Consider the following 144,179-nt stretch of genomic DNA (forward strand, 5'->3'; position numbering starts at 1 on the left):
AGGCTGGATACAAATAAAACTCACCAGTGGTTTCTACACACACACACACACACACACACACACACACACACACTATATATATATATATATATATATATATATATATATATATATGGAAATTTATGTCTCTCAGTACGCTACCCACGTACTGGAAAAGTACATGCAATGCAATGGCCTCCCACCAGGGGTTTCAGGATATAAGAGAAATAAATGAGAGCACACTAAAAAACACATTACTGTTTCCTGAAGTCTTCCTGTCAGGTAGAAATATCAAAATGCAGTTCACACAGCAGATCATTTGAGTGTAACATTTATTACATTTCATCATTTATGATCACTGTTATAACCCAATCAACCTGGGGGAAGCTCTGACTGTTAAGAACAGAGAACATACTGATTTTCATCTATTTTACTTACACATTCTTTTTAAATTCTCATGCAATGTTCATAATTAGGAATACTGTACATTCACCCTCTCATGTTTATTAATACACTCTCTGAAAACTAATCATAGACACACTAGTCACTGTTCCGTCTGACTATGTATTTATAATACATTCTTCTGTAAGATGTGTAATTGCGGCCACATAATAATAATTATGACAATAAGATAATTTCAGGAAAAGGTTACAACAAATGAGAGCAAAATCTGAAGAGACTGGGGCATATAAAAGTCACTTGAGAACACCACACACACTTGAGTATTTTCTGTTTCCAGTTCAAAAGGACATGCTCGAAGTTGTCTCAGCAGAGAATAGACAGGAGTGCATGAAGAACTGCCTTTCATGTCTTACAGGCTGAGAGAAGATCAGTGCCCGAGGAAGGAGCTGTGGCAATTATCTTTTAGGTCTATCTATGTCATCTATAGCTGCTAGGAGCTTTTGTCTTGCTTTCTTATTGATATGAGATCCCAGGCAAACATTCACCAGGTTGGTCAGCTGCTTCGTTGAATATTCCTGCCCAAAGAAAGGAAATCCAAGTTTAACAGGCAATGTACTAAAATCGATGCATCTGATCAATACCACAGAAGGGCAGGCAGATATCTGATGCCTGTGGGTGGTTCTGAGCACTGAAAGCCAGGGCAAGCAGTGGACATTACAGCTGCAGCATAAAAGGCGAACTCCACTGTGGGGCACAGGCGGGGAGCTGGGGCCGAACACCCTGGAGGCAGGCAGCAAGCAACAGAATCCACTTTAACACTGCAGACTGATGCAATGTGCTGCCTATCACTCTAAAGGTCACACATATTTTATACTTGTTTCTGTGGTAGTCTTTAAGTTACAAAAATACACTGTCATTTCAAATTTTAAAATACACTCTACACTTTACACTTTAGTTAAAATTGCCAACAGAACAATGATTCCTGTGCTCACAGCCATTAGTAACTCAGGTCCAGGGAATCCAACAGCCTCTTCTGACCCCTGCAGATCCCAAGGACGTGTGGAGTACATCTGCATGCATCAGGGCAAAATACTCATATGCATATGAAGAAAAGAAATCTCCTAAGTCTTCTAGGGTCTTTCTCATTGCCTTGTTTTCATGTGGCACAGGAATCAAATGAAACAAAATACTACTCAGCTTTACCCATGTTTAGTGCCTAAATGAACACTGGAGTTAATACAAGTATTAAGATTTGGTGATTTTCCTTCCTCCCTCCTTCCCTCCCTCTCTTCTTTCCTTCACTTCTCCTCTTCTTCTTCTTTTGTCAAGTCTAGTTTGGTTGCTTTATTTTGTTCTGTTTTGTTTGAGACAGAATCTTATATAACCCAAGCTGGCCCTAAACTATGAAACCAATACTAGTCTTGAACTTAGAATACTCCTGCTTGGTTGCAGGTAACTTTAATACTCTCCACATTTTTCTAAAGAACTCCCACCACATACTGTCTATCCAGACAAATGATCCAAGGGTTGCACAGGAATGCTCCCCGACGAGAACGTGTGTGTGTGTGCGTGTGCATGTGTGTGTGTGCGCATGTGTGTGTGTGTGCGCATGCGTGTGTGTGCGCAAGCGTGTGTGTTTTCGATTAAGCTGAAGAAATTCAGCAATCTAAATAACTGAAGCAAAACAATGAAACCTATATTACAGGCAAAAATCTAATGCTTGGTAGGAGCGTGGCCATATGTTTTAATATTTTCAAACTGTCCCTACAAGCCACCGATGAGGATGTTACCATTTTACTGTTTAAAAGTCACCTAGCTTATGAATCATTTCAGTGTTATTACACTCGACTTATTTTGATACAAACCATGTTCAGTCTCTTCCTGAGATGCAGCATGGGAAAACCATAGCTCATGTCCTAATTGTAGGCCTCAAAGGAGATGATGAGGTAAGACATTGCATAGCTAGCTAGTGTGAATATGGCAGTTTCTTTGCATTTACTCTCATGATTTGAATTCCATAATGTACCAGGCAAGGGCAGCACAACGGAAGAGAGCACACATTGACCCCCGCTCACTCTCACCCTGTGCTCTTTGATCCAGCGCTCCATGTCATTCTCAGTTAGGTAGTAGGCTTTGATATACGTTTCCACAAACTCTTTATCAGGAATGGGTCTAATATCAGTTAGTTTTTCAAGTTTTATTAGAAACTGTTGAAAATCCAATTGCATCAAGGCACGGCCTTCATTGCTGCACTTCTTGACATTGGCATATCTAAGAAACACAACAATAAAATAACAAGTGATGATGCTGACAAAGACAGTGCAGGAGCCTGGAGCTCCAGGAAAGGGCAGTGTGCATGCTATTCCTTTACCTATCTGTCTAGTCTTTGCTTTATCCCCATCTGTTCTTTACTTTCCTCACTTGCAAAACGAAGAAAGTAAGCTACTCAAAGACTCTCCTGTGCTCTGTGGACTACAGTTCTCTGCATTTGGTTAACACCGTTGTCTGAAAGAGAGATATACTCAATCAGGTACTCTGGCTACCAAGAATTATTTTTAAATCAATGCTCAAATACTCCGAAGTCATACTCAAATTAGAAAACATTTCAATATTGTAGCAATTCAACGAAAAAAGAACAAATGAAATAATTTTCCCATCAACACTTTACATATTTTCCATAATAAAATAATTCATGGATGTATTCTGACATACTTCACTACTGAAATACTAGCTTTTAATGTGTATGCCCAATAATAATAGATAAATTAACCACACAGCACAATATTTTACTATTCCTAAGTCAGTGGTGTACTCAATGCTAAGAAATGACCTGTTTTCTAAAAGAAATTGACCAGAAAGTCACAGCTTATATTATTTAGTATCAATGAATTTTTGTGTTTTATTTTTTAAGTAAAGTGGTTTATGTGGAAACAACACATATTTATCATTTTTATTTAAACACATTTCTAATACTTGTAAACTGTGGCTATTAACACTAAATTACTGTGCTTTTAACAAGTCATCCCCATGACTTTCCCACTTTCTAAGGCACTCTTTTCATAACAAGGAAAAAGGAAAGAAATCCAATGAAAGATGGTATGACATGTGCAGATGGTCTCTGAAACAGTTGTTTGCCCACTGGACTCGTTTCCTTCTTTGTGTTAGATGATGTAGACAGAGTAGATTTGGCGTCAAGTAAGTGTCAACGCTATTGGGCACAAATTGGGAGTTTATGGGAGGTGAAGACAGGGATGAGCAACGACACAGGAGATCTGGAGACTGACTTTGCCATCAGAGCACCAGGAATTCAGGTGTCCTCTCTACATCTGAACACTGTGGACCTGGCCAATTTCTCACTCTCTAAGTCTGGGCTTTCTAATCCAATATTTCCCAGTGACAATTACAAACAGAGGCAAGTCAAGATTTGTCAACAAAACCTGTGAAATCTTTGGCTCAGTAAATACTCAATAAATGCTACGAATACTCATAAAAATTATTAGTTTTGCTTCCAGATAATCCAATGGCTCTATATTCCTCATTCATCTGCTATCTTGGTTCAGTATCAAAATCAACAAAATAACCCACAGGAGATAGGCACAGTGTGATCTATGGCTCCCTCTCAAACTTGGTACCAAGCATGTCAGGCACTCATCATTATCTCTATCTACACTTTCCATCCATTAGTAATGACATTCATATACTACATTCTATTAAGAAACAATTAATGCTTTCTTGAAACTTACCCTTCCACAATAGTTCTGTTGGCTAATCGAATACAATGTTCCCAAAGTATATTTGATACAGGCAAGGGTATCCGAACTCTCTTAGTAACTTCATTTAACCGCTTGTTAAACTGCTCAAATTCCTAAGAGGGACAAAAGTCATGGCTATTATTTTAGTGCCACAGTATCCCCCCCCCACACAAAAAATGATCTAAAAAAAGATTCAAAGATGTAGATTTTAACTAAATGAAGCAAAAAGGGGAGAGATTAATGTCCTAGACAATTTCGACTTCGTGTAAAAGTTTTAAAAAAATATAATCAGGGCTGGCAAAATGACTCAGCAGATAACTGCCTTTGTTGCAGATCAACTCACAAAGTTGTCTTCTTACCTCATGCTCATCTCTCCTTTTCTCTCTCTCTCACACACACATACAGAATAAGTAAACAAACAAACATTTTAGGAAAAACAGAGTATGTTATAGCACAGAACATATCACATTTATCTAAAGAGAAATAAGCATCATCAATAGACTGAACAATTTTAATCACGATTACATATTTTTACATCTCAAAATTTTCTGATTGTTTACTGTGGAGTTGTAAATGACTTAATTTGGACAGACACAGTTTTAACGTCTATTTTAATAAGCTTTAAACTCAAGATTAACTATTCATAGCTTGTCTACTTACACTCCTTCGAGAGTAATCTGGCAAACGGTTTTCTTTTCTAATCATCTTTTAAAAGTTTATTTATTATGTATGCAGTGTTATGCCTACATGCCAGAAAATAGCACCATGTCTCATTATAGGTGGTTGTGAGTCACCATGTGGTTGCTGGGAATTGAACTCAGGACCTCTGGAAGAGCAGCCAGTGCTCTTAACCTCTGTGACATCTCTCCAGTCCCTTCCTAATCATTTTTAATATTAAATACACTATTACATACAAAATGACTTGAAAGTTAATGTCATAGTCACAAAACTTTAGTATGAAGGAAAACCATCATTAAACATTTTTATTAGCTACAGCAAAACTAAGCATTTTATTGTCTTAACTTTCACAAGACTATATTGAAAATCAAAGCATTAAGAACTAATTTAGGAAACATGAGTGACTTCACAACAGCAGTAAATAGTTCATCTCTCAGTGGATGGTCTCTGTGAACGACTGTCACATACAAAAGGAAGACCACTGACTCTTCCTGGGCAACATATTTCCCATACATTTTAGGAGGATTAAGGTGGGATTTTTCTGAACAGAGAAGTGACACGATGTTTAGCACGCTGGGTCCTAACGAGATTCGGGAAGTCACCTGGATCGGCTAGGTGAGGGGGTGGAGACAGCTGCACTCCCTGTGCTTCTGGGCTATTCCCAGATCACAGCTATTCTTGCTGATTTATTTTTTAACAGTTCACTGCTTTTAATTATTTTTTTTAAAGAAATGTGTCTCCAATTCACTAAGCTTACTTTTTGAAATCAAAGCTAAATAAGCAATCGCTCTCCCTCAGCTGTTTCATTTCATGGACCTCACAGAGCAGTAGCATTGACTATGGTATTTATTCATGCATTTGCTACAATAAACTACTTTGGATTTCAAGCCACAGTTTGGCAATTTTCATTAATATTCTACTTTAGAAAGCTATAGGCTTAATACTCAAACTTACTATTTATCGCTAAGTTCAGTGTTCACGAATACGGCTTGTTAAATAAACCACCACATTTTACTCAGGATTACGTGAAAGCAACAACAGCAGGTTTTGCTTTTGCCCAATTTAAAGTCAGGAAAGTAACACAAAGAACAGAAAGTATCAGATAATTATCCTGTGGATTTAAAGATGGCCTTGGGCCACTAAAAAAGATGGATTCAGTTAATAATCTGAATGATATTCTTCAGAATTATTATTCATTATTAGACTCTTTCTGCAACCAGAACAATCAAGTGACATCCCTTTCCCACCTACTTCCTATCATTCCCACCTTTGGCTGCTTTGTTTTGTCCACAGCATTATACATCATTGGATATTAAATACCCCGTCCATCTGTGGGTGCCTAGCTCTACACTGCCAGGGAATTTCCTCAAAGTCACCTAAGTTCCTTAATTAACAACTGTACTGGCAGGTGTCCATCAGGTCAGGTGGTCATAAGTATCAACTGATTCACAAATGACAAAAGGTGAACTGCAAGTCTCTTGAGAACTTATAAAATCAGGCATCATCCACACACAGCACAGCACATAAGACCTTGCAAAAGTAATGTGATTTCTAGAAAACACAACCTGGAGTTAGGAACATGCTCCTGTCACAAAGAAGATGCAAAGCTGAAGAAATGACTCTAAGTAGAAACACCTTCTTGGATTTAGAGCTGTGGCTACTGGGGTCCTATCAGGAAGGCAGCCATGACAGGAAATATTCAAACTGATTCAATGTTAGAAACTAGGGAGCAAAATAAAAAAAAATAATAAACAAACAAAAACCTCACAAAAGTGCAAATCCCATGCTTCCATCCCAGAAATGAGTAGCAACTAACTAGACTCTCCTATTTTAGAGCTCACACATGTCTTAATAAAGTGATCATTAGCAAAGACAGCTCCCTGAGAGAGCACTTGCCTTCAGCAATGCATCTACATATATGTTGTGTTGCGACATGATCTCTTTGACATCCCATTTCACATTAGTCATCAGGAGAAGCATCTGTTCATAATCAATAGCTTTACCAGCCACAATCCAGTAAATGGGTTTGCGTAGTTCACTGGCAGTTGAGACCGTCTGAATTGTTCCATGGAAACAAACACAATTACTTCTGTAAGTGTTATACCTAAAATAGTATTTTGTCCTTTTCTAGTATGTACTACATACAAAAATATAAGTTAACGTTTGGAGATTTCAATTACGAAAATATCTTAGCATGAGACAAAGACCTTGTTTCCACTCCCCCATCTCTCCTCCGGTACCTTATTTTGGGATTCCACTCTCATTCACAGTCTTTAACTGCCCCAAGCCCACCCCTGGTGATAGCACTTCACATGCTTCACATGCTTCCAAAGAGTCCTTCCAAAGAGCACAAGTAGGCAAGCTGTTCACCTCTTTTCAAACATCCTAAGATCTTCCTGGTACCTTTGGAAAAAAGTCTAATTCCAGGCTGAGCACTTTAGGTAAAAAGGCTTCTGCTTGTCACTCCAGTGCCCTCCTCCTCCCTGCTCTGACAACTTCAGTTTTCCTCAGACTAAAGACTACATGCATCACACTCTCTTATCACTGCCTCTCCTACTCGCTCCCTACCCAGCTGGGTGCAGTTTACACATGACACACTTCCTCTAGACAGCCCTGCTAGATGACCTCCCAACTAAGCTCACCCTCCTCCAGTCTGGGTTAAGTTTACCACCAGCCACTCATCTTCAAAGCACTCTTAACAGTGTCCTAAATACAGCTCTAGTTGGTGCTATCTATCTGTCTGTCTGTCTGTCTATCTATCTATCTATCTATCCATGCATCTATCCATCTATCATCTATCTATCCATCCATCTATCTATCTATCCATCCATCCATGCATCTATCTATCCATCCATGCATCTATCTATCTATCCATCTATCATCTATCTATCTATCCATCCATCCATCTATCATGCATCTATCCATCATCTATCATCTATTCCGTCCATCCGTCTGTCCATCCGTCCATCCAATCTATCCACCTATCATTCATCTATCTATCTATCCATCCATCCATGCATCTATCTATCCATCCATGCATCTATCTATCTATCCATCTATCATCTATCTATCTATCCATCCATCCATCTATCATGCATCTATCCATCATCTATCATCTATTCCGTCCATCCGTCTGTCCATCCGTCCATCCAATCTATCCACCTATCATTCATCTATCTATCTATCCATCCAACATCTATCAATCTATCCATCCATCTATCCACCATCTATCATCTAACATTCATCTACCTACCTACCTACCTACCTACCTATCTATCTATCTATCTATCTATCTATCTATCTATCTATCTATCTATCTATCTGTTGCTCTTTCTTATAATGCTCACTAAGATGTTAATTTAACATAGCAAGCCATAAATGAATAAAAGGATATTTTATCCTGCTCCCCTGGAACCCGATCTCTAGTGATAACCTATCAGCTTAAATGACGGTGGCAGCTCTGCCTTGCTCACAGGTGAAATGACAGACCATACCACCTCTGACCTGGGAGTAAAACTGCTGCAGAAAGGGCTTTTTGGCTGCAGGCATCACAGCATCCAAATGTGGCTGAAGGAACTCAAACTGTTCAGCCAGGAACACCCTAAAGAGAATAAATAACCATGTCATAAACAAATTAGGACCTGTCATTGTTGCTGTGCAATGAATCTGTTAAGATCAAAAAACCAACTGAAAACTGATTTCATCTTAGTGACTTTGTTCTGTGAACTGGACAAGTTTCTTTAACGCCACCCGGCCGCGGATGCTCATTTATCAGCTAGTGGAAGAGTTACTTCAAGGGATATAATCAGGCTGCATGTCCGGGAGTTATACCCCGTCACATGGAAGATAGGAGCTCCTATAACATAAAAAAGAAAGCACAAACAAAAACCCTAAAAATATAAGGCTATCTTCAATATATGTACTTATTTTATGTGTGAGAGTTTTGCTTACATATATGCATGTCTACTATGTGCATGCCTGGTGCCCATCAAGGTTAGAACAGGGCATCGGATCCCCTGGGACTGGGGTTATAGATGATTGAGAGTCACCATGTCCACGGTAGGACTTGAACCTGGACCTCTGCAACAGCCCACTCTCCAGTCTGTGGCTTGTCTTTTAGAGGATTTCTTTTAAAGATTCCATTTAATAAGTATATACAAAACACTCGAACTCAGAGATTCAAAAGGGATATTAGTCTTAAGTAAGCAACCTTTCCTAACACACAGCACACAGGCTCAGTAAGGCAGTGCATGTGTTCTGCTGCAGGAGTGGCAGGTGCTAAGTGCACCTCAACTGTCTCCTATAGACAACACTACCACCGAATACTGCTCTTGGATTTCTGCTACAGGTGAGAGAATACTTACCTTAGGTTGGGCTGCACCGCGTAAACAGGTTATGTGGACTACAGTTACCATGGGTTCTTTGGCCAACAGGAAAACAGAAATATACCATTCACTTTTTAAAGGTTGACTTAACAAGGATCACCTTGTTAACTATCAAAACGTAACATATTCCCTTACTTTCATTCACATAATTAAAGCCAACCATGAAAAGCTGGGGTTTTGGTGAACTGTAGTCCCAGTCTAGTAAGGCAGAGGCAGGTGGATCCCTGGGGCTCGTTCTTCTGATCTACCATACTTGACAATCTCTAGGCCAGTTAGACACGCTGTCTCAAAAGCCAGGTGAACAACATCAGAGGAATGATACCCAAGATAGTTATCTGGCTCTTATATACATGAAGACATACACTTGCACAAACATGAACACTTCAATACCCATGAAAACACACACACACACACACACACACACACACACACACACACACACACACAGAAAGAAAAAGAATCATGCAATTAAAAAAATCAATTAGTAGTCAATGCTAACATAGATTTCACAATGCTTAAACAGTTTAGGAGTAGTAGTATTATACAGCAATAAATATGATTACACAAGGCTTACTTTTTATAATTTTCCTTAAATAGCTATGGCAAAGCAACTGCTTTCAACAACTTACAAGGATTCTGTGGCTACCACTCTCTCTGCCAACCCATACAATGTATCCCCAGATGTCAAAATCACTAGTTGATTGAGGTGTGGGCTGGGTACCTTCTCCTTTCTTTCTTCTGCTGCTGTGAGTGTGGCAGTAGGATCAGCTGAACCCTCCTAGAAAGACAACACACACAGCACCTGAGACAGCAAGTCTGCTGGTACCAGAGCACGGCTCTGACAGCGGAGCGTGGGAGCACACTCACGGGCATGCGCATGCACTGGGTATACGCTTAGCGACAGTCCCTCCTTCTTAGTTTACGCTTTGCCACTATTGGAATTCTTCTTATACTAAATTAAAATGATTTCACAGATTATCCAGTACTGCATGGCACCAGATGTACATGGCCTAAAGCTAGCCAACACAGATGTAATCATCATCAACTAACAGCTGTTTAATAACTCTCAAAATCTAGAAGGTGACGGACTGATGCTTAAGAACCAGTGATAGGATTGTGATGTATGGTTTGATTTCCCAATCAAAACTTAACCAAGGTAATCTTGGTATAATGTCAAGAAGGCAGGGCTAGAAGGCAGTTATCAACTTAGAGAAAACTAACTACACTGCACACATCTGTTCACTTAGGAGAACACAGATGGTCGGTATGAATGTAGGGAGAGAAGTCAATGAACATGCTGTACTGCTCTGCATAGACAACTCCGCTGGTACAGCTCATCTGTGGTCAGGAAAATGCTAAGCTTCAAATCCTCTTCACTTTCACCTGACACGAGGCTCACGAGCAGTCTCCTCGTTACTAAACATCTTTGCCGGCACTCAAGTACCAGGCAAGGAGTAAGTAGGGTACAAGTTACACACATTCCTGAACATCACAAAACTATCTTACATCATAAGCAATCTAGAGGCGAAAGCACCTTGAGACCTTAGCGAGGGAGTGCTTGACTGCAACTTGGAGTAGCTGGAGACCAGAAGATGGCCATCCTGGGTTCTTAACCCTCCAAACAGTTGACTAGAATTACATCTGGGTGAACAAGCTTTTATGAAACAACCATGAAAACCTGCTGCTGAACTCACACCAGTCACTTAAGTCATTACTACATTCAAAGTCAAAACAGAGAATTTCATTTACTATTTTTGAGGGGGCATCAAGGGGGTAACATTACAATTGCATTGAAAAGAACTCCCTGGCTCACAAATAATACCCAATAATGCTACTGATTTTAATCGATTATAACTTTTGTCTGGCTTATAGTACCTTTTCTAGCAATGACTTGGCAACAACATGCATTTATTGCATTTTGAAAAAAGCTCCTAGAAAATAAATTCAAAAGAAAAGTTAATAGAACATATGCTGTGTAAATGAGCAATTGCAAAGCACTGTGGGGGAGGGGCTAACCACTTGCCTAACTGCTTCCTTGGCCCCTTCAACACAAACGTGTTGGTCTCACCCTTTAGTTACAAAGCTGCCACAAGTACATTCAAAGAGCACTGGAATGGCTGCCCAAAAGGTTCCTACATTAGCGATTTCTTTGTCCCTGTTAACACCAAGTTTTCTGACAATTATGTGCTTACAGTGAGTTTGCATATAAGGAAATGCACGTAACTGCACTAGCCAGTCAGAAAAGATGTCAGGCTGACAGGAGTGAATGGAGTGTGTACCGTGCATTGGAGCAGAAGCGCTGTGCTTCAGCTTACAGCAGCCTTGTGCGCAGAGGAGCACAGAAGAGCAGTTTTAACCTCTACTCAGGGCAGAGGTCATGGCTTTGCCCTTTGCTGCCATTACCCTACCACTACAAAAGAACCTGAACAGATTTTCTGGGCAAACTGAAAATAATGCTCTCAATTTTTAAAGTAATGTTCAAGCTGGGTGTCAGAGTACACACCTGTAACCTCAAGATTGAAGAGGCTGAAGCAGGAGATCACCAGTCTGAGGCTAGCCTGGGCTACACAGCCAGGCCCTGGCTCAATAAACACTGAAAGTGGGGCAAAGGTTAGCGGTTTAGCGGTCGTCACTGTGGTGGCTTAAGTAAGAATGGCTCTCTGGCGCTCACAGGCTCATAATGTGAATGCCTGGAGTAGACCTCTTTGCTAGGACTGCAAGGGTTAGGAGGTGTGGCCTCGTTGGAGGAAGTGAGTCACTGAGGGTGGGCATTCAGTTTTCAAGCCCTCACTAGTGTCTGCCTGTCTCTGTACCCCTCTCTCCCTGCCTCTCTGCATCCCCCCTCCGCCCCACTTGTGGAACAGGACGCAGCTCTCAGCCACTTCTCCAGCACCATGCCTGCCTACAGCCAAGCTCCCTGACACTGTGTTCCTTACCATGCCAATGGACTAAACCTCTGTAACTGTAAGCAAGCCCCGATTAAATGCCTTCTTTGATAGGAGTTGCCTTGGCAATGGCTTCTCTTCACAGCAATAGAACAGTGACTAAGATGATCACGAAACAGAAGAGTAAGACTTATTTCTGGCAGAGGGTCAGCAGTAGCAATAGAACAGTGGTTAAGATGATCACGAAACAGAAGAGTAAGACTTATTTCTGCAGAGGGTCAGCAGTAGCCTCTTCCTCATGTGCTTTCCCTCCTCTAGAGCTTACGGACATTCCCTCCATGTGGAAAATGCACTTGCCAAAATTTTAACTGAATTTCTATGATAAATTACTTCAGGTAATATTTTTAAGGATGAATATGGCTCCATTTATAACTTAAAAGTGAAAATCAGAAGATATGTATAGAAAAAAGAAAACTAAAAAAGTCTAAGGTTTTAACTGACATGTAGGAGCAATGTAAGAAAAAGTACTTCTACTTAGTTCAACAATGATTAGCCTATTTAATATTTGCCTATCCAAACAATTTGTGACTCCATGTTTACTGTCCCAGTGGACATAAATTAAAGTTTATATGCTAACTTAAAAATAATCTTAGATCAATATATACTAAAGAGCAAATAATATTTTCTAAAACAATACATCAAGGCTTATCAGTGCAAGAATATATATATAGACACTAACAGGGCGGAAAAAAAACACCCATAAACAAATACAAACTGTCTTGAAAATTTTGATTGTATTCTAGGGAGTGTTCTCCCAAAGCAGAAACTAGACGGAGCATTCACAAACAATCCTTACAAACTGAAGAATGAGTGATGGCTGAATGGTTTTCATACTCACAGCCAATATTCTGATTTAAGAGATGGTAAGGATAGTACTTAAAATTGGGACATGTTTGTTGGGACATATTCAGTCACACTGTGAACCTTGAGCTAACAGAAAGTAATCACAGAACATCAGAGGGCATCTCAAAGATATAGAGACACACTGGAAGTAGTAGGGAGGGGTTTTCAGTGGCAAGACTTGTTTGTTTTTGAAGAGCATACGAATAGCCCTTTCAGGAGACACCAGCAGAGAGAGAGGGTTAACTAGTTGCTACTCAGCCTCTCTGAGATGGCAGGTTTTCACCACAGCCTTTGAATCTCAAGTCTTACTTATAAATAGGAAGATAGAGATTTAGTTAAAGCTACCTTGAGTGGCAGCAAAAGAGTCGGTGCCTGTGGGAACAGAATTTCTGCCAGGGGATGGCCTGAGAGGCCAGGTCACTGCCAGATAAGCAGGCCAGTAACTGCAGAGTTGCAACTGCTGGCTGAAATAGCAGCAAATTGAGGTGCAGCCACTGTGCAATTTTCTAAACACATTTAGAAGGAAATGTGACCAAAAAATAGAAAGGAAGGCATGCCGCTTTTGAACATAAGGCTGCAAATGTGACAATTTTACCACTTGGGGACACAAATTCATCCAGTTATTACCACAAGAGCTAGGCAAATGTCATGGGCATTAAAGTGCCAGGAAGACTGGGACCGCTGTTGTGTGATCCCATTATATAACTTACGGCAAAACCTGAAGCATAAAGCCATGCCTTAAGGGTTAAAACCAAAACTACAATATGACAATCATAGTCTAGGAACAAGCTGAAGTGATAGAGAAATGCCAAATGATATTAATGACGAAGTTCAACCCACCACCAGTCTTGAGGCAGAAACAAGAAAAACTTTAATTGAGTACTAAGATCTATATCCAATATAAAGAGAATGCACAATGAAATATGGAAAACTATCACAGTAGGCAAAAGCTAATGAATTTTAAGAAACCAAGGCAAGCATGTAAGAAGGAAGGAAGAAAGGAAACAAACGCTGGGTCAAAAAAGGAACCATTTCTGAAAATGAAGATTAAAGATTAATGAAAAGCAAAACCTAAAGAGGTCAAGTGAAAACAGGATACAAAGACCTTAGGATCACCTATTCACACGTCCAAGAGAAGTTAAGGTAAACGCAATATTACAGCTATGCTGTCAGCACTCCATATCCACGGCTCTGCGTCTATGTATTCAGTCAACTACAGTTCAAAAATATTTGAGGGGTAGGGCATACATCTGTATTGAATGTCATTACTTCTAAAGGACACAACATACTACCATTATAAAATATTTATATTGTGCTCGGCACATATGTAATGTAGAAATGATATACATATACAGTTATGTGTAAGTTATATACAAATATGCTGTTTTTACACAAGGGATATGAACACAGGTGGTATACATGGGCTCCTGGAATCAATGACCTGCAAATACTTCAGGATATAGATGTGTGGGACCAAATTATCCCCAAAAGGTAGACACTACTTATTCTTCTCCTGAAGCAGTGGTCACCGGGGACAGCAATGCTCAGACACTCCATTGCTGCTCAAAGGCCACCATCTTAGCACTATCCATTCCATTTTATCACAGCACTCATCAGGGCCCCACATGGTATTATATACATTATAGAATATATTTGTCTAAATGCCTCTCCATAATAACAAAATATACAATTTAAGAACAAGAGGTAGGAGTTCTGCTTTTGTACATTGAAAAACTTATAATATAATAACAATGCTTGGCATACAACATTTCATTTTTTCTTTCTTTTTCCATTTTGCTTTACTATTTCATTATTTATATACCTACATACGTTCTAAGACAGAGTCTCACTGTGTAGCCCATGTTGGCCTTGAACTCTCAATAGTCCTCGCTCAGCCTTCCCAAGGACCCTGAGATCAGAGGAAGCCATCACCACACCACACTCAGTTATTATTTCTAAAAAGATATATTACCATTACTTTATAAAAATTTCAACAACGTAAGTGTGCACGTAATGTAATTATTATGAACAAAAGAGGAAAGTGAATAAAGGAATAAAGTTAAAGAAATAAAGGAAAATCAAGAGCCGACTGGGCCAACACAGAGGTGGACAGATGTCTTGGCAGGTGATTTCTCACCAGTGACCAATCGGAAGAAAATAGAAAAAAGTTCCTTTCTAGCTTTTAATGCTTATGCTAGCTTAACAATCATTAAGGATCACCTTTACATTGCTATATAATCATAAGCCATGCAGTTTACCATTGGACATACCAAGACCCTAAGCAAACCATACCCAAGCTTGGCTCTTGAATTTCATGATGATTAAAAAGTGACGTCAGACACTCCCTGAACGTTGATCTTTGGTATCTACACAACCAGAGATCTGTCAGACTATTAGCAACAGGTTCCTCTTTCCTGTGTGAGCTCGGCATAACACTGAGGACTCAGATGCTCCACAGGGCACAGATACACGCTTACATACAGTTGGTCTGTGACTGTCTGTTTCACAAACCCCAACAAATTAATTCCAAGTCATTACTTACCAGGTCAATAAGGCTTTCTTGTATTCTGTTTAGTGTTGTTCTTAGTCTGCTACTACTAAGGCCAAGTCCTGTGGATTCCAACTGAAAATAAAGAAAACCATGTTACACAGCTCTGCGGGTGCTGTTGCAGAAGACCTGAAGTAGTAATGGGCTTATTAGCTCAGACACTTAGCTTCTGCAGGTCTCCAGAATTTAAAATTTTTAAATGCCAACACATCAAAAAACAAAACAACAAAAAAAAGCAAAAAACAAAAAACAAAACAAAACAAAACAAAACAAAAAAAAAACAAATCTTAGGCCAAAAGGAAACAACAAACTCTCCAAAACCTTGAAGCTCACAGTAACATATAAGGAGCTTGTAAACTATCTTTACTACAAGATAATATTTTTAATAACGAAAGTTAAGATTTTCAATTCTTGAAGATGGTTCACTTCAGTATACATTCTCTGTTGTGTTTATATAGAAGCAAAACCAAAGTATTGCTCCCACCCGAGGGACCCATCTGTGGTGTGAGACTGATGGTATTTTCATTACTTAATTCTATCCGACAGTGTAAACAAAACACAATTTTTGACAAAACATCTAATTACCAGTTTCGGTTTTTGCATAATGTTACCGTTAGCATTCTGGTCTTTGTCTGACCATTATATTTATTTTCATTTTCTTGGGTAAATATCTGAAAGTGAAACTTTTGGGTCACATAATAAATATAATTATAATTCTATAAATTGCTCCATGACAAATTCTAAACTCGCTATGTCTTCTTTTTGTTTCCTCTAAGGGAGGAGTACGAATTCTAGTTGTTCCATACTATGAACTGTGCGTTTTTCCCCACTGCTCCCATCCCCCACCAGTATGGTTAGCATCTTAGCAAGTTCCACTTTTTATAAGAATAAGCTTTTGGTTTCAAAGACTTCTGTCCTCTTGCTTGCTTTCAATTTCTTCAGTTTCTCTTTACTATTCTTTTCTGTTGGGCCTACAAAGGCCAGGACACAAGGCCTAGTGGAACTTCCCGAGCCTGGCTAGAGTTTGGTGACCTGTCTTTGGCCTATCACTTCTGCATAGGAGTGACTCAGCAAAACTACTTCTATCCAGCTACTGCTAACATGGTGAAATATTATTGGCCCTTACACCTCACCCCATCGTGAGGGCCCCACCCACTTCCTCAACCCTATATAATACCTGCCTGATGCAATAAAGGGAGGTCCTGCTTCCAGAAGTCTCCCAACTCAGTGTGGTTCTCTCAGGTAACTAGGAGGGAGGGGTCTGGGTCTTCTACACTCACCAAGGAAGGACCATCTGGACTGGCCCTTCCACAGCCCTACCTGCCAGAGGACCCAGCACTTTTTGGGTTTAATTTGCATTTTTCTACTTTCTTTTCTGCTGCTTTTATTCAAGTCTAGACACTTCCCTCAAAGCCCTAGTTGAGATGCACCACAACTTTCGGTATGTTATGCTTTCATTATCATCATTCAGTCCAAAGTATTTTCTAATTCCCTTGTGATTTCTTTGAACCATTTATTTTGATGTATGTCATTTAATTTCCAAATACATGGGATTTTCCTAGCTATCGTTAGTAATTTCCAACCCAATTACACTGTCATTAGATTATAGACACTGTTATTATTAGATTATAATCGTCTATTAGGATATGCGTAGTTCTCCAGAGATGAAGATCGAGTGTTCGTTCATCTGGCATCATTATCCTTTAGTCTGAACACTTCTGTAAAACACTCTTAACTGCTGAGTCATCTCTCCAATCACCAGTTTCTAAATTCTGACTGATGCTTGGTACACTTGGAAGCAACAAATTCAGGGACAATTGTTCGTTGACACTTTGTCTCTGATTGTATTGGCATTGAAACATGGGTCATCAAAACCTCTACTAAAGGATCTGTCTTTGGTATACTTGTGATCATAGCAAAGATACATATTAACAGAAATGATGAAAGTATACATTTTCAAAAAGGAAGCATATCAATAAGAAATTTATTGCTATGAATCATGGTTTCACTCCACATAGAAAACTTGCACACATGCAGGCAGATTGTACAAGACTTTCCAGAATGAGAAAGTCACTTTGGAGTAGAAAGAGATAAACTAAACAGGCGGTGGTAAACCATGCTTTTAACCCCAGTACTTGGGAGGCAGAAGTAGGTGGATCTCTGTGAGTACAAGGCCAGCCTGGTCTACAGAGATAGTTCCAGAACAGCTAGGGCTGATGCATAGAGAAACCCTGTCATGAAACACACACACACACACACACACACACACACACACACGGGGGTGGGTGGAGGGAGGAAGGAAGGAAGGAGTTGATAAACTCAGTAAAAGTTTGAAACATGAAAAGTAAGTATAGGAGACATAATTCTGAGGAAGCCAAATGTACCAGTTAACAAAATTAATTACTTAATAAATATCTATGCTAAGGTTGTGAGCCAATATTTAAAAAGTTGTCTCAATTACTATGCAATTATACACAAATCCAGGTTCAGCACATTTTTCATTGCCAAAATATATCAAGGTAGAAAAGGCTGTTTCTTTTTCTGCCAAAGATCTGAATAAAATGCAATGTTTATCATATTAAAGCTTAAAATTAATGTATAAACCATATAATCAGACAGATATCTGACAACAATTCAATATTGGGATAATTCCCAATAGTGTTACCCACTTATATAGAATATAAAACTTAGACATATATGTATGTATGTATATACATGCACCCACACATACATATAAATTCCTAAATATATATACAGAATAAAACACTTCACATTTGAGGAAATGAATACATTTGAAAAGAGATTTTTTTTTCCTCCAAAAATTGACTTACTGAATCATTCCGGCCAAAAAAGGTATATATTGCATACAAGTAATAATCAAATAACTGGGACATAAAATGGATAACATCAAAGGCGATTGGTTTAAGAATGTTCATCATCTGCATGTACTTCCCTGAAAGGAAAAGAGAACCCAAAGATTAGTTAGAACAAAATTAAATTCTGTTATTCTATAGTTACTGCAAGGCTATAGGAATATTACATTACAATATTTAAATAGTGAAACACTGCACTCCTCATCACATGAGCTGCATATCTAGTACTTGGTAGGATTAAAACAGATCCATCACTGTGGAATGTTCTAACTGCCAGGTTTCCCTACTATTATAGTCTACTGCCTGCTTGTCAAATTCTGGTGGAACTTCTTCACTCTTCTGCAGATGATCCTGTGTGAGCACACAATCCTTGTTCTGGATGATTCTACTGAAAATAATTTCTTCAAAAACATTTAACTGCAATAAAGTAATATACAACATACTTGAGAAAAAGGGCTTTGTTTTTTCAGAAGATCACATACACACAGCAAAAGCTAGAAAACTGTACAAGGAGAGCAATGCCCATGACCCTCAACTTTAGCCCTGTGAAATCATGTGCCAAAGGCCACGAACATTTATTATGTCCCATACACATAAATTCGATACCCTCAAAGTGTCAGTAACATATACTCCTTCCTTTGTAAAAATACTCCTTCCTTTGATAAAATCCTATGTCCTTTTTTTTTTTTTTTTTTTTTTTTTTGGTTTTTACGAGACAGGGTTTCTCTGTATTGTTTTGGAGGCTGTCAGTCCAGCCTGTCCTTGGACTCACAGAGATCCGCCTGGCCCTGCCTCCCGAGTGCTGGGATTAAAGGCGTGCGCCACCACTGCCCGGCCCTATGTCCTCTTCTAAACATATGATCAGTTTGAGTTTCCTCTCAAAATTAACCATTTACCAATTTATCAGAAGAACATAAGAGGAATGAGTGAAGTTTAATTGTCAAGTACACAACTCCAAGTTTCTAGTTATGTTTCTTTTCTGATAGAAAAATTCTTCATCTATACTTCCTTTCTAGACATAATATATTAAACCAGACCATGTGTCAAATTTCAAATAACTCAGGTCCTGGCTCAACTCCATGTACCTTATAGCTATAAATTTTAAATTGGCACTATTAAAGATAACATGATTCAAAACAGAAAAACAAAAAAAAAGCACATATTAACTGCATTAGAGGAAAAGAAAATATCTGCTATCAACATCAACACCATTTCTTCAAAGTGAGAGTGCATCTTAACCTTTATAACAGAAAGTTCTAAAACTCAGGTGGTCAGGAAGGAAAAAATACTAATATATCAAATAAAATAAAACCCATCAACCAATCTATTCTTATGCCCGTTTGCAACTCTTTTTTTAAAAATTAACTTTTGCAATCATTTCATACAACCAGACCTTTTACTAAAAGTCACATTTGAAAAATATCTAAAAGATTTGCTCCTTGAACATTTCAAGGTCACTCTGCCAGCATCTATTAAGTTACAATTTCCTAAGCAGCAACTCACTAACAGGTAAAGTAGCATGACCCCAGAAAGGAAAGGTATAAAAATACTGTATCACTCCAGCCATTTAAAGAAATAAAAGGTGATTAATTAGTAAATCAGGGCCCATACACATTTATAATACACAGCTTCTCTTCATTTCTACTAATACGAAGCATTGCTCACATAATCTAAAGACACATAGACGATTTACCAGTGGGTAAAAGCAATTTAAAATGTATGCCTAAAAGAACAACAACTTTTTCTTCAATACTGAGAAAGTGAAAAAAGATTTAATCAACAAAACCTTTTTAGCGGGCATTGGTGGCACACGCCTTTAATCCCAGCACTTGGGAGGCAGAGGCAGGCGGATCTCTGTGAGTTCGAAGCCAGCCTAGTCTACAGAGCAAGTACTAGGACAGGCTCCAACGCAATACAGAGAAACCCTGTCTTGAAAAACCAAAAAGAAAAAAAAAAACAACCTTTTTTAAATACAACAACATATCTGGCCTTGTGTTAAAGTATGAAAAACTACAGAGTCCTAGCTCTCACATCTCAAAAGGCTGTAAGTGAAAGAAGGCATGAATTGGCAGGCTACCTAAGTATTACAGTATATAACAGGGAGAACTCTGCCTTCCACTTCAAGGGGAAGAGCAGACCCACAGTCTTTGGGTCTGGGGAGGCTTGCATATATACTCAGATCTAATGAAATTAAAGACTTTACAATGAATTAAGCCTATGAAGAGAAAAGGGTAGGAAGGGTAAGAAAGGTAGATTTGAAGAAAGAAAGGGAGGGAGGGCAGGAGGGAGGGAGGGAGGGAAATAGAGACAGACACACACACATACACACAGTTGGGGTGGGGGAGAAAAAAAGTCTCAAAATATCACATTGAGTTGGTAAATCTTTGCCACAAAGGACCAAGTGTCAGGTAATTTCACCTTTGCATACCACTCAGCCTCTATGGCAACTATACTGTGTCACTTCTGCTTTTTTTTTTTTTAATATGCTTAATTCTGCTACTGCAAAAGGGGTCAGCCACAGTTGACAATGTGTAAAGAAATAAGTATGCCTGTATTCTAATGAAACTTTATTTACAAAATAAACTTGGCCTACATGTAAGAGTTTGCCAATTCCTGTTTCAGAGAAAGACGATGGATGGCACGGGCTGGATCAATGGTTTAAAGGTTAATAGTTAGCACTGCTCTTGAAAGTGCCGGAGTTCAGTTCCAAGGAGGCTCAACCACCAGTCAATCCAGCCCCAGGGGGATCCAGCAGCCTCTGCAGGCACTTGCACCAGACCATGCACACCTGTGCGCCCATGAGCACACACATATTGATCAGAATAGATCTTAAAAATAAAGTGATTGAAACAGGTTGGTGGAAAACATTAACATGCCAAAAAGCCACTAAAGGCGCACAGCGAAGGAGGAAGGTACCCAGCCAGGCAGCAGCTCCTCCGAATCAAGCTGACCAGAAAGTGTAGAATGCGCTGGGAGACATGAAATGAGGCCCACATGAGACAAACTGCACTAGTCTCTGTCCTCATCCCCAGTGTCAGGAGTAAGAGGAACAGGCTGCCAACCCTGACCACTAACACAACCCATGTCCTTTGGACTTCTCTCTTAAAATCAAAACGAAAGACTAAGGTAAACAGCAGCTGACATTTTCTGTAGATGAAACAACTGGTTAAACAAATATGCTAGAGGAAGTAGGGGTCCTTCCTAAGCCCAAGAGACCCTGAAAATCAGACTCTTAAATAGCTTGGATAGGGAAGCAAGGGAGGGAGGGAGGGAGGAAAGGAAAAAGAGAGGGAGGGAGACAAAAAGAGAAATGTTAATTTTGACTACATATATGACATGGTTTTAAATTCCCAATGGGAAAGTAAAACCAAGGATTAAAATGATTGGTATGACTTTTAAAAACCAAAGGGTCTGTACTCTGTAGAAAGAGGCTTAAATCCACACAAGAAAACATTTCTCCCTGATGAGTATCTTTTTGATAGGAGAATGCTGCTTAGACATAGGGTATCACCTCCAACACTGTGGTACCTACAGACCACCTGAAGTGAAGAGACATGCCCTCTGCAGTTTTAACCTAACACTCAAGTGATGGTTAAATCTCCTTCCCTCTGTCTCCCCTTCATGCCACCTGAGAAGGGTCTCACACTGCGATTCTAGTCACTCTACCCAAGCGCCTGAAAGTAGATTGTCACTCTCACAGTAGTGGAACCTTGGAAGCCAAAGGAAGAAACTACCCTGAGAATGAGCCTCTCCGGAGATGCTAACAGACATTAACTAAGACATCTGAGAAGCCCCGACTTCTGGTTCTCTGCTGCAGTCTTACAACGGTAAGGCTGCATTCTGACAGGCCTGCCCCAGTGTGAGGAACCCTTTCCTCTGCTCGATGGCTCTGACTTGAGCTCTCCTATCCCTGCTCTTGCCTTCACTTCCTCTCACACCATCATCCAAGCACCAGCCAACAACTTCCTTTGTCCCCAACACCAGCTCCTCATACCAATGGGACTAAAACTTCACTTTCAGGGCCACCTGGTCAGACTCCCTGGGGGGGGGGGTACCCAAAATGCCGCATCTGACAACTCCTCTGAGCTTGAAGAAATAAGATGGACCACAGTGCATAACGTCAGTGTGGGGAGTCTTCAGAGGGGAGACTGATGAGAACAGGAGCTAGAAACTGGACAGCAGACTTGGTGAAAGGGTTCCCCGGAAGCAGGCGTTCCACGGATATTTTTGGTTCTCTGGTCAGGAAAGCCAGAAGAGAGCTGTGTTCCCTTATTTCTCCCTAAATGAGTACCCTGCCTCCAAGTTCTGTTACAGAGAAACCCAAACCCAAACCCAAACCTCCGTTCAGACTCTAATGCTTTCTGGTGGATGACTCTGGAATTGGATCTCCGGATTTTCATGGTAGAAATAGAGTTCTGTCTATTCCCCAGTTTCAGTTCATCTGGTAAATGATTTCAGTGTTACCGCTTCAAAAGGAAGCAGTTGTAATAGGCTTGATCAGGGCTCTAAGGAGGCCTCTAAGAAAAAACTATTTCTCTAACATGAATGGAGACCCAACATTCCAAGCCACCACAAACACAAAAGAGTTAATCCTATCACTTGGCAAGGAGGCCCATCCCTCAAGAAGGCAGGTTCAGCTTAAACCCATGCTAAAAAGATAGCAGGCTAGATAGCCAGCCCTTCAAAGAGATGATGCATTTCTCCTCCCCAGATCCCTGCAGTCACTCCAGGCCTATCACAGGCTCTGGCTCCGTCCACCTGTCTGAACCTGCCTCTTCTGTTTCCCTTCTGTGTGCTGGCCAGAGTGTTTTCTTTGGTACTTTGGACCTTCACTCTTCCTCTAAAGTGCCTCTGTACTCCGTGTGAAGGCTTATCTGCAGGGACTGCAGGACTAACTCAAACCTCATGGCTCCCTTTCTCCCTCTTCGGCTCCCAATTAGGAATCTATAACAAACCTCTCTAGAGTCAAACAAGACAAACAACTAGCTGAACAAGTGAGCTTATGAAAATATTAAATTAAGAAAGCTAAGGCTTATGAAATGGGTACAAGCACCAGATTACAATCAACCTGACCTTGGGATTTGGGACTCTGTTCCCCAAAGCAAAGGCTAAGTTGGCTGAGCCCACTTTATTCTGCACAATGTTCTAAGCACAGATTTTACAGACAGGCAGCAGTCAGGACAAACCCAGTTCATACTGGGAAAAGTCCCACACAGTCGTCCAGACATTTACCTTAGACATGAGCAGATAATCAAATGCCACCAAGCACAGGGGGACAAAGAGGGTGACACCACAAAGAAGCTGGTGACAGAGGAAACCGAGTAAGCAATGCGGCCACAGAAGAGAGGTAACAATCACGGAAACCAGGGAGAGTGTGGAGGAAAGCAGGGTGAATAGAGAACAGCTCTCGGGGAATAAAAATATAACTTTAAAAACAGACAGGCTCTCAAAAAGCTTTTCACAGGAACACATGAATTTCTGCTCCCATAGAATATCCTACCATCAACCTCCACCCCCACCCCCCAGCCCGCCCCAGTGTATATCAGTGGGAAGTCCCCGCCTCTGAAATGGGGAGCCCCGCCTGCTAACTTTTTTCTCTTCTTTACACAAGAGCTGTCTCTGCCATTCAGTCTCCAAGCATTTTGTAGTTAAAGACAGCCCTCGCCTCCCTACTTCCCAGCCCCCACCTCCTGCCCCTGCCTTGAGTGGCTCTCTTCAAATCCTACTTCGTGTGCATTCACAAACCGACTAGAAAGGCAGCCCCAGGGAGACAGAAAAGTCCACAGAGCAGAGACTGGGGGGAGGGGGCAAACAAGGACAGGAATGCCTTCTAATAGACACAAAAGAATACACACCTTCTTCAAATTCCTACACCAACCAAGAAGCTAAACGCTGTGTTTGGTGCTTGGAATTAACAGAAAGAAATATGACTGCCCCCTTGCTCGTTTTGTTCTCAGTAATAAAATATTCAGACTAAGATGCACTATGACTCCTCTAGTCACTTGAACTGGGTATGGTTTTTTAAAAAAGCATTAATATGTGGCCAGCGCATTATTTTCATTATCTGCTTCCACATTCCTTATCAGACTATTACGAATCCACATCGCTTGGCTACAGCACTGCCCCAGACACTTCCTGTGGCTGAAGCCACTGAGAGGGGACAGCTGCTCCTAATTTAACACATTCAGCAAAGCCAGAAAACTATCTCAAGCAGTATATTCAAATCATCAAAGACTGACATCCAAGGCCCATGAGGTTAAGAAAGATGACAAGGCTCCTCCAAGGTTTAGAATATCTATGCGTGAGAGTTGGCGCTGGGGTGGAAGGACGGACGGATGGATGGAACGTTGCCTTGTCCATCTGAAAAGTGACATGGAACACCAGAGCACACAAAGCACAGATGACGCGCTACTGCTTAGGCAGACGGACTCTGACAGACAGAACTGGACGGACTCTGACTCTGCACAGGGAAGGGGCTTTTAGCAATTGGAGAGTCTAGCAGCAGAACAAGTGGCCTTGTGATATAATATGCTTTGAGCAACTCTGAGTCGTGAAACAAAAGCATGACAGGCACCACATATTATGGCCACCACTGAAAGAAAATCTCATTTGGGGGGACTTAGCCCAGGCGACCTCTCAGCACCCTTGCAATTCTGATTCTGCAATTTCTAAAGAGTTATTCATGCCGCTGTTCTGCTACCTCTCCTGGACAAAAGAAGAAAAGCTAATTATCCTGACAATAATTAGCTACAGAATAGCTTCTTAGGATCTGTCTTTTTTCTGGGGCTGGAAAACGTATACCTTTTCTTCTCATTTCAATATGACTTTCTGCATATTTTTCTCTAGAGAAAGCAGCCTAAAGCATTTTGTACATTTCATCATACTCATTGATGATATTTGGGAATTATCTTAAATAACAGCATTTCATCAGAGCTGAAGTTACTCAAACAAGGCAGTACATAAAAGGCATCTTCGCAAATAGGACATAGAGATCCTGCAGCCAACCATAAAATTCCTTGTTGCTCTAAAAGAAACTCCTAACTTATCTGTCAGATGTATGGACGTATCTGTGAGCTAGAAAGGCTGGAAGAATGCACGATGTTGAAATACCGACACCCCCCTTGGAGCGGCACGTTTAGGGTGGCATTTGTTCCTGTTTGCCTTGGATGAGATCATCCAAAGGTCTCATCTGTGATGAACACATCCTCTGTGAAACCTTCTGTCTAAGAACAGCAGACAATCACTATTCACTCTGCTTATCTGACAGGAAGGCCGGGACGCTCTAGGAGGCAATTAAGCTGAAAAATACTGTGCTGTGAAATTGGCACTATCACCCTTGTACACAGACCTCTAAATCAATCAACTGGAATGTTCAGAAAAATTAGAAGGTACAATAACTTAATAGGTAGCCAACTCAAGAAGTGAAACTGACATTAATATCTGTGTACTACTGTGTAGAGCATTTACAGGATAGGAAGCTCTGACATACACGATTCTGAAACCTCTCACTGCAGCAGACACTAAGTAACAACTCAAAGGAACTTAAGTAATAGTGATTCAGTATGGCAAACTAATGCAACATAGTTTTTTAAAAAAAATAGAAAGATATGGCTACTCACCAACAAGCCTTATTACATTCAGTGTTGTGTTTGTTAAGATGGGCGCATTCACTTTATTTAGACTGTAATCTGACTTCTTCCTGCTCTTAAGGGTCTCTCGTGAAACACTTCCCATGGAAAACAAAGGAGAAAGGCCGTTAGACTGCAGTCTAACAAACCAGTTGGTTACTCACTCACTCATAAATTATTTACTGAAATACTACACAGGTGAACTTACAACCCCAAGAGAGGAGAAATAATAAAGAAATGAAGTATTAGAAATACATTTCTTTGATTCTAGGTATTCTGAAGACTCCATCTGAAGTATGTGTCAACATTATTATCTCTTTACTGAATTCCCAAATAGTCTGCCACTTTATTTCGCGTATGTCTGTGTTTTCTTGGACACCACTCTGCCATTTATTGTTCTCTTCTTTAAGTTCTCTGAGTTGTTTGTTACCTTTTAACCCCTTGGTTAAAACCCCTGATAAGTGAGTGCTCTTCCAAGTTCTGAGTTCTGGGGTTCCTCTAGAGGATTCCAGTTGTTTCTGTGTGAGGCTGTCAGTGCAGGGGCTGTGCACTAGGCCTGGGGTGTGGGAAGTTACACACTGAGGCATAACTGTATCAAAGCTACGGATTTCAGGAACTTACGAGAAAAGCATTCTCTATGGAATTGGAATTGAAAGAAGATATGATGGCTGAGTATGAGTTAATGGGTAACAGTATTTTCAAAGGAGACGCAGAAGTTATATGGTAAGGCCACTTCTTAAAGGGTATGAGGTGATGGGGAAGAACATGAATATGACCACAATGAATGAAACTCTAAGAAAATTAGTAAAAATGTTGTGGAAAGCGTGTGGCTATGTAACAGGCAAAGAAAACAGTCTACTGCGACGGACAGAGCGCACCTGCTGCCACGTACGATACACGTACAACGCTCGGGCAGAGCAAAGTGCGGGACACGGGCAAACAGAGGCTGGCCCACCCAGAGCTCCACGCCTGAGGAGAACAGGGGCTCCCTAAACACAAAGGGAAAACGCCGTGGAGCTGAATCAAATTAACATATAAGAAAAAATCCCAATGCACTGCCAAACAGTTTAAAAGGTGAGAAAGACAAGAAGCTAAAGTGACGAGCAAAAATGGAGACCCACATCCACGAGTAGCAGACACTACCTTCTATAGGTTCATTTCAATTAAAACAGCTTTTCTTCCCTTTGGCCAAAATTCTTAAACAGACCCAATAAATCAATTCAACAAAAGCATCCTGTTTAGCTCAAAGATCTATTAATGTCTTAAATATGCAAAACCCAATAAAATCAAACCTTCCCAATCAACATAGTTATAGTCATGTGGATTGCTCACTATTAAGGAGAGAATTACCCCAGTCGGGGTTTCAAGTTAACCAATTATTAACAAAGTGTAAAGTATACTTAAATCTATCATTTAAATGTATGTGTGAGAACAGTACTTTTGTTCTTTTAATTATGTTTATTTTGGGGGCTGAGGTGGCAGTAGTGTGAGTGCCAAGGTGCATTGTGAAGGCCACAGGACAATGACAGGAGCAGATTCCTTTCTGCCGTGTGGAACCTGGGACTCACGCTCGGGTCATCACTCGGTGACCAATGCCTTTGCCCACTAAGCCATTCCTCCAGACACTATAATTTTTATAAAGAAATGCGAACATAGATGGAGAAAATTTTAGGAGACCCATTGCTAGATGAAGAGCTATAATAACTGCTAAGAGAGGGAGATCAGTCTGTGTCAGAGACAAGCTCCTGACAGGTCATGTAATTGGAACGGTCAGCCCCAAAGCCATGTACCAATGGTCCACATTAAATGGACTGAGCAGACCGCAAGTGTGCATGGGGAATGTGTGGGACAAGAAGAGTTTCAAAAGACGTCATGAACCTGGGAGGGAACAGAGAGACATGAGGAGACTTAGAAGGGGAGTAGGATGAGCTGGAAATGATGTAAATCTAGCACTCATTTATGAAATCCTCAATAAAATTAAAATATCGCTGCAAAAATCAATGACAATGGCAAATATGCACAAAAATATCATAATGAAACTTGCTACCCCATGCAATTAATATACTAGGAAGTAGACTGGTGTCTGTGAAGTAAAGAGTTCTGTAGGGCAGAAGAATCTACAAAAGCAATGACTGAATGAGCAGATCCCAGAGGACTCTTGATAATGTCAAATACGCTGTATGAATCAAAAGAAGAGCTGCATTTAAGCTAGGTTAGCCAAGTACAATCAACTAATATTTTCTGAACCATAACAGTCAAATCCCACCAAGTAAATTAAGTTTTGGAAGACCAAGTTGGGCTTTGCTTGACCCAAGTTTTTCACGTAAATATCTAATTCTTTTTCCTGAAATTTCACTGTTAGGAGGGAAACCTACACACTCCAGTCTTTGAGAAATTATTTTTAAGGTACACAAGTTGCTGCCACATCAATAACCGCTGAACCCCCAGTCCCGCCTCAGTCACCTCTTCACAGGCACATCGCCGGTCTGCTCATCCACGTAATCCCGCTTCAGCTCTTCGGGAACATCACTGTCACTGTCATACTCCTGATAGGCACTCTTCTCCTGCTCGTCAGACTCATACTGAAGAGAACGCAGCGGGACGGGCAACAAGGGCGCTTAGGATCACATTAATGCAGTCTCTCAACACAAAAGTGTTCACAATGTTAAACAAACGGCTAGAGGAAAATTCTTAACTTAGTTTTACTTTTACTGGGAAGACTCAAACTCTTCTTCCATTTTTCTTTTCTATCTTACTTTTAACTAGCTCAAAAGAAAAGGAAAATAAAAATATTTGTGTTGTTTATTTGTAAATGAAAACTTAAACCAAATATTCACAACCACAACTAATACTCCACCGGACCTCAAAGAAGGAATAGTGTATTTTAGATTTAGAAAGATCTTCTGGTGGTTTTTTAATGTTTACTTTAAAAGGCTGGGACCCGATTCTAGCCCTAGAACTACTACTTTTGCTTACTAAACACCCTCATCATGCAGACGGACCGCTACCCATGACGATGGCCACTGCATGGACAGCTGAGAAGGTGACACTCAGCACCAAGAGGCCTCCTGAGAGGCTCACTCTTGTGATAAGGGTTCCTTCCTAACATCTTCCTTGCTCTTATGGCACCATGGACCAATGCCAGAAGGGACAGGATGTTGCCAGCAAGGGAACCAGTGGTAGTACCACCATCGTCATCTCGCGGTGATTAAATATCAGCTAGCATTCCCTGAATTTTTGACCATGTCCTGTGCCATGTTCTCTTAAGAATTATATCTCTTAAATTCTGAAACATCCATATAGGGCTTAACCACATATACAGTTAAATCTTAACCCCACACATAGCTGAGGAGACCAACATGATGAGAACATGGAAAGAAGTTTGTGTCCCCTAATTCAATTGCTTTTGGATAATTTGTTACTGGGGTAAAGTGTCAGGCCTTATTCAGATGTGAACCAGTCTCAAGGACTTAGACTGTATCTGGAAAGATTAGATTCTACACCAATAACTAGTTTTTAAAAAATCATGACATCTCCCTGTATTAACACATAAGGTGATCCTATCAACATACAGACAAGAATTCTGCTCAGGAGGCAGAGGCAGGCAGATCTCTGTGAGTTTGAGATCAGTCTGGTCTACACAATGAGTTCGAGGTCAGAAAGAGCCACAGAGAGAACCCCTGTCGCAAAATCTGCCCAAAACAGGTTTCAAAACTAAAATAGAAAAAAAGAAAGAAAGAAAGAAAGAAAGAAAGAAAGAAAGAAAGAAAAAAAGAAAGAAAGAAAGAAATAGCTTTTCTCATACTTAAACAATTCCTACTTGGTTCTATCAAGTCTAAAATAAAAATCACAGTGGATTCCTCTGGAAACGAAAGAGAACAAAAGGACACACCAAATAATATCCTGGTTGAATGACACGATTTTGGAAACACACTAGCGGGCTGTGAGGCAGGCCCTGCTCTCTACTGCAAATACGGACAGCCCAGGAGTACAAGTGTAAAGTACCTTGTCAAGGCCCACACAGCTGATAAACTGATGTGCTGTTACTGATGTAAACCCTTCCTACCAACTAAGTAATTCCTATATTTAATATTGCTTCATGCAGCTCAAAAGTTGTTAAAAGATCACACTTGTAAATTCTAAATTCGAAAACCACTGTCAGGCAAGTAGGCAATAATTCTGTGGTGGTCTTAATATAAATGGTCCCATATATCCCAATGCTTAGTCGTCAGGAAGCGGCACTATTTGAGAGGTATTATAGGAGGTGTGGACTTGCTGGAAAAAGCCTGTCAATGGAGATGGTCTTTGGAGCTTCCAAAGCCCATGCCAGGCCCAGTGTTTCTGTTTCTGCTACCTGTAGAGCTGGATGTAGATTCTCATGAACTACATCTGCCCGTGTGCCACTGTGCTCCCAACCACGACGACAATGGACTAAACCTCTGAAACTGTAAGCCAGCCCCAATTAAATGCTTCCTTTATAAGAGCTGCTCTGGTCATTGTGTCTCTTCACAGCAACAGAACCCTGACTAAGAAAACCTTCCTCTCAGATAAGAAAGACATGGGATAAAATTCCGCCCTGGTTGCTCAGAAGTGGAGGAGTCACACCAGAGCACAGGTGCACTAGCCCCTCAGTCACCAAACCATTCCGATGAGAAGTAGAGCCCAGCTCGGAAATACACTGACAGACTACTGAGCCAGCGAGAACAAATGTGTGCTTGAGGACAGCACTGTGAAAAGGACAGCATACTTGTGTAGTCATCATCTGCATAAGCCAGCTTGTAGGGACACCGTGTACGGCAAGTGGTGACCACATGAGCAATCCAGCAAATTACCAGTTAGCTTCGGGACACTTTAAAAAGGAAAGCTCACTTCCGCTTCACAAAGCATTTTACACATACCCCATTAGAAGCCAAGACATCTTCTGTCTCTTCGTCCTTGTGGTTGGCTTGAATTTCAAATGGATTCCCACTGCTACAGTACTGCTCAAACAAAGTCACAGGTTTTGAAGAAGTTGCCGATGGTTGCTTACTAGGTGAAACGGATGGGGAGCGGGACTGCTCCAGGAACTTAAATTCCTACACATTGAGAAAGGACCAAATAGCTGTTAGAAAAAATTAAAAAATCTAAGCATACAAATATATCCCTTTAATGCAGAGTCAGAAGAGGAGGAAGACACGATCCTCAAGTTATTCACCTTTACACTCTATCGTCATCTGAGATCACAATCTTGGAAACACATAACCATTCTAAAAGACATCTTAGTCAACAGTGCCATGTAAGTCATTGGTCTGGTCAAGCAACTCTGGCCTTCCCTGAAGGAAAGGCACAGACACATTTTAATGACAAGAAATTTAAATGACACAAAAGCAGAAGTCCTGGTAGGATGCTTTTAACCCACAACATCTTTCAAAAGAACAACTGCCAAGACACTGCTGACTCCTGTTTGCATCATATAACACATCCTTACAAACACAAGAAGAGCATCAAGTACATATCTATCTCTATTATGTTGGCATCTGTAACTATAATTTATTTTCCTTTATACACCAAGAAACAAGGACCACGAACGAGCATTCACTGGGCCAGATGAGTCTTCTGCTCCTAGACTGCTATGTCCATCAGGCCATTATGGAAAGCCACCTGCCTTCTCCTTGCTTCAATCCCCTCATCTTTAAAATAGGAGGAACAATCCAGATGGGGAAGTAAAAAACAACAGAGCTAAAAAGATGCAATACCGGATCCAACTTCCACATTACAAAGATGAGCAAACTGAGGCAGTCTGGAAAGACTGAGTGCCAAGTTCAAGGCTACAGCTCACTGGAGAAAGGATTCAAATCATCTCTAAAGTTCATCTGAATTACAAACTCTTGACAACTAACAACAAAAGTAAGCATTTTTCTATACCTGGCAATATTAATCCCAAATTTAAATGTCTGTCATACTCAGTAATAGTTTTAAAAGTTATTGTTAAGAAGTATCTTAAATTTCTACAAAGTACATTTACACCATGTCTCAACCCTGACTTGTTTTCTTAATAAATTTCAACTATATGTTAAATCAGATGCAACACAATACCTGAAACTCATGACATTATTTTTATAACTCTAAACAAGTGTTTAATATAACAACATGATTTCTTTACAAATCCACAGGAATACATTTGAATAATTAAGGTGTAAATGGTTTTTAGGCAACCATTTTGAAAAAAAATAATGGTTGATAGTTGGAAATGACATGTTTCCATTAAAAGTTCTCTTACAATTATATCAATTACACATTAAATATGCATGATCACTCTATTAATAATCAGCCTATTAAATAAAAATTCAATTAAATTATCTAAATAGATACTCTAAAATGGAAGGCTTAAACTTTTAAATGTTAAGGAATTATTTTAGAAGTCACAGACCCTGCTAATTTAACGCTATGTTATTGATGCTAATTAAGTGTTCTTATTTTGCTGTCCTTGAGTATTCACTAGTCACCACTGTTAGTGTTTTCTATGTTAGAAAAGCCATATGAGAGGACTGGATCTGAAACCACATAGTCTATTAAATGACACACAGGCAGAGATGGCTCAGCAATTACAAGCACTAGCTGCTCTTCCAGAGAACGCAGGCTGAATTCCTAGTACCCACATGACAGGTAACCACCGTCTGTAATTACAGATCCAGGGAAGCCCATGACCTCATTTGACTGCCACTAGGACTGCACATGTGGTACACCAACATACATGAAGGCAATATACACATACATATAATATAAAATTAAAAAATAATCAAGTACTCTTTAAATATATCCATAATTGTTTCCTTCTTCTAGAAAGCCATTCCACCTGAAGGAAATCACTAAACACCATGACACAAACTTTGAGGCAGAACTATTTACCCCACTGTATCTCAATAAAACTAATTAAAGAGTTTTTCACAAACCCCTTTTTCCAAAGAATCCAACTAGCTAACAAAAATTAGTATCTCTTATAGGTACCTTTTTCATTTACGAAGCATGTTATCAATACAGGCAAACCTGCAGCTGTGCTCTAGCGTAAGTGCCCATTCATGCCTTCAGGAAATTGCTAGTATTTTACATATGCCACACGCTACCAAAATACAACTGACTCACTTGCTGAAAAACTTACATAACACAGTGGGTTCTCTTCTGAATTCGAATGACAATTCATTGTAATTGTTACTTTCTTTAGTCAAAAGTGTTTACTGAGCATGTAAGACAAACATTGTAAAGTAGATTTCAGGTTCATCAGCAGTGAATTCTTATTAATGGGCCTGTTAGGGATCCCTTTCCAGGAAGGAGCTCTCACATACATGTTTTTGTTATTAAAAGAAAAAAACCCAAAGTATTTACTAGTAGACAATTTCTCTGTTCTTAAGAAAAACTTACATGAAGCTGCAAGATGCTGAAGTTTGACTTAACAGGGCAAAGCTCCCATGTCTCATTTTCTAAGAACATCCTCAGTTCATCCAGTCGTATTCTTAAAGAAAAGAAAAGAAAAACAATAGTCGAAAGAAAAAGAGGGCAGGAACTACAAGAACAGAGGAAACAAAATACAATGTAACAACAGAGTTGCCATCATCATAATCACCTTTAGAATCACTCAGACTACCACAATAAAGTACAAAAGCCTGCTTCTGTTAGAAACCCCATGATCCTTAAGAAAAACTAATAAACATAGGTCAGATATTTACTAAGTTGAATACTTTTAAAGTGCAAAACTGATGTGTAAGAAATACGATTTTTATTTAGAACTAAATTAAAACCTGTCACCAACTCATGCACTTAAATTTGTCTTAACTCTTCATTTATCAATGCCAAAATAGAAAACAACGAGCAGGTTAGACAAAAATCGCAGATATTTATGTATTAGTGTATCACAGTATGTCAAGTGTCAGGCTACTAAGTGGCATCACCAAGATGATTATTATTCTCCAAAGGTCTTTAACTGTGTCCATCTCTACAATGCACTTAAAACTCAGCAGGTCAGCACTTATACTCTGGGCAGTCTACTAACTACCTATCACACCAACGTTTTCAACACCACTGCTCTCATTTTGGGAAGGAAGACATAGGAGAGATAGAACCACAAGTCTTGAGGCAGCACAGAGAATAATAGAAATGGGTTAATTAAGTTGTAAGAGCTACTTATTAATAAGCCTCAGCTATCAACCAAGCATTTATAATGAATATTAAGTTTCTGAGTGGTTATTTGGGATCTGGCTGTCTGAACACAGACAAATTCCACCTACATTCAACCCACTACAAAGAATTTAGATTCACAATGAATAATAAGAATAACTTTTCTTAAATTTTTGATGAAGTATCCCCAACTATCCTACAAAGAGATACAACAAAATTATTTATCAAAAATTAAAAATGGCTTTAAATCAGTAAATCTTATAAGAGTAAGCCTTAAATAGTCTCATTACCTACTGTATTTAATCACATCTTATTGCATTTCTTACCTGTGGTGGTTCTTGAAATAATTGATACTTTGTTTTCTAATGGACTCCTGTAAAACTTCAGACTTGCTACCACAAAATTCTTCTCCAACTTGCATCAACCTAGTTGAACAGAAGTCTATGTAAGTTTCAGGAACACCCTTAGAAAAAACAACAGCCCAGGCTCTTTCTTTAACAATTATAACTCATAAAAATTTAAATTTGGGTATTTAAAAATTATAAAGAGCCTACAAGCCCAGTCTATCCCTCATGAATAATTATATACTCTTCCATGAAGAAGTTAGACAGAAGATTCATTAATTTCTGTTTTTTATTCTTATGGTTGAATGAATTAAGCCACAGAAGACAGTATCTCAAACACTACCTGCTGACTATATCCAAAACAAAGATAAAATCATCGTATTTGAAAATAGATAAGTCAGTTCCAAGCAAGTAGGTTTTTACTTTTAGTTGAACATCCTGTAAGACACAAATAAACAAATAAGTAAATTTATTCTGTAGTACATATTAAAATGAGATAATGATACATTCTTAGTTTGATAACATCTATCTACATAGACCAACTGCAAATATCTTTAAGACTAACCTAACAGGGATAGTCCCATGAATGTTTTAAGAAATAGTAGGGTCCACAATCTCACTAAAACTTGACATAGTAATGTTAAATTCTACTTAATGTAAAGGCACAAATACACACCCACACCTTAAGATAAGAATGGCATCTTGGGCTGAAGAGATGAGTGGGCAGTTAAACACACATATTCTTGTAGATAACCGAGTTCTATTTCCAATGCCCCAATGGCTCACAACTGCCCATGACTCAAACTTCATGTGATTCTATGTCTTAAAACACCTGTTCTCAGGTGCACATAACCACATACACTACACACACATAATTAACTAGTACATAAAATCTATTCAAAAAAAGTATATTCTTATGAGAGATGGGACAAAATCAGTATGTATACATGGCTCTGGTTCATTAGAAACTCAAAGCTAATGCATTTAAAGATGAATAACTGTAGAATGTATATCAGATAACATAAACATTGATAGCTTTCACAATAACCTGCAAAGTGTTATAAAATGGGGAACTTTCACTTGAAAACATACTAAATCTCAAACAGGCCTATAAAAAAATTCAGACCAATAAGACAAAGAAAAGGAAAAACCTCTGATGAAAAAAAAAATATATATATATGTAAAGAAACCGGTAAATTGAGAGTAATGGGGCTGAGTGGATGACTAACCAGTAGAGACTAATTTTCCAAATTCATGGATTTCCACCAAAACCACAAGAATTTTTCTTCTAAAAAATTATTCTAAAATTCACCTACAATAGCGCCCAATATTTGGCTGACATTGCTTGCTGAATCTTCAGGAAAGCTTTAATAAATCATAAATAATATATCACCACAAATTGCTTTGTAAAAAGTAAAACTATGTAAGGAGTAATAAAAAGTTATGAGTAATGCTGAGAGATTTGGACTGCATTAAATATACTACAAAGTATTTAAAACAAAAGAATAGAATGTTCAGATAAATAAGCCAAATAATTCATAGCAATAAATAGTATACACATAACATATACAATGGCTGAATAAATAGCTGTAAAAAATCTGCTTTTTGATATTTAACCATGTCAAAAACACTATACTAACAACTTAATATATGTGATAAGACCAGCTTCGTTCAGCAGGCCTTCTAACCCCGAAGAGGAGCAGAGACTAGAGTGTTAAGTATTACTTTGTCTAAGCCCTTGTGCCTGCTGCTTGGCAAAGCTAAGTCTCAAATGGAAGTCTATCTCCCTTCAAAGTCAATGGAGGTCTATCTCCCTTCAAAGTCAGTTTTTCTTTATGCCTTGTAACAAATCAATAGACAAAGGTAGAATTATCCAGAAAGTGGTGAAGAGGAAACTTAACTAACAGAAGGAAAATATTTACTGTTCAGATATCAAACAAAATACACAATAGATTAATTATTCCTATATATTTTCAAAAAGGTAAAAATTAGAAATTATAGAATTTAATAAAACAAAACATTTCCTGAGTGTCTATTAAACACTTCAGTAAATATTCTAGGCATTATGTACACAACCAATACATAGTTTAGAGGCAGCTATACAACTGCCAGGTGAACACTAAGCTGATCTCTACATAGGGAAAGGCTATATGTACAAGCATAAGACAAAAAGATGTCAATCACAGCATGGCATCATAAAACTTCTATCTGCATTTAAAATAATTTTAAAAAGAAAAATACAGATAAGGGACTACTCATTATCACAAGTTACTGAGAATCTATAAAAACAGATTAAACAAACAAAAAAATCACAAAACAAATTATAAAAATACAGAACAGGTTGAATACTAGTGTAGGATACAGAGGTTAGCAAGGGGTAGTGAGAATAACAACACACTACAACTTGAAACCTGGAGTGTGATAGTCAACTCAAAAGAACACAAGCATCATATTTAAAAGTATGATGAGTTCCATCAACTGGCCAAATGCTTACATGGGAATAGTGTACTAAATTTCACATTGAATAGGTTTTCATTTACCAGAAATACCATCAGGTTGCCAGGTCAGATGAGACTAACTATGTAAGATGCCAGGAATACAAATGGCACCACTGATTACCAGAAATTCTACCATGAATATGCTAATTTCAATTAAGTACAATAAGGGTCTATAAGGAGATTAAATCATGAAATATTCATGTCTGGTCTTGGGTGTATATTTAATGAGCATGAGCATATATATTCACATATAATGCACAAACAAAAAGAGCCCCAAATCACTATTATTTGATAAACACATAATAGTTTAATATTGTCATAAGAGAAAATATAGTGGCCAAAACAATTATAACTACAACATAAATACATTTAAATGTTAAACTATAAATTCAAATTGTGTAACCCAATATATAGGGTTGTCATAAACCAGAGAACTAAACTATAAATATTAAATGATACTTGAGAAAATATACATTTTTAGGGTGTTTCCCTAAATGATTTTTTAAAAGAAACCTTATACTAGATATCAAACTGAAAAGCAACCTAATTGGGGGGGGGCGGGCGGGGAGGTAGGGGATTGGATGGAGTTTTTCAAGGTTGCAAAGATTCCAATGAAATTATACTCTGATCTAGGAAGAACCATATTTTAAGTAAATTTCAGACTACAACTAAACTAGTCAACTGAAAAAAAAATGTAAAAAGATGATACTATTGTCTCATATTTGGGTATACTTATAATTCATGTGATGGTGTACGAACCCACATAGTGAGAACAACAGAAAGCAGGGTCCTCATAAGGTTATGAGGGCACGGTCCCTGTGACTAGGATGCCTGAGGGACATGGCTTTCTAGTTGTGCAACTAAGGGCACACACAACCAAAGGTACCATCTGCCAACTAGAACTTCACCCAACACGGACTCTGTAAGAATTCTGACCTTATCTTCCCAGACTCAGGGCTGCAAGGCCCAGTTGCTGTCTTTGGAGCAGTCCAGTCTGGCGTGTCTTACTAGAGTAGTCCAAATGGAACACACCGACACAGTCCAAATGAAAACAAGTGCACAGTTTTCCTCAAAGGAGCTCCTTGACGAACTAAACTGACTCTTCCCCATATTCTAACCTAAATGTCACCTACTTAGTTCTTTCCTAAAATTAGGCAGAAAGGAAATGAAGAAAACTAAATGAAATAAAAAAAATAAACAGGACAGGTCAATAAAAAAGGTATAAATTCTTGAGGAAAGCACGATTGTACTTAGTCATGGAACACATGAATATTTCCAATGGGAATTTTCAAACTGAGACTTTTTTCAATTGCTCTCTGAGTCAATATAATTATCAACTAATTACAGAAATTAAGTTAAATGATAGCCTTGTTCCAAAGATGAGCGAGCATATGATTAAGCCTGCAGAGAGTGCAAACACACAAAGTTTAGAAAAAGAATTTCGACAGCAACTCTAGTCTGAATGTTTTGGACAACAGCTTCTGTGAAAATAAACATGAAAATAACCCAAACCTGCCATATTCTCGTAAGGCCATGCTCTAGTTTCTTTTTGACGTAGCCACGATCGAAATTGGTTTCTTCAGTACTCATCACATTACTTCCTTCTAAAAGCAAAAACATGGCATGCTTTTAATTAAATGTATTGCTTTTCTAAATTTTCTGTTGTTCTCTGATTTTTATTAGCCAATTTAAGACAGAAAACGTTTTTTTTCAGGGCAGGAGATGGCTCACTGGTTAAGAGCACTGGCTACTCTTCCAGAGGGTTAGATTCCTAGTAACTATATGGCTTTCACAACCTTCTGTAACTTTGGTCCTGGGGGAATCCCACACACTCTTCTGGTGTCTGCAGGCACCAGGCATGCACGTGGTGTACAGGCACCCACACACATAAAATGAAAAAGAAAATATGCTCAATATATGTGAATTCAAAACAAAAGTAAAAGCAGGCATTGAGATTAAATCCCTTTCATACTTAGATAACTTAAAGAAATGCCAACAGGACTACACACTACATGTGAATGGGCCCAGGAGTCCAATGAAGGCAGAATGGCCCCAGAACCACATGCCACCTACTTCAAGACCACGTGACGAGCTGATGCCAGGGCACTAGAAAACCACTAATTCAATGGCCATGCAATATGTATATCAACAAGAATAGAAGACAGCAGGAGGTAAATCTGCATGGCTTTAGTGCATTTTTATAATTCATGTTATATTTTTATAATGAACCATAGTATTAATCATTGCAGATAAACAATTTAACAATACCCAGTCCAACATGCAAGATCAATACTGTTCCTCAAAATAAGTTTCTCTCCTGAAAATACAAACACACTTCCGTATTAAAGAGACTATATCTTAGTGTACTGCAGAGCAACAGTCTATTATCTTCCCTCGGGTTGGCAAGGCATCCAATGCTAACTAGGGAAAGACCATCCTTGTCAGTCAACAGACACATGCTTGGTCCACCTTTCAGCACTGCTAGTGCGTGACTGCATGCATGACCTAGCTGTGGTGACCCAGCAGTTTAGCTATGCATCTACACTACATGTTTTACAGTTTGTTTAGGAATTTAAAGTGCTAGGATTACAAACAGTATTACTACGGAGCTACAGAAAACAAATTCTAGAGGCCCTTCAGCTTTACAAAGGGACTAGGAATAATTTCATATCGATGGTTCTTACCATTGTATTCTTGCATGTCTGCATTTAACTATTCATAGTCCTAGATATTGCTGGTGGACTGCTGAATTAGTCAGAAAACCACATTCTCTTAGGATATAGATTAGAACAGGGAATTTCAGGAAAACAGTCAAAATATGCAAGTCAGTATTACTATTCCTCACTATTCCTCACCACAAAGGTCGCACGCATCTTGTTCTCTCCATTTTTGTTTTAACATCTGAATTGAGTCTGTAAGTACGTATGTTTAGGAGCTCTCACATCAAATGCATATGCTAACCCTGCCTGAGATCTGCTCTTTGGCTCATCTTTGAATAATGTATTAGAAAAGAAAAGAGGAGCTTAAGTATCTTACCACTGCCTGTACCTAGAAAAACGTAGTAAGTAACAAAGCAGAGGAAGTATGATGAGAACTTACTTTCTCAGTGAGCCTAGGGTTCCCAGCTGTGACTGAAGCCTGGCCATGTCCATGCTCGGCAGGCACTCCTAGTCCACTGGCTTGCAGCTCTGGCTTGCCTCAATGCTTTCGCCTTTCTCCTCCCTCTCCAATAGCATTCCTATTCCGTGATACAATTTTCCCCTCTTAAGTTTCACTGTCTACATGTATGATTAGACATGGCTTCTAACATGGCTTCAAAATTCTGATTAATTAAGCAGCAAGATTTGGTTATCTCCTGTTTCAACAATCACAGAAACCAGACACCCCAGAAACTGGAAGTTATCGAAAATAAGTTCAGCAAAAAGAATATCTACATTAAATTTCATGACACAGCACAATTTATGCTATATTGGACAAATGCCAATAACATTATTTAACAGTATTCTGTGTGTAGACGAATGTGCATGGGTGTGCAGGTGCACATGTGTGTATGTGGGAGCCACAGGCTATTGTGGTGCAGTGGTCTGAATAAGAATGGGCCCCATAGGCTCATATACTTGAATGCTTAGTCACCAGGAGTGAAACTCTTTGAGAGGATTAGGTGGTGTGGCCTTGGTGGGAGAGGTGTGGCCTTGTTGGGGAAAGGTGTCACTGGAGTAGGCTTTGAGGTTTCAAAACTCCATGTCAGGCCTAGGGTCTCTAGGGTCAGAATGCAGCTCTCAGCTACTGCCCCAGCACCGTCCTGCTTGCCACCATGCTCCCCCCTATGATAGTAACAGAATAAACTCTGAAGCTGCTAAGCAAGGCCCCAATCAAAGGCTTTCTCCCATAAGAGTTGCTTTGGTCATGGTGCCTCTTCATAGCAACAGAACAGTGACTAAGACACAAGTTGGTTCCAGGGAGCAGGGCATTGCTGTGACAGGCCTGACCATGCTGCTTGTTGAATTAGGTAAGCAGTTGACTTCATGGGCCATACTAGTTGGAGCATGGAAGACAATAGTGCTGAGAGTAATGTAAATTATGACACCCAGACTCAGAAAGTTTTAGAAGGGAAGAATACTGGTAAGTAGCTTTCAGGTCATTCTTATTAAATTTTAGCAAAGACTGTGGCTGCATTTTGCCCATGCCCTAAAAATGTGCTAGAGGCTAAATTGGGTTTTGGATTGATGGCATTAACAGATATTTCATGACAGCCTAGTATTGACTATTTCATGTGGTTATCGGTGATTGTTCTTATGTAGATTTATAATGAAAAAGAGTAAATGGAGCAAGAAATATACAAAATGTACAGTTTGAGGAGAAAAGGAACACAAGAGAATGTTTTGTTGGAGTCAAGTCCAGTGCTCAAGGAGATAAAAGTTTAAACAAAAATCTGATGCTAAATGGAATAAAGGGAATAGTGAACTCAGGAAAAGACCCCAACCAGCTAAGCTTCCAACTTGTGAGGAGGAATCAAAGGAAAGCTTAGACAGTGAAGAAAACCATCAGCAACAGAAAGCTGATGTAGACGTAATTGAACAAGGGAGCCATGTTCCAGCCCTAGCAAGCAGCAGAACTTGGCAGCTTTGGTCACATGGTTCTGGATTTAGAGAAAGGATACAAAAAAGGGATTGGGATCTTTCTCCTTGGCCAGGAGAGCCTCTGAGGCCAGGTATGTGGCAGAGATGTCACTGCATGGAGGCCTGGAGAGGCCATTGTCGGGTGAAGGTGAATTCTGGATTGCCTTGGAGACTCCAAGATGTTGGAGGTACCAGAGTTCCTGGGATACTTGCCAAGAACACCTGAAGACTAGGCGTGGAACCAGTCCAAGAGAGAAAATGTATTGCAATCAACGAAGCTGAAAGGAGTTGGAGCTCTGAAGAGTATTTTGACATCAGACATGGAGATGCAAAATTGTTTATTTTGCCCTGATGGTTTTCAATCTTGCATTGGTTCAGTATTTCCTCACTACATCCCCTTTCTCTCTTTTAGGATGGAAATGTATATTCTGTGTCATTGTATGTTGGAAGTATGTAATCTGTTTTTCTTTTGTTCTTTTTATTTTACAGGGCTTAAAATTAAGAGAATGCCAGGAATCTCAGAAGAGACTTTGATCTTTGAACTTTTAGACAATGTTGAAACTATGATAAACTTGAGACTACGCTAGCCTATGGGGACTTTTGAAGTTAGATTAAAAGTCTATGGGAGCCAGGGGAGGAATATGGTAGTATGTACAAGAATGGCCCCCAAAGGCTCATAGATTTGAATGCTCATTCACTAGGAAGTGTGTGGCCTTGTTGGAGGAAGTGTGTCCCTGAGGGTAGGCTTTGAAGTCCCATGCCAGGCCTAGGCTCAGACTCTCTCTGCCTACAGAACAAGATACAGTTCTCAGCTACTGTTCCAGCACCTGCGGACATGCCACTATACTCCCCATCATCATAGTAGACTACATTTCTGAAACGGGAGGCAAGCCCCTAGTTAAATGTTGTCTTTCTTAAGAGTTGCCTTGGTCATGCCGTTTCTTCTCAGCAATACAACAGTGACTGAGACACCTGGAATCTTCTTCAGTTGTTTTCCACCTTATTTTTTGAGACAGGGTCTCTCACTGAACCTGTAATTTGCTGACTTGGCTAAGTTGACTGACCTCCAGCTATACTCCAGGGACTACAGATACTTACATGGCGTTTACATAGTTACAGGGATCCAAACTCAGGTCCTCAGGCTTGAGTGGCAAGTGCTTTACTGATGGAGACATCTCACAAACCTCTAATTATTTGAAATATCTAATCTCAGCTATTGTTCGAAGAGGATCAGTTAAGACATAAACTTAAAAAGAATGCCTAGTAAAATTAGAAATTCCGACTTTCTTTATTACTTAGCATTCCATACCGTAACTACTTAAAAGTGTATTTTCCTTATAAAAATAAATGTTTTAAAAGTCTTTTTAAAACTAAATTTCATATGCATTTGTGGTTTTCCTGCATATATATCTGTGTGAGGGTGGTGAATCCCCTAGCACTGGAGATACAGACAGTTGGGAGCTGCCATATGGTTGCTGGGAATTGAACCCAGGTCCCTGGAAGAACAATATGTATTCTTAACTGCCGAGCCATCTCTCCAGCCCTGTTTTACATCTCTTATTACACTGTCTTCCTGTATTCTCAAAAAGGAAAATACTAATATAATTAGTAATCATCAGAACCTAACTTTATTTTCACAAGTTGCAAATTAGAGTAATGGTGAATATTTAGTATTGCTTTCCCAGTAAATCTGAAAAGACCAACGTCTTACCAGTTTTAAAATCAGTAACACTTAAAAAAATATTTTTTAAAGCTTTTTTCAAAACAATTCAGTTCTAGGTCCATCAGCATGTGCTCTCAGAAACTGAATTGCCTGCCACTTGGTAAGTCCTTTGGACCATCTATCGTCAAAGAAAACTGAGCTTTTGTAGTACCCGAATGATCTTTGCTGAGCATTTAATCTATTGCCACCAAAATGCCTCAATCCTACAGGTGGACCTGTCCCTTCTCACCAGTCGGCAGAAATGCAATACATGTGACACCTCAACTTCAAAACAGAGATCAAAGCCATTTCCTACCAGATGCTGGAGCTGCATCCTCACTGTCATGCTTCTCGTGCCACTCCATGGTCCTGTAATAGCTGAGCATGACTTCCCACAGTGCTTTGCACAGGTCCGCCAGGCATGGAATGTAGCTGTCTGGTGTTACATGCTGAAGAAAAGGGGTCAATTCCTTAAATACTCACAGCTAATCGAAATCAAATGATCTATTATTAATCAAGTGCAAGTAAAATTACAAGTAAGGAAATTTCTTCCACTGGAATAGCATAAGAAGAAAATCAATGTAAGAAAAAAAATTCAGTTCCCACTTCAACATAGCTTTTCATTACTCATTAGTAATAACCGTCCACATAGCATGAATCAATTTTGTTCCTGAACCAATCCAAGAAATTATTGAACTGCTAAGTGTGCTCAAACCATACTTTTAGCTTCCCTAAATGTCAGAACACAGTCGAAGAGAAGAGTCATGTGAGGAGATTTCTGAGACCTTGTGATGAAAACTCCAAGTGAACAAGTCTTGTAACCTCTGTTCCTTCATTACATGGGTTGTCCTGGGAATGTTCTCTCGCGCCCCTCCAGATGTAGGCTAGGAGTGAGCTTACTTCAGCCTTTGTTATTCATATGCCTCTATGGGAAAACATGCTTTTTCCATGTGAGGCTTGTGCTTGTGATTGAAAGCCTTACTCATATCATATGATTTTCTTAACCCTCAGAGTATACACTGTCTGATTCTCTGGATAAAGTTGACTAATACATGAGACTTTAGTCCACCTCATATTAGGCCCTGCTTTCCCAGATTCACATTAACTAGAGTGGTAAACAGCCAAATATATATACTTTCTCAAACACATGTCTAAACCTGTAGATATGGCTTTATATTTATCCTTAGAACAAAATGGCAAAATGAAGGCTGGATTTACCATTCAATTATTTCATCTGTGTAAAATGAGTAAATAGTTTGACAGTCTCTGAATTCTACAGATGCTCCAGAACTGACAGATACTCCAGTTAAGTAAAATATTCTAAAGCAAGGTATTACATACACAGGTTATGGAAAACTGCACAGCTCTACGGGATGAGCATGAGGGCCCTGCCCCTATCTTTCTCCATCTATAAAAATAGGCCTTCTGCATTTCCTATTCTACCTTGTAAGCTTCCCATCTAGCATAAGGCAGCATTTGCTCCATTGTTAGCTTTCTAGATCCCTGAAGTTTGTGCTCAACCACCACAGAAGACTCTGCTGATAAGCATAGTCCTCCAGGAGGAAGTGCTAGCAGACCAGGACTGTGTCAGATAGAGACATCAAACTACTGCTCAGGATACTTGCATGGCCATGGCCTTCACAAGGTTGATGCTCAGGATGCTTGTATGCCCATAGCCCAGGGCATGCCCAGGGATCTTGCCAGGATGCTGTTTGAGATGCTCACATGCCCAGGACCCTCACTCTCAAAAGGCCCATTCATCCCAGAATGATTTCACACCCACAAAACTCATTTACTGAACACTAACCACGATATCTCAACACACTTTTGTAAGCACGTCAAATTTCTCAAACTGAACCACAAAGAAGGAGAGTTAACCTCTAGAATCAGACTGCCTACCCAAGGCTTATGACAAAAATGCTTGACTGGTTTAGTATTACAAAACCAATTAATATTTGTCCTATTAATAGGTCAAAGAAGGAAAAAATGACTACCTCACAGACACCAAAACAGAAAAGCTGATCATCATTCACTTAGCAGCCATTCTTAATTAAAAACTTACGAATAAATTAAGACTGACCTCATATTCCTCAAAGCAAAACCTACTTCAGTCTATGAACTGACATGGTAACTGAAAACTACAGATCAATAAAACTAACTCAGTAATAACCCAGCAAAGCTACAGGTTATAAAATTAACATGCACAAAGTAGGATTCATATTAATAACAATCATTTAGATTTATACTGCATGAGGTACCTCATTTACAATAAAAGAGAGAAAAAGTTTTAGGAGTCTCTGAAATATATGTTCAAAGACTCTATGAAGAAAATCATGAGACACCCTGAAAAATGTAAATGACTTGAGCTAACAGAGAGTCAAGCTTATTCTTGATTAGAATATTTCAGTGTTCATTAACATATTATGCGAAGTTAATTCATTATCTTATTATGGTACCAATTTTTTACAACCTAGCTTTTGATGGAAGTGGCGCCTCATATCATTAGGTAGTTGTTTCCACAAACAGTGTTGGGCAACTAAACAGCCAATAGAAAAGACAAAATTAGACCTATTTCATAGCCATGCACAAGAATATACTCTAGCCGGGCGGTGGTAGCACACGATTTTAATCCCAGCACTTGGGAGGCAGAGGCAGGCGGATCTCTGTGAGTTTGAGACCAGCCTGGTCTATAAGAGCTAGTTTCAGGACAGCCTCCAAAGCCACAGAGAAATCCTGTCTCAGAAAAAAAAAAAGAATATACTCTAAATAAAAGATCTAAATTAAAAAATACAATTATACAGCATTAAGAAAAAATATGGAGCACTTCCTCTCTGGTGGTATTGTAAAGAAAACTCTCCTTTGTACATCTCAAAATTCAGAGGTGACAAGAGTAAAACCTCATAAACTTTTACATTAAAAAAACAGAATTTGCATAACCATAAACAAAGACAAAATTGCAAATAATAAACTTGAAAAAGTTCACATATATACATAAATAACTAAGATCCTATGTCTAGACATAACTCTAAAACTTGAAAAGCTGGATGGCAGTGGATGCCTCCAGTCCTACCTATGTGGAAGGTTGAGGCAGGAGGATGAACCTATGAGTTCAAGGCATCCCAGATAGTACAGCAAGAACTCCTTCTCAAAAACAAGAATAGCAACAACATAGTTTGGTGGGGAGATATCAAAAATGAAATAAGATACTTCACAAAATATGACCGGATACATGGGAAGGTTTTGCTCAGCTTATCTTTCTTTGTTTTTTTCAAGACAGGATCTTGGTATGCAGCCCTGGCTGTCCTGGACCTCACTCTGTAAACCAGGCTGGTCTTGAACTTACATATCTACCTACCTCTGCCTTATGAGCGCTGAGATTAAGGGCATGCACCATACTGCCCTGCAGCTCAGCTTATTTTAACTGGACAAACTCAACAAAGAATGCCACAGCCAAACACAACTCCCACTCCACTGTTGGAAGGAGCCTGAAATGGCATGATCTCATGAAGAAACAAACCACCTAACAGAACAGCAAACGTATTTCCATTTCAACAGAGCAATCCCACCTCTAGGAATTTATCCCAATAGAGTACCTTAACAAAATGTGCAACTAAAAGCTACTGAAGTCTATCTAAATGCCCAACTACAGGAATCTGCAGAAACTACTACATCATACACACAACAGAATACCACACAGTTATGAAAAATAATTTCCCATGCTTATTTTTATAACTGCTAGCTTACAATGAGCCAGTTTTATTCTTTTTCTTCAGTTAATGTTAGCATACCATTATACCCGACTCATCTCCTACCACATACACATTAGAAAGAACAAGATCAGGAAAGATGAAAGTATATGGCCAAATAAAACAAAACGTAGAAAGTTCCAGCCTATACCTCAGCAATCATTCACTCAATAAAGCACTCCTCTGAAATCAACTTTAAAATTTTTCAGATTCAATATTGCTTAATTTACATTCATATTATGCAAATGTATTTCATCTAAGTATATCATAACATTTTTCCTGGAAGATAAGAAGATGATAACATTAGGGATACTTTTTAAAAAAAATAGAAACACACAAATAACTGTTACAGTACACCAATGAATTTCTACACCACATCATAGTCATCAAACCACACAGTTAAAACTTAAATCTACTACCGTTTGCTCTCACAATGTGAAGACAGGGGTTCCTTCTCCTGTGCTCTCTCTCAGGGGCCTCTCCTGTGTTATCTCTCAGGGCTCCTCTGCTACCTCTTACTGTTATCTAACAGATGCATCAAGCAAGGTATAATGCATGTGGCATTTTTCAAAAACAACTGAAATTATAGCAAATCTGTTTGTCACTGATTCAAGTATAATGATTCACAGATCTAGCTAAATCAATGACCTTGTTTAAAAGTCTCCCAAAAAGAACTCAAATTTTATTATGATCCAATATATCAATGCCTACAAACATTTCAGAATAATAAATTTTACATCAGATAGCAAGGTAATTCTTACCTATGTTTATATTCTAAAATACAAATTATAGAAACCATTTCACTACAAAATATAATGTTTTAAAGGCCGTTTCCAATATATATATAAATTCTGACATATTAAACTGGGTTTGTAATATGCTGGGAATAAGATTCATATGGTAATAAAATTGAGCCATTTCCACTAGACCATGTAAGCAATTAGCATCTATTCTCAAAAACTGCTTCTTAGTCATATACTTAAAAACCTTTGCAAGATAGGCATGGTAGCACACACCTACAACCTAACACAAAAGACACAGAGGATGTGTTACAACTTCAAGTCCAGCTCAGGCTACACACTGAGAGCTTGTCTTCAAAACACCAGTCAGTAAATTAAAAATAAAAGTAAAAAAATCAATTGTAACCTGTACATTCTAATTAGTTTATGAAAAGCACCTCTAAAATTAAGCTGCAACTGGTATGGAAGCATCCTTTCCGGTGACTAGATTTCATGTTGAAAGATGCTATGTAGGTCACTGGGGGAGAAAGGTCATCAAAACACATACTCTGAGTTAAATCTGCATGCTGCTATAACAACCTGCCAAGCAAGATGTGCCCAGAGAAGTAATAACCACAGGACAGTTATCAGAGTAACCAACTGCTTTCTGATTAGATGTGAGCCTGTTCCACAGGAATTCATGCCTGATACTGTAAACCTACTAAACCCCAAAGCTAGGTAGGTCACAGGACCTGGGCTGAGGGGGAGGAAAAGGAGGAGGAGGAGGAGGAGGAGGAGGAGGGACAGAAATCTAGTACTGATGTCTTGCTACTAGGTATTTTGTCAACATGCCTTCTAAATATTTTTGTTTATAGGTACTGCTTTCAACTTTGGTCAATAAAGTTTCAGTTTTGTAGCGGCATCAGTCAATGGAGAGACTCATAAGTAGTCAAAGAGCTAATAAGTGACTCTAGTGCTTAGACCTAAATGGTACACCTACATCAGTTCCCTCAAGACTTGAAGGAATATCACAGGAAGAGGGGTAGGAAGACTGCAAGACCTCTGCATGAAATGCTAATCTTCACAACATGACATGGCTGCCTCACTACCAAACTCATGGCAGCTATCTAAGGCCTGAACAAGATCAAACCAGTCAATAATTCCGCATAGACAGGACAAGGAGGGACTCACAGACTTCCATCCTGTAGCAGTCTGAATGACAGTAGTCCCCAGAGGCTCATATATTTGAAAGCTTGATCTGCAGTTAGTAAAACTATTTAGAAAAGATTAAGAGGTATGGTTTTGTTGGAGATGTGTCATGGAGGAGGGCGTTTGAAGTTTCAAAACCCCAACCCAGTTAGTTCTCTCTCTGCCTCCAACTTATGGATGAGAAGTAAACTCTCAGCCATGTCTGCCTGCTTCTGCCATGCTCCCCACAAGGATGGTCATGAACTTACCCTCTGAAACAGTAAATAAGCCACCATTAAATGCTTTCTTTCATAAGTTGCCTTCCTTGGTCATGGTGTCTCTTCACAGAAAGAGAAAAGTAACTGAGACAGGGACTAATTGCTGCTGGTGGAGGAAACATTTTTCTTCAGGGCTGTGACCACAGGTTGACTGCCATAGGCACACAGTCAGCACTAATCAGACTCCCCAAATTATCACAAAGAAGAGTGTGGTGAGAAAAGAATATGAAGGGGGGGGCTTGCATTGGGGGTCTGGAAGAAACAAGAGGGGGGAGTTCAGAATATACTAAGATACATTGTATGTATGTGTCAAATTGTCAAGGGATAAATTTTTAAAAAAAGATTTCACAGGAAAACTTTATTATAATACATAGGCATGGATAAAACATAACCAAAGACAGTCAAAACATAAAAACAGATAGATAACAACATAATTATATACAATCATAAAACAGGCAGGCAAAGAAAACAACCAGACAAAATTACTGCCTAGATTAACAGCCTATAAAACTTCCACCTAGAAATCAAATCTTCAGCCCTCTAAAGCATGATGGGGAAGACCCAGCCAAAGGACTGGAGGCCGTGGTTCAAGATGGAACTACTTCCCTACCTGGCCAGTCACTTCTTACACAGGAAACCATTCGGATCTGCTTCACCTTCCAATAACAGAGACAGGGGTACCCAGACTTCCTACCTCACCATTTGCTTAAGTCAGGCACCAGTTACTAAATGTCTAACACGGAAGCTTGCTCAAATTCTGAGCAGAGGACTCATCTGTATCAGGCCAGCCAGGTATACCGCGTGTGGCTCAACACTGTGATTCCAGTTCTACGCTCATGGATGGAAAAGTGCAATTAATCATGAATGAATTAATTCAGAAAATACTAACACAGTGAAACACCTCTGCTTAAACTGTTTCTAAGGACAGGAAACAGAAGTGCAATTTCCAGTATCTCTCTCCATGTTCTACAGTTGTTTTCCACAATCCTCTTCAGTAAAGGTGCTACAGTTAGAGGAAAGACAAATGCAGTCTCTGAGAACAGTGGTTAGTGCAGAACAGGATTATTTTAGATATCGTTTAGAGGGAAAATGTCAACATCTACAGAAGTGACTTTCAGGTCTCCTAACCTGAGTATACATGGCAGTAAGCACTGTGCCACAGGATCTGTATCTGAAACCTGGCTCTCAAGCGCAGATGTATGACCACACCCTGAACACCATGAAGGCTCCTTTATCTATTCTGGATGAACAGCTTAAATTCCACAGCTCTGGTCTCCCATGCCATCACAATCAGTTTAGAGAAAGCCTAGGACCTCCTATCTCTACTATTAACCACTGCCAGTAGCCTACCTGATCAGAATTCAAAAGAAGACATTAATTTCTCAAAAGCAGGGACATGTTAGCCTTGATTATAAACAGTGAGCTTAGGTGATTTCTAAAGTACAATATAAACCCAGCCATAAATATGAGCAACCTTTCTGAACTTGAAGTATACAATGGAAGAATATCATCTTTTCAAAGTTGCTACAGAGAAAAGTGAAGTGATAAATATGAGAGAGACTGACAGCCTTTTATTTATTATATAACTGTACTTTTAAGAAAACTTTATTACTATATATAAAAAACATCAGAAAGATGCTTTATTATTAAAACACAACGCAAGGGAATTCTTAGGGAGTCCTTACAGCATTTTTGTTCTTTTATATTTAGATTTAGCACTCTACTTACACCCTAACAACCATGCAGAGAACAGATGCCCCAGTATCTTACAGAGGCCCCAAATCCACAGTCCCAATGCCCACACGCCCCCCCACACACACACAAAGATTCACAATTTAAAAAAAGACTACAGAGCCACAGGGTTATTAGCACCACTGGAAAAATGCCACTGCACTGGTAATCTCTGGCCACAACAGCACTAGGCTCAGTGAGTTAAAAGCATCTATGCAGGACCTGACTCTGTCTCTAAGTGGAAAAGTGCTTAAAAGACATGCCCCATTGGCTGCAGATGTCTAATGATTTCTGCATGTGCCAGGCAGTAGGTAATGTTAATATTGTATGTCCTTTCTAAACACCAGAAACATGGTAGTCACAGTCAAAGCACAGAACTGGATGGGACATGCCTAGGTTTAGAGCTAGCTTCCTAGACCAGAGTCAATACCACATTCCATAGAATTACTTTTAATAGAACATTTGATAAATATTCCTAGCATCTGACTAGATTCCTGACCTAAAAACACAAACAGCTATAGGAAAACTGCCATTCTCAACTATCAAGCACTTGGTCATCAGTGCTACATAGGTATACAAACAAAAAGATAATGTAAGAGTATACTGCATAAATAACAACTGTGATACAGAAAGTGCTTGAATATCAGTCTTCGGTGTTTCTAATTGCTGGTAAGTGGCCTTAATCAAATCGATACCAGCATTATAAAATAGGCAAAGCATGCATCATTTTGTGTGTGTATGTGTGCACAATGTACATATATATTTCAAAGTTTTGATTGATAGTGTGTAATGGTATCTAAAGTGACCATAAAAGCAATTACTTAAATATAAGAACACCGTTGAATTAAGAATGGCAGTTTTCAGCAGAAGCAGACACCCACAGCTAAACAATGAGTTGAACTCCTGGAAACCAGTTGCAGAGAGGGAGGAACGATGAGCAAAGGAGTCAAAACCAGGCTGGTGAAACCCACAGAAACAGCTGACCTGAACAAGGAGGAGCTCATGAACCCCAGACTGATAGCTGGGAAACCAGCATAGGACTGATTCAGACCCCCTGAATGTGAGTGTCAGTGAGGAGGCCTCAGCAATCTATGGGGCCTCTGGTAGATCAGCATTTGTCCCTAGTACACGAATGGACTTTGGGAGCCCACTCCACATAGAGTGACGCTCTCTCAGCCTAGATTCAAAGAGGGAGGGCCTAGGCCCTGCTCCAAATGAAGTGACAGACTTTGAAGATCCCTCATGGAAGGCCTCACTCACCCTGTCTAGGTAGCAGAAAGGGGATGGGACAGGTGTAGGGGTGAGCCCACAATATTGTATAGGCACAGGTGAAGACAAAAGAAGGGAAAAGCAAAAGCACTCTCTCTTGGAAGCCTGCCAGGCTCTGATCTTCCAGCTTCTGTGTAAGTTCTTTCTCTAGTAAATAAATAATAATTTCCATATTGCATTGACCTAGGGAGTCAGAGGGGGGCAGGGGAAGAGGGGAGGGAGAGGGAACTAGGATTGATATGTAAAACAAGCTTGCTTCTAATTTAAACAAAAAGGAAAAAAAATGATCGTTTTGAGTAGGTGTCAAATAGTTTTCTACCAGTAGATTATTTCATTTCTGCTCACAGCATATTGAGGAATATTTCATGTGTGTGTGTACTTTCCATGACTAATAATTGCAAAAAGCATTTACTCAAGAGGCAATCCACAATGATAAGCTATTTGTTATCTGATAAATTTAAAAACATACATTATTTCAAAAGGTCACTTTATCATCAGCTTTTTTCAAATGACAATACTCCAAAAGAAACACAATAGGGAATAAATTAAGCATTTTTCATTCATCAAAATACATAGGCCTATTCCAAATTGCAGTCTTAAACAATCTGAATGTAGAGGACCATCCCATGAAGTCTTGACCTTAAAAAGCATATGAAAATACACAATATGTACAACAGATACAAACAACAGAGATGACCAGTGGAAAAAACCCCTCATTTGTCTAAAATGCCTTTTTTAGTTAGGAATTATTTTCTGTTTAATAGAAATCGCAAGCTTGTAGTCACCGCTCTATCACTTAAAGTCATCCACCAATTATAGCCACACTACCAAAATTAAAAGAGATGACTATTTCAGTAATAAAATATACATGATTTAAAAAATAAATGTTTCTAAAATCAGAAAGATCAAATGATGGCTCTATTTAAAAGTGGACAAGTATATACCTATGTAACCATATCAGACTCAAAAGGTAATAACCACAAAATGACTAAAACAGTCCTAACTTAGAAAATTATCTTATAAAGATATTTCAACCACATTAACACCTGTCATTAGTAACTCCCTAATATATCAAATACACCTTCTACATCAGCTGTTCTCAACCTGTGGGTCAAGATCCCTTTGGGGATCAAAACAACACTTTCACAGGGGTCACCCAAGACCATCGGAAAACACAGACATTTACATTACGATTCACAACAGTGCCTGCATTATAATTTACAACACTAGAAAAATTACAGTTATGAAGTAGCAGTGAAAATAATTTTATGGTTGGGAGTCACCACAATATGAGAAACTGTATTAAAGGGTCATAGCATTAGGAAGACTGAGAACCACTGGTCTAGAATATTCAAAAAATAAGAAAATTTCTCCAGTTCCCAAAAGATATATACACTGTTCTGTACTTTTCACAAACTTGTGAGAACAAAGATCAGCTGATTCTTCATAATAATTCCTGGAAATACATATATATTTTAAAGCAGCTATCTACTTCCTAGAAGTGTTAACATTTCCTATCTGAAGTCTGAAGAGGCTCACCATGTCCCATGTGAGATCAAGCTGTAAACAATGACATCCACCATGTGGTGTCACTGCATTCAGTCTAGGGTGCCATCCTCCAAACCCTTCCTGAACACTGCTATGACACCGCACTCTCTTGGCCATCCTACCCTGCTAGCTACGTTTTCAGATTCTTTATCTTGTTTTCCATAACCTAAACCCAGAATGCCACAAGCCAACAGCTTTTACCCTTTCTCCAATCTTCTTATCTGGTCTCATGCCACTAACTAAAAGTAGATTCAGACGACTTTCAACTCTGCAGCTACAGCCCTGACCTACCCAAGCTTTTTCATCCAACAGCCCCAACAAGGCCACTTGATATTTAACAGGAACTCAACAAGTTCAGACGGTAGCATGTGCCTACAGTTCGGGAACTTGGGAGACTAAGGGAGAGAATCTATACAGTGATATGCTTCAAAAACCCAAAAAGGACAACTAGCAAGGAGACGCCTGGTTTCTTTCTGTCTGTGGTTCTGCTGCTCCCCAACCTGCCCTGCAAAAGCAAATGGCACTACCATTTTTCCAGCTGTCAGCCTCTGTTCTTCACACTCTGGGCTACTGTCAGCCAGGTCTCCTGCTGAAGCACACTCTAACTATGACCACTCCTCACCTGCTTTGTGTGAAGAACCACATTGGAAAAGAAGAAAACAATGATAAACATGTTTGCTTTTTACTTTAGTGGCATCTTCAGGCAGAAGATGTAAAGAAGTGAGCAGTTACTGATTTACAACCTAAGGGAGAGAAGACCAATAACGAAACTAACGCCTACCGTACAGAGATCTTTATATTGCAGCTTCTGGAATTTTGTATCTGTGTTTCCCGCACACAGCTCCACATAGCCAAGCACAACTTGAAACACAGTGTTGTGAATGGCTTGAGTGAAGTGCATATGGAGTTGATCCATTGCAGTCTAGGAAAAGAAAAAACAAACAATGCACTCTCACAGTATTAAGTAAATCTGAAATGATTTGAAAAACACAGGAAAAAAAAACCCTCATCAGCTATAACCACAACATATAGACCATGATCATCCTTACAATGAACTATGGTAAAGACTGTGTGCAAAGAACCTTTCACAAACGCACGGCATCACCCCACCCAGGCTGAGTATGAATGTGAAACTGTGCTCCTGCTCTGCTTTGTAACTGGTGTTCCTGTCTATTCATAGACAGTAGTAGCTCTGTGTCTCCGTCCTAGCAGATTCGCTTACACTCAATGGTCAGCTTCCTGCCGAACTACTTAAATCAGTACTTTTCACCACTCTTCTTGCTTTCCCTGGCTCTAGCTCTTTGTAGCACTGCCTCTAGCACCTAACAGCATCTTCATTTACAAAGGTAAGGTGTGCATCTGTAGTGAACTGAATTAAGAATGTCCCCATAGGCTCCTGTATTTAAATGCTTAGTCACCAGGGAGTGGAACTGTTTGACAGGGTTACACTGATTAGGAGGTTTGGCCTTTGCTGGAGTAGGTGTGATCTTGGAGGTGTGTCACTGCCAGTGGGGTGTGAGGCTTCAAAGGACCAATTCAAGCCTAGGGACTCCCCCACTCCCACCCCATGGCTGTCTGCAGATCAGGATGTAAAGCCCTCGGCTATTTCTCCAGCACCATGCCTGTCGGTATGCTGCCATGCAACCCACATTGAAAATAATGACTGAAAATAATGTTCTGAAACTGTAAGCAAACCCTCAAATGTTTTCTTTTGTAAGAGTTGCCTTGGTCTTGGGGTCTCTTGATGGTTTTCCCAAGACATAGCTTAAGATATGAAAATTAATGAGATACAAAAACTAGGAATTTTAAATTGTAAACAATTCAAAACATTGGTAAAGACTTCAATTTCCTTCCAAAACATGGCACCATTTAAAGGAAAGAAAAAGAAAAAAAAAAGCTTGTGTTTCTCATGTATAATCCTAAACACAGAAGACATGACCCTTGTTTCATGTTTTTCATGGAAGACTTTGAATAATGAGTGCACATTACATGGCAAGCTTCAGTATTGGGGAAATCTGCTAGAAGCAATGACCTATCTGGCAGATAAATATACCCAGTGAACATTTTATACACCCTTTGAAGGAGTCAGGCTAGCCTGTCTAGGAACAAAGCCCCATATTAAGATCCATATCCCAGGACCAAGATTTAAGGTACAAAACACTACATGTCATCTCTCATGGAATTTGAATTAGCTTGTACTTTTTCCCCCTTCCTTTGTGATTGTTTGTTTGTTTGAAAACAGTTTTGGCTTACAATCTTCCTGTCTCAGTCTCTCAAGTATAACATACTTTTCTTAAATCCTACACAAAATTGTGAAAGTATCAAGCTTGGCAAGCATAGTTCAAAACAAGTTTTAGTATGCTTCAGTCATATTATTTACACTCAGACTCTTAGTAGCATGCTACCACAGTCAATTCAGCACTACAGTGTACTTCGTTAAGTGAAATTTTGGAAGGACATCACATTGATCATATTCAGACTCAATCATGAAGGTTGATGGTGTCCTAATTATGAACTACATCTGCTCAGAACTAACCTGTGTCTTTCCAAGAAGTCGATAAGCTTGCTGAACCTTGGTATAATGATTAATGTCAAAATTCTTGCAGATTTTGGAAAGAGCTACATCCAATTGTTCCTATGAAATGAACACAAAAAGTAAGAGGTATGAGGAAACCGGCTTCAAAGCAATGGAAAGAAAATATTAAGACTACCTTCCCTTCATTTATAATTAATATCTATTTGCTATTATACTGGATTAGTCAAAACCAAGTATAAGTAAATTATAATTAGCCATTATGATTAAGCTTTATCTTTAGTTTCATATAAATAATGAACATTATTATCAATTTATTTGCCTTGAACCTATGTCTGGCATTTCAGAAGAAACAAAGTAAGTATAGTTTTTCAAGAGACCCGACTTTATAGTATTTCTTAGCTTTGTATTTCCTCAAACATCTGCTAAAATTGCCTAATTATGCAAACTGAGTGTCTGGGATTATAAGAAAATATAATTGATTTGCAATCAAGAAAAAGTAATTTTCAACCAAACACTGACTTTGAAAAAACACAACCAATTAAGCTTTTCCATCTTAAACACACTTCTTACTGGGTTTCTATTTTAATGACTTAATTTTAAAGCAATGATTTTCTACATGCATAGAATAAAATTTTGTATTAAGAATTAATAAAGAGCCCAGCAGGGGGGGTCATGTGACTTTAATTACAGCACTTGGGAGGTAGAGGCAGGCAGATCTCTGAGTTCAAGTCCAGTCTAGCCTAAAGATCATGCTCCAAGGACAGCCAAGGATACAGAGAAACCCTGACATGAAATATCAAAAAAAAAACCAAAAAAACAAAAAAACAGACTGAATAAATACTGAGTTCTCAACAGAAAGCCCTCATTAAAAATATTCAGAGTACTATTTACTTACAGAATTCAAGTCAGTTGTTTTAGCAAACAAACAGACACAGACATTGTTATAATTAGCAAATGACTGCATTTATGAACAAGGTCTTCTTTCACAAAAGGTCATCATAACTTTTACAATTATAGTACCCAAGTCAGGAAAGCTAAAGGTGGGAAGGGAACTCAGTAATTTATTGCTCAGTAGTATGAGCCCCCCACTTTGAAAATATTGCCAATAAGGCAGGAGTATTTGGAATATAAATAGGAGGATGAGACAGCTTCATGATAAACCCTACTCTTCCCACTTCTATATTTTCAATGATCTGAACATTATACTGGGAAGTTCTGGAATTTAAGAGGGTTTTATCAGTTAATAATTACAATGAAATCAACTTACTGTGCCAAAAAGATAAGTTACTTATAAAGCATGGCACATGTAAAGTGTTTCTGTTATACTACAACATGACAACATAGCTACCTCGTTTGGAGAGTTACTATTTCTAGAAATAATGATAATTTCAAATTCTGCTTTAAGGCCCCCCTAATTCTAGAAACATTTAGTTTACAAGTAGATTAATCTGACTATGCATGGACATTTCAAATGAAATACAAGAGATTTGAATGTAGTGATCTAGGGCAAGAGAAATAAACAGAAAACAATGCTGGGTCTGCCTAGACAAAAACCTTCAAAAGGAAAATTCTGCCCAACTTATTGTAAATTTCCTTACCTCAATTTGTTCCAAAGTGTCCTGCAGCTTTGAATTCAGCTCACTATAAATAAAGGAGGGTTAGAGGTGTCTATCTTTAAATATCAAATGCTAAATAAATAAGGTTGATAAACAGCAAGTCAGTACCCACAGTACGTGCAGTAACGTGGGCTGCTGATGACAAGCAGTACAAATAGATAAGAAAAAGAAACAAAAGGAAGAATCTATAGAGAATTAAGAATTAAAAGTTCATGGTACACTTTAAAATTAAAAGGCATCATTTAAATAAAAAGTAAAATCTCACAAATGAAGTTAGTTTCTACAACGCAGGAATAAAGTAATAGAAAGCAAACTTTAAAAATACAATTGAATGAGACCATATACCTAGAAAGGCTAACAAAATCTATGTAATAAATGCCAAGCTGAAGTAAACGGGGCTGAAATGCACGACAGGTAACAGGTAAAATCTCCAACAATGTGCTCACCTAAGTGATCGCCTATAACAACCAACTCTAATCAAAGGCCGAGCAAGCATTCTTTTTTATTGGGAGGCACTAGCAGCAGCTTCTAAGAGCTAAGAGCAGCTGAGACAACCCCACGGAATGAGGCTAGCAGCACCTTACTGTAAAGTTACAGCAATGAGACTGACACGGGCAGGACACGGAGTGAAAGGAACATATGGCTAATGGCTCCAACAGATATTTGGCACACGGGATATTCAAATGCAAATCAACACAGTAAGAAATGATAAGCGGCACTCGAGTCCATTAGTCATTCTAGAAACGCAACTATGAAAAACAGCAAAGCAAACAAGCAGAATGGCCAGGAGGTATTTTCAAAACAAGACTACATCTTCACACTCTGGCTGGCCGTGGAACAAACAGAACACTCAAGCAATGCTCGAGAAGGGACATCCCAATGAGCTCTCAGAAAACTTTAAAGGCTGCTGTGGTCCACACTCAGACTACCTCTCAGCAGTTCAGGGCTGTACACACATCTAGTCAAAGTGCACACACAACTAATTCTCAGGGCCTATTTGTAACAGACAAAAACTTCAAGTTGATACTACTTAAATGATATATCACCAAAAAAGGTCTCTGAAGCCCGATAAAAGAAATTCAATCTCAAAAAAAAAAAAAAAGCAGACCAACTTTTTAAAGTAGTAAGAATGAGGAAAAAGATTTAGTTCAACACATTGAAATCTTAGGTTTTGCAATGCTACCTGCTAATGATAAACTTGACTCTCAAACTCCTAGCTGCCCCAGCACATAGAAGGATCACAAGGCACAATTCACTATCTGTAAGATCAAAGCACTGTAGTAGCTTAAGGGCAGAAAAACATATAAAACTAGAAGTTTATTTCTGATGTCATTAGCCTCTGGAAGAAATTTTCATCTTTTTACTAAAGAGGACCCTCATTGCCAAAGCACCCTTGACAATCCTACCCTCATACTGTAGACTTCCTCCATGCAAAGCACCCTTGACAATCCTACCCTCATACTGTAGACCTCCTCCATGGGCTCCTTGTATGGCCCCTTGCAGAGCCTCTCAATGCAAGCCAAGGAGCTAACACCACAGGGAGACCAGCATACAGACAGCCATGCGGGGACAAAGCAATTCACCAGAAAGGAAAGCCGGCAGCATGAAGTCTTTGATGGTCTAAAGAACAAACGTTCAAGTCTACTTAGCAGCTTTGCACAACCGGTGCTCATCTTCTTTTAGGGAACCGTTCCACTTTGTAGGAAAAAGGACCATTTCTGAATTCATTCACACTCATTCAGTCACTATAAAAATGGTTGTTTCTACATAAAATTATAAATCTACATGTTGTTTTATTGACATTATTATTTATAGTTGCAACATTCTCTTTCAGTGAGCATGGTAGTATAAACAGCATGCAGAAGACTATAAACATAAAATGTAAAAATCAGTTTCATTTTACTAAAAAGGCTCTCAAAATCTCAAACTGCAGTTTGACCACAATAGACTACTAATTAAATACACACAGCAAGAAATTAGTGATAAAGGAGTGGGCATGAGTTGTGCAGCTTTTAAAGAAGTCCTTGGGTATCTCTTGGAAATGCTGAGTTCAAGCCATTTTAGTCACTTAATCAAAGCATATTAAAAAGATTTACCCATAAACATTTTGATAAATAAAAGCTACATTGTGGTTAAAAAAAAGTCACTAGTTCTAAGATGGAAAGCTAAGAGCTTTTAAAGCTATCTGCAAGCACAACAGAATGAACTGAACGCTACTGCTGAGTCTGGGCATCGCTAAAAAAATGTAAAGATAATGTACCCATAATTAACTAATTATGTGCTTTTATGTAACTGCTCTAGACTCACACACACACACACACATACTCTCTCTCTCTCTCTCTCTCTCTCTCTCTCTCTCTCTCTCTCTCTCTCTCTCTCTCTCTCTAAAAAACTGGTCTTAGGAAGACTCCAAATAAATCAAACCTTTGTACAAACCTGATGATACAAAGAGACAAGACAGTACAAAGATAATTAGCATGGTGCAGAACTTGGCCTGACCTGGTACTTACAAATCAGGTGTTTTCAAGTCAATTCCCCTCAAGATCTCTAGGTTAACACCAAAAGACTTCTTCTAGCTCTAAGATTTCCTGAGTCTACCACATGCTTATCATTTGTTTCCCAATTATCACAGTTTTCTATATGGTTCTGGAAAGTTCTAAAACTTTGAGAATGAATATAAGTAAATGGAATTCCAAATTTACAGTTTATAGTCATGATCCATGAAAATACTAGTCTGCTTAGCTTACAGCCACCCTAGAGGGTCCCAATTTACTCATGGGAAAGAGAATTTATCCACAGACCTCAAAGAAGACCTGACTTCCAAATACTGTAAAACCAAACCAACAACCCTGAGATGCCATGGAGTGTCTCTACAATATTCCAAAGCAGAACTAGTAAGATGACTTCAGATATAATCACACCTTTGAGTCCCCTGCCTAACTTAAGACAATCAATCAACACAAAGCTTGGAGTCTACTCCTAAGGACATTAAATAGTCATAAAACTCCAAACTTTATGAATTCGTAATCACAGTGAATTTGAGGAACAAAGAAAAATCCTCAGCATAGATGAGTCCATAGATGTGTCATGGATGTGAACTTGAGTTCACAAAACTGTTTAGGTCATAGTCTGAGGAAAAAAAATCCTTTAAACATTGCTTTATGATACAAGTACAGTGCTCAACAAACTAGTTGACAACTCACAAACTTTTGACACATAACACAGAGCTCTCAGGGTCTGTCAAGAAGTTTCTCTCCAATGAAATAAAAAGTAATAAAGTAGTTATGACTTTCAGATAACTTTCCTTGAAACTGATCTAGAAAATTTCAAGTGAAAAAGAAATTAAATACTTCACACAGATACACTTTAACATAAACACATTCTGAATCTTATTCTCAGCAAATTTCAACTATATGACTTCATGTCAATCAACTTGAGAATTTTCAAATAACATTGCCGAGATTCTCTGTCAGCCATAAAGTGAGCAAAATTGGTATTAGTTTATTAAGGATGCTGAAACACAACATATCTCAACAAAGACACAGAAGAGGCATCTGTTGCCTTTCATTTTGGAGCCAACTGAGTGCCTTGAGAGTCTCTTGGAAAAGGGAGTGGTAAACTGCAGGAATCTTATGTGAGGTTTCCCTCACATAAAGAAGAAAACTTCTTTATGTAGTTTTCCTGCTTTCAGAACCATTAAGAGTCATCACGATGTTGTCTCTAATCTACTCAGCACCTCCTCTTAGACTAGGTCCTCTTCGCTCAAACTCAACCTTTCCATTTTATTCCAATAAAGGAGTCATGTGACTAGAACCCTCAAGCAATCAAGACCAAATTAAAACATGGCCAAGCAGATACATGGTTCATACAAATTCGACTGAAAAAACAGTCATCAGAATGCGGAAATGTTCTAAATCATGAAGTAGCTCTCTTAAGGCCATTACTACTAAGGGGGCAGGTGTGGTGGCACACACCTTCAATCCCAGTACTAGGGAGGCAGAAGCACAAACCTGTGACGAGTCTACATACATGGCAAGTTCCCAGGCCACCTCTGTCTCAAAACACACAAAGATGAGTAATTCTAGGGGAATATTAACGACTCTCTAGCACTCAACAAGAATGGAATACTTAAATAGTACTTAAAATTTGAGTATGGAGATTCAAGTGTAAATTAACTACTACTCCTAAGATTAACAGAGCATCAAATTGCTTTGTTAGTGATTCTCAGGTCTAAAAAGTGAGGATTCACAGGCTCACCACAGGACACAAAGCCTTAATAACATAGAGCAAGTTCTTCATTTTAGAGATCTGTTGCACAAAAGACATCAATATTGCTAGGGGAATAAACTCAAGTGTTTTTTTTATCACAGAAAATCAAACATTTGAGGCCACGGCAGGTTAGCTGGTTTGATTTATTCATTCCATGTTATATAGGAAAATCCTAATAACACTTTGTACTCCATAAATATATGACTATTAATACATAAAACTATAAATCAACCTCAAAACTGAGTAATTTTTTCTTAAAAAGAAAGAAATGTAAGTTTTTCCAAGCAGGAACAAGGACCAGCACAAAGAGCTGAAGTGAATGGCCAGGCAAGACACACTGTGCTGCTACCAGGCATAGAGGGCCTGCTTCACCACCAGCCCCCACAGCACTGCACATTCTCATAAATCACACGCCGAAAGGCCAACCCTATTCATCCATTTTCTTAGGGAACCTAAGGTGAGCTCATGCTACCCCAACGTTCTTGGTACATACAAGTGCAACTCTACCCATTTATAGGAAAGCCAAGCCTCCCCATATCACCCTCATGTGCGTATACAAACAATGTGTGCTTTCTAAGATACAGCAGCTATCAATTTAGACTTCTTTCAGAGCACTTTAGTTTCATGTCTGGTAACACCTCTTCCATGTATCACACTATCCATTAATATATAAAAGTTCTTGGTAGGCACTTCCGACTGAACTTTGAAAAGTCCAAATCTGAATTACTTTCAGACTTTTTACAGCCAAATCTTGTTATATAAGACATTTACTTTAGAATAACTAAAATAGAATTTTTAATTAAGGGAAAGTATAGTTTCAACAGCTAACCAGCTTTCTCAATTTCCTGCCTCCAAACTCCACAATCATTTTTTCCTCCTGTAACAGACAGTGACCTTTGCAAAGTCAATCCTTGCAAAGTCTTGGCATTTTATCTTCTATTTTACTTTCCAATTCTTATTCTTTTCCATCAACTTTCAAATATTCAAGTTCCTTTCTTAATTCCATGTGTTTTCACAAAATTTCTTCATTTTTATACCCACACTTCAGCCAACTCTCCCTAAATAGGACCCCAAAATGGTTGGTCATGACTTCCTTGTTGAGAAATACAACAGATATTTTCAGTCCTCATTCTGCCTGCCATCTTTAAGACTAAGATTTCACTCATGGGGCAGGAGTTTCTCGTCCTTGACTCCTTTATTTTGGCCTAACCCTCTTCATTTTCCCCTCCCCCTTCTTCCTCCAGGCACTCACAGGAGATCCTGGAGGAGAGTGAGCTCGAAGTGCTTCTAGTGGGAGCACAGCGGCTTTCTCTTGCGCATCCAGTTCTAGATCTGTGTGTCCCATGCACACCAAAGGCTTGTACTGACTGCACATGTGTGGTCCCCACAGTCCTGGTACACTCAAAGCAAAAAACCTGGCATAAACACTCAGTAAACGCACAACTGCTTCGATAACTTGATTCCCAAAGGCATTTGCTGTAACAAATGCACCATAAAAACAACTAAGTGGGTGCCCTAGGCTCTTTTTTGGAACTCAGAACATGTCAGAAGTTTCCAAGTATCTGTGCAAGGCCCTGGGTACACTTCCTGGACATCAGGAAGCAGGAAGATTGAGTTAGAGGAGAGCAAGAAAAGAGATACTATAATAGAGGGAGTCATTATAGGTTTAAAGAGAAGTCCAGCAATACGGAAATGTCCAGAGATCTACAAGGATGACCCCAACTAACAATCTAAGCAATAATGGAGAGGCTGCCTTAAATGTCCTTCCCTGATAATGAGACCAATGACTACCTTATAAGCCATCCTAGAGCCTTCATCTAGTAGCTGATGGAAGCAGAAGCAGACACCCAAAGCTAAGCATTGAGCTGAACTCCTAGAATCCATTTGCAGAGAGGGAGGAGTGGTGAGCAAAGGGGTCAAGACCAGGCTGGAGAAACCCACAGAAACAGCTGCCCTGAACAAGGGGGAGCTCATGGAGTCCAGACTGATAGCTGGTGAACCAGCATTGGACTGATCCAGACCCTCTGAATGTAGGTGTCAGTTTAGAGGTCTGGACAATCTATGGGGCCTCTGGTAGTGTATCAGTATTTATCCCTAGTGCATGAATGGAATTTGGGAGCCCATTCCACATAGAGGGATACTCTCTCAGTCTAGACACACAGGGGAGGACCTAGGCCCTGCCCCAAATGGTATGACAGACTTTGAAGATTCCCCATGGAAGGCTTCACTCTCCCTGGGGAGCAGAAAGGGGATAGGATGGGGTCGGTGGGAGCAGGGGAGGAGGGACCAGAGGGAACTGGGATTGACATGTAAAACAAGCTTTTTTCTAATTTAAATTTTAAAAAAAGGAAAAAAAAGCTTGTTTCTATTTTAAATTTTAAAAAAAGAAAAAAAAAGCTTGTTTCTAATTTAATTAAAAAAATGGAGGGAGAAGGGAAGAAAGGAACTCCTGAGTATAGACAACACATAAGAGGAAACTCTGTATTCACTTAGATAATCTAGTTAAATGCAAATGCTGTTGTCAAGCTTTTCAATATGGACAGTTAATAATGGCAGCCAGTTTAGCTAAAATATCCACTACAAATAAAAGGTAAAACATATTAAAATGCAATTATTAAATACCACCAAGTTGATTATTATATAAACAGAAATAATATTTAAATTTTCCAAAAGACCAACCATTTGAACCATGTGGACCTTTAAAACAAGCTGTAATAATATGCTCAATATTTCTATGATGGACAAAGCTTAGTCCAGTGGTTCCAAACCTTCCCAAAGCTTCGACCCTTTAGTATAGTTCCTCGTGTTGTTGTGATCCCAGCCATAAAATTACTCTGTTGCTACTTCCTAACTCTAATTTTGCTACTGCTATAAATCACAATGTAAATATCTGATATGCGATATATGTGAGATGTTCATTTGACCCACAAGCTAAGAAGCACTGACTTAGAGGAATGATCCTGAAGAGATGCAAAGAAGATGGGAGCAGATTTATTCTCACCCATTATTGTACAAAAATGACATCACTCAGACAGGAAAGAATATGAAAAGAGATTCGAGAGGTGACAAGGGGCAGGACTGAAAAGCACGTGCACCTCCAGACCTTCCCAGCTGCACATTATTTTACTGTCGTGCCCACTGACGGACACACATGTTAAACCCAGCACTCCATATTAAGCCTGAATGCTAGTTAATGTCATATGTTGAACAAGTCCTAAATAAAAATCACTGACATAGAATCAGGTTAAAATTTGTATGCTGCCATACCTTATACAGCTGTAGTGTTTAAAAGTGCTGGCAGCCTTCTGACACTCCAGACACAGCTGAATGGCTCCTGGATAGTCCTCCTCCTTAAGACAGAAGAGAAGCCATTAGACTAGAAACAAGTCCTTAAAAGGCCTGATTAACACACATGCTGTTGATAACCTAACAATAAGTCTCTTAAACAAGTATCAGAAGGCTAATAAGTAACACAACAGAGGCAACTAACCTCAGGCCTAAAATCTACCTAAATAGAGAAAAAACTGCAACAACTCTGTTCCTCCAAATCCTTGGTAACAACTTCCCCGAGAACATGACTTAAAGTCAGAGCTGCTTCCCGTGAGAGCTTTCTCTAGCTCTTATGGTAACTTCTGATGTTTCTACAAAATGTGCCAAACAGCCTCCATTCTATTCATAAGTAAATTTCAACTATTTACCACCAATCAATAAATATTTCTGAATAAATATTGGTAACTGCATAGCTGAAAATGGAACTGTCTCCCAAAAACCCATGTGACAGATATAGTCTTGGTGGCCAGCCTGTGGTGCAGCCTTCAGGAAGTAGGGTCAATTGGAAGGGAGCAGGTCACTGTGGATGTGCCCCGGGAAGTATACTGAACCCCCATCACTCGCTCCTCCCCTGTCCATCCTTCTCCCCTTCCTGGCTGCCAAGGAGTGAGTGAAGTAACATTTGTGGGCTAGGTCCTCTGCCATGCTACACTGCCTCACTGCAGCCTTAAAAATGACAGGCCCAAGTGACCATGAGCTGAGGCCCTGGGGGAATCTCCCTTCTAATAGTTCTCAGGTATTTGTCAGAGTAATCAATTAACTTAGTAACTTAAGAACATGCTGTTATACAAACAGAAATTTCATGCCAAATTAGTATTTCCCACAGATGTCTCAGACCCTAGTTTAGTAGTTCTAGTTTAGAATACTGATTATACAGAAAAAAAATCACAAAAATATTTCTTTATGCTTGTATTAAAATTAAACAGATATAATTCAAACACCATGGATGCTAACATAATGGCAAAGTACCTACTTCATGAAGATCAAGTATAAGTTTCCTATAATATTTAAGATGTCATTATGCTTTAGTAAACCTTACTATCACAGAAAACATCAAAGAGAAACAGATGGCTGGCTCAGGAAACTAATTACTATAAGAGGTATCAAATACAAGGAAAATGGTAGCCATTTCACAAGTCACTTTTGTACGTTAATTGTGAAATTTAATTGGTTTGTTTGAATGAAATCAAAAGCCTAAAGTCAGTACACAAAGTCAGGCGGTGCTGGCTCACGCCTTTAATCCTAGCACTAGGGATGCAGAGTCAGGCGGCTCTCTGTGAGTTCGGAGACTATAAGAGCTAGTTCCATGACAGGCTCCAAGGCTACATAGAGAAACCCTGTCTCGGGAAAAATGTTTTCCCAAGCACTTCATTTCCAAATATGTCAATAAAAAAAAGTTCAAGTACCTGTCCTATTAAATATTCTCCTTATGACAGATACTAATCAAAGAAAAACACAGATGAGCATTTTGTCCTTTATGATTTTTCTTTGTAGTATTAATTCAGCAACAAGAAATTTACAAGGTTTGTTTGTTTACCTCCAGCATTTCACTTAAGCGTACATCCGTTCTTTGCTGAAAAGGAAAAATCAAAGATCAATCTGATTCAGTTATGAAACCACTATGTTTTTAAGATTTGTTTTTGTTATTTAAATTGTGTGTATGCAGGAGTAGGGAGCATGAGCGTGTGAGTACAGGTGCTTAAAGAAGCTAAAGGCTCTAGACCCTACTGACCTTGAGTCACAGGCAGATGTGAGCTGCCTGCGGTAGGTGCTAGGAACTGAACTCTGGTCTTCTAGAAGAGCAGCTCAGGCTCTTAACTGCTGAACCATCTCTCTAATTTGCAAGGTTTAACTTGTGAAAAGTGATTCATACATACCAACGTTTTTATGGTTCTCAAGGACTTCAGAAGTCCAATCAGCAGCTGACGCTTCCTTTGATTTGCAAGAAGGCCTAAGCTGGCCTGAGTAAAACCTTCCTTTGCAATATTCAAGTGTCTGCAGAAGGGAACAACAGTGTGAGCACTTTCTTTACAACAGGAGTGCAGTTACACAAGCAATGAGCAGGGCACTACTGAAATGAGGAGCACCACTCAGACATGGCGGGGAGGAGGGGGACCATTATCAACCCATCAACTGCTAGTGGCCCATGGTAAACCAAGCACAGAGACTAAGAATAGGCATCTCAAAACAATCCTATTATTACTTATCACAGCCACAGTATCAACAATCAGTTCACAACTGCTCGTGAAATAGTTCTGAGCTTAGCAAACAAAGTCTTGGAAAGCATACCTCCTCCCATTTGTGCAGATAACAGCAGCCAGCTGAAGACCTGTCTGCAATGATGTAACTCTTTCAAGCTCCTACGGGAAGATGAGATACAGATCATGGTCTCAGGCATTTGCTTTCTTCCTATTAATATGACACTACAGCAAAAGCTCTTGTGTTCTCAAAGGAGAGTGGTTTTGAAAACAAGCTAGTAACAAAGATACTCCAACTTGAAAACTCTTACCATATTACATGAAAAGTAATTTAAAACTACTTCCCATTGACTTCCTCAATGACAAATGACAAAATATTTAGTGACTCTTGTAAGGAAATCTAAACACAATTTGTTTCAGGCAGGAATAACATACCAATAATACATCCATTTATATGTGCTTCTGTCCAACAAAACTTTACAAAGCAATTAAGGATATGGCAAATCTGATTTCTGTTTGCTAAGCGTTTCCATGAATTTTGAGCTTTTCAATTCTTTTCTTTCCTCCCTTTTTGGCTTTGTGTGCACTACGTGCAAACAGCGCATGCAAATAAAAGCGCATGCATATAGAAGCCAGAGGATACTGTGTGTCCTTTTAGATAGAGTCTCTCTCAACCCAGAGCTAGGCTGGCAACCAGCAAACTGCAGTGATCCTTCTGTCCCACAGTACTGGGTTTACAGGCACACTCATCAAAACACCCAACTCTTCACATGAGTTCTGGAATCATTGTCTCAAGTGTTCTTACCCACCAAACCATCCTTCCAACATAGGCTCTCTGTTTCCAGTGAGGACAGAGAATCAGCTATATAGATTACGTTCCAAATAGCAACATATTTTTACTTGACCCAGATTGAGTTACTAATCTATACATTTGACACAAAGTTCATGAAAGCAATTTTCATTGGTTCTTTTATATTCAATTCAGTAAAATGTCACAAACACACACACACTATACTGATATGGAATACAGACAAAACAATAATTGTAATATCTAAGGTTTCAGGTAAGTCACTCAACCAATTTTAAAATTTTACAAGTGGCAAAGAGTATCCTACCTTTACATAAGCAGGCTGTTTTTCAAGAATCAAATCTGCTACTTTTTTAGAGACCTACAAGAACATACAATCAAATAGAAGAAATAATGGAAATGCCTCACATTTTCTACTATACTATATTTCAAACTTTAGCCAATAATACAACTCCCTCCCCCATAACTTCTAGGACAGTAAACATTTACCTAGGCTATGAAGTAAGTATAAATTAGCACAGTAATGACATAACCTCACTAGAAACTCAATGAAAAGTCCTATGAATGTTGGGAATATGTGCTTCATTTTGTGATAACAAACAGAAAGAAAAGAATAACCATCTTTAAGGGGGAAGGGTCGGGTTTGGAAAGATGAATGAATTTGCTAAGACAAACTTAATTAACTGAATTTACAGAGATAATTAATCTCTGGGGAAGAGAAGTTGCTTGCTCCATATAACAAAATAAACAAGTCATTTGTTCCCCTACTTTGAAAAGCTAAAAATACATGGGTTTCTTCGTCGATTTGTTTGGGTTTGTCAATTGGTTGGAATATGAAGATGTCCTTCAACTACTCCATGAATAATATTAATGTGCACAGGTTCATACTGTAAGGGGTATGAACATAAGGCTCTTGAACATTAGGGGCCTTTTCAACTACCCACGACATCTAGTACCAAGTTTGAGTCACACAGGTACTTAGTGGGTTCACAGTTAGCTCCCCTTCCCCAGGCCATTATGAGATCAAACTCTTAAGCACATTAAATAACTCCATTAACCCTTTTATGTTTGTTTAACCTGCATATAACATATGTGAAATGATGTAAATTATTTTCTGCATACATGGACTGTTTTTGTCTAGGACGTATTTCATTAAAGTTAAGATAAACAGGCTTTAGACCAGTTAGTGAAAAAACCTCAATGTTAATTCTCAATACTGTTTTGAGAATCCTGAAGATCCTGGAAAGGCTAACAATAGCTTAATTCCAACAACACAATTCCCATAGGTGTTGAGGAGTAGCCCTAAGAAAATGAAGTGAGGGAGCTGTAGCTCTACCGTACAAAATCTGCCATATGGAAATGTGTGCAGTGTGCAGAAAGAACCTGTCAAATTTTATTCAAGGAAAACTGAGTAGTCTGCACTGTACCCAACACTGCTATCCCACCCCCACCAAGACCCCCTGGCATGCCTCTGCACGTAACAGAAAACAGAAGCATTTATTTCCGTGACTTGGAGATTGTTAGCAATAATCATGTGCTAAGTCCAAACAGATATTTTCTACTATTGCTCCTCTAGCTTGAAATAATTAACAAGACCATTTTATTATTAACTAATCTTTCAGTGGACTTTACCATAGAAGCAAGTTCAGCCTCACACAAAGGGAATATAGAATTACAGAATGTCACAGCATTAAAGGAAATGTGGGCCCACCTGTCACTGTACAAGTAAAACAAGAGTCAGTGGAGTTAAGCAAGCTGCCCACTGTCATAGTCACAAAATGACAACTATGACTTTCTCAGTTCTACATTCTCTGTACATATATTTCAACTGTAAAGGAGACGTTTACTTTGAGATTAAAAAATGCTCCACTACAAAATCCTGGGTAGGGAAGTCATATACACAAGAGAGACACCTGTAGGTGCTTATTCATCTGAAAGTTAAACCCTTTGATTACATCTAGGAACCAGAGACAGTGCCTCTATCCCTAAAAGGAAACCTATCAAAGCAACAACAGGAAAAGTGCAAAGACATAAAACAATACAAGCATGTCATCTGAATCATGATGGACAACAGGATATGTATACATTCATGTACAGTGTTTCTCTATGAACATTACATCTCTGTTGCGTGGACAGTTTCACCAGGAAGAAATGCTTTTACTTACTGCAGCTTGCTGTCGCTTTAATTTGTCTCTGTATTCCTCCAACTCTTGCAGATTGAGAACAGGTGGGAGCTTCTACAGCAAAAAAAATTATACAGTATACATATATATATATGTATGTACACACACATGTATATGAAGAATAAAAACTCAGATTGAAAACAGGTGGGAGCTTCTACAGCAAAAAAATTATAATATATGTGTGTGTGTGTGTGTGTGTGTGTATGTATACACACACACACATGAAGAATAAAAACTAAACTGTTAAATTTGTTTTCATTTTCCAGAGCACTTCTTTCTAACCAGAAACATACAAACAGTACATGCAACAATGGCACATCCCACTGTCCTCCAATGTTTCTGCACAACTCCAACAACTCCAGTCACAAAAGCCTAGAAATCTCTTTTACACAATCGTTCCGCCTTGCTCCACCCACTGCTGCTACTCTGCTGCAAGAAGCCAGACTCCACCTGGTCTCTCGGCACAAAGTGTTTATAAATGATTTGGGCCAGGAGAAAATAAGAAAAGATTCTACCATTGATCCCCCACTCTGCCTGCCACCCCTAAGCACAAGAATCTCAACGTAGACTTTTCCCTCTGGAATATTAGGAATAAAATGAATACTATGTGACAGGCAACACTCTAGTCAGCATGAAAAACATGCAATTGTGTATATTAGGAAACAGATTCCAGGTTTAAGATGCATTTGCTATTCTGACTTTTCTCATGGAGTCCCCGTAAGTTTATACTGTCAGCATCAGACTGTGTACAGAAGGCTTCTCAGCACAACACACATCCATGATCAAGAGTTAGCGCTCCAGTCAAGCTACACAAGAGGCTGAAGTGGGAGGGTCACCTACACCCAGGAGTTTGAAGCCAGTCTGCACAGCTACAGTCAGGCCCCGTGTACAAACAAAAAGTCTTACACAGCTTTGCTAAGCACGTATTTTACATTTTATTTTAGATAGCATTTTCTGAACATGTAGGTATGTGGGAAATATGATGAGAAGCAGTATAGCAACATGCTGCATACCAGCAATTAAAAACCCAAAGCACAGAAGCCCTTTCTTAACCAGCATTCTCAAGCTGCACTTAATAACATGGGCTGGCAGTTCATTAAGTTCATATTGTGATAATCACAGACCTGTTAGTGTTTTAAAAACCACGACATCCCTCCAAACTTCAGATCTCACAAGTTCATTCATATGCACTGAGAAAATAAGCTCCAGATGTGTTCTAATCAAAGTTTCTTTTTACCTCGAGCTCATACTGAACAATATCAAATGGGTCCGCCGAAAAATAGACTTGCTCAATACTATTAATTAGCTCTTGTTCCGCTTGAGGGTCGCTCGGCTGCTCTCGAAGCTCCCTGAATTCCTCCTTTAAAAAAAAAGTCATAATTATAGTATGCGTAACTAGTAAAATCCGTCCACACAGATACAAATGGCCTGTGTCTTCAGTCATGCATCTTCTGAGAGCCATTCTGTCCAAGGACACAAACTAATTAGAAACCAGAAAACTAGGAAACAGTCAAACACTAAAACACTGCTTTTCTACTGAAGGGGTGGGGGGATTCAGGTTGTAATCTGAATTGCTTGTATGCCAGAAAGGTCATAAGAACTTAAATGTTTAAGAATAGAAATGCTGTGTACCAAAGCTGAGCATTGGATAAAAGTTTTCTTTCTAAGGATACAGAATGAGGCTGCCATAGATTTCTTCTAAAGAAGCTTGACAGACAGATGTTTATGCCTAATGTTAGTGTCCTTATACTATGCAACTTCACTGAATTATTTGACAAACCTTTGCTTGGCGAGAAAATTTCCTCAATTTAGATATCTACTTCTTCCCACACTGGTTAATCAAGACACTATGCTAAGCTAGGTAAGGTACACATGCCTACAATCCCAACACTTGGAAGGCTGAAGGCAGCAAGACTGGTTCAGAAGCCAAAGACTCTGCCTCAGACAATAACAGCAACAGGGAGGTAGAGACAGGCTAATTCCTGGCCTCTCTAACCATCCCATCTGGTCTATTTAATACAGTGCAATGTCCAAGCGAGAGAGCTGGTCTCAAAAAATATGGTGGAAGGCTCCTGAAGAACAAAGTTGGCCTCTGGTCCATACCCATGTGAACATGTACAAGCACCTGCACCTGAACACACACACACACACACACACACACACACACACACACACACACACACACACACACACACCCCGCACAGTGAGAGCTGTACTTCTGGGGTAGCAGCAGATGAGAAGGGGAAGTTACTTGCAACTCTAACCCACTTAGCACCCTGAACAGTGGTGCTCAAATATGGCACAGGGTGTGTGTGTGTGTGTGTGTGTGTGTGTGTAATCCACACCACCTGTGTGGCAGCTTCTACTCATTCAATGAAAATATAAAGTGAGAGGGATGAAATGGAAAGAGAATCTGGAATGTTCTCGCAAACCTTCCTCCCTTAAAAGGGCAAACACAGGCATCTAAAATACCAGCTTCAGAAGGGTGATGTTGCCTAAGCACCACAAACAAATAAATGCAGTTGGTGCCATTCAAAAAGAAATGTTGAACATTATAAAACCAGTAATATTAGAAACTACCATGTGTAGCTGACCCAGAGCTCCAAATACACGCAATGATTGCGGTATCACCTCAACGGTCTCGCTGGCACGGGCACATGGCAGCACCATGCTGACGCTCTCTAGCAGTCAGTAGCAGGTAGACTGATCTGAGGCACAGGACTCTCTGGCTTTAGTTGCAGCTCTACAGCCCTGGAAATCTGATTTAGCCTCTTCAAACCTAGGCTTTAAATTTTTCATCTGTTTTAAAGTTATTAAAATTGCCAAAGGGAAAGTGTGATTTCATTTAAAAATATCTCACCAATGTACATTTCAAAATGTGATGAATTCATAAGAACAGTACAATCTGTATAAGTACAAAGGTCAAGTGCTATTCCTTCCTCATGATCTACTCAGTCAACATCAGAGAACACAAAGAGCTAACATGGAATAAATACCTCATACTCTGATACCACAATCCTAAGAGAGGGGCAGCGACCAAGCCTAGCAAGGCAGGGAAAGACACAGAACATACAATGGAGGGCTCTGCCCAAACCAAACACCCCGACAGAACGCTGTACCCTGACAAAACAGCCCTCCTCTGGGCCCATCTAGCGAGTTCCCTGGGAACAGACGGCTGAGCTCATTCAAACTGTTTAGAAGAGACGTCTCCTACATGCAGCGCCGCTGCATGTGCAGCCCACCAGGCTCTGCTCGCACCTGACCTCTCCCTACATGCTTGCTCGTTCAGACCCCACACTCCACGCTGCAACTGCTCCCGAGTCTCCATCGTTATCCTCTGCAAGGCCAGGATTCACAGCACTCCGATAATTACGGATCAAACTATAATTCAGCAGACAACTGTATTCAAAAGGAATAGGAAACGAAAACAGTTTGGGAACTCAACATGGTCCATAAACTCTTAATGTTTCTGTTAGCAAGAAATAACAAAATTTTAGATGACTTGGGAGTATTTTATGTATGCAATTTGGAAGAATAAACAGAAGCTATATTGTACATTTTAAAATAACTGCTGCATAATTTTGCTAGAATTAAAAACTCACTTCCTAGCGTTGGAGATGCATAAAAATATGCAATTCTTTATGTAAAACAGAATCAGACAAGGTAATCTATAAGAGTGAGATAATACTTTATATACAAAAAAACAAAAGACTTCCTACAAAACTTGTGAAAAAATAGAACCAAATAAAATTCTTTGTGGCATATCAAAATATGCCAAGGAAAAAAGGCTACAATAATGAGATAGCTAAACTAAGTTTAGAATTAAATAGTTCAGCCAATTGTTATATTATTAATGAAGTGTTTAAAGGATTTATTTTATAGTAAGTGTTCTGGTTTATAGTATGATTAAATAAGTATTAAGATTAATGTGGTGTAAATGCTCTCTAAAATGTGAAAATCCAAACTAATCTGTCAACAAGGCTATAAAATGCAACAACACTTAACTGCTAATCACTAGACTACAGAAAATGTACATCAGTGCACCTCAGAATTAAAGCTGGAAAGAAACAATTAAAGTCGTGGATTTAGCTGCAGACGGAGGAAACGAAAGCAGAGAACTCTGGCAAAGAACAAACCAAAGCGCCCCACACTGCCATCAGGAGCCTGCTAGCCTGCCTCACAAGCTCCACTGCTTCCCCTTGCTCGGTCTGTGGAAGTACACACACCACCACCGGCTTTATTCCTCACATGTGAAACTCCCAGATGACAGCATCCAGAGGTGAGAAAAAGTCCGCATTGCCCTCCACAGTCACTAAAGCGGGGCCCGATGAACAAATAAGCAGCAAGGCAAGGCAGAGGGAAGGAAAGAGACAAAAGACACCAAGGCATGAGTGCCCTCAACCTGACAGAAGAAAGAGGCATTCAGAGGACAGAAGAAAAGAGGGAAATTCAAGTCTAAACTGAGGAACAAAACACAACGCAATTCTGGAATTATGCGGCAGGATCAAGCAATAATAGAGAGCCTTGATTAAAAAAAAAAAAAACGTGCTCACCAGGGAGCAAAATATGCATGGATATACATTAGAACGTTTTCTCTAGTTAAAATAAATAACAGATGCCACTGTGTCAGACACCGTCAACAGTAAGCATAAATGTTCAGCATTTTACTAACAGAATAAAGCAAGCGGGGTATTTTAGCAGACTGTCAGGGTCGTTTTAGAGCTGTTTGCCCAGCAGCCTCACACAGGTTGAATACATTGCCACCCAGGCTGCTCGTCCTCTTTGATTATCTCAGAGGTAGATAAAGCTACAAGAGCAAACACATAAAATGTACATGTGAATGTAACCTTATGAAAAATGATTATAACAGATATTTCAGTCAATATCTCTGCTTGAGCCAGCTACTTCTTATCTCAAGATAAAAATAAGAGGTTTTATGGGGATTCAAATTCATAAAACAATTTAAGCCCTCAAATGAAGGATGCTATGAAAACATTTCCAGGATGTTTATGGTTTCTAAAGAACTAAACAATCACTTTACAAAGCAATTTCATACTAAGGATTCATCTCTTAAGAGAATGCATCTGTGCTTAAGAAAAAAATAACTGTAAATTTTGCTTTTAGCTACTACATAGTAATTGAGACAGAGTCTATCTGAAAGTAACTACTTGTTACTGCATAACATCTCCCTCATAGTTAAAGTCACCACACAACAGCATAAGCACGTAACCTCCCTCATAGTTAAAGTCAACACACAACAGCATAAGCACGTAACAGTCAAATTTAGGTTACATTACATAATTATGTTATGTAAATTGACATAAAACTCTTAAGTTCCTAGCTCCTGATCAAAACGCTGCAGAAAATTAATAGAATAAATACTAGAATCTCAATTCCCCTTTTATTACCCCACAGTTTACAGATGCTTGACTATCTACCCAGCTGGCAGAGAGCCTAGAGAGAGACAGAGACACGCAGACAAACTGACTAACCCTACGTGTGTTGGAAGGACAGTGGGAAGGAAAGTTTTTGTTCTTCTAAAGCACATATTTACTGTTTGTCTTCCTGTCTTGCTTTGCTTTTTTAAAAAACTGTTAGTATTCTTTCACCAGCCAAGACGACAATACAAAAATGGCATTGTTACAATTGCTGCAGCCAGAAACTGCACTCTCATAAAGCTAACATCATGTTAGAGCTCTAATGGAAAACAAAACATAAACAAATTTAGTTGCCAAAATCTATACACAGAGAATAGGAAGAAAAAATACAGTTTATAATATTCGATCAGTATTATTAAAGTCATAAATCACTGAACAGCTAGATATAGGCTTGATCTACTTCCAAATGAAACAATTCAAAACCTATTTTCAGATCTCAGATACCCTAAAACCATGGACCACATAAGATTATAATGAATTGCAAGATGTCTGATTACATGGGGAAATGGGACATTTTCTTATATTCCCACTAGAACAACAGTAATAATCTATCAAATGCGGTGGCGTCCTCAGTTTGTTTCTGTGCTTTAAATGAAGCAGGCTTTAAGCCGTTTTCTTCGGGTTCTCAGTGCCATCTAGTGGAGTACTGGTTACATTACAACTTGAAAGGAGGCCTCAACTAAATAATTTAGGAACATTTGTACAAGGCTGTTAAAATATGACTACTTTAATCCAGACTTACAATAAAATTAGGTAATAAAAGGATTTTAATCATTTCATGTAAAAATTAAGTGATGAATAAAAAGTTATTTTAACCATACATATTTATTGCATTTGATAGAGTTAAAAATCACAAAAGACATCATAAATTTTTTATTTGATCCTTTGTCAAATACTTGTACAGTTAAATGTCAACCCAATGTCCAGTGGTTGTTGGTGGTAACGTATGCCTTTAATCCCAGCACTGGGAAGGCAGTGACAAGCAGATCTCTGTGAGTTGAAGGCCAGCCTGGTCTACAAATCGAGTTCCAGGACAGCCAATGTTACACAGAGAAACCCTGTCTTGAAAACCACAAAAAAAAAAAAGGAAAGTTTACAGAAGCCTAAGATTTTATTATATTTCTAAATTTATTCTATGCAAAACACTGAAGATGATGACACTAGAAACCTTACATTTTTTAGCGATCTTTAAAAATAATTCTCAGCTTCAATGACTATTAAACTGCCTGCCCCACTGAGAAGCCAACACCGGAGAGAAGGCACAGCCCAAATGGAGACTCAATCAGACAGGAAAAGGCAGTGCACACCTTCTCGGGCTTCCTTAGTTTAACGTCTCTCTAACCCTCTAAGAGACTAAGATCTGAGAAAAGCCATCTCAGCGCCTGCAGCCCCAGCACTCTCCAGAACCTTTAACCTTCCCTATCCAGGAAAAGCCTAATCTTGAACTCCGCATTTTAAACATCCCTCCAACTCAAGGTTTCTGCATTTCTCCATTCATCAGCAGGCTAGTCTTCAGCCGAGCAATAATAAGCCAGCACACTGCATTACCACTCTTTTTTTTTTTTCTTTTTTCTTTTTTGGCTTTTCGAGACAGGGTTTCTCTGTAGCTTTGCAGGCTGGCCTGGAGCTAGCTTTGCAGACCACGCTGGCCTGGATCTTACAAAGATCCATCTTTCTGCCTCCCGAGTGCCCTTTCTTAGCCAGTGTCTAAGAACCCTGTGGTCAGCATACCTGCCCTAAACTGCTCCTAGCTCTCCAGCACCATGAAGATGATTCATCCCCCACCCACCCCACCCCTTAGAACTTACACCGGTCTCAAAACAAACAAGAATAAACAACAGGCCCTCGGGCTCATCAAACACACAGACCTACACAGCGTTCTTCAGCTCCTTCACTGCCCTCCTTTGCCTAGGGAAGTGAAGCAGCACGGGATTCGCAAATATTTATCATTTTTAACCTAACCAACAGCAGTACGACCCAGCCTAATAATCCTCTCCCATACACAGTGTTCCTTTATTCTAGAGTCTTCCAACACAGCACAACTCCAGCTAACACACAGTATTCCTTTATTCTAGAGTCTTCCAATACATCCCAACTCCAGCTAACACACAGTATTCCTTTATTCCAGAGTCTTCCAATACATCACAACTCCAGCTAACACACAGTATTCCTTTATTCTAGAGTCTTCCAATACATCCCAACTCCAGCTAACACACAGTATTCCTTTATTCCAGAGTCTTCCAATACATCACAACTCCAGCTAACACACAGTATTCCTTTATTCTAGAGTCTTCCAATATATCACAATCCCAGCTAACACACAGTATTCCTTTATTCTAGAGTCTTCCAATACATCACAACCCTAGCTAACACACAGTATTCCTTTATTCTAGAGTCTTTCAATACATCACAACCCCAGCTAACACACAGTATTCTTTTATTCTAGAGTCTTCCAATATATCACAACCCCAGCTAACACACAGTATTCCTTTATTCTAGAGTCTTCCAATATATCACAACTCCAGCTAATCTACTGCTTTCCTGAGCTAACAGTCCCTTCCTCCAACTTGAAAGATTCTATAATAAAGAAAAGAGAAGAAAAACTCCATGCATTAAGCTAGTAATCCGAGATGTTTACATAAATATCCGGGGACTAAAATCTAAACTATATCAGACTTCCTATAAATTGGGTTTCACTTTTTATTCAAATTCTCTGCCCAAAGGAAAAACATAATTAAATATACTTTGGGGCTCAGAATGCTACAACCTATAAAGAGGTAGAAATGAGCTCATTCTTGAACAAGGGGATGATTTCAATACTCTGCCCTATATATCCATGAGTGCAGTGATGCCATTAAGCGGAAGTATTTAAATGTTTCTTCGAGGCATTTAAATTGCATAAGGAGTATAAAGCAATTATCAAAATACCCATCTCAACCCACCATTGAGTAGCTTTAATACACTGTATTTTCCAAGCAGCAGATCATAATCCAAATTTTAAAATCATCTCTGGAACATATACCACTTTTGTAAAACAAAAGTGAGGGGAACGCACTTCAAGCAGAGTCACCCGCCTCACTGAGTTCACCTCCTCACCTGGTCGTCAAGGTTTCTGTCATAATTTACAGTCACCTCGTGCACTGTGTGCCTTCGCCGACGTGACAGTGACCAGAGCAGAGCCTCGGTTTTCCTGAAGGACTTGTCTTTCCATGGCTGCACTGCCAGCGCCTACCGTGCAGCGCACGGTGCTACAGCCTAGCACACAGTCGGGGCTCAAAACTGAATTCACAGGGAGACGACAAGAAGAAAGCACCAACCTTCAGAAAGTGGACCGTGTGTGTGTGTGTGTGTGTGTGTGTATGCACATATATGTCTATATCTACGTCTATGTGCATACACTCTGCATTTAAGTAAGCAATGCTTACTTTATACGCAATGCTCTGCATTGAGTAAAGCAATCACAGACCGGAGTCCTCTTAGCTGTCAAGTTCAGTAGTGCCTGCCAGCCCGATGCACAACAAACTTCCGTCTACCCGCAGAGCATCAGCATTCTGGACTGTTCAGCTCTTGCGTGGGCAGAGCCACTCAGAGGGAGGGGAGCAGCCCTGCAGCCCCCAGTCCCTGTGACGCTGTCAACAAGCAGAGAGCGAACAGCCATGAGGAGCTTGGGAGGCTTTTTATCATAAGTCTAACTGAAGTCTATCATATGTCTGACACGGTGCTCACATATGACAGTCACCTCAACTATTTTCACTTGATGATCTTGTGACCCCTCAAACCATACACCCTACCCAAGGCCACATTATCTCAAAGAAACACAGTAGAGAGTTCTTAGGAAAACTATGCCCAAGTCCACTGCCTCCACTATTTCATAAAACATTGGGTCTTGAAGTATAAAGACAACAGACTATTCCTATTAAGAAATTCACGTATTTTAAATGAGACTCACTCATCAACCTGACATTGATTCTGAAACACGTAATACAATCAAATTCAAAGTATGTCCACAATGTGTAATCATCTGTTTTCTTCATCAAATAAATACAGGCTATTGCTTATCCATTAGTCCTTACTTTCTAACTGTACCACATCCATTTATAACATAATTTATAATTTTATATACACATATAATCATATACACACATATGTGATGCCTAAGTCTTCGTCTGAACTACTTCATAAGAAAGGATTATAAGCATTTTATCATACTGAGACACTATACTTGTACCGAACTAAAGATTAAACAGTAAGTGCAAAATTGACTCCACTGTGAAAGTGTCTGAAGGAGACAGCAACTGACACTGGGGTGTGGGAAGCCTCAGATAACTGAACAAGGGAATCCTGTACTAAGGAAACAGCACACAGCCTGACAAGGACGGGAACTGCTGCTGGTGGGAATGTAAACTGGTCCGCCCATACCTAACTAAAAACTGACCTGCCATGCACCCTGTACTGTTCCCCACATTTACCCAAAAGACTCCGGCAACAAAGCACAGGCAGACTTGCACATCAATGTTCCCTGCCACATTAGTCACTAGAGCGAAGCTATGGAACCAACAGAGCCTTCCAACAAGGAACGGATGGAGAAAATGTGGTTTAAATACATAATAGACTGTTCTTCAGCCATTATGTAATTTACAGAAAAGCGGACATAATGATCATATTAAGCAAAGTAACTCAGCCTCAAAGACAGTGAGTGCATTCTCTCTCATTTACAGCCCCAAGACTATAAATACATAAAATTGGGTACATACAAATGACATGAAAGCATAAGCTAAACTACCTGGGTAACAAAAGGACTGCCAAGGAGGGCAAAGGTTCAGAGGGGCAGATAATGGGGTGTGCAGAGGAATATGCTCCAAGCACATTATAAAGCTTGTGAAAATGCCCCTATAGAACCCCACATAATAAAATAAAATATAAAAGAAATTCTAGTGAGAGGAAAAAAAAGCTTCTTGTATTGAGATGCCAGACACAGCAGAAGGGTGTTTTTAATTACAATGCTCAGGGGGGCTGGAGGTTTAATTCAGTGGTAGATTACTTTCCTAGCAAGCAAGGGAACCTGAGTTCAAAAAAAAAAACACATAGCTGTTTAAAAAACAAAATCTCTGTGTCTCTGTCTCTCTCTCTCTCTTACACACACACACACATACACACACACACACACACCCTCAAATTAAAATCATTTGAAAGCCTTTATCTGTGGCAACAGAGTTGTGATTCACAGAACAGCTCACAGCAGCAGCAGTCCACAGACAGTAACAGCAGGGTTAACAATGGCTGACAGTCTCCAGGGGAAGGCCAGCTAGCTTTCTAGTGGCATACATTAAATTGTAAACTGAGATGTTCACATGAATATAGGAAATTAAAATCTGAAATCTATCAGACTTAGTACAAGTTGTTTATTCAAAATTCTCTGCCCAAAGGAAAAACATAATTAAATACTTTGGGGCTTATGTCTTCAAGTTACAGCAAAACAAGTTAGTAAAATATACATATATACATATATACCTGCCTTCAAGCCGAGAATTTGCTACAATAAAGCCTGACTTTATTAATTTTGCAGTGTTTGCTTTACTGGTGACCCACACTGCATCCCCGCATAATGAAAGCAAAAGCATCACCTCGCTCATCCCAGCAACCACCTGCAGAGCTGAGGGGAAGCAATTAGTACCCAGAGGTACCAGTCTGCTCTTGGGGAAGTGAGAAGTCACACCGGTGACACAAGAAGATCAATACCTTTCCAGGGACCCGAAGACTCTCAAAGGCACCAAGGTCACTGAGGCTCTCCGGAGGGCTTTTCAGACCCTTAAAAAAAATGAGACAAACACAATTTAATTGTGCTAAAGAGCTGTAAAGGGATAGAACACACCTAGTGAAACAGACATGACGGTTTTAAAATGAGATTTTCCTTCTTCAAAACACAGAACACACATTCTAAGAACAACTATCACTTAACGCATATGATCGGCTGTGAAATCAAGTAAGTATGTGCTTTGAGTACTTTAAAATAATAAGAGCATCGCATGGCACAGTCAGCATGGAAACAGAAGTCTACCTTAACCACAACTTTAAAACTGTGGGTCCGAGGAACACTTGAAGAAAGACCCCAGGCTCAAATAGTATCTAAGAGCAGAGAGCATTTAATATTCCAACGTATGTGGGTCGTTCACCAGAACAAAATGGTGATGACTCGAGAGGAACATGCCGGCTCATTTTAGGCAAATCAAGGAGAGATTCAGGGACAGTGGGGTCATCTCACACGTAATTGATAAGCAAGCATCAGTTACATTAGTATGCTTTAATTGGCTTGGACAAGTCCGGATGTGACCCATAACGGGGGCTTTAGGGCTTGTCCTTGAGACATTGTGGGGCTGACTCAGCCCTTGCTGTGTTCTCTTCCTTGGCCCTGGATGTAATTTGTTGATAAACGGCCCTTTGATGGGAGAGACACCTGCTTGCCCCTCTCAGAGAACTGAAACTTAAATTCAGGTGGAAAAGTGGGAGAGTTTAACTCCTTCAAAACAACCAAAAGAAAGGAAACATGCAAAGCCTTCTCTAAACACACTTTTATTTAAGCCATTAAAAAATTTACCTTTAAAAAGGATTCAAGCAAGTCATAGTCTTTTGATTTACAGATAAAAATACACTAACTCCCTGATCTAGTTCAACACTTTTAAAAATGCTAAAACATAAGTAAGCACTTCATTAGCTTTGGCTCACTGATGTAGTCAATTCACGATGCTTGGCCGCCACCCTTAAGCACTGTGGTACCTTCTATATGCACATCGACGGAAAGATTCTGCAGGCCTTACACATGCCAAGGAAAATGAGGAAGACAGAACTCAGCATTTAAACTCCCTTCCAAAGCCCCACCTTAAAACAATGCTAATTAAAGAACTGACATTAGTCTTTTAGGCCAAAGCAGCCAGACATTATTTTGAGGAAAGACTTATAGCATAGACACATTGCCCTGTAGGTGCCTCTCAAACCAAAATGTAGAGTGTGTTCTGTCAGTTACTTCGGCCTAAGACATGCTCTGGAAGATGTAAGGTGCTTATCCTGCTTGAGATGAAATAGCACCAATCACATCTACAGGTTCATAACAATATTTTCTACCACTGTTCCCAGATTATCCAGCCCACCCATTGCTATCAGGCTCCCTACCTCTTGTCTCTGAGAAACAGAAAACCACCACACCACCAGCTTCACAAGTGTCTCCTCTTAGGAATGGCGCTAAATCCCTGTGCTTCAAGGCACACAGTACTTCCCAGCATAACTAACGACTGTGTGCAGTAATGTCACCCGGGGCACTTTTAAAGATCCCAGGGCCCACGCATGAACCTAGGGAATAGGTACTTCCAGATGGGAGTGAGGAACTGCATTTTAACTAGCACCAGGCATTTCCAAAACGGTCCCTCAGCCAAATCAGGGAAGCTTTAAATACTAAGTGCACACACTGCTTCCACATGTTAAGTCTCAGGGGAAAGGAGAAAGCAAATGGCAATTGCCTCTACTGCCCAATGGCGAGCAGGTATGTGCACGCTCACACACTCGCGTGCAAACACACACACACACACACACACACACAGAGAGAGAGAGTAAAATACTGGGTAGAAATTATTGCTCAGGCTCTAATCTCCAACTACTCAGCACTTTGTTCTCATGGGAGCATGCAACTGACTGCAGCCTGTGGCTTCCAGGAACACTTACTAGGGTAAAGCCTACTGTAGTCTAATATGCCCTGCAATGGAGTACATGTTGGAGCCATGCTGTTTGTCCTATCCTAGGTTTCTCACCAGCAGCTCACATGATGGCACAGCATCAAAAATGGCAAGGCTCACTCAGACAACTAAACTTCATAGACATATATTAGACACACACTATACCCACAGGAAGTAAAACTTCATTGATGATACTGTTACTCAAATGATAACTCAAATGATACTGTTACTCAAATACCATTTTCAAAGTGTAACTACTATGTCTTTAAACATGTCTTAAAGGTTAACTAATTTGACAGAAACCCTTGAGTGAATACAGCTTGTCTTTCTCTTTCCCTCGATGCTAGAATGTAATCATAATATATAACTGTATCTAGAAAAAGGTTGTACCTCTAAATTACTACATAATTATCAACAGCAAGCATGGCAGCTTTCTGCCAAATGTACAAAGTAAGAATAATAAAAGTTGGAAAACCTATGTCAGGAGCCAGTGGAGTGGACTGGACTTGAAGAGACCACCTGGTTTGCAGCTGACTCTCCACAGCCTTGCATAAACTACCTACCCCAACCACATGATAACTCGGGGGTTGTTATAAAGAATGAGACCGCTCCCATGAGAAACCAAAGCAGGACCAGCTACATTGAGAGAGAGAGAGAGAGAGAGAGAGAGAGAGAGAGAGAGAGAGAGAGAGAGAGAGAGAGAGAGACAGACAGAGAGAGAGAGCGCGAGAGAGAGACAGACAGAGAGAGAGAGACAGAGAGAGAGAGACAGACAGAGAGAGAGAGACAGACAGAGAGAGAGAGACAGAGACAGAGACAGAGACCTGGGTGTCTACAAATGTACGTGACACTCACTGTAATTTAAGACTACAGGCTGTTAACCCTGTCATCATCGGTTCTTTTGCAAAGCTGACCAAAGTGAAGTCAGTTTGCTGCTACTTTCATCTAAGGCACGGAATCATTGCTGTAACTGTGGTGCTCTACTTCTTCTACACAAAACATTTGTTAGCATCATTACCCAGGAGCTGATGTTCATTTCTCATTGTTTTTACAGTTTAAACATATATAAAATTCAGCATCGATAAGCCTGCTTTTGCTCTTTGTCAAAATCTGATCAGCAACAAAGACACTTCCGTTACAACTGTTTGAGCTTCTGACCCCCTTATGAGACTAGCAACTTATGTCCTATCAGGACAAAGGGACATCTGCAGATACTTGTGTTTCCTTCTCTTTTTAGCAAGATTTGCTTATAATTTCTTTCCAACTCTCTCCCCTACATGTCTGTCTTGAGTCTATCCTAGCCAGGATTGGTTCTCCTCCGCTTCATAAATGATGTTGTCAGAGAGATGGCTCTGTAGTGAGAGCACAGGCTGTTCTTCCAGAGGACCCAGGTTCAATTCCCAGAACCCACATTGCAACCACAACTGTCTGTAACTCCAGTTCTAGGGGGATCTGACACTCTCACACAGCCGTGAATGCAGGCAAAACATCAGTGGACACAAAATAAATAGTAAACAATTTTTTGAAAGTAGGTAAGTAATAAGTGCTGTTGTTAGATCCCAAAGTTGACTCTCACGCAGGTCCTGCCTGGTGGATCTCCAGCAGCTTTCAAATCCTTGGTTTTGGGAGTTTTTGTTTTGTTTTGTTTAACGTTTTTTTCTCTGTATCCAGCATTCATTCAATAAATATTTATTATGCATATGCTACATGCTGGTGGTCATTCACGTTGCTAAGACTTCATAAAACGGACAGCTCCTTCATATTCTACTCTGCAGAATCTATCCTTATCATGGAATGAAAAGGGTGGTTTGGGCTTTTCATATATCTACAGTCACTCCGCTTGATTTCAGTCAATACTGTCTGTCCATCTGTTTTTGTCAGTCATAGATGCATAACTTCTGAAGGTTTATCTATGCCCCAGATTCCTTCCCATAAACTCAGACACATATGGTAGAGTCTCTACTTTTCCTCTATTTAAATATCTAAGCAGCCTTCACGCAAACAAAGCAAAAAGTCTCTTCCTTCCATCTCAGAAAGTACCAGTTTCAATCTTCTAACTACAGGGGATAAGCCAACTTGGGCCATCCTTGACATTTACACAGCACACAAAGCAAGTGTTCTAGGTCTCCATTTACACCAGGTTCCCAACCCAGCCTCTTCTGTGCACCTCCACCATGAGCGCCCTGGATAAAGCCCATACTCTCCACCACCTGGGTCACCGCAGGAATCTCTCAGTTCTTGCTTTCTCCTTCTTCACCTATGACTAAAGGCTTTCTGGAGTGCTCTATCTGACTGCATGGCTCCTCTGTTATTTCACTCAGAACACACGACACGGTATTTCTATAACCTGTAATGTTCCTGTCTTTAGCTCGACACCCTCATCCTGAGCTCATTCATCTCCTAAGGCCTATTCCCTTCCTCCTTTACTCTGCCCACACTGGATCACAACAGTTCCTACCTGGGGGCGTGTGAATTTGTTCTTCTGCTGGAATTCGCTCACTAGCTCACCCCTAATTTCCTTCAGGCCATTTGAGTTATTTCCCACTGAGGCTCCCTGTGCCCACCCTGTATCTAAAGATGCAATTGGTCCTAAATTGTCAAAACTCCCAGGCCTCCTTACCTTGTTTCCCTCAAGCACTGTTCACCATGTCTGCCTCAGCCCTTGTCTATTCTATTCACTGGTTCCTCTTTCAAACCTGGAATAGTGCCTGGCATGTAATGCTCAATTCAATTGACTGAACTGAAAAGACAGAGGCCAGCATAATGGGGAATGGTGAGTAACAGATCTCATCTAAACAAGGCAGGCTCAAAGTGCATCCTTCCCTGCGAATCTCTTGCAAAGAAAGATTAAAATAGCCAAAGAGAGAGAACACGTATAAAATTAAAATTTCATAAACTACAATTTCATTTCTCTTTAATATGTATTAACAGCATAATAATCAAACATGTAGAAACCTTATATGTTGAGCCTTAAACATATATAATTAGGAGAGTCACACATTGGTATAAACCTCCTAACTTTATCCCCTCCCCCACCCCCCTTTTTTTACAGTATTGCTACAGCAACCTGTATACGTTCTGAAGATATCGTTCCTCTCCAATTAAACACAGATACAACCTACTATAATGCAATAAACTGACTGAGGCTTAAAGATGAGTACTTTCAGCATAGTCTTAATTACACTTACAAACACCATACATACATTATCATCAGTTATCCAGAATTTTTTGGTTCTTCTCTCCCACTCATTTGCACAAGGCAAGGTTCAAAACCAAAAAAACCCAATCACCAAAGCTACTGTAAAAATATGGTAACACAGGCACCAAGTAGAAGTGAGCTCCAGCCTTAGGGGCAAAAAGACCAATGGCAGCAGCCACAAGGCAGTTTACAAGTGGTGTAATAGGCGAATGAGCGCACTAATTAACAAGCAAGACCAAGCAAACAGAAAGCAAAACCAGCATGCAATCATCTAGGGCTTGAGGGGCTGCAAGTCAACTCCTAACTTGTCTGTTCTCTCTCCTCCCACCTTGGGGCTTCCAAACTCCTCAAGGAAGAAGCATTGGGAAGCACAGCACGAGGGGTCAAATACGAAGGACTGCTAAATGCCTCTACTCACCTACTTGTTTGTTTTATAATTCACAGAACCCTTTTTCCTAGTTTCTTCACACCGGTCATATTTCCCTTCCAAAAGGAAAACCGTTATGCCAGGATCAAGTATGTACCGTCTACCAGAAATTACATGTAACTGTGCCACTACCGAATTCTCAAGTGAAACTTTAGTGAAAGGACTCTACCAACATTTTTAAGCCACACTGATTTAAAACTCTCATCTACATTATGCTTGTTTCTTAATAAAACAAGGAAAAAGTAGCAAACTCTATCCACATGCCACAGGCAAAATAAAGGATTCTGAAATTAAATGATTAAAAAAAATAACTAAAAGAATAATTTCTGCAGCTTCTTGAAGGAAGTTGAGACACGGAATTAGGAAGCCCTAACATGGGAGACCAGATACAGAGCAGTCTTATTCGTGAATTAGCATTCTGGCAAAAACAGAAAGAACACTGTTTTGTCATAACAAGGTTTTCTTTTAAAGTAGCAATACACAAAGAATGTTCGCATATACCAGCTTACTGATGACCTTCACAGCGGTACTTTGAGATAGGAGGGACAGAAAAGCAATTGTCATTCTCATTCTCCCATCCAGAAAACAGCTATAAGGTTTGGAGAGTTGCCCCCGAACCACAACGCTACCTATGTTGTCTACAAATCGCCCTGTTCCTCACCCTCGCTCTTTTCCAGTCTTGTCTATTGCACTGACCCCACCCCCCTTCCCCGGAGTCAATGACAAACCACCGCCTGTCAGGATGACAGGGGTGCTGCAAAGCAGCCGAGACTGTCCGGGAAAGGAAGCAAAAGCAGAGGAGGGGCGACAAAGACAAGCCAACTCCCTGGTCTAAATGACTGTGTCTAGGAGGACAGTACCCACAAAGAGCCGAGGTCGGGTCAAGGAGGCTCGGGTGCGTTTTCCTGGGTGCTACTCAGCTGCCCGGCACCCCTGAGACCCGCCACCCCCTATAACTTCAGCCTCCGCCCACCTCTGCCCGAGGGCTGGGAGCTCTGCTCCTCTCCCAGCCGGAAGGAAGGAACTCTTGGCTTCAGACTACAGGACTCACCTGCCGGGTCATTAGAGATTTGATTTTTTGCATGTCGAGGCAGAGAGGGGATCGCCCCGCCGCAGAGAAGTAACAAATCACACAAGCCCACCAGACAGCCGGCTACAACACAGGGAAGCCATAGTGAGTAGTCACGTGGAGCTGGCCGCCTGGGTCAGCCTTCCTTTCGCTGAGGATGCTGGGAAGTGTAGTCTTCCGGCTGCAAGCGCAGAAGGCGGGCAACCTGGTTACTACATTTCCCAAGAAGCAACGCTTGCGTGGACCAGTGACCACCTGGACTCGGGAAAGGTGGCATCCCTGAGACCTAGGTGTTCTGGCCATTCAGCCAAGTCTGAGAGTAGATAGTCCAGACCGACAAGACGCCATCTGTGCGTGCGAGAGGAAGCACTGGGCTGGGGTTGGGGGTCATGAGAATGCGAGCCTCACTCAGACACGCGTCCTGGTCCCTGGAATTTCCCCGCGGCTCTGGGCGTGGCCTGAGAAAGTGGGAGACGGGTGCCCTAGGCCTCTGATGGCCAGCCTCAGCGTCTTCTTCATTCTTGGCATTCCCTGTAGAGAGCGCTAGGACAATCATAGAGTTCGTCCAATCCCCAACTGTCTTGTTGTTGTTGTTGTTGTTGTTGTTGTTGTTGTTTTCTACCTGCTTAAGCAAAGTCAAATCGTGATTTATCAGTGATTGTGAGAAAATGTGTCACTTTCAAGTTGTCTCCGGTCATTCGTGGTTACCAAGGAGAAAGTAACAGGGAAGCTTCGGAGACTCAGTTTTATAAGGATTTCAAATTATGAGACTATTGAGGGGTGGGCAGCAAACTCAGAGCTAATAATAATAATAATAGGTAACGCTGAAGATTTACAAGTTGGAAGGGACTCTGTTAGTGGCCTCGTGTGTATGACCTCATGTATCTACATGAGAAACCTTTTCTCCTTTTTTTAATTACAATTTTTTCGGACAATATTTTCCCCTCTCCCAACTCGTTCCAGATCAGCACCACCTACCCACCCACCAACTTCACACTCTTTCTTTCTCTCTCTAGAAAACAAACATGCAAATAAATAAAAACCAAAAAAAAAAAAAGAAAGGAAGGAAGGAAGGAAGGAATAAATACACACCCTAGCCCATAAGCATGAGTACCTTATGGAGTTACTGTTATCGCCACTTTAAAAATGATGAGTCAAGTGTGGAAAAATTAAGGAATTTACCTAAGATTATTGCAGCTGTGTAAACTGATTATTCTGATACTTAAAGGTTTCATGTATTTTGTTGAGGAGTGATTCCTGAATCATGACACCAATGCCTTTTAACTACCTCAGTTCATCGTTTATTACAGCATGGGCCCTCTGGGAGGCAGCAGTTGTCAACCTGGCTGTACCCAGAGAGGCTGGGAATCCAGCCCGGAAATCTGCATATGCAGTTGCCTCCTCCAGTGGCCCACTCTTCCTGCAGACTGTACAGCTTCTCAGAATCGAATGTAATTACAGGGTTAATTACAGTAAATGTTTTCCTTCCCCAGTTCATCTTATGTACAACCGTTCATGCGATCTTTTGTCACCAACTCTCCTCTGCTGTTTGTGCTATTGTAAATAATTACACTGAGGCATCTGCATTAAAGGATATTGCTCCTTGAAATACATGTGGTAGATGCTCATTGTGTAAAACAGAACCGGCCTATAACTTACTATGTGTGACTGGAGAGGTCAGAAAATAGTTGTGCCCTAATCATCATAAGCAGAGATTGTTTCAGGTTAATCATTTTTAATGCAACTATAACTAAGACGAGAAATCAATGAGGATATAGCCCCCCCTTTTTTAGGCAAAAACAGTTTGTAGATTATCAGCTTGCTATAAAATACTATGGTGAGACAATCCCATCCCACCCCTGCCCTGAGTCCCAGCGCCTCTCTGTAGCCCAGGCTGATCTCAAACTCACAGAGATCTACATGCCTCTGCCTCCAAGTGATGCCATATGTCTGGGAGAATTTTCTTATACTGACAAAACTCTTTGATACTATTTTTAAGAAGTCTGTCTGTTTGGCAGCACTTGAAATTAAATTTGCCTGTATGGCTTCAATGTGAATTTTCTGAATTCACAATAACTCTCACACGCCGTTATATTTATGAATGTACCACTAGAGGGCGCTTGGTCGAGGTACGCAATCATTGTACAACTAAAGCATAGCAGATTTTTTAAAGTATAAACTGACAGGAAAAAGAGCACAATAAGGGTTCATTCTGGTACTTAGCTTCTTATTATAACACCTACTATTTCCTTCTGTCACCAAATATGTGCATTTTAATAGAAAATGAGGAAAATACTGGAATTTTTATAAATCCTTTAAAGGCTATACATTTGACACTAGGAAAAACCCACTATACTGTCTTTGTTTCTGACATCTGGGGAAGGATCCTGGAGCCCTCAAAACAAACCATCCTGTGGTTTGAGGACACTATAAAGATCTTATTTAATAGGAGCAGCTTGTGTTAAGACTGATCTAAATGGAGTGAGGAAGCTTGTGTTCCTTTCCAACTGAATGTTGCATGTCATATGAACATTTGAGTGCATTTCTCATGAAACAATTATGGAGAAGACAGCTTAAGCTAAAGAGCACAAGGAGTTTATTTCTGGGGAAACATGTTAAGAAAGATGAACACAATGCTTAGATGCCAACAGTCCATGACTAAGACTGTTCCCTTCGTCAAGGATCCGAGAAGTACACAGCTAAGGAAATGACCAAAGTGAATATGGATGTGTGTGAAGATTTAGAGGGTGCGGAGAAACTCGGAGTCTTTGTTTGGGGTTGAGGATGTATTTGACATATTTCTGAAGTAAAGTCACTGACCTCTAGAAAGGACTTGGGTTTCCCAACAGCAGGAATTAATAAAAGACCCAGAGATTGCTATTGGGATTCAAGCTTCAAAGTGAATATCAGGAAAAAAAGCAGTCAGCCACTAGCTCTTACCTTTAACTCAGGCTGAAAGGGGTGATCCACACACGAGCTTTTCACCAAGTCTCTAACTGCTGCCTCTCCTCAGTGTGCCTGGAGAATGAATGCCTCATACTGAAACTTGCTCCTGTCTTGTTTACCCCTCTAGTGCTGAGATTAAAGGCACCCTGTTACTCTTTTAGACTGATTCACTCTCATGTAGCCCTGGGTGACCTTGAACTCAGAGAGATCTGTCTATCTATCTCTTAATCCTGAATCCTAAGATTAAACGTGTGTACCACCACCTCCTAGCTTCTGTCATTAAAGGTGTGTGTCTGGCTTCTATGCCTTGTAGCTGACTTTGCTTTCAGAATCCTCAGTCGAGTTTTAATAAATTATAAATAATATATCACTACAAGTGCCTTTGCCTTTAGACACTTTCTCAGCAAGTTGGGAACCTTGACGCAAAGAATATTTCCAAAGTTGGTTTTCAGAGTAACCATTTTTCCTTTTTTATTTTTAATAACATTTTAACAACAGTCTTTGTTTGAACAGTTAAAACGCAAGCCTATGCCTTCCTCCTCTCAATTGAATTTCTTCAATGGAGTGTCCTACTAGCTTTAAGTCAGGAGATCTCTCTCTCTCTCTCTCTCTCTCTCTCTCTGTGTGTGTGTGTGTGTGTGTGTGTGTGTGTGTGTGTGTGTGTGTGTGTGTGTGTGTTCCATTTCATGCAGAAAGCTTGGACCAGAGCCTTCTTGCAAATGGTAGCTCACAACTTACCAAATTAAGCGAAATTCTCAGCCCATCTACTTCCATGGCAATGACAGGAAGAAAGGAGCTAGGATGGGAAGATGAGGCCAGAACACACAGGTAAAATTTTTATGGATTGCTGGATCACTTCCTCTAAGATTCATCTGAGAAATTTTGGTGTCACGTTATCTGTTGGCATATGTTACACATTATAATTATATGCAATGCATGCCTCATTCCCACGTAGAACCTTATCTGCAATTTGTTTTTAAATCTATGAATCCATAGATTCAATAAAACTATCACAGCTATTTGTAATAGAAAATATAACATAGAAAAAATACATTAAAAATACTCTAGTGGTCTGCTTTTGTTCTTTGGTATACTCTTTACATGATATTCAGTAACTTCATAAAGATGAATAGCTACATAGTAAATTCATTTTTTAAAAAAACCCTTCAATTTTCAATGGAAAATAATTTTTCAAATTTCAAAACAATAACATAATTTTTCATGATAGGAAACCAGATTTGTCATTTATTTATCAAGCAGTCACCTGAAGAGATTGTCCTCATCCTTCTGATTATGAATAACTCAGTATAATTTATAGAACGACACTGAAAAATTCCTGAGAATCACTAAGAAACTGTTCTGAAAGCCACAGCCCTGTGTTCTTGCAAAGCACATAACAGGTGTTCTGCTCCCTGTGTCCTTTGTATACACATTCATTCTGTATTCAAATCACAGAAGCAAGAGGCAGGATAGGGTCTGCTACCTCACTGCTAATTTCCCTAGCAAATAAACCAGCAGCTGCTGGTCCATGAACCAACTTGCCACTGAGAACAGGGCGCTGTATGCATGGGACAGGATGCTTGCATGGAGCCCCTCAGCAGCATGGTTGGGACCTTTCTGTGCAAAATATGTTTTCTTCTTATAGGTAAGGCCCTGGGTGAACTGGATTTTAGGTATCTGGGGTTTGGGTTATGGAGTTTTGTTGGTTTTTTCTTTGTGGCTTATTTTTTGTAGGCATAAGGTAAATATTTGCTTTGGGCTGTAGATTTTCTCAGATAATTGAAGAACAGTTCAGAACCCTTTAACAATAACACACTGTTCCAGCAAAGAAACAGGAACATGTAGGAGAAATAAGGTTCAAGAAATGACTGCTTTTGTTTCCTTGGAGCAACAGCTATTGTCAATGGGACTCAATAAGAAAGTTAAGGCAGGTAAAAAAAAAACAGGGGTTTCTTCTTTTCCCGGGGCTTGAGTATAGTCTCAATAATCTTAATAGTCAATGTTTTAATTGGCAGATGTTCTGATAGTGTATTAAGTTAAAAACACAGAATGAAATTCAAGGCAATTCATAGTAGTGGTTTTCTTTTAATTCAAGGCATTGCCTAAATTGAAAATAGTCTACAAACTGTTCTTCTTTAATGTCAATGTGGGAAATGTGATGTTCCAGCTAAACTGACAAAAAGGAGAACTGTGTTTAAGAGGATCCGTGCTCTAAAATGACTTCAGCTTTTCTCTTTGTTAATGACTACTCCTATTTTTTGCTGTATCTTAAATATTTTTCTCTCATTCTCTTCTGTCATAATTTTCCTCTCTATATCACCCTGTGCCTTTATCCATCCATCAATATTCTTTTCACCAAATGTTCCATTTTCCATCATCGTATTATAGGTCTAAAAGATCAGGTTAGTTTCTTGTTTTGTTTGTATTGGTCTGATAGAACTTTAAAGGGGACTTCTTGTTCTTTAAAGAATATCTTAGATACACAAAGCAATTTAAACCCTTACTTTCACTAATATATTTTGTTAATTTTCATTATAATCATGACTATTATTCACATTGCATGTAACACATATAAATCTCACTGACATAAAACTGCCATTTGCAGATTTTGAAGGTGTCTGCTTCCCAAAACCATCTCAATTATTACTACATGGTCATATTATCAAATTTAACCCTGAAATGTGTTCTACATTTTTAAATTGTGATATCATAATTTCAACATCATCCTTACCTGTTAAGTGATCCTACATTGGTTTCTCATTTGTTTTTCATTTTCAAAACAGTAGGACTACTAGCTTTTCCCAAATAAGATTTTTGCAATTGACCTTAAGAACTCAGGTACCAATCCAGTTGAGAAATTTGACTAAATTAAAATTAAGATATACTTGGGAGAAATCACAAGTTCACAAATACAGCTATTATTGTAGACCATGATTCCCCTCTTGACAGAAATTCACTTTCTCTGAAGCTGGTGAGTGGTAAAGGACATAAGGAATATGAAAATCCTTTTGCTTTTAAAGTACTGAATTTTCTCAGTACCTTTAAAACATGCTAAAAATAAGCTCCGAATGTATGACTAGTCAATTCAAAATACAGATTCTTAATTTCTATTTTTCTAAAGATGCAAGAGTTTGTTTTCAGTCAACAGTCATTGTGTTATGTTTGCTAACACTGTGTGTGGTCATGGGGAAATACATACAAACTGTTCTGAGCTGCTGTAGAGGCCACTTTGTAAAACCTAATGTTTGTATTCAATACAGTAGAACTGCTCGCTAGAGTCCTCTGTTGCTGAGGCATGGATAATTTTTACAGTGTGCTTTCAAGTAGGCCTAACTTTATATGATTTTTGAAGGTTCTGTTATTATATATCCTAAGAAGTCTCTAAAGTGAACTTATTGCTGAAATTTTGGTTGCCAGGTTATGAGTGGTATTTTCAATGTTTTCCCCAGTTGCTGTTAGTGCCTAAAAGGCAGAGGTCTTAAGAGCTCTCTAAACTCAGGAAGTATTTGTCAATCTAGTAAAAACAAAATTTTCACTTATGGGCAAGTATTCAGAATATGGAAAGAAAAATTAAAATTCCATGAATATTTCTATCACTTGACTTCTAGAAGTTTATCTGCTCACACAGAGAGAGGCTGTGGGAAGCTTTAGCCCTTTATGTTTTCTCGTGCTACTAGAAAAGAGCAGTTGCAATTTTCTCCAGGTGAACCTCATTTTTCAAAAAATAGTAAACCACTGTTTACTATGATACACTCATAGCATGAAACACTTCAATAGAAAAAATGAGAGTTTCTGAAATCACAGGAAACATAATGTTACCTGCTTAATCTCAGAAACTCACAGTGGTTGTGTCATCTCAGTGAATTCATGCCTTTCCTGGGAAGATGTTACCTGATACAAGGAAATTCATTATTTGCTGACACTTGTTACTTATAAATTGTCCCATAAAAATAATATAGGCATTGGGCATGGTAGTGCATGCCTTTAATCCCAGCACTTGGAAAGCACAGGCAATAAGCATCTCTGTGAGTTCTAGACCAGTCTGGTCTACATACAAGTTAAGCCCTCTTAGTGATATAGTCTCAATAATAAGGTAATGGTTATAATAATTAATAATAATGTAGGCAAACTACTGTCATAATAACTGTACTACCTTTCACTATGCTGTACATATTTTTAAAAAATAAGTACACATATTTGGTGTTGAATTTTCATTTTATATGAAAACATTGAATACATTCAGAAATATAGTTGGCAGTATATTATGTAAGACTTTAATATATGGTTCATTCTCCTAAATAGTCCAGTGAGCTAATTTCCACCACTTATTTGGTGAGTATAAATGCCATATAAATTTGTTTCTTTCATCTGTCGTGGTGATGCATACCTCTAACCTCTGCTTCAGGAGGCTTAGGAAGGAGACCCCTGAGTTCCAGGCCAGCAAAGTCATTTTAGTGAGGTACATTTAGCAACCCCTGTCCCAAAATGATTTTTCCACTAAAGTAGTTTTTTTGTTTGTTGGGGGGAGCTGAGGGTTGTTTTTTAGGCATGGCCTCACTGTGTAGCCCTGGCTGGCTTTGAATTTATGTAGATCAGACTTCACTCAATTTCCCAGAGATCCACCTGTCTCTTCCTCCCAAGTGCTGGGATTAAAGTCACATGTCACCACTCCGGATTTTCCTTAGAGGCTTTATTTATCTCCAGACTGCAGTATCTGTGTTATACTTAGTGTCCTATGAAATAAGATCCTTGTCCCATAACTGAGGCAAAGTCTCTAAATCATCCTGCTCAGAGTTGAGAAGCCAACATTTGAATCAAGACTCAAAAGCTGGCGACGTTTCCATTCTAGGAGCAAGGCCACCACTGTCAGTGGTGCGGTGCCTAGAAACCCCCTCCAGCATATTAACAAATATTGGCAGCGTAATTGCAACTAGTCCTTTCCAGCCACAATTACATAGACTAAACATAGAAAAACAGAAGAGCAAGAACCTCCCCCAAGTGAGAAAAACGGATGGGCTAAAATTACACGCAAGCTTCAGCCATCCCCACGTCGGTCTAGCAGGCGCTCCTGGGCTAAGCTGGGAACTGCCTTACATGCACCAGCAACCCAGTGACAGAGATGCTCTGAGCCAGAGCCGGGGCAGCAGCCATGCAGCTCTTCCCGGTGCATTTTCAAGGCGATGGTGTCATTCCCACCATAGCCCCTCAACTGCTTGGTAGCAAACACAGAATTGCCAGTTTGGTAGAGAACATCAGGAATTGACAACGGAATGCATGGATTAAATGCTGTGATGCGCTATTTCAAACATCCTTTGGACCTTTCCTCTTGAAATGTAAGTAGCGGCTACTCTGAGAAAAATGCCTCAGGTTAGCAAGCACCTGAACTATCAGAGAGCAGACAGGGGTACGGGCATCAGCCAGGATTTCTCTTCACACACAAGACAATGAGCAGAGACTTTAAAAGGCCTGCTTACCCAGGCCATGTTTGCTGACTAAACACTATTTTAGGAAAAAAAAATATGTGTCCCTTGCTACAACTTTAGCAAAACATCAAATAAAATATTCCCTCTGCAAGTTTAGAAAATGCACATGACCCTAATATCCTTACTTCAGAGAGACTTGGAATCCACTACTCCTGTGCTTCAAGCAACTCTACTTTGTAGATATGCACCAAATTTCCTCTCTTTAGTCTCTCAAATAAGGAAAACTCAGACTTTGACATTCTCATGTGTTTCCATACAGAAAGAAATCGCGAACCTTGTAATACTTTTGACATGAATGATCTAAGATTAATGTGCAGTGTGTATTTATCCCAAGTACATGTAGGGGCCCTGGAGCCTGACTGCGCTGCATATCTAGCCCCCCACTCTGGGGAAGGAAGCTTCCTCATGGGATGGGAGCAACATGCTTGAACTTCTCCATGGAAATCACCATGGAAGACAAACAGACCTTTGCACTCTTTCTTTCGTTCTTCCTTCGTTCCAATTGCCTTCTGTAAATTGATTTAGGTGAGGCTTCCTGAAAACAGTGAAAGTGGGAAGCAATTGAAGAGGGTTATCATCTTCTGTATGTAAGAAAACGGAAATGGAAAGACCTTCGGACTGGCCCAGTTCCCATCTCCTCCCACCTACTCAGTGTCACTTCACCTGCTTGGAGCTTCACCTATTCCTCTCCTTCACCATTTCCATCTCTGACAGATTCATACCTAGTGCCTACAAATGTAATTTCATATTCCACATTCCTGTCCAGGCTCCACCCCACTTCTCTCAAGCTCTTTACAAGATTACCCAAAGCAGCATCTGGAATTATTGTTTCAACTTTCTGCACCATTCTTTTTAAAATTTTGTTTTGACCTCTCTCTCTCTCTCTCTCTCTCTCTCTCTCTCTCTCTCTCTCTCTCTCTCTCTCTCTCTCTCTCTGTCTCTCTGTCTCTCTCTGTGTGTATGTGTGTGTGTGCTACAGTGTGAGAGTGGGTCAGAGGACAACATGAAATAGGGAGTTAGTTCTCTTTTTTCACCCTATGAGTCTTGGGAATTGAACTGTCTCGGTGACAGCTACCTTTACTTGCTAGTCCACCCCAATGGCCCTGTGCCATAATTTTTTTCTCTTGGTGTTCAAATGGTCTATATTTAAATTATATACATAATCCTATTATTCCAAATGATTCTCTGGTGGTAAGTTCATACCAACACCACTCACTTATAAAATGAAGCATTTCAATTAGAGTTCTAAAAATATAGTATCCTGCAAGGACTTTTTTCATTATATATATATATATATATACATATATATATGGACATCTACAGGTTCCAGAAGTTAAGAAGCAGTGTGCAAACATAAGATACAGCCCTTGCAGTGAGTTCATGGACTCAAACAACACAAGAGTTTTATAAGACTGCACATCAGGAAGACCTCCGTGCCTCACATCAGTCCAGGCCTCTAATTCTCTCCTAAACCACCTTTAATGAGTTTCATAATGAAAACATGATCACTACATCCATCTGACATTGCCTGTTGGATGTCTAGTGAGCATCTGAAAATGAGTGTGCCCTAAACTGACTTCTGAATTCCCAACCCCACCCCCAAAATTCATAGTTCCCTGTCTCAGTTCCATGATGTATGTACTGGCTGCAGCCCCATTCTTCCAGATGATGTAAGTTAAAACACGAAGACATTCTTTTCTCCTCATTGTTCTATATATCCCACCCTGCAGTGCCATAGCTGATCTTTTACGTAGAATCGGCCATTTCTCAGACGCTCAGTACACCATGGGCCTGTACACCCCACCCCATGTCTTGCCTGATTTGTTGAAGTCACTTCACGTGGTATCTTGGTGTTCCTTCTTTTCTCTTCAGCTCATTCTCACCCCAGACAAAAAAAAATCACTATAAAAGTCGTGTCCCTCCTCTGATAGGAAAACTCCAATTACATTTTCATTTTCTATAAAATAAAATCGCCCGTGGCTCCTGTTGTCTTAAAATCCTTCCCCATTTGTCCTGGCTATCACTGACCTCATTATCTCTCTGAGCTCCTCCTCCTCCGCCGCCATGTTACATACAAGTCTGCCTGCCCCTTGTTGTTCCTCAAACACCAATCAGAACCCTCTGTGGACAAGGAATGTCTGTTTTCAACTGACTGCCGTTTACTGTGGTGTTTACTAGATTACTAGATTTGGTGTGTCTTTGGCTACTAGAGGTGGGGGGTGACTTCCAAAAATGTAATATCAAGCTACTTCAGATGGCTTTACTGAAATTTCTTTCAAGGAAGTAACCTCTTAATATTTCAGGAATCGCGTAGTTTATCAGGATATGACATTGACATAGTCTAATTTCCAATGTGTTTGGTGGTTTTATTGAACTTCAGAGCTCATAGTCTTTCTCACTTCTCCTTTCTCTATTATTCTATAATGATAGGAGATAATAGCTTCTGCTTCTCCTTTTTGCCTTGTCTTTAGAGAAGTCATACAACCAGCATAGTCACTGGGTGTAGTCTTTCAAGTGCAGAAGGTTTCAAAGATAAATATTTACCTCTACCTGTAACTGGTACTAGAATAGCTAATACTGAGAAGCCTTCTTCTTTGAAAGGGACTATCATCTGGGCTCTCTCTGCAACCGTACCTTTGTATTATGAGATGTGGCTCAGGGCACTCACAGTTCTCTTTTCCTTCGTAGCAGGTGTTTGCTCGGGGCTGAAGGTGACCGTTCCTTCACACACTGTCCACGGCATCAGGGGGCAGGCCCTCTACCTCCCCGTGCACTATGGCTTCCACACTGCAGCCTCTGACATCCAGATTATATGGCTGTTCGAAAGATCCCACACGATGCCCAAATACTTGCTGGGCTCCGTGAATGAGTCTGTGGTTCCCGACTTGGAATACCAGCACAAGTTCACCATGATGCCACCCAACGCATCTCTCCTCATCAATCCGCTGCAGTTCTCCGATGAGGGCAATTACATTGTGAAGGTCAACATCCAAGGAAACGGAACTCTGTCCTCAAGTCAGAAGATACAAGTCACCGTTGATGGTGAGTACTCTGGGACAGTAGAAGAGGTTAGGTCGGGTCAGCAGAGGCTAGGGGGTGCCAAGCTTCCTGGGCTTTAAGGTTCTGGACCTTCCAAACTCTGAGTGAATTAATTGATGTTCAAAGTGCCCCTGATACCATTACTTACCTCATAAGACTTCCTGAGATTTAGTTAGATATGTACATAAGGGAGGTGCCCAGTGCCCAGCAACAGACCTTCAAGCAACAAGAGAAACTTACTGTTTCTTGGGACTTACACAAAGCTGCTGAAGGAGTAAGATATGGACTATGGACATTTTATTTTCTGGTTTGGGGAGGCCCCTATTTTTAGTGTCATGAAGACTTTTATTTGTTACAACATTCAGGGGAAGATGAGTCAAGGACTTTATGTAAGGACAATAGAAGTTTGAGAAGCTGTTTGCTGAGGGAGACTGGAGCTAGCTAACTTTCAGGCATTTGGTGGTTTTTAAATTTCTTATTAAAATTTAGAGGTGGCAGACCTTGAACTGTGCACCAAATTCAATTTCTTATTTTTCTGTCTCCTTTCTGTTTGACAATATACCTCATTTTAGTAAGTATTAAATTGATCTATTACTCCCTCAGGCTCAGGCTTCGCATACATCATTGACCACCCATCTTCTCATAACACACACCCAGTCTGAAAGAAAACCTCATTGGCTCACCTTAAACACCAACTCCCGCTGCTTCCACCTACCCCTTGCTGGCCACATCCCTGACTGTCCCCGAAACTGCCAGCCCTGGCCTCTCTGCTTCTGCTCCTGCATCCTCTGGCTTCCTGTCGCACTCAAAATGGGAGTCAAAGTAGTGACAATAATCTTCAGGGCCCAGCTTACCCAGAACGCGTCTGATCCCATTCTCCACCTCTGACCACTGTACTCTCTGTTCTGGCCACACTGGTGCCTTGCATTTCCTTGAACAAGATAAATACACTCACAACTCTGGTCCTTTGTTCTCACTATTCACTCTGTCTAGGCAGCTTTTATTCCAAATATCACCTCCTTTGTTTCTTTTAGACATCTCTCAATTGCCATGTCTGTGAAGCCTTTTCTGACCTCTCTTCACTCTGTACAAATAATATCATCTTAGCCCCCAAACACACACACGCACACACACACACAGACACACACACACACAGAGAGAGAGAGAGAGAGAGAGAGAGAGAGTTCACTGACTTCAGTTCTGCTCTTCTCTTTGTTTATTGAACTTGCATTGAACCTACCATCACCTGTAAATAGTATCTGTATTTAATTTTTATTGCTTCTCTTCCAGGAGTAGAACATGTGGTCTGTAGGGAAAGGAGCCTTGTCTGTGTCCCTTCTGCTTTCTTCTCAATGCTCAGACTGCACTGGCCACAGCAGACTCAGTAACCCCTGTGGAGTAAGAAGGCAGGAGAGAGATAGAGGAGGTTGCAGGGGACTAAGATAATGTCTGTAAGATCAGATATCCGCAAAGTAACTGTAGGAAAAGTGAAGCTACAACTAACAAGAGTTTTCATAAAGTTCTCCTGCAACAGTTTTTCATAGGAGCTTTAGTAGGACAGCCCTTACCTATGAATTGGAACATTGGATTTGTTCAAGGAAAGGAAACCAAAAAAATTGCAGAAAACAGGCTTTAAGAACCTAAGCAAAACCTTTTCAAAGGGGAAACCAGGTTTGTTCCAGGCAAGTGTATGATATGGATGACTATTCCAGTGATTTGCTCTCCTCAGTTACCTTGTTGCTTAGTTACCTCATATTATATACATCCCTACACAGAGATGTCTGAGGTGTTTTTAAATTTGACCACTGTACACAATTCATTTTTCTTTTGAAAACATAATAACACACACAAGATGCTATTGCAAACCCTTTGCTCTTGCCAGGAAAGACAAAGGATTGAATTAAATGAACAAACCAGCAAACGACATCTGCCTTGAAAAATGTCAGACATTTCCAAGTTGTTCAGCTCCCCTCCAGGTTGCTTCCACCTCGTTTTTCCTTATCTTTCATTTTTTTCTGTCTCCCCTGGCCTGGAGAATAAGGTCTGTCTGCACCCCGATGCAGTTTCCATTGTAGAAAAAAAAATGTAATGACGATACACAATAAATTTGTCTGAGGAAGATTCAACTGGACACTTGATGGGCAATCAAAGCCTAAAGTACTGGATCCAGTCATGAGCTACCTATGGATTACATCATTAGCCTCTCTCTGCTCTGTGAGCTTACAGAGTTGGAGGCTAGTAATGTCTGTCTCTCCAAAACGCAGGAAAAATCATTGACAGGTATAAAGGCCTCTTCTATTTGCCAATGAAGGCTGTTAACTCTGATGTCTTTTTCTTAAATCTGTTATCTATTCATTTACGTGGAGGAGAGCACTGCACATGTGTGCAGGCTCACGGGCATGCATCAGAGCACATGTGGAGCTCAGAAGATAACTTGCTGGAGTAGTTTCACCCCTTCCACCACGTAGGATCTGGAGATCAAACTCAGGCTTGACAACAAATGCCTTTACCACTGAGCCATCTTGCTGGCCCACGAGTCACTATTTTATTAAACAGGGTGCAGAACTTGGAAGACTGATGATATTTGCTGAAATGATAGTGAGTGCATATGTAATTACCAACTTTATCCACGAACTTAGAGCTGAAAGTCAGTGAAGAAACACTTGTGTTCTTTTATGTTTATCCATTTGCCTGCTGAGAGCCACAGTTATAAAATAAAGCTTGTTTCTTGTTACTTCTAACAGGAATTTCTATTGGATTTGCCTTTTATATTTCAAATTTAATAAGGTCTCAGCAATATATCATATCCTACTGCCAAACTGATTCACTGTTTGTTGACTGAAATGTAGACTTTAGTTTGTTAATGAAATTGTGATATGCCACTCTTCAAAAATATCTACACACTTTCAAAAGTATGCCATACATGAACTGTATAATTTAGTTTTCAGATGGTGGTTAAAAATTTGAGGTTGCCACATCCCTTATTGCCATGTGCTTTTGGTACATTGCAAGTCAAGAAAGGGAAATAATTATACACATTTTGACTATAAGAGTCATGGCAGATAAGCATCTTCCTAACTTGTATGAGTTCTTAAGTTCACATGGGCGGGTGGGGGGAGCTTTGATGGTAGAGAAAGCATGAGGAATAAGAAAGTGGAATTCTGGTCTTTCAACCACTAACTATATAAAAAGTTTAATTGTCAATACTTGGATTCAAGTTCTAGAATTTTATTAGCTCTACCTGTATAAATATATTTCATAGTTCACCATTTTTAAATTTCTGTGACTTTTTAAGATCCTCTTTAAACTGTTACCCAAGCTATCTCCATTTAAACATATTAAAATGTTGGAATCATTTCCCCGAGACTCAATATTGGAAAATCTTCTAGAGTTTTATCATAGCTCCATGGATGCCAAAGAAACATTTCTATGCTCTTGATATTACAGATCCCGTCATGAAGCCAGTGGTCCAGTCCCATCCTGCTTCTGGGGCTGTGGAGTATGTGGGCAACATTACCTTGACCTGCCAGGTGCCAGGGGGTACCAGGCTAGTTTACCAGTGGCGAAAAAATGGGAAACCTGTTTGCATCAACTCCAGTCACTCCCTTTCTCCCGAAAACAACACCCTTTGGATTGCTCCAGTGACAAAGGAGGACATTGGGAACTACAGCTGCCTTGTCTCAAACCCCGTCAGTGAGGAGGAAAGTGACATCATTACGCCCACTATATATTGTAAGTAACTTTTTTTCTTTTTCTTATGTCTATACTTATGGGAAGGTCTCACAGGAGTAGGCATAAATAATATCAGCACTAGATGTCATTTGGTCTTATTGTAACTCGGCACTTGCTGTAGTCACCTAAGCATTGTCTGGTCAGGAAATATGTCTACTTACACAACTTTACTTTTTGAAGATCAAGTTGATTCTAACCATTAGGTGATCTCCTGTGTAGTGGGATTCTCAATCCCAAGAATCCAGTACCACAAAGAGCTGCTGATCCATTCATCTTCCAGAAGGAAGAGGAAATGATGTGAACTCAGGAGTGGGTTGTGTTCCGTTGAGTGCATGAAAAAGAAACGCTCCTGGGTTATTCGTGGGAGAGTGCCCTAAAGGACACTGGGTTATTCATGGGAGAGTTCCCTAAAGGACAGGCGCTCTCTATGCCTGTTTTCTTTCCACCATTTCTACACTCAGTCTTCGCCAGAGGCCAAGAAATGATTCTCTGGTTTCCGAAAGAAAGGCTCAGGGAGAATTCACTCTGAGCAATCTCAAGTGTTTTCCCAAGAAAATCAGTAATTACTTGCATTGTTGACATTGAATCGCATGTGCAAATGAAATGTATTGAACTCTTCAGTTTGTATCATGTTACCATCACAACCCCAACCAAGGTGCCTCCTTTTCCTCATTCTGTTATTTTTCTAGTCACTGCAGAGCTTACCTGTAATATGATTTTATTTATTTATTTAGCTATCTATCTATTTATTTATTGTGTATGTGTGTGTGTTTAGCTGATATTAAGTCCTGGGAGAGGAAAATCAGATTGTCAGGCTTAAAAGAAATCTGCTTTACTCACAGAGTCATCTCACCTACTCTCTAATATGCTTAATGTTATATGGAAAGTTTAGTGTAGCACTGGGTTTGTTAACTTTTTGGAACAGGGACATTTGGGGACAGGCTAACTCTGCAGTGGGACTGTCCTGGACTCAGAAGCATCCCTGTCCTCCATCAGTGCATACCAGCATTAACTAAATGCAAACACAGGGAACATTGCTTCTTACTGAAGAGAAGTCTCCTTTCCTATGTGGCATTTGAGCGGACGTGTGACAATGAGCATGGTTGAGCAAGGGAAGGATCTGGAAAGCCATCACAGGCCCAGATGGCAACAAGAGACCAGTCACAGAGAGGAAGTAAGCATGGTTTTCAAGGGCTAAGGCAAATCATGGTGTGTTTTGTTTGTTTGCTCATCTGTTTTAGAGACACCATCCAGTTCTACATCCCAGGCTGGCCTGGTACTTAATATGTAGCCCGGGCTTGAGGTTAAGGTCAGCCTCCTGTGTACTGAGATTGCAGTCATGAGCCGGGGTACATGAGTTGTATTTAGCCGTGGCAAATTACTTCTAAGGTTTAATTCATAAGCCTTGAAGGTTTTAAAAAGCCTTTTCAGACAGCCCTGTGAGAATGTTCTGTCTGCTTCTAAACCAGAGGCAACAGACTCACAGAGAAAGCATAAGTTACAGCAATGTTGCACAATTGGTGTAGGATTATAGGGAAGATTCTGAAACAGTGTAGCTGATTTATACATGTATTTCTTTACTAAGCAACTTACTGTGGCACATGTTTAAAACTTTAATTCAAATACAAGTAGCACAAACCTAAACATGAGAGCTATGTAAACAAGGTGAAAGAAACTATGAACAGACAGACTGAATCAAAGGTAAGCCATGTCCCCAAGATTTTCTTGTCTCAGCAATTATCTATCATATGACCTAGAAGTACAACCTAGACTCATTATTAGTTTCTTTTGCTATCAGGATTTCAGCCCCGTTTTATCACTTGTTTTTGTTTTGCTTTGTTTGCTTCGTTTCAGGTGACAAGGTTTAAATAACATGCATAAGGGTTTGCCACTGATTTTCTATCAGTGTGGCATCAAGGTGTCCGCCGGTTTCTCATTCCATGTACATTAGGAATATTTTCCTTGTTTAATGCTGTTCCCCAATGCTCCACTTGCATGTGATTACTCCTTTTCCTTTATTGTCTCCTACTGAAAAGGCCATCTGTCCTGGCCTAGTCTCATCTCCTCAGTGTCACTAAGACATTCAATTCTCCATGCAAACACAGCATCCTGTATGCGTCTGTCTCTGGTCCTCACTACAGTATGTCCTCCTTGACTCTTCCCCACTGTATGTACCAGTACAACGAACTCTCCTAGGAGCTCCGCATTGCTTGAGCATCTTTAGTTTAATAGGGCAATACTTGACACTGTTGGTTAAACTCTGTTTAACCTGACCAAAATAGAATAGGTTATTTTATTCATATCATGCTCTAGATCCGACTTTTACCCCATGGCTCTGTGGTCAGACAAAGGTCAATCAATAACCAAGTGACTGTCAGTTCCAATTTCTCCCATAAATATCCACATCATGATTTAGAAGGCCATCATAAATCATTTATTCTGCTGTCATTGTTTCTGTGACATTTTCTTCGTGCAAAGCAGTAAGTTTTTTCATTGCTAGAGAAAAGTTTTAACAAAATCTATTCAGTAAGTTCATTGGGTCATGGTATCATAATCTAGTGTTAGCCTTGGTGGAATACAATGCCAAGTAAAAAGTCAGCAAATACCTACTTATGGTCTACAAAATGTAAATGCCTTCTAGTTCCAGCTGTAAATAATAACCCAATAACCACTACTTTTTGTGTGAAACACATGGCACTGCTGCAGGGAATACTCTGAGTGATAGAAATTAGAGGGGGGAAAAGGTCATTTACAGTAAATACTTACCATCTGCTTCCTTGCAGGGTGGCCAGCAGCATCATGATGGAAACTTAGGTACTGTTCCCACCCAGTCATAAATTGTTAAAGAGAACAGATGATATGTGATTTTACAAGTCATTTAGTAAACAGCCATCCCCAAGGCAAAGAGTTCATTTCCATTGAGAGTGTTCTGCCAAAGGCAAGACGGTGAGACATAATCCAAAGCCAAATGGAGTTATCCATCTGCTTTTATCTATATCAAAGGCTGCTCTAGTTCAGCCACTCCAAAAGACTCCTACAGGGCTGCCCATTCGCTTGAATAATGTGTCTGCACTCTACCTCAGAATAGAAGAAGGTTCACTTGGAAGTGCTGACATGCTAACCAGCGTAGAGATAATCACATCTTCATAGAGTCAAGGGAGAAGAGAATGTAAACAGTGTGTACAGCGTAAGATGAAGTTGTGTGCCTGTGTGTTTGTGTGTATAAGAGGGAGAAACACAGAAACCGGCAGACACGGCCCGAAGCACAGGCACATAGGAAGGGGTGAGGGAGGAACAGACATGGGAAAAAGAGGAGTTGGAAGAAAATAATGGGAAAGAGGGAGCTGTGACTAGAGATCTAGATGACTGTACAGATGTTGGCTCTTTAAGAAAATTAAAGATAACTTTTGGGGATGGAGAGACAGCTCATTGTTTAAAAGCACTGGCTATTCTTCCAGAGGACCTGGGTTCAATTCCCAGCACCCACATGACAGATCATAACTGCCTGTTATCCAGCTCCAAGTGATTTGACACCCTCATACAGACGTAAAATACAGACAAAACACCAATGCTCATAAAATAAAAATTAAAAGATAACTTTTCATTGGTATGCCTCTCTACTTTATGACTTTTGCAGTGAAGATGCGTTTCCTTTTTATAACCAGATAAAATGTAAAATTGATAAAATCGTATCAAAAGTCATGAATTCAAACGCCTCTAAGTATTAGTTTCTGGGAATTGGAAGAAATGCTAGGCATGGATGTGTGCAGAGGACTGAGAGGTGTGAAACTGACTATGAGAAGCTAGATATGGTGTACATAAGGCAAAGAGAAGAGACGATGCCAACTGTGAAACCCAGCAAACAAGGAAATCGCAAAATCAACAGACCCGAGGAGAGAAGAACTCTGCATAGTCAGAGTCTCGTATTCCAAAGTATGCTTTACTTAAAACTAGTTATTTTATTAAATTATCGACTTACCAACTATGGCTCTAAATATGGACTTCCTCTACAGTGTCGACCCACCCTCCAAGACCAGAGAAATGCTATCTGTGGGAGCACTCAAATATATTGCAAGATCTTAAGACAATTCCAAGGGAGAGTTCCTCCCAGAGTTGTGAAGAAGATTGGCACAGTTCAAAAGGCTCCACGGTCATTCACATGTGAGATTATGTAACAACTTGCTTTCATAGGCACATTCTGTAAACTCTGGAAGCCAGTAGGAAGATCAAAACAGAAAGACCCTATTCTTTTCTCTTTTTCCTCAAACGTTTTTATTGAAAAAAACGACAAATTGGAGTGGACAGGCCTACAATCAGACACAGGCACTCAGGAATGAAGTCCCTTATTTGTGAGGCCCAAGATATTGCTGATCAAGCAGGGCCCCAGGATGGAAATTTCTAGAACTCCACTTGTGTCTTCCACATGCAAAGCACTAGCAGCCTATCACTGTGCAGTATACTGGGTCACCACATTCATGACTGGCGTGCAGCACTCAGTGGCTGTTTGTGGGAATGCTTAACCAAGCATATATTCTTCAGTTCCTGAAATTCTGATGACACCATGTTGCCAGCCCTCCCCTTCCACTCCTGTAGGCTCTCAGCTTTGCAGAACTCCAGAGATCTCACACCTCAGTTCAGACCAACTTCCAGGTTAAGTGGCAACTTTACTATCAAATCCTAGGTCACCAAAGATGAGGCCACAACCTATTCCTGGGCAGTTTCCAAATATGTGTATAGAATGAGGGGAACTCTTGGGCTGGTTATAAAATCGCTGCAGGAAAAGACCCTATTTTTATGATCACTCTTGTGTTCTTTTTCAAGCCTGTGTTGCTCGGCTCTAAGATGGCTCTCAGATTTTACATCACGCACACGAGCATAGATCCCCCGTGCTTTCAATCCGCACACCATTCCTTCCATCGCTTTTCTTCAATTGAAGCAGTTAGTGGCCCCCTGCTCTCTTACATCTCATCAGCGCTGGCATCCTGAAGGAAGAGTCTCTGCTGCAGCACAGAGCGGAAGACACGGTCTTGGAAGCCATTTTTGCAACATCCCAGTTCCTCCTATGATGCCTAGAGAAGTATTGTGCCTAAGTACACCTTGAGGTTGTTTTTTTTCTGAATCAGTAAAAGCAACTTCTCGTTCCTGATATACGGCTCCCTCCTCAGCAGAGCTCAGAATACGAGGTTGAGCGTCACTGTTCTTAGCCCCTTCTCACAGAGACTTCTGCCGAGACTGCATCATAGCCTGAAATGAGAGGGCAGTGTGGCAAGCCCTACGTCGCGCACAGAAAGGGGCATCCACGGTTCCTTATTATCATCATCTATCTCCATCGTCTGATTGCTTTAAATATGAAACAAGCCCGCACTCCGTATGTATGCATTTTACGTCACCAGATCCAGCCAAATTGAAATATTCAAAAAAATTGAGCCTGAACTGATCATACACAGATTTTTTTCATATCATCTCCTAGAGAACTAAGCATAACAACTGTTTTTGGAACATTTACATTGTATTCTGTGTCATAAGTAATCTAAGCATGCAAAAATTTCCAGGGGGATATATGTAAATAATATACAATTAGTACACCATTTTCTATAGAGCACTTAAGCATTCACAGATATGTCTTTCCAGAGTGGGTCCTGTAACCAACTGCTCAGGATACCAAGGACTAAGTTAGCTTGTCTTTCTTTCTGATAGTGGTTTTACGGGCATAACCATAGTGATGGAACACTGTGGGGATGTTTCACATTTCCCTATGTCTTCAGAAAGAAAACATGCTGTCTAACTAAATATAATCTATAAAGTGTTTCCAATTTCTGTTATATCTCATGAAACTTGTCTTCACAGTGTTAGATGGGTCAGAAAAATGATGGCGCAATGAAGAACCACTCTGAGGATCTACAGAATTAAGAATGGCTTGCCAATAGCCCCAAATGTTAGAGTATAACACAAAGTTTTTGTCATAATTTCAAATACATAGATCATTTTGGCAGTTAGCTAATCCATATTTTTATATTAAAGATGAAAATATCCCAAAAGTATAAATAACTTCCAAAGAACAATTAATTCATGATTGAGAAAAAATGTTACCTTAAAATCTAGTCCTTATATCACATGATTACATATTTTAGAGACAGCTATTGGCAGTTTTTAAAAAGAAAATGACAATACTGAGCACTTCGTCCAGTTTGTAAATTCCTTAACAATGCAAATTGTTTATGTCTCTTGTGTTCTAAACATATTATAACTTTTATAATTTCTGTTCCTATCTCCAACTTCTGCACCTCCTGATCACTTTCAAATTCATGGCCTATTTTTTAATGGTCACAAATATGCACATATACTCCTAAATACATGAATACAGATTATTTTATACTTATTATTTCTCAAAAATTTGTTAACTAAATGTTTGTTTGACTAGTTACATAATACTGCTGTCTAATAATCATGTGACTATGGGAAATTACATTTAATACTATTATAATGAGAATAATAACATCTGTCTCATGAAGTTTTTTCAATATAAAATGTAAACTATAAATCTAATTACATAGAATCCCTTTCCAAAGCAAGTGTCTAGCAAATGTTAATTAATGCCAAGTGAAAAGTGAGTATAGCCATGCCCAAAATGACTTAGACTAGAGGAGAAACTTTGTATCTGGGAAATATTTTTTTAATTTTAGAAACACTCTTATTTACATATCAACCCCCCATTCCCTGGTCCTCCCATCCTCCCATGCTCCCCACTGACCTCCCCACCCACTCTCCAAGGATAGTGAGGCCCTCCACGGGGGACCAAGAAAGTCTGTCACATCATATGGGGGAGGGCCTGCAATAGTCTCCCTCCGTGGGGAATGTGCTCCCAAAGTCCATTTGTGCTCTAGGGATAAACACTGGCTCCACTGTTAGAGGTTCCAGGACTCCCAATTGGCACCCACATTCAGAGAGCTTGGTTCAGTCCAATACTGGTTCCCCAGGTTTGCGACTAGGGTCTCTGTGCTCTCACTAGGTGAGGTCAGCTGTTTCTGCTGGTTTCTCCAGGACAGTCTTGGCCCCTTTGCTCATCCCTTCTCTCCGCAACTGGATTCCAGGAGTAGGGCTCAGTGTTTAACTGTGGGTGCCTGTTTCTGCTTCTGGGAAATAGTTTTAATATTTTCCTTATTCTCTACAAGAAACCATGCAGAAAATGTCTTCATCCAGTCTAATGACAGAGGGAGTGTCCTAGGTGTGAAATGTGGGAAAACACAGCCAAATAGCCATGGTTAAATAGCTTTTTAATTTTTCAATGAATATCTGTTAATGACACAGATACATCATTGAGTGTGTGTGAGTGTAAGTGTGTGGGAGTATGTGTATGTGAGTGAGTGTGTGTGTGTGTGTAATGGAATCTGTCACTTAGAAGGATTTTTTAACCTGCTAAAATCTTAAGAATATCTGAAACACCTCTCTACCTATTTACACAAATCTATGTTCCTTCTGTGTCTTTGATAAATATTTGTATGACCTGGCATTAAGAGGAAAAGCAGACACTTCTCAAAGTATGCTTGCCAAGGAGAAAATAATATCTATTTCAAGTGTAATCCCTACTCCAGAAAGACAGAGGTTGCCTAGCAACAGTGTGCACTTATCAATATGGCACTGAAAAGCTTAGCCCCATACTGATGATGGCAGTGTCTGTAAATCTGCAAACACAAGTTTCAGCCTTTAACTATTACAAATATGTGGGCTCAGGTACTTCCCATTTTTGTGAATATCAGAATAACACACATACACACATACATACACAAACACAGAGAGAGAGACAGAGACAGAGAGAGAGACAGAGAGAGAGAGAGATCTGATTGGGGGTTTAAACGAGGGTCTATTGTCTCAAGTCTACATGAAGACTTTAAAACAAAGTAAATTGACACTAAGTTCTTCAATCCCTGAAACTGTGTGACTGTTTACATGACACAACCCTCCCTCTCTTTTTTTCTTTAATACAGATGGACCTTATGGACTTCAAGTTAATTCTGATAAGGGGTTAAAAGTGGGAGAAGTGTTCACTGTTGACCTAGGAGAAGCCATCCTGTTTGATTGTTCTGCCGATTCTTACCCTCCCAACACTTACTCCTGGATCCGAAGATCTGACAACACGACGCATGTCATTAAACATGGGCCTCGTTTAGAAGTGGCATCTGAGAAAGTGGCCCAGAAGACCACTGACTACATGTGCTGTGCTTACAACAACATAACAGGAAGGCGAGATGAAACTCGTTTCACTGTCATCATCACTTCCATAGGTAAGTCTGTCAAAGTACAAACCTTTATAAAACATGAAGGCAAGCTAGCCTCAACTTCCCAGATGCCTAGGGAGAAGAGAACATAATTTTGCTGTTGTTTGAATGGTCTCTTCTCTCAGTTAACTAAGCCATGGATTTGGGGGCTCGAACAATAAAAACTCAAAACCATATGGATGGACATTCAAAAGCCAGATTCAGGGACCTATGAGGAGTCAGTAAATTACTTCTAAATATGTGTTATTGCTTTCCTGATTTTGAAAGCAGAAACATAAAAGGAATAGGTTTCTCCATTAAGGTTTTATGTGTACTGCTAAATTAAGTTAGAAGAACAAATAGGGATGAGTTGGGGTCATGGTTTTTCACTTTTCCACTTGCTCCTTGGTCTTCACTGGTTCCTCTTCTGTTTTTCATCCTTGTCATCCCTGCGATCAATAGAAATATCTATCAAGAGCCTCATCCATGTAGAAACAAACTTTCATAAATCTATAAAATTTGGCATTCTCTAGAAGTTGCATCTTAGATATGTTGTGGCCCAAAAGGTTGAGAATCACAGCTTGTTAGGGATGTGTAGCAAACTCGCATCCTGTGAGCTTCTCTGTGGAGTGTGGCTCTGTTCTATGATATGATTTCCTGTTCCGTTTTACTCATTCCCATAATGTCTTGTAACACTGGCCACCTTTCATGTTTATCTTCAAAACTCTAAGGCTGTACCCTCTTCTGCCTTCTTAGACGCCTCTTTCAGAGTTTCTAAAGGCAGAATGTAAGTCTAAATGAGCAGTACTGAGCCCTTTTCCTTGTTCCTTCATACTATTCTGTCTGTACACCCCCACTTGTTAAGTGAATTTCCCTGTAACCTCCCAGCTTAGCAGAAAACTAAACGTCACTCAAACTCTTCCTTCCTGTTATATGCCCTGAACACTCAGCCACCAAGTTCTGTCTAGTCTATGGTTCCACCTCCCAAATCTACTTGGTCTTCCTCTTTATTGCCCTTCATCCTTTTCCTCCTTTCTCCCTTTCCTATTTTTACTCTTCCATTATTTTCTCTGTTATGTTCAGCATTCTTGCATACAGAAAAAGTCAAACCAGTTCCAACTTGAAGAAGAACCTACAGGTCTGAAAAGGAAACAATGACTTAGATGGCTGCATTGGTTAAGAAACAAGTGTACAAAACTTAATAACCATGAATCTGAAGATGTCTTCTGTTCCATATCAATATCCCTGGTGCCTAGAATGAGACACATAATACAGAGCTCAGTATATTGTGTTTGATAAAGGAAGCAAGAATAAAATGCCTATTTACACAGGTATTATTTAATCTTTTGGCTAAAGCATGCCGTCTACAGCCATTTAGTTGCTTGCATCAGAATCACCTAGGCAGTTTGCTTTCAAAAATGTAGTTCCTCAAGTGGCTGAGGCAGATGAATCCTCTGTCAATTTCAAGGCCAGCATGGAGTATAGCATGAGCTTGTCTCAAATAGATAACAAACAAATTGTTTTTTAAGACACCCCAGACATGCTGGGTCAGGAGCTCCAGCCATTGTTTGAACTCAAATAATATTTAATACAAGTGTGACAACTATTTGTGTAAGTTTTTCCCTCCAGTAAGTTTTTAATTCGTTAAAAAGAGTTTAGAGAGTCGCAAAGACTTATCAAAGTGTGTGAAGCCTATGTGTCAAAGAAGAAATGTGTGTTCTCTTAGAACTATTTGAGATTTAAGGCATTCATATTTTAAGCATGAAGGACATTGCAATGCATATACTGTCTTTACATGAACATTTTTATGAGGAAGACAATACTGCCTAAAATATTGTTGCTCTTAGAACTTTGTGCAAGGAAGAAACTGCCAATGTCATCACTTTCAATATGGCAGCTTCTGCCCTACTTAACTTTTCAGTAATTCAAACATGGCTGAACAACTAAGGGTTAAAAAATTTAATTTTATTTAAGCTCCATTCATTTGGGTTTAAATTATGCACAACTACATCTTCCTAGTACCTAGTGTAGTAAAGAATAAAGCTACAAAATTCTTACCTAAATTGTGCTTCACTGGGGCAGTAAAGGGTAATAGATTTTCTTTGTAGACCCTCCAAAGCATATGTGTTCAAAATGATTAAAAATAGCACTCATTCATCCATTACTTGGCACCTATTATAAGAGATAGGCACTCAGAATCAAACAAACCCTGATAATAATGCCCGATAAGAATGTAATATGTCAAACATACAGACAACTAAAGAACATCTTTGCCTTATAACTTACTATATTTTTATAGACTCAACAAGATTTTCACCATGCAGCAGACTGAAATTTAGTTTAAAACAAGGTGTGTGTGTGTGTGTGTGTGTGTGTGTACCAAAGCTTATATAGGATTGTGTGATGGGATCTTGGTATCAAGTTAGATTTGTGCTTTATGCTCATTGCAAGTGAAAATATAAACATAATATGTAGTAGTATATTACTTTCTCACCTCTTAAACGTTCTGCATTAGTACTCAGCCAGTAAGTATTCATATTATCAGAAGCCCCTAGTATTTGACTAAGGTCTTATTACAAAAGACAGCTACAGTCTTCATGTCAGAAAATTGTCTTTAACAAAGTTTCAAAAACCTGTTTGACCTGTACAGAGCCTGGAATTTGTTATTGTAGTAAATAAGGAGAACAGGTGCTCATTTTCCAGAGTGATCCAGGATTGTCAACATTAGTGGCCTCATTGTGGTTTTTCATAGCTATTTTCCAATCTTCAGGGTTCACAGAACTTTGAGTCCAACAATAGTAAAAAAGAGGAAGAAAATCACTAGTGTGGATGTGATGTGTTGTGCTCAATGTTTCTGTTTCAAAATGAATTAATTTCAGCAACACATTAGGCACACACGAACTGACACACATGACCATTGCTTACGAGGTCATAAGAACACTTGTAGACAATTCATTCTGACAAACAAGCTGTGTTGAGACTTGTAGAGAATTTGAAATCGTTTGTAAGGATGGGATATTTGTGTTTAAGATGTTTCTAGAATCAAGTTGAAGTTTTGTGTCACCAGAGTCAACTTGCAGGAAATAGATGAATCTTTATTTTTAATGAGGCAAAACTATATAACTGCTTTGAAGTCTCAGCAATACGATGTAGAGGGGGAAGGAAATGGAGTCAAAGATGACTCCAGGGGTCACAGACACAGAAATTAAATAACAAGGCCAGGATATAATCAAAAGTTTTAGTGGCGATTTTCAGTTAAGGAGAGGAAAGCTAGAGAATGTGACAATGAGCTCTCTGTCTTCAACCTGTGTGAAGCTGTACAGATAGGGACTTCCATCTCTGTGGGCTATGATTCACACCTAATTTGAGATATTCTTAATTGACCTTTCTGTAACTCAGCGGAGATATCTAAAGAAAACAGAGGCAATTGGCAGAGTCACACAGCAAATGTATGACAAGATAGCATCTGAATTCAAATCCTTTCCTTTTAACAAACTCAGAAACTTTACTCTTCTTAGGTCACTAAGCTATTGATGTGAGTATTGTCCCTTTAATCAATACATATAGGATCATGAGTATGAAGCAGTGTGTAGATGTTGCATCTAACAATAGTTAAATATCCACTTAAAATATGGATATCTTTATTTAAAGAAGTTTCCTTGAATAATTTTCTCAGCTAATTTAATGTATAAAAATGCAGATACTTTGTCCACAAGATATACTATTTCATACCTATGAGAAGCAATGGAATATCTATAGTTAAAGTAATATCTAGTTGTTTCAAGGAAATAATAGACATTAAAATAATAAGTTAGCATTTATATTTGAAAGTAATGATTTTACTACCTAATTAAGGACTTTTTTGAATATATGGATATTCATATTTTAAAGTATTGGCTGAACCTAAATTACTACTATGACCACACACAACACACACACACACACACACACACACACACACACACACACACACACACACCACACACACGGGAATGTAGCCATCTGCTTGGAATTTAAAGGTTTGTATTTAATGAGATATTCAAGTCCCTAAGGACACGTGGACATAGTTTAAGAGGTATCTAAAATAGATGTGTTTTAGATTTATAAGTAATGTGGATAGATCAATCATTCCAAAATTATAATGCAAATCTTTTCAATAGAAAGTAGGAAAGAACATAAGCCAGGAAGAGAAACTTATTCATTTTCCCTAGTTAGCTACAAGTTTCTCAACTTTGGGTCAGTTAAGACACAGATTGAGATACAACCTTAACTTTGATGTCTGGATCCCGAGACTTTATGATGATAGCTGCTTGAGAACCTACCACAGAAGATCTGTGTCTGTCAAACGGGGCCATGAGGACTGTGAAGGTAACACAGCCCAGAGTGTGGCATATTCATTTCCGTGGGGACATGAGGCAGCTGTCATAATTAGGGAACAGATTGGATGAAAGAGTTCTCAGGGCTCCATTCTCATCTAGAAATAGACGCACTGCCTATGCAGCATATGGCTGTCCTGTTTGGGGTGCAGCCTCAAACAGCAGGGTAGCGATACCATGGATACCACACCTCTTGCCTATATTTACCCTTAACATGTTATTCCATTTTATTTGTTTGCTTAAGGAGGGGGCAAATATCATTTGCACTCTGGCTTTGGTAAAAGAGTCGATTGTGTTTAAATAGTGGGAAGGATGGCATGCTATGTCCAAATGAATAACATAAACTCTGAAAGGAGAGAGAAGGGAGCTCTTCCAAGTGCCCAGACCTGCCTTGGAGGTCCCAATATATACTCTGGGCAATAAGACTGAAATTTGTCTATTGTCACATCTTCAAGTCAGAGTTTCGGAAGCTCATCTATGCAAAAACATGCTTGTCTAGGGCTGAGACCACAGCAGCAGCACCCTTTGATGTGCATTCTAGATGGAGAGACGGGGACAAGAGCAGAGACCCTCTAGATGAGGAAGGCAGAGACCCATGGCTCTCTAGGCAAGAAACATCATCTGTTTTCAGAAAATGGTCATTTGCTGACCTTCACTAAAGCCAAGCTTTTGCACTGACAGGAACCAGTCACAACAAGGGACAAGGTGGGTCTCTGACTGCAGACCAATAGGAGCCAACAGGAGACAGAGGGCAGTAAGGAAGTCTAAGGACACAAGGAAGAATAGGAATGGGAAGGTTGTGACCCTCTGTAGAAGAGAATTATAACTCTGATTACTTGCCAAAGGAAGGAAGAGTGAAAAATGAAGGACAGGGAAATGTGTCCTTTGTGTCTTAGGGTCAGACAGCCCATTGTTTTGTGTTAAACCCGTTACCAGGCTTAAGAATCATAGAGGTACCTGGTAAATGATGGATGCCAGAGTGAACCAAGAGTGGTCTGAAACAGTCAGGATTGGCATAGTTTTAATTTTAAAATAAAAACAGCCAAGATGTTTTTCTGTGTAATGAAATAAATTGGCACTTAATTATGTTTAGAGGTTCTGAATTTTAATAGTATGGATATTGTGAGGAAAAAGGGCAGAAGTATCTAAAGTTTGTTATTAAAAATTGAAATTTTGGTGGGCTGGAGATACAACTCAGCTGTTAGGAACACTTCTAAAGGGCCCAAATTCAGATCAGAATGCTCACAACTTCCTGTAACACCAGCTCCAGGGGATTTGATGCCCTTCACTGGCCTTCACAGATCCTTGAACAGAAGTAAAATACACACACGGTAATAATAATAACAACAACAACAACAAAATTTTAGTTGAAATTTTCCCATGAAAATGGAGAAGTTAGGGCCTTGGTACTAGTCTAGGGGAAACACGTCTCCCAAAGGGAAAGTGACCCTTTCAAAAGAATGCTTCAACACTGGTGAGTTAGCCTATGGTGACACTCAGCCATGATGTGACAAAATTAGACATTAAATGAATGTTTGATTAAAATCCAGTTCAGCAGAGAAATTGCTTGCATCACTGATGAACAAGCAGGGTATTAATATAAATATTGGTGGAGCATTAAAAAGATCACAGTGACCCCAAATGGCACAGAATTTTTCTCAGTAGAAACCATCCTTGTCTCTCAGACTTAAAGAGCATATGAGAACAGCAGTGCATGGTCAAACTAGAGAGGGTATCATGGTTTCCACAACCTGCCTTCTAGAGTTTGGTGTTTACCAGTTATGCTACAGTAGAAAAAGACCAGACATTTTTAAATGATATTGTTCTGCAGGGGAAAACCAAGAGGATTTTAGGTAGCCCCATATTGGGAAAAGGGGATGACTAAGGGCTCCCACTCATTTCAAGTCCTGGAGAACCTAACGGAACCTTCATGGAGGAAGGAGAGAAGGATGCTGACTCAGCAGTTACTGCAGAACTGAGTAGCTACTGTGCCCCCCATCACACCCAGATTCTCAGGCTATGTCTGAAATGGAAGAGGCATTAATGAATTTAGTCCATATCAGTCTGGGCAGATGGGCAACCGCCACAACTCATTCCCACATGAATATCGAGCTGCTTGTTAAAGGTCACAGCTACTTCCTCCTACACAGGTTAATATATGACTAAACATATCATAACCTGCAGCTGGTATTAACATAACCACTATCAATAAGTTGTGTCAAACAGTATTGGAAAGAGGCAGAATGAAACAGTAGAAGCCTGGGATTATTCCCACCATTATAACTTAAGTGACTTTTGCAAGCCTCAGTTTCCTCATCCAGAAGAGATGATAATATACTTGTTCTCCAATAAGATTACCAAGGCGACTCAGCAGTTACTGTGGATCCTGCATCCTGAGCACAGAGCTTGGCATATTGTAAACCCTCAGCATGTGTGTTATAGCTATTAGCACCCGACTTAAGATGCATCTAGTCATAAAAGGAATGGCCTACAAAACAAAGTGACTTTTAGTTGTAAGATGTGATTTTGCATTTAAAATTTTTATTCTATCGGTGTGTGCCTGTGTGTGTGGCACTTCACATGTTCTACAGTGCACACGTGGAGGGCAGAAAATGATTTTCAGGAGACAATTTTCTCCTTCCACAGTGGATTCCAGTATCAATCCCAGGTAGGTCTCCAAGTTTGGACCGAGTGCTTTTGCCAGCTGAGCCAGGCCTGACTTGAAACATTTTATTGAAATTTGCATGTACACGTTAGTTGGAAAATTGGCGTTTGATTGGTTAAAAGAGTAGCAGAGTATATTTGAAATGAGTCCCCCTCTTCTCACATCCTTAAACATATGCCGCTGCGTCCCTGGGAAGACCCCTCCCCTGAATCACATTCAAACATCAAGACTGAAGGCAGCAATAGCATCCTGAATCTCAGGGTGCAGAGACAATGAGCTGAGGCAGACATGGGAAGGTGGTGAACACAGCGACAGTTTTCTATGACTGGTACACCCTGTCAGCGTTCCCCAGATATCCTGTCACATCTCCAAGCACAAACGTCCCCAGAGAGTTTTGAGCTTAAGTTTTAAATCACTGTATCCCATCCATTTTGGGGATGAAGGAGAGACTACGGGAGAGAGAGGAGCACAGGCAATGATGTCTTATTTAGTAGAGAATAGTCATAAGCATTTCAGAATATCCAGTAATTTATTACTATTTTTTAGGACTGGAGAAGCTTGCACAAAAAGGAAAATCACTGTCCCCATTAGCAAGTATAACTGGAATATCGGTGTTTTTGATTGTATCCATGTGTCTTCTTTTTCTGTGGAAAAAATATCAACCTTGCAAAGGTAGGTTAAAATAAGAATACATTTTGAAGCATTCCAAAAAAAAAAAAAACAAGATACCTTACTGTGTTTCCCCTCTCTTGTTTTTAGCTATAAGGCAGAAGCTAAAAGGCCGGTAATGTATATGTTTCTGTGACAATAACTTGAAATGCTTTACCTCAATTATAATTCTTGATTAATACATCTGTTTGTCTTTTCAGACCAGAGTCCGAGTACAGAAAAGCTCAAACATTTTCAGGTAATGGGCAGACTAGAAGGGAGTGTTATCCTTAGTTATGTATAACACCTAATCATCAGTGTTTACTAGGGATATCTACAGATGTCACTGCCAGTGTAATCTAATGGATAGAAGCTGATATGAGCACAAATCTTGATGTCTTCCCTTGACAAATTGCTGTCTCTGTGGTGGCTTTATGTGAGCCACACAGGTCTGTAGGATAAGCTAGGGAAAGACTCGCAACTCCAAATATTGACAAGGCAACTAAAGATCAGAGGAATGAAGTTGAGTTCTGCTCCATTCTCACGATTAGCCCTCTCAGCATTAGTCTGTAAGAGCAAAGGAAGCCTCTGTAGTTTCTGGAGGACTGACAATACTGACAGCCCTATCCTAAATAGAGGAAGAAATGGAGGTGTAATCAGGGGCAGGGCTGCTCCTTTGTCCCCAGACAACAGTCACTACCTTCATTGTTGACTCTGTACTGAGTTGTTTTAAGTTAACAATGGAGCTTATGCCGGGATGGTTGTGTCACTGAAAGCCAGGCTTCAGTCCCATATCTGTGACATTCCCCTTGGGAAAACTATTACTCTTGGCCTCATATTCCTCATCTATATAACAGGGATAGAACCTTCCTCCTGGGGCTGCTAGAAGAATTAAAATAAAATGATGTGAACAGCCCAATGTGACTCTTAATGACAAAAGAAAATGGCTCCTCCCTTTATCTAGTCTTTGCTCTCTTACAGTAATTGGATGTCACAGAGGGGAAGGGTCCCAAGACCATCTGGCTCCTCCCAACCACCTCCACCCTCTTCATTCCCCAGATAAAGTTTGGGTAATGTCCCTACTGTGCTGCACTGGGTTTAAGGTGTCTGTGTAGCTACTGTTATTCATCATTCTTTTCTAATGTTCTCTGTGGGATATATCGAGGCTCAGCAGATAATATGAGTGGGACAAATAATATGAGTGGGACAAAGATGGCTGTGAGCCCACAGACTAAAGCCTGCATACGTAAATTCCTGATCTTCTCCACATATGTGTTTTTGAGTATGTAATACAATACTCCCACATCAGACCTTGAGAATAATTAGTGAAGTTCAGTTACTGTTTTCCTCTTGAGAAGGACTTATTCCCAAAACCATTCACTGCCAATGTGACCATATGACACTAGGAAATATCAAATGGTTTCATGCACATATCACTTAAAGCAGGTGATAAAGATAAGTTCTTTGGATATTCCAAAGAAACAAAAATAAACGCACAAATTTTTAAATATCAGAGGAGAGCATTGCTTCTGTAAGTAGTGTCATTTTTCCTTTCAGGCCATGAAGATGCTCTGGGTGACTTCGGAATATACGAATTTGTGGCTTTTCCTGATGCGTCTGGTGTTCCCAGGGTTGGTTTTCCTAGTGGCTGATTAACCAAGAAGTAGAATTCCGCTTTCCCAGAGGTGTAAGCAGCGTTCTTTTAAGACCGAGGGCAGTGAGTCCAATGGCTTCACTGGCCCTCGCCGCATTCCACAGTGTGGACTCACGGTGTTCTGAGATGTGTAGCACTGGGACATTTTTCTCATTCTTCTTCCCTTATAGAGATAGAGCCGACACAAATAAGGAAGTTACACTACTTAATGAACACTCCTTACCAGATATATTCTATGAATAAAGAAGTGACTAGGTTGATTACAAAGAGGAAAGAACAAGAGGAGACCAGGAGTCCCTGGATTAAATTACTCCATGTGGCTTCAGTGGCCTAGGCCCTTAACTTCACAGAACTCACTCTATTCCTCCGTGTCCTTCCTTCCCACCTCATAACTTTACAAAGATACTCGATAACACTCTTGAAGCTACTTGCCTATCATAAGGGAATTATCATATAGCAAAAGCCCAATAATGTACAGGAATATATCTCTGTTGTTATGCTAAAGGAGCAATCATTTTAAAAGGCAGGGGCTTTTACAGTTGAAGCCATTTGTTTTCAGTCTTTAAAAAAGATTGTAAATGATCAGTTTCATGCAGAATGTGTCCCTGAATTATTAGCTCATGAGCTCGCGTAGATTTGTAAAGGGCCAATTTTTCCTCTGTCTCCTTATTCCCCTATAATAGTCCACTTGGATGGAGCCAAAAATGGATTGCTTGCTTCTGGGTGTTCTTTCTTCCATTGCTTAGGAAAGAACTGTTTGCTATTAGGAAACAGTCCCTTTGTTCTAAGCACTCTATCACGCTGTGTGCTTCATCCAGTGAGTTTCCTGAGTACAGACTTTATTTCAGACATGTCCTGTGAGTAATGGAGAGGAGTTGATTGGATTTCATCTTCCCGGAGGGTGAGTCAGTAGCACCCATATTGTCACGGATGAAGAGGAGACACACCTGACAAAGGCTTTGCAGTGCCCTACTCATATCTTAGACAGGATTGTTTCCCTCATCGCGTCGACGAGAAAAAAGACAAAACAAATAGGTGGTTGATCTGTTAACTAAAAGAACCTTCTTCTAAGTGCCGTAAAACCCCCTTCTAAGGTGTGTCTTCAGAGAGTAGGGCAGGGGATGAAGAACTGAAAGAACATGCTAAGTTCTGACACAGAGTTTCTTTATTTAAGAAAGCACACATTCTATTCCTAGTAATTCATTATAAAGGAGTGCCAGTTATGCAAGAAGTTTGCACTTAACCAGGTGATTCATCTGTACACAGACTGGGGCTTTATTTGAAGCCTCTGCTGGCTCCAAGGACTTTAGTGTCCAGGAACTTGAAACAGAAATGTGCCCTCGAGTTCCATCTCAGAAGCTTGGCTTAGTTCTGTAACACACAGCATATCTTGATTTGGAACCATGCTTGTATCGAATCGGGAAACTCCTAAGAATTTGGCTGGCATTCTGAAGTGGCCGTGTCAGGTGCTTTGGGGATGAAGTGAGAAGTCAAACAACTAAAGGAGGATGAGGACAATGGCATGGGGGTGAAGGGTCTGAGTGAGAAGCCAGCTTGGCATTTGCTTGGGAAGATGGGTAGCCCAAGGCATTGAACATGAGAAGAAAACAACAACCAATAAAAGAAAAAACATCTCAAAAGTGTCACTAAGAAGGAAAATAAATTTAATTGCTAATGTATTTGGATCTTAAGAATCAAAACAAGCTCTTTGATTCTTGTAGTACATGTAAGATAGGTAGCTTCTCTCTTTGCCTGTTTTACATTTCATTATCCATCTAGCATTTCTCCCAGCAGTTGGACAGAAGACAAATGTGTAAAATTAACAAATGTGTTGTTATTCAATAGTTCTAATATTGTATCATATATGTTAGTATACATCTACCATAGGCCCTGACCATCTTCATGCCAAGGAAAATGAAGTCAATCTCAATTATAAATTCTATCAAAATCTCAACATAAAATGACTAGGGAAGTCATGGCCCACGGCCATAGGGCTTCCCCTGAGAGGAATGAAAACAGGTTACAAAACTACATAAAACTAAGGCATCCCAGTACCTCTTGTCAGGTCAAATTGGAAAGTGAAAGCATGCGTTAGTCTTACCCAAGGCAAACACTTCCTAGGGGTGCTGTGTAAATATGGAGGACTGCAGGTAGGTGGAAGTGTGATTAAACTGGGGGCTGAGTGGGAAGGTAGACCAGGCTGACAATAAGCCAGAAGACAATGTTTACAGAAAGAAAGTAATTATGAAATATGAGGAATGTGAGGAAACACATAAAAGGCAGGGCTAAACAAAGTATATGAGGATTTTAACAATAAATACACTACAGTCTTTTCATTTCAGCCACGCCTTTAGTTTTTGGAGTCATTACCATAGCATTAAAACTAAAGCATCACTTTGTCTTCTTACTCACTTGCAATACGATGAGGGCTTTTGACTTCACATTATTCCTTCTATCAAGCCAGCCTTGTGCATGTGATTGGCAAAAAGTGTCCAAAGGAGCAATTAAGATATAATATATCAGTCATGTGTGCTCTCTGGTTCTAAGCCGTCAAGCTGTTTTTTGTTTGTTTATTTTGATCTCTGTTTTTGCTACTTTTCTATTTTTTTCCTGTACAGTATTTCCAGCTTTCTTTCTTTCTTTTTTTGAGACAGGGTTTCTCTGTATTGTTTTGAAGGCTGTCCTGGAACTCACTCTGTAGACCAGGCTGGCCTTGAACGCACAGAGATCCGCCTGCCTCTGCCTCCAGAGTGTTGGAATTAAAGGCGTGCACTACCAACGCCTGTCCCCAGCTTTTTTTCTTAAATAATGAAAAAAAGTGGTAGGATTGCCAAGCTATTACTGAAAGAAAAAGCAACATAGCATGGATGTATGAAAACTGTAGCAAGGAGGAAGCCACATTCCAGAGGTCATCCTTAAGCTACAGTGCATTTCCAGCTAATCTTGGGCTAAGTTTTTCTTTCAATGTACTATGTTTTCTAGATGCCAAGTAGGTCCGCCCCAGCCTCTGATGCTGTGACAGGGCAAGATTTTCTTGGAACCATTTATGAAGTTATTCAGCACATCCCTGCCCAACAACAAGAGAGTCGAGAGTAAGTATGGATCAGCATTTGGTGGGTGCAATGGAGGATCTCACAGGTCACCTTCTGCTTTCCCAAAGATTTATTAGAAGCCTCCCCCCCCCCGCCCAGTACTAAAACAGGAGGCCATAGCTTCAAAACATGTGAAGTTCTTCAAGATACATCCTCTTTTGAAAACAGTTTTGAAAATGACACAGGCAAATATAGAAATATCACCTAGAGCCATGCACATGGATGGGTAGGTAAGAGGCATCTCTCTGGAAATTGCCTGTCTGCTGCATATGTTTCTTTTTTTTTTCAGTGTGTCTCTGAGGAATCTGCATCTGGGTATGAAGGGCTCAGTCAGGCCAGTGCTGAAGCCATCTTAGTTATCCTCATGACTTGGCAGTGACCATGGTCATTTTATAGCTGCAATGCTCTGTCACTAATGATAACACCGGCAAAAGGCTACCAGGGGAGAATGACCCAGTCACATCAAAGGCCCAGCATCTTTCCATTCAAGACTGACTATTTTCATGTGCATAAGCCTGGTCCCTCCAAGGACAAAACCTGTGTTGAGAGTAAAGACAGCAAACCACTTACCCAGTTAAGCTCAAGGTTGTTACTAGAAGACCTGTCTCTTCTCTGCCACGGAGGAGCTAAGCCCACAGTCTTTTGAAATAATGAGATCGACTTCTGTTTGTGTGTATGTAGCTGCCTGCAGGCCTAACTGTCGCAAATTGTCTTCTACCCTTTCTTTAGCTTTCATTTGTTGACTTTGAAAAGAACATCAATAGCCACACACAGGAACTTCCCCTCTGGCAAATGGAATTGTTCCAACAACGTAATTCATGCTCACTTCTGGGTGAATATTAAAAATAACAGCTAGGAGTACATGAGTGCAATGAAAACCACCTTAAGGGGCAGGAACCTCCACACAGGGACAACACAGTTGTTTTAGAACTAAATATGTGGCAAGAAACAACAGAGAACCCCACCAGAGAATTAAGCACATGAATTTCTGGCTTGAAATTAAAAAAAAAGTTTTGGTTTGAAGCAATACATTGCTAGCACTACAATTCAAGAAGGAGGCACAATACCATGATTCTTGAAAAATAAAACACTAAAATGATACCTGGCCATCTTTCTTTTTGGAACAGGAAGTGGGGGAATGTTTTGTTTTCATACTTTTCTTTTTGATTGATAAATATTAGTTGTGCATTGTTATGGGGTACAATGTAATTAATGTTTTGGCCTATGCATATATTAATTAATAATCAAATCAGATTAATTAGCACATCTGTCACCAGAACTCTTGAGATCATGTCTGCTTTCTAACACTGAATCCAGTAAAAAGCAAACATAAAACTTATCCTGGAACTGGGGGAATGGTTCAGTTTGTGAAGTGCTTGCCATGAAAGTGTGGGGCCCTGAGTTTGTATCCCAGAACCCATGCAGAAAGTCTGGTGGAGCAGCAAGCACCCAGAGCCTCAGGCAGGGATGTGGACCAGAGACAGGAAAGTCCCAGGAGTTTATTGGCCAGTCAGTCTAGCCCAGGTTCAGGAAGACCGTGTCTCAAATTAACAAACAAACAAATAAGGCAGAAAAGCAATTGGGGAAGATGATGACCTTTCCACTTGCAAACACACACACACACACACACACACACACACACACACACACACATGCACACACACACTTGCACATGTATTCAGCCACATGTGCATGTGCACACTTAGGAACACATCACATTTATACATCAAATACATAAAAATGCACACATACAATTTTTAAAGATAATTTTCAAATCTTTCCTTGTTTTTCTACATACCTTGTGTTCTAAATATCTACTTTTACACCAGAATGCAAGCAAACCAATGGAGACTCAAGGTTTCTCTTTTGAGAAAGTCTCCCAACAATGAAATAAATAGAAAGTTGTGAATACAGCAGGTATAACTTCAGTATATACAATAAAGTGAATGAGTTAAATTTGCATCTCAAAAAACTAATTTCATGAAAAAATAGTTTAAAAAATCACTCTGTGTAAATAGTTGTCTGTCTAAAATGAGAAAATCTTCAGAAATCCTTGGACCGATAAACGTTTATTTCAGAAACAATTTCTGATGGTTGAAAACAAAGCAGCAATACTTTCTTAAGCAAAGAACCAATTTAAATTGCCACTGAGGACACGCCGCTTTAATAGGCAATCCCCCCAGAACTTCAGATCCCACCCCACTCCGATCCTAGTGCTCCCCTCCACACTGCCACCCAGACCCCCAACCCTGTTCATGAATCCCCTCATAGTGCCTGTCTTGAGAGACCTGTTCATTTGTTTTGTTTCTCTGTGTGTCTTCCCATGTCTTTCCCTCTCCTTGACCTTTGATTTTGCCCCTCTTTCTCTAAGACAGCACCTTTTCCTCATACACAATTCCTTTTTAAAGGATGTGAACATAAATAGCATCTCTCCTATATACCAAGCAATAAATTTTCCCTGTTAAGTTTTCCCTTCTAACTCATTCAATCAAGAAGCCAACATTTCAAAAGTTTCATTTTCTTTTTTAGCACAGATCTATGCTACCTATCCTAAATTTTAAAAACAAATAGAATACTTTGGGGTTGTTTTCATCAAAACTTGTTTTGTACCTATTTACATAAATCCACAAATATTACTAGGGTCTTTGCTGTGTTCCAATGAGAAGGATTAAATGACACCAAATCTTTTAAGGGTTTCATAATTTTGTAGACTCTCTTTTACTTAACAAAAGACCTTTCATAAAGAAAATATTATTTCAGAGGATAAATGCTGCCTGCAGTTGTAGAGATGATTTTTGTCTTCTGATTGCTCTACATCCTATTACATTTGAAGATCAATTTCATGAATAATGAGCATATAAGTTGTTGACTCTGTCCCATCCTCTTTCCCAAAGTGAATGAGCCAGTTCTAGGGGAAGACTTCTAACCTACTGCTTTCTCTAACCTTCACTGAGGGTCTTTCCCAAGGCAGGAAAGCTGGTTAATTTCATTCTTTGATCCATAGACTATTTTATACACATTGGCGAATTGGACTCCTGTTTAACAGGTCAGTAAATTGGTCCGTGTCCATACACTAGTCCTCAGCTCAATGATTTGTTTATTGAACATAAAGTTGCATTTACTGAAATATTATTCATTGACACCATTAAATGATCTTGGCTCAGCATGTTTTGAAGCCAAGTTTGGTTGTTAGTATCCTTTTACATTTTTTATTCTATTTTTGCACAGCAAAATTTTCCAACTCCTTCTGGATTTCCTTCACCCCCCCCACACACTCCCAAATTCATGTTCTTTGTCTCAATGAAAAAAAACAAAACCACAAAAATGAAAAACAAATAAAAAGATAGAAAATCAGTAAGACCAAAGGGGGGAAAATGGAGTCTCTTTTGTGTTGGGCAACTACTCCTGAGCATGGAGCTTGTCTGGAGAGTGGTTACTATACCAGTGACACACCATTGGACAAAACTGATTTTCCCTTTACTGCCAGTATCAATTGCAAAGAGCTCTTTGGTTAGAGGTGGGACTTCGAGTCCACTTCCCCTTCTCTGTGCTAGAATGTCCTCTGGTTTGAGCTTGTGCAGGGACTGCACATATTGTCACAGGCTCTATGAGTTCATATGTGCATCACCTGGAAGATACTGATTTCTTGGCATCATCCAGTACCTCTGGCTCTTAGAATCTTTCTGTCCCCTCTTCTGCAGGGTTCCCTGAGCCAGGAGAGTAGGTATTTGATAAAGTAACCCATGTAGAGCTGAGTTCTCCAAAGTCTCTCACTCTCTGAGACAACAGCGCCCAGTTGTAAATCTAGCTCTTTGTTAATTACCATCTACTTAACTGCAAGAGGAAGCTTGTCTGGTTAGGATTGACCAATGTTCCGGTGTGTGGATATAGTGATATATCATTAGGATTCATTTTATTGCTATGTTCCTTTAGCAGAATAATAGTAGTTGGTATCCCTGAAGGCCCATCACCTGTCTAGACTCAGGTTCTTGGCTACTTTAGCAGTGTCAGGTAAGGATTCTATCTCATGTAGTGGACCTTAAAACCAATCAAAATGTGGTTGGTTACTCCCATGCCTGTCGTTATCTTGAAAACTAGGAATTTAGATGATTAAACCTTGAATTCCAAATGTAAGTATCAACAAAATGATAGTTACCCTTTATACTATTGATTGGTCAATATAGTTTTCTTGAATCATCTCAAAACACTCATATTCATCATCTTCACAACTGTGGAAAGGAGTTAAGGTTGTTAAGGGTTTTTTTTTTACCCATAATCCTAGAAATCTACAGAACACTTAACATATTTCATGTATCTCTCCACCAGGTGAGATTCCATGGGCAAAATGGTACATTGGAGTGAAATAATGAAGGGACATTTTGAGAGAAAGTATCTGGAATCTGTGAAGCACCCCTCAGTCAGACTTCTAAAAGCAGAGTAGAGACACCTGTGCCAACTGAATGGCAGGTTTTCTGACACACACACAATCGGCTGTATAACAGAGGAACATGGTGGGAACATTCCTCTGTGGCCACTGCTTACCAGCCAGACTGGGAGGGAGAAGACAATGAAACTCTGTACATGAGGGCTTTCAAGCATCCCAGCTAGTGCTCACCTATGCTCATCCCTGTTAGTGCCCACTTAGCTCTTCCCTGTTAGTGCTCGCCTATGCTCATCCCTGTTAGTGCTCACCTATGCTCATCCCAACTAGTGCTCACCTATGCTCATCCCTGTTAGTGCTCACCTATGCTCATCCCAGCTAGTGCTCACCTATGCTCATCCCTGTTAGTGCTCGCCTATGCTCATCCCTGTTAGTGCTCACCTAGTGCTCGCCTATGCTCATCCCTGTTAGTGCTCACCTATGATCATCCCTGTTAGTGCTCACCTATGCTCATCCCTGTTAGTGCTCACCTATGCTCATCCCTGTTAGTGCTCACCTATGATCATCCCTGTTAGTGCTCACCTATGCTCATCCCAGCTAGTGCTCGCCTATGATCATCCCTGTTAGTGCTCACCTATGCTCATCCCAACTAGTGCTCACCTATGCTCATCCCAACTAGTGCTCACCTATGCTCATCCCAGCTAGTGCTCACCTATGCTCATCCAGTTAGTGCTCGCCTATGCTCATCCCAGCTAATGCTCACCTGTGCTCATCCCTGTTAGTGCTCACTTAGCTCTTCCCTGTTAGTGCTCACCTATGCTCATCCCTGTTAGTGCTCGCCTATGATCATCCCTGTTAGTGCTCACCTATGCTCATCCCAACTAGTGCTCACCTATGCTCATCCCTGTTAGTGCTCACCTATGCTCATCCCTGTTAGTGCTCACCTATGCTCATCCTAGCTAGTGCTCACCTATGCTCATCCCTGTTAGTGCTCGCCTAGCTCATCCCTGTTAGTGCTCACCTATGCTCATCCCAACTAGTGCTCACCTATGCTCATCCCTGTTAGTGCTCACCTATGCTCATCCCTGTTAGCACTCACCTATGCTCCACTTTCATCAGTGCTGACACTGCCCTGCTGTACTTATGAACTCAGAGACCTTACCTTTGTAAATGTTTGTGGTAAGCTTTGTTTTGTTAAATGCTCATTACTGCTATTATAGTAAAACACCTTTTTTTGTCCCAAATTGATTTCTTGTTATTTGTGTCACAAAAACTAAGGATGCTTAACATAAAAGTAAGTCTGTGCCTTTGCCCTGGTTGTCAGTGAATTTTGTCATCAATGTTGTTTTTGAAAGGACTGGGAAATTGTTTAAGGAAATGGCTTAGTAAAGTCTCATTTTCATTATTGTTCAAAGAAAGAATAAATTGAAACAAGTTATTCTTTGCTTTTACATAGTTGCTTCTTTAGATTGCAAGGTCTTATTTTAAAGTCAGATTGAAGACTTAAGATTTTTTATTCTTATTTTCCATTGTGCAAATAAAATGGACATTATGGAAAATTATTAAAATCAAAACCTGTTCTCTTGTGATTGGCTACTTTATGTGGAAAATACATTTTAATAGAATTTCTTTTTTAAAATATTTGAAGTGAACCACTGTGATTACCTTGTCCTATATTTTCTTGAAGGCATAGGGTGAAAATAAAATCAGAACTGAATCTCACAGCTCCTTGCTGTCTTCTGGTTCTGCCACATGTACAGATCTTTCTGGTGAAAAAGTCAATCCTTGCTGCCACAAATACTGTTTTCTGTACTTAGTATAAACATGAACTACTCTATCTGATTTAGGAAATGAATTCATGGTCACCATAAACATATGCATACATCTGGCTATGCAGAACATTGGCTGCCACACAATTAAAGCCCCTGTCTTGCCTTCCAGAAATAACCTCTCAGAATTTCCTTACATTATTCATGTGTGTAGTCATACTCCTTCAAGACCCAGAAAAGGTTTCTAATAGCTCACATAAATGTACAGATTACAAGGTCAATTATAACTCAAAAAAAAAAACAATGTTGTGGAGAAAAACAGATGAGAGATATGAGGAGAGGCAAAATGAAAACAGAAGTGAGGTTATAACCGGTTGCTGAATTCCCCTTCTTACGAGGGTGTTGCTTTATGCCACCAAGATCAAGAAACAAATGCAGGTGTGTCTCTCATGACGGCCACCTCAGCTACCGCGATCTGTGAAATGCTAAGGGCAGTTGTCCAGATTTGCCGTGAGGGTGGTAACAGCACTCAGTCTTAGCTCTAGGCACCTCTGCCCTGCTCCCTCTTCCTCCAGGGCGGGGGCGGAGTGGGGTTGGGGCTTGAGGGCTGTTAGGTGCTGATCCATCCCTCACTAGGAGGGCAGACTGTGTGAGTTCTGTACATCCCCGACTTCCTCTTTCCAAACCCTAAACACTATCATCCACGGAAAATCTTAAAGAGTCCTTTCTGGTGATGCATGCACATCATCCCCAAATCAAATTATTTTTTAAGTGTGCATCAAGAAAATAAGTCCACTAGTTCTGAAGTTGACCTCTTTTTTTGCTCATCTTTCGAGATTCTCTCACCCAAGCCAAAAGAAATACGAAGTGGTATTTTCTTTTTTTTTTTTCAAACTCACTTTCCAATCACTTGTAATTCCTCTCATTTCTGTATCTCTCTCTCACACACACACAAACACACAGAATCCCTTAGCGCCTGGTTCCACTCAAAGCAACAGCAAGGAGCTGCTGAGGGGAAAAATGGGCAAAGATCTGGAATCCAATTAACTTTTGCCTTCATTGGTGTGGAACGCCGGGCGACTCACTGCTTTTTTAGTAAATGGGGAGGAAAATCTCATAAATTAATCAAGGTTTCCAAGGGAAGTGATGAACCAAAACCCAGATGTTCACGTAATTAACAAATTAATCTTTAAAAAACAGCCTTAAAGTTCTCTTCTTATTACTAAACACAATCTTAGCTCTTGCTGGATTTTTAGCTTATGTTACCACTGATCTTTTGAAAAAAGAATCTCAACCTCAGTGCTTGCTATTTTCAAACAGCATGTGCTATGGGTGGATTTCAAGCAAAAATTAGAAATATGTAAAACACACTTTTCCTCGCTTTTCTGTTTGTATTTACATGTGAATAAGGAGGTTTCAATTAAATTGGCACAGTCTCAGAACACAGGTCCATATAAACCTTCATTCCAGGAGATGATGTCCCTTCAAAAGTTTTGTTACAATAGTAAAAATTGAGTGACAACACAGTAAATACTGGAAAGGTGAGTAGCTATTTTTACTGTGTTTTCTCCAAGCTTTTATTTATTTTCAGAAAGTCGTTGCTTTCTGATCCTACATTATTACATATAATCACGTTTATTCATGTCATTCCTTTTATTCATCTGTAGTTCACATTCAAACATGCATAAATATGTTTTAGTTTCCTGAGACAGTGTGAAAACAAAGGCAAAGACAAAGAAATTAGCTGTGAATTTAAGTCTATTTCTCACTCTTCTAGCTTAATAGACTCACTGTGTACTGTATTGATTACAAAGTTAGCCTTGATTTTTTTCTCTTTTTTCTTTTAGCCCAGTGCAAGGAATAAAATGCAAACCTTGTACATGCTAGGGGAATGCTCTGCCACCCAACCATAACCTCAGTCCCTTAACCTTGCCGTGTAAGCACTTTTGCATACATAATGTCCTTGCTCTTCATAGACAACAAGACGAACTTGAGGACTAAAACAAGTATGTTCACTTTACAGTGAGAGAAATTGTCTATGGGGCTTCAGTGATTCCCTAATGACAATGAGTGACAGAGCTTGTGACTTGATGTCTGGCTCCAAGCCTCGGGCAATGGTCCTTTCCAAGGCATCTCATGATTCTCTGGACATGACATCCCTAAGCAGAGCACAAAGCAATGTATCTTCTGGCAGCCTTTCCTTGGGAACCGTTTTAGCTTCCAGTTCAATCAGGTTTCCAGAAAACTGTTTACTCAATTGTTTATTTGTTTATGTCTAAGAACTTTCACATTTCAATATGTTCCCAGGAAAGATGACAGCCCAAGGACTTTCCCTTAACAGAGGGTAAACTGATAGATTGTTTTCATGCCTGAGAAAATTCCCAGCAGATGCTCTCCTCACATCTAACATAAGCAATCATCTCAGGAGCTAGGGCTTCAGAGACCCCACCAAAGGCCTGCCCTTCTAAGAGTCCCCTGTGGACTCTTTCTTAACATACACACAATAAGTACCTTTTGAACTTCACTGAGCTGAATTGCATGCCCTCTCCTCTGTATGTTTAATAAAAATGCCATCTGTAGGAGACAAATAAATTACCTTGTTTCCAATAACCAAGCTCCTTTGACTCCCAAGGTCACTTAATAACTTTGAGAGCTGCTTTTTCCTTACAGCTCACCAAGACCCTATTCAAGTTGTTCATTCTTTAAATAGAGTTTTGAAAGTGTGATTGTATCTATGTATGTCGTTTTCATTACTCGTAAAATAATATTTACTATTTCTAAATTACAGATTGGTGATCATTAGACATTTTATAGATAGTAAAACTGAAACTAAGATATCCCTGGGCCTCAGTTTTGCTTTAACAACATGCAAAACATAAGGTGGAAGGTCTCTGCCTAGCTTTAATTTATCCCACAGTGTATTGGGGTCATGATTCATTGGTGTAGTACCTACGGGGTTTGTGCAAAACCTTGCACCACCCCAGCAGGAACAATAGTTTTTCTTCACACTGAATCCTTCACACAGATGGCTTCAAGCTAGCCAGATATTTTCTTATGCTCTCATTACACGTCTATTGAAGTCCTTGTCACCCTACTATATGTAGTTATGCTGTTGGTCAGTGATATGAAGAGCTCATTATAATGCTGTGCTCTAAATATGTGAGAATGTCAAGGCAATCCAGGAAAATTTTCTCACAGCATGTATGGTATCACTTTTAAGGAGAGTTAATCAGCCTTAGAGCTGGAGACATGAAACACTGTTTGTGATATATGATAAGAATGTATGACAGGCAGATACACGATGAGAGGAAAATGTGGAGGGGTAATTTGAAAAGTTATGCAACTACATCTATTACTTGAAGAATAAATCTGGTGAGAAATATAAGCTGAATTATGTTGGAAATAGTCTCTTAACTGTCTTTCACGTGCCAAAAGACAGAGAAGGATCAACTACAGTACACTCTTTATCTTCTAAGAATTTATAATCAACCATAGAAATGGGCAGGATGTTTGGTAGTAATACTAGGAGTGCATAACATGCAACATGACATATAATTATGAAAGAATAGCACAGAGAACACCACAGAAACTTCTCTGAGTGCATCAGATGGAGTACAGAGGATTCAAACATAGATTCCTGAAGAAAGCTCAGCTGAACCTCCATCCAAGAACCTACCACGTGAGGACATGTGAGAAGGCATGTGTGAGAGAGAACTGCTTGGGTAGAGTCTTGATGGCAAGCAGCATTTGAGTAACTATCAATGATACCATAGCAACGTGGAGAAAGGTGAGGAATAGTCAAAGCAAGGACCAACAAGGAGAAGCTAGCATCCTGTAACTGCTTTCAACACTCATTGTAATGCCTAGCCTTTCTTTATGCTATTTTCTTCGGTCTGAGGAAACTTTTCCCAGCAGACTCTGCTGGAATTCCAGTGTTTCCTTGACCAAACTCATTACATGTTCTCTCCCAAAGCAACCCATGGCAAAGGAATGGAACTACTTTGCTTAAAGTACTAGTCAGAATTTAGTTCTTGAAGCCAGCCCGAGAAGCACATGGGCAGGTTTGGGGAGAATAGATAAAATGGAGGCCTTCATGGAAATGAGGGAAAGGGAATAAACACATCAGAGGATGAGGTGGGTACCAAGTCACAAGGAAACACTAAGTATCCTTGAAAAACCAAACTACAGGAATCTAAGTGAATGAGGAAAGGTTGAGAATTCATAGCTAAGTAAGCAAGAGAGAAAAAAACCTGAAGTGAGGTCAGAGGCATACAAATTTTGGTATTGTGTAGTCACAAATAATTAAAGAAAAAAGGTTCCAGTGTTTGTGCTGGCCTCCCAGAGCTATTTTCTCAGGCAATTTTTTAGTGGTTTTTTTACTAGTCTAATAAATACATTTATTTTATAGAATTACTTTTGTTATGACTATTATTTTTCCACATTGGTAAACAGTAAAAATTAGAAATCCTGATTCTTGGCCTGGTGGTGGTGGTGCACGCCATTAATCCCAGGACTCTGGAGGCAGAGGCAGGTGGATCTCTGTGAGTTTGAGACCAGCCTGGTCTACAAGAGTCCAGGACGGCTTCCAAAGCCACAGAAAAACCCTATCTAGAAAAACAAAACAAAACAAAGAAAAGAATCCTGATTCTAGATTAAAAAACAACAACATGGAAGTAGAGGCTGACCTGCCAGGTAATCATAACTGGATGCTAACAGAGAATTTGCTTGTTTCTTTGTCCATCAAATAACCTCTCACCTTCACTTAGCTTCCCACACTGTGGAGGAAATTGCCTATCGTCCTCCTACTGCTCCAACAGAGATGCCTAAAGCAGGTGCACTTCAAACTTTCGCTATCAGAAGTGTTCCAATTTGAACCATAAATTGCATCATGACCATACATGAAAAACTCTCTTTTGTCTCCTTTTCCATTTGGAAAAACCTTGTTTATTCTCTGAGACTATCCGTGCCATTGTCTCTTTTGCTGTGCAGCCTCTCCGGAAATGTCCAAGACAGCATGTCATTATGGGAAAGCTCTAAGGCTTCTTAGGAGTCCTAGTTACATATCAGTTTTCCCCCTATAGTACAAAACACAAAGTTATTTAAAAATAATGAATCAGTTACAAGATTACAGGTCTATAAATTATATTAGCCTCATAACAGCATAAATGTCCATGTAAACCCAAATACTTTTTGGTGCCTATCTACTTTGAGTGGGAAGACCACATAGGCTCTAGGATTCTCTGAATTCCCATAGCTTGTGACTACATTTCTTTTCTAAAACTATCAGTGCCTTTTCAGCAAGCAGATACTTCTCAATTCAAATCTTCTCCCCAAACTCCAGTCTCTGCTTTAAGAGCTGAACCTGAAACTGGATGTAAAGGGTTTGCCTTTCCCCAGGAGAGCTAACACAGAGAACATCACTGGGACCCTCCCCATACCTAGACAGTACCAGTTACTGTAAACACCATCAGATCATTACACATAAATAATCACTGCCAGATACCTTCACTAAACTCAATATTCAAACTTCTCCCGTTAATTTTCTCATTTTAAATATATGTGTTTAAAGGAAGGAAATAAAAGACCAAAGTAAACTGATATCAACTGGGTTCCATTTAAATAAAGACAAGAAGCTCCAGATATTAGGAGGTAAAAGGCAAATTTGATCATAACAATGTGGGGAAAAAACAATGCCACGGGTCAGTTTTATTCAAAGAGTCCATTGTGATTTTAAACTTTTGTTTCTATATACACAGAATTCCATAACTAACCCTAGGAATAATAAAGGAGCAATGGGGAGGAGGCTTAACTACTTTTCAGTTTGATTTTACAGAACTAAACACTCCAGGATGGAGAGGGGCGAGACTCACAATTCCCCACCCCTAACTTACATGCTATTGGCAGCTGATGGGAGAGTCAATCTTCTCACATGATGTGGTCCATAATAGGTTGTCAGTACTCCAGTGAATGGGGCCGTACACCCATGCACATACGGACAGCTGTAATTGCACACAGTGAGTGATAAGGGGGGAGGAAACAGGAGGGAGACAAGGGCAGGGGTGGGAGACATGAAATTTGGTGTGGGACGTAGAAGCAGAGTCTGGGAGGAGTTCTTGGTGGAGGAAAAGTGGAAATCATCTAAATACATTGTATTCCTATAGGAAATCACCAAAGAACACATAGAATTTTAAAGCACGCTGTTATGAATATGCAATAAAATATAAAATGAATACTTGGCATTATAAAGCACCCATCGTGTGTGTGTGTGTGTCTGTGTGTGTGTGTGTCTTCTTATCTTCCCCTTCATCTACATTCTTCATGTTGTCTCTACAGTTTTTATGTTTTTTCTCCTAATTTTCCCTTTTTCCTGGTTTCATTTATCCTTGTGTTACATGGTGTTTTCATTTCCTTTCTCTGAGCCCTAAGCTGAATCTCTGAAAGGTTAGAGTCTGAGAGTGTAAATAGGTGGCATTTGTATTGACTGGTGACTCAGAGTCAGGCAGGGATGAGGATCAGGGAACCTCAAATAAAGGATTCTGGGCTGTGTAGCCAGGAAGATTCAGTAGCTGATTATAGACATTTAAAACAAAGCTCTCACCCTTGAATTCACAATGTCTGATCTTCACCAAAGTGTATACAGTTAGCTTTAGTGACGTCGCTGCCTGTGGGCCACGAAAGAAAAGGTGAAACTTTGAATAAGTAAGCTTCCATGTGAAAAACCAGGCTGGGGAGACTGTAGCAACTTTTGGTTTTCAAAGGTTCTGGTGAACAATATGAAGCATTGGGGAGTCCTGTGTCTTGAAATTGCACTGAACTGGCTTGAACTACATTGAGTGGGAACACAAAATACAAAGACATTTCATGAATTTATTTAATTGACTTGTTGCATGGTGTGCAGTATCGAACAAACTGCTGAGTACTGAAAAAGTCTTCTCTTTTAACCCTTACAATGGTTTGCAGAAGTATCCCTACTTACAAGTGAAGAACCAAGGCTCTTAGAGGCCTTGGAACTCTAAGGTGCCATCAACCAGGGAACCATGTGTGCTCCACCCTCAGCTCCTGCCAGCCATTTCCGGAATGTGCTGTTTTATATAGTTATAGTTGCATCCTCTGAAGTTTACTGACAAAGGTCCCCAGAGCCTTTCAACTACTATGTACATTTATACCAAGTACTCATCTGTCTGAGGCTCAGAAGACTTCTATTATGGAAGGGAACAAAAGCGACAGACTTTTTCAGAATTATGCTTTTGTGAAAGAGTATGTATGTCTCTGCTGGCGCGTGGGTAATTTTATGCAAGTGCATGCGTGTTTGTTCACCTGGATACATGTACACACGTTTTCTACACGCACAAGATGTTTTCATGGCTGTGAAGCAGATCAGAAACTTCTCTTTCTTCAGACAAAGGTGAGGTAAGGCGATCTTTACATTTCTAGAATCCAACAGGCTGGGTTTCACCTTCTGTCCCTAATTCAGAACTGTTTCAAGAATGTTGACAATAAAAGTTTATTTAATTTCAAAGCCCAGAAGAAGTGTATGGGGGGGCAGTGTCTGAAAGTTTTCTGAAGCAATGGAATTTGTTTAAACTAGTGTAAACCAGTTTTAATGAGTAGACCCAACTCTTTTGGCCTCTGCATCTAGAACAAAAACAAAAAGTGTTACAGAAGGAGAAACTACTCAAGATTCACATTTTATGACTTTAATTTTTTGAGAATTTCATGCAGGGTTCAAAAATTCCCAGGACAGCGAAACGATAGAATTTTTAAAATAGATATGCTAATTGCCCTGATTTGATCATTATATATTACATACATGTAATGTTATTATGCTGTGCCTGTAAAAATGTATATTTTAGTGTCAGTTAAAACATTTTTAAGGCTTAAATTTTTCGCTACAGTCATTATTGAAGAAAGCTACTCTCCGATTTTCATTTCAAGCTAAATAAAGACAATTTACCAAGTTAAGTATGTCACACAAACTCATGGCCAGTGTCTTAATGCTAAGCTTTATGACCAGATGGGAGTGTCTTATCTTTCTGACTTATGACCTATGTGTTTCTTTCTTGAAAAGGGTTACAGTGTGGCCAAGGCTAGATACATCTAGAATGGCTGATGGCTTACCTGCTTTAAAGAGTGTCCAAGATACCTTTTTACCTTTCAAGCCAGAGTTCCAGATGCTCACATTCCTTAATCTTTTAGTGCCACCTAGGGTTCCAGTTTAGAAAGTGTTTGTGTGAAGGCCAATTATAAATGTTGTGAGGTCTCCTGGTGTAAAATGAATAATTTCATCATTTGATTATATTTTGCCCTTGGGCTTTAATTCCATGAGGTGGACAACATTCAGGAAGGTGATTTCACAGTACAAAATTTGAAGCTATTTAGACTCTTGGACCCAGTTTTTGGATGTCTAGAAAGTGATGAAGGTATAAAAATACTTAGTGAATACATACTATATTTGTCTCTCTAGGTCTGAGAGACCTCATTCAGGATGGGATTTGTTTTGTTTTGTTTTTCTGGTTCTGTTTACTTGGCTGCAAGTTTCATGGTGTCATTCTTTTAAATGTTTGAATAACATTTCATTGTGTGTACCACATTTTCTTTATCCATTCTTCTGTTGAGAGACATCTAGGTTATTATGGTGTCTCCCTTTTCCTCATGGTCCATTGGCTGCCAGTCTTCGAGGACAAAGGGAGCAGAGATGGTTTGCAGGGCTTGGTACAGCCTATGAGTATACAGAAATACTGTCTCAATGTTACAGCTCAGCTCTGTTCCAGAGTAAGGGGGAACATAAAGGATGGGGTCAGTGATTGGGGTATCACCTAATGTGTTTGGCAGCACAGCATGGCCCTAACCATACAGTTGGAGCACAATATGTAATTATCATATGGATAACAGAGATGGAGCATTTATAGAGAACTGTGTCAAAGGTTACACTTAATTCAGTCCTCTGTGAGATGTGGCGTTGGTGAAGATCTTATCCCATTCTGTAGGCTGCCACTATGTCTTATTGACAATATTCTTTGCCTTGCAGACGTTTTTCAGTTTCAGGAGGTTCTATTTATTGATTGTTGCTCTCAATGCCTGTGTTACTGGTGTTATATTTAGGAAGTGGTCTCCTTTGCCAATGCTTCAAGGCTGTTTCCCACTCTCTCCTATCAGCTTCAGTGTAACTGGATTTAAGTTGAGGTCTCTGATCCACTTGGACTTGAGATTTGTGCACTGTGACAGATATGGATCTATCTGCAGTCTTCTAGATGCCACCAGTTATGCCAGAACCATTTGTTGAAGATGTTTTCTTTTTTCCATTGTATACATTTGACTTCTTTGTCAAAAATCAGGTGTTAACAGGTGTTTTGGTTTATGTCATCGGGGTCTTCGATTCTATTCCATTGATCCATATGTCTGTTTTTATGCCAATACCAAACTGTTTCATTACTATAGATCTATAGTAGAGCTTGAAGCAAGGGATGGTGATACCTCCATAATCCTTTATTTATGGGATTATTTTGGCTATTCTGGTTGTTATCACATAGCCTTCATCCAGTACCTGATAGACAGATGCAGAGAGACACCATCCAAATAGGGTAGGAAGGGAGTCCTGCAGCAAAGGGAGGTCTCCATATTGCATTGAGCTCAGAGGTCTGTCCAGACATGGTGAACTGCAACCTTAAACAGCAGAGCCCTCCAACAGGTTGTTTTTAGCTTCTGAAGATTATGAAGAGAGAACAAATATAGGGAGATAGATCTAAAATTAAGGGGCATTTTATGGGTAGTATGGAACCAAATATAGTAGAAACATCCTAATATATATGTCAAGATGATCTAAATGAAATCACCAAAAAATAGGGGAAATAGAGTCCTAACTGGCCATCTCTTGTCACCAAATGAAACTTCCAGTACCAGGTTTGGGTTACATACAATAGAGTTGTTGACCAAAGAGGTCCCACAGAAATCTTGAAACAATCCAGGTTGTTGCCAAGACCATAGGTTGCTCTCCTAAAACTGATTGAAAAGTCCCATTGCAAAGAAAACTCCTACTCAACTCATTGAATACTGAGATGCTCAACTGACACTTACATTGAGCCTTCACCTCTATGTTACAGTGTCTTAGGTTGTAGAAATATACTCTGTACATTATTAGAAGAGAAATGTAAACACCACGCCAGCCACAAACCCTTAATCTAAAACAGTGTACTATCTGCAAGATGTTTGTGGGAGTAACCAACCAATAACTAATTTGACTTAAGGCAAATTTTATTTGACAAAATAAAACCTATACCCAACATTGTTTGGGTGATAAAGAATTTGAGAATAAATAGTCCAGGGACCTATGAAAATGACAAACAAAATTGCTCTTTAAAAGAAAGAAGGAAAGAAAGAAAGAAGAACGAAGAAAGAAAGGAAGGAAGGAAAAGAAGATAAAGGAAAGAAAAAATGTAGTGATAAAATAAGCCCTAATGACATTCTGGTACACTCGTAGACGAGTGCCTTGCTCAGCCGTCATCAGAGAAGCTTCCTCCTGCATCAGATAGGAACAAACACAGAGACCCACAGCCAGATGATGTACAGAGAGTGATTGACTTTGGAACACTAAGCACTAAACATAGGTCTCTGTCAATTCCTCCTCTAGGAGCTCAGGGAATCCTATGGAAAAGGAGACAGAAAGAGGGTAAGAGCCAAGAGGGGAGGACATTAGAACGAGGCCTTCTAAATCAACTGAGCAAAGCTCACACGAACTCACAGAGACTGAGGAAGACTGGGCCTGATGGGTCTGCACCAGGTCCTCTGCATTTACGTTATGACTTCCACTTCGGTGTTTTTGTAGGATTTCCGAGCACATGAAAAAGTAGTTCTATGACTCTTAGGCCTTATCTTGGATTCTTTTCCTTCTCTTGGTTTGTTTTTTGTTCAACTTTAATGTGATGGTTTTTTCCCTCAATATATATTTTTATTTAAATTAGAAACATGCATGCTTCACATGTCAATCCCAGCTCCCTCTCCCACTCCTCCTCCCTTGTCTCTCCACCAGCTCCCCTCCCAAGACCCCCCACCCAGTCCCCACATCATTCCCCAGGGAGGGTGAGGCCCTCCTTGGGGGGGATATCCAAAGTCTGTCATTTCATCCAGGGCAGGACCTAGGCCCTTCCCCATGTGTCCAGGCTGAGAGAACATCCGTCCATGTGGAATGGGCTCCCAAAGTTCATTCGTATGCCATAGTAAACACTGATCTACTACCCCAGGCCCCAGGAGATTTCTGAGGCCTCCTTACTGACACTACATTCATTCATGGAGTATAGATCAGTCTGGGGTTAAAGGGCTCCCCCTTGTCCAGTCAGCTGTCTTTGTGGGTTTCGCCAGCACGGTCTCGACCCCTTTGCTCACCACTCCTCCATCTCTGTCACTGGGTACCACTTAAGTTCAGTGTTTAGATGTGAGTATTTGTCTCTGCTTCCATCAGTCACTGGATGAAGGTTCAAGGATGGCACATAAGGTAGTCATCAGCCTTGTCATCAGAGAGGGGCTATTAATGTAGTCTCTCGGCTATTGCTTAGTTTCCCAGTTGGTGTTATCCTTGTAGATCTCTGGAAACCTCACTAGTGTCAGCTCTCTCCTCAAAGCTATAATGACTCCATCTATTATGGTATCTCTCATCCTGGTCTCCTCTATTCTTACCCCGACTCAACTTTCCTGCTTCCCCATGTTTTCTTCTACTCTCCTCTTATCCCCCTCTCTTTTTCCTTGCTCCCTCTCTTCTCCCCTCATGTTCCCAATATGCTCAGGAGATCTTGCCTCTTTCAACTTATCTGTGGTATAATACATATCTCCTGGGAAACTCCCTGTTTCCAAGACTCACTGGCCCTGGTATTGTAGGCTAACACTCCCCTGATCCATGTCTAAAATACATATATGAGTGAGTACATACCATGTTTGGTTTTTGTGACCGGGTTACCTCACTCAGGATGGTTTCTACTAGTGCCATCCATTTGCCTGAAAATTTAAAGATTCCATTTTTTTCCAATGACTAGTACTCCATTGTGTAAATGTACCACGTTTTCTCTATCCACTATTCAGTTTTGTGGCTTCTAGGTTGCTTCCAGGATCTAGCTATTAGAAATAATGCTGCTATGAACATAGTGGAACAGACATCCTTTATGAGTGAATGGGTATGTGCCTAAGAGTGGAATTGCTGGGCCTTGTGGTAGACTGATTCCCATTTTCCTGAGGAATCTCCATACTGATTTCCAAAGTGGCTGTACAAGTTCCCACTCCAACCAGCAATGGAAGAGTGTTCCCCTTTCTCCAGATCCTCTCCAGCATAAACTGTCATTGGTGTTTTTTATTTTAGCCATTATGACAGGAGTAAGATGATATTTCAGAGTTGTTTTGATTTGTATTTCCCTAATGGCTAAGGATGTTGAGCACTTTCTTAAGTGTCTCTTAGCCATTTTAGAGTCCTCTAGTGAGAATTCTCTATTTAGTTCAGTCTCCCACTTTTTAATTGGATCCTTTGGTGTTTTGGAGACTTGTTTCTTGAGTTCTTTGTAAATTTTGGAGATCAGCCCTCTATCAAATGTGGGGTTAGTGAATATATTTTCCCATTCTGTGGCCTGCCTTTTTGTCTTGCTGACTGTGTTCTTTGCCTTACAGAAGCTTCTCAGTTTCAGGAGGTCTCATTTATTAATTGTCGATCTCAGTGTTTGTGTTACTGGTGTTAAGTTCAGGAAGTGGCTTCCTGTACCAATTCATTAAAGAGTACCTCCCAACTTCTCTTCTAAGAGGTTCAGTATGGTTAGATTTATGTTGAGGTCTTTGATCCATTTATATTTAAGTTTTGTGCATGGCGATAGACATGGATCTATCTGCAGTCTTCTACATGCCAATATCCAATTATGCCAGCACCATTTGTTGAAGATGCTTTCTTTTTTTCCATTGTATAATTTTAGCTTCTTTGTCGAAAATCAGGTGTTCATAGCTTTGTGGATTAATCTCAGGATGTTCAATTAGATACCATTGGTCTACCTGTCTGTTTTTGTGCCAATACCAAGCTGTTTTCAGGACCATTGCTCTACAATAAAGCTTGAAGTCAGGAATGGAGATGCCTCCAGAGGTTGCTTTGTTGAGCAGGGTTGTCTTAGTTATCCTGCGTTTTTTGCTTTTCCATATAAAGTTGAGAGTTGTCCTTTCAAGGTCTGTGAAGAATTGTGCTGGGATTTTGATAGGTATTGCAATGAGTCTGTAGATTGCTTTTGGCAGGATTGCCATTTTTATTGCATTGATCCAACCTATAGAAGAGCATGGGAGATCTTTCCATTTTCTGGTGTCTTCTTTAATTTCTTTCTTTAAAGACTCAACATTCTTGCAATACAGATCTTTCACTTGTTTGGTTAGCATTACCCCAAGGTATGTTATCTTGTGTGTGGCAATTGTAAAGGGTGATGTTTCTCTGATTTCTTTCTCAGCCCTTTTATTGTCTGTATATAGTAGGACTACTGATTTTCTTGAAATGATCTTGTATCCT

General features: G+C 39.8%; 2 protein-coding genes and 1 long non-coding RNA gene across 9 annotated transcripts; 1 reads left to right on the forward strand and 2 right to left on the reverse strand.

The window, feature by feature from the left end:
• Positions 1-294: 294 nt before the first annotated feature.
• Vps50 (VPS50 subunit of EARP/GARPII complex) lies at positions 295-88,748 on the reverse strand. 2 transcript variants are annotated; one of them, XM_005082895.3, is made up of 28 exons: positions 88,606-88,748; positions 81,944-82,012; positions 72,004-72,126; positions 70,749-70,820; positions 68,891-68,944; positions 67,867-67,937; positions 67,455-67,572; positions 67,115-67,150; positions 65,515-65,597; positions 57,961-58,003; positions 56,363-56,461; positions 54,608-54,748; positions 43,664-43,796; positions 38,539-38,630; positions 34,872-34,966; positions 34,511-34,609; positions 33,432-33,522; positions 30,932-31,108; positions 28,497-28,615; positions 26,025-26,131; positions 18,364-18,485; positions 15,527-15,607; positions 9,826-9,974; positions 8,316-8,412; positions 6,708-6,866; positions 4,125-4,246; positions 2,463-2,652; positions 295-956 (listed from the first exon to the last, which is right to left on the reverse strand). In XM_005082895.3, the coding sequence occupies exons 1-28, from the start codon at positions 88,636-88,638 to the stop codon at positions 837-839; spliced, it is 2,895 nt and encodes a 964-aa protein (XP_005082952.1). In that variant the 5' UTR covers positions 88,639-88,748; the 3' UTR covers positions 295-836. The 2 variants fall into 2 exon arrangements, with proteins under 2 accessions (XP_005082952.1, XP_040584472.1); XM_040728538.1 differs by lacking the exon at positions 81,944-82,012.
• Positions 88,749-93,045: 4,297 nt separating this feature from the next.
• Positions 93,046-125,612, forward strand: Hepacam2 (HEPACAM family member 2). 6 transcript variants are annotated; one of them, XM_013122655.2, is made up of 10 exons: positions 93,051-93,214; positions 99,741-100,094; positions 103,539-103,823; positions 111,809-112,105; positions 119,666-119,791; positions 119,879-119,903; positions 119,989-120,026; positions 121,325-121,398; positions 124,404-124,513; positions 124,803-125,612. In XM_013122655.2, exons 1-10 carry the CDS (start codon positions 93,136-93,138, stop codon positions 124,867-124,869), a joined length of 1,455 nt encoding a protein of 484 aa, XP_012978109.1. In that variant the 5' UTR covers positions 93,051-93,135; the 3' UTR covers positions 124,870-125,612. The 6 variants fall into 6 exon arrangements, with proteins under 6 accessions (XP_021090268.1, XP_040584608.1, XP_040584609.1 ...); XM_040728672.1 differs by having other exon boundaries at positions 99,744-100,094; XM_040728673.1 differs by lacking the exon at positions 93,051-93,214 and adding an exon at positions 93,372-93,500.
• A 9,990-nt stretch (positions 125,613-135,602) lies between these two features.
• LOC121133001 lies at positions 135,603-137,328 on the reverse strand. The gene is made up of 3 exons (XR_005869718.1): positions 137,262-137,328; positions 136,555-136,662; positions 135,603-135,738 (listed from the first exon to the last, which is right to left on the reverse strand). It is a non-coding gene; the product is annotated as an uncharacterized LOC121133001 (long non-coding RNA).
• Positions 137,329-144,179: the final 6,851 nt, after the last annotated feature.

Source organism: Mesocricetus auratus, unplaced genomic scaffold (assembly GCF_017639785.1).
Source record: "Mesocricetus auratus isolate SY011 unplaced genomic scaffold, BCM_Maur_2.0 Super-Scaffold_100019, whole genome shotgun sequence".
NCBI classification, from domain to species: Eukaryota; Metazoa; Chordata; class Mammalia; order Rodentia; family Cricetidae; genus Mesocricetus; species Mesocricetus auratus.

Bases quoted from the DNA above. Each gene is read 5' to 3' on its own strand.
- Vps50 (XM_005082895.3), bottom strand. From the start codon at position 88,638: ATGCAAAAAATCAAATCTCTAATGACCCGGCAG. The intron at 43,797-54,607 runs GTAGGCGTTAGT...CCTTTTCTTCAG, and splicing joins AATATAAAGATCTCTGTACG to CATGTAACACCAGACAGCTA. The intron at 34,610-34,871 runs GTAGTGTTTGAG...CTGTTCAACTAG, and splicing joins GTTTTGGATATAGTCAGCAG to GTTGATGCAAGTTGGAGAAG.
- Hepacam2 (XM_013122655.2), top strand. From the start codon at position 93,136: ATGGGACAGGATGCTTGCATGGAGCCCCTCAGCAGCATGGTTGGGACC. The intron at 93,215-99,740 runs GTAAGGCCCTGG...TTTCCTTCGTAG, and splicing joins AATATGTTTTCTTCTTATAG to CAGGTGTTTGCTCGGGGCTG. The intron at 103,824-111,808 runs GTAAGTAACTTT...TCTTTAATACAG, and splicing joins CATTACGCCCACTATATATT to ATGGACCTTATGGACTTCAA.